Genomic DNA, 144,179 nt, shown 5'->3' on the forward strand with positions numbered 1-144,179 from the left:
ATGATTTATGAATCAGGCAACATCCAAACTGCATTTGGAAAGGAGCTTCACCAGTGGAGTGGAAAGGGTAAACAAATATAGGGTAAATGTGGAAACAAATGAGGAAATGTACTAATTGGCTGACACTTAAGTTTCCACTTTACATAGCAGTTCTTTCAAATGGGGAACGATATACACTGATCAGTATGGGCTGCTTGTCCATTCTGTTGTCTCTACTAGATCAAAACTGGTTTATTACCAGCTGTTGTCTATCTGCAGTTATGTAGGGTGCATTCCATTGTTTCATTTTCTTGGAAAACTCCTGCAGATCAACTGTTGTGCCTTTTGGAAAATCTTTTCTCAGAAAGAGGTCCTTCCTAGCAATGCTCAGTATAGGCAGTCATTTTATTTTATTTAGCAGTTCCTCCTTCTGGTCAGTTTTTCATTGGAAACTTGACCAAAACACTCCAGTCACCACCATTGATTGCTTTTCCTGTCAAGCAATAGAGTAAGCTCAGCCATTCTTCTTCTTCTTTGTTTTCTTTTTTTTTGCACGAGCAGGCATCAGGAATCGAACCCACATCTCTGGCATGGCAGGCAAGAATTCTGCTAATGAGCCACCATCACACTGCCCTCTACCATTTGTTTTTTTCCCCTTTTTTTCCCCCTTTTATTTTTTTCATTTGTTTCTTTTCTTGGTTGCAGTGAGGTTCTTTCGGTGACCCTTCAATTACATTTAAGACCTTGGAGTAGGGTCACTTAGCAGCATGGAATATTGGTAGAGCCCTCTCTCTGAGTTAGGGTGTCTATTATTTTTACCTTTATTTTTAGTAGTCTTAGTCCATTAGAAACAGTCCCCTTTCAGCCTCAGCATTCTTTTGGTTAGCTATCTTAATAATAGCATCCATCTTAAAGTTGACAAGGACTTTGAACAGAATCTTGAAACATTGTTTAAATAGCAAGAAATAAAAGCATATAGACTCATAACCACCATTAAAATAAAAATTCAAAGCCTCTTACGTGTTCTCATATTCCATTAAACCAAGAACCTAAATCAGGAAATAGATATAAACTGTTTGAACCTGACTGATATCATGAAGCATCTTAACTTGCTTGCTCCAGGTCATCCATTCCTAGGGAATCTACGATGTTGGGCATGAAAGAGTAGAAGCCTCAATTACAGTAGGTCGAGAGAATGAGAGTATTAGCTTTCTTGTGTTGGTTTGAGGACTGTTGTTCACAAGACTCTAAGTTAGCTTGCTGGCTGGCTTTTAGGTAATTAATATGTATAGGACCATGGATCCAGCCCAATTTGCAGGTAACTAAAAAACCCATGCAGCTATCTGCAGTTTACAAAGAGGATGCAAAATAGTACCAGACAAGGGACGGGAGCAGAATTTGATAACCCATAGGAGTGTGCTATAGTTGTCCACTGAAAGATAAAACTTCTCTCTACAGTCTCTCCATTTCATTAAAGATAGCCTCAAATAAATATTATTGTTAATCATAAAAAGGCTCCTTTTTAGATTTGACCTGATTAGTTATGGAGATACAGCAAAAATGGTGATTTACCATAGAAATTTTTGTTTGCTTTACTAGAAGATTCCATAACAAACCATAGATTGGACTTTTCAAAGCCTCGTGAGGCTAGGAAGCCAAGTCAAGAAACTCAAAACCAAACTCAAGTGAAGTATTTTACATATTTGTGTGAATTCCTCTTTCTCCAGGTCCCCAAAATATCACATGGTTATTATGCCTGATTAGTTTACTAGTTACTCCTCTTTCTCGAAATTCCCAAAGTATTGTAGGTTACTAGTGACCTTCCTTACTAACCTGTACTGCTGGAACCCCAGAACTAGACTTTTCTTCCAAGAGGGTTTTTAAGCATTGCTTCCATGAATCAACTTAGTTCTTTCAAACACTCTAGTCACGTCTGATTAAATGAACATCATTCTCAAACATGACATTCCAGTCAAAGCCATGGTCATATGACTGATACATCCAATTATTATTATTATTATATTAACAAGAACAGATTTGTATTGACTTATGCAAATGATTATGTTGCCATAAAAGTAAGAGTATTCAATAAGAGTTTCTCAATTCTGAAGGGAACAGGAAGAGAGAAAAAGACGAATGTTTTATGAACTATAAATAGTTTAAGGGAAAGGGATGAGGGATTCTTTGTATCTAGAAAATAGAACATTAGAAAATCAGCAATAATCCAAATGTAACCTATAATCATTCCTTATCAGTTCGTTTGGCCCTAGGTAATTAATCCTTGTTCTGTCTGATCTTTTGTTAGAATTCATTAGAATTCTGGAGATCTTGACTCAATCTAGAAGTATGGTCTCAAAATTATTTAATTAATGTCATTAAGGCCTAAGCCCCAAAGTATCAGGCATAGTCCTTTCTGTGGGGCTCTGAGACAGTGTCTTTTGTTGAAGACCAGCATTCTGGCCTATAGCTGATTGTAAGGGTTGTCAGGGAAGTAGCAGAATAATTACCTGTTGATGACAAAGGATTTTAAATGACTGTGGTTAATTTATCACTGTTTTACAATAGTGAGCATTCTGATGAAAGTTCATGACAAAAATAATGCAGTTAAAGGTATTTTTGTTGCTTCTGTGTTATGTACAGTTTTTTGTTTTTTTTACAAATAACTGAAATGATGACCAATGACAATATGCTGTTGTGTAATATCAGACAGATCAGTACTAGGACATATGATGGACAACGAGGATATAGGTAACCCCCAGGAACTTTATGTAATTTCTGAAATATTTATATTAATGACATTTCACTCAAACAAATTTAACCAGCAGAAAGTTATAAAATCCTCTTTAATTTGACAATTCTCATGTAGTCCATAACATGTCAAATAAACCTAACTATTTTTAGCACCTTCTTTTTTTTTACCAGGTGAAAGAATAGATCCATTTTGATTTTCCAGGGGCCCTCAGGAAAATCTCAAAGACAGTTTGAGATAAAGAGGACATCATATTTAAGGTTTGGTTTTGGAAAGACAAAATGTCAAAAGTTGTCAAGTTTGAACATTCGGTTCCTTATTTAAACAAAGTGACAATAAAAGAAGAGTTAAAACGATTGTAAAAAGAAAGACAGACCTTTAAAAAGTGAGAAGACTTGTTTTCCAAAGCAATAAAAGATGATAAGTTTACAATAAAGCACAGGATATAATTCTGATAAGATACAGAATCTTGGCCTTTGGGGCAGATTACTCAGATGGTTAAAAAAAACAAAACAAAGCGTTTACAGCCTTTTACTTGCAGCAGACCAATAATCCAAGAAAATTTTGTCATTTTAACTGAAAGAAAACCAATTTCTAATTCTTCATGAACATACCATTTGACACAAAAGCTCTTTAGAAAACGTAATAAATAATCTATCATATCTTGGCCAGCTTTGACTTTATGCCGAGCAAAATTTATTTCTGCGAACTCTCTATGTCCATTTAGGTCTTGTCCTACCTGTCCCTGTTTTTCATTTTGCAACACTGTCAATTTCCTCTCAGACAATACTAATCTTTTTTTTTTTTTGCTTAACATAAACACACTTTACATACTTTATATATTTAAATTAGCAAAAATATCTCGGAAACTGTCTTCAGGCTGATATCCTACAAAAGCAATTATTCTTGAAACAAAGTTTGCCTGTATAATAACTCAAATACACATTCACATTTTCATCATCTTAAACATCTAGTTGATAATAATGCTAGTGTTAGGTTGTAAATAGGTAGGAAGGGGTGGAGAAGTATTCTGAGGTGGGGGCTGTGAGGTTCGGGCTGAAAGTGGAGATAGAACATACTGAGCCAAACCACTGAGCCGCAAAGTTAGGTCAAGGGACAAGACAACTACGTCAATTATTGCAAAGGGGAGTGAAGGGGAGCATGCGCGGTATGGAGACATACGCCCAACTCAGTATAAGCATGCGCACTATAAAGACATAAGGCCACCTCAGCATAAGCATGCACGCTGTGCCCAACCGTGGCTGTAGAAAAGGGTTTAACTCTGAGAGGAAGGAGCCAGCCTCTCCGACTGAGCCCACCTGAAGGGATGCTGTGCCTGCTGATGTCTGTCCTTGCTTAATAAAGCTGGTTTCTGAAAGCCACCAGCAAGAACGACGAAATTCTTTTTGCCACCGCTTCACCAAGGTATTCCTCCCAGGTAACGATATGACGGCTAAAGCTTTCCCCTTGATATTTGTGGATGAGACTTTTAAGATTTCTCAGACCCATTTAACTGTCAGATTTATTGTGGAAAGAGGTATTTTGTAGTCCCTTTCAGGGTCAGCCCGTTCAGCTTTTGCCTTCCAGTATTTAGCATCTGAAGTTCAGGCCAACATGTGTGCAAGCTGATAGGGCCAAGTAACCTTGGATCATCTACACCCCTAACAATTCTAAGTTCTTCTGTGAATATGTGCTGAGCTTATTTGGGGAAAATTTTAATTGATAAGTTAGGATTTAGAGGTTGATTATGATTACTGAATCACTATATAGATACTTCTTTTTACTTTCTAGTATATTAAACAGAGGAAAATACCTGATATCTCTGAACTCTAATCCAGCTGCCTTGATCTCTGATAATGATTGTATAGCTCTCATCTGGTGACCCTGTGATTGTAAAACCCTGGTGACTGACCCTCATTTGTACTCCCTTTATCATTTTTTTTTTTTTACTTTACAAACTTGTAATCACCAGGGCACCTCCTTAATGCTAAAGGAGGAACTTGAATCAGCTCAGAACTAACCATTAATTTGGTTCTAGCATAGTTCCACTCCTTTACCTTTGTATATTGTTTCTGCTTATACTTTATATAGAGATAATAAGAACCCAACTCCCCTCCTTTCTGCGTAAACTTGCTACTGAAATGATAATGACTCCATCCTCCCTTGTTTGAATCCATAAAAAAACCTGAACTCCTTAGACTCCAGGAGACAAATTTTTAAGCTAATAGGCCATTTTATCTCCTGCTTCACGCCTAGCAGTAAACTCTTTCTTTCCTTGAAACCCCGGTGTCTCAGGAATTGGTCATTTGAGGGCATTAGGCAGAGAAACCACTATTTTTGTTCAGTATCAGCTATTAATCTAAGGTTTAAATTCTGTGCTAGTGAGCAGAGGAGGCTTAATCTTTAAAGGACCCTGGTCTAGATAATTTTCCTTCAGGGTTCAGAAGGAACCAGTCAGGACACCTATGGGGGATGGCTAGGTAAGGGGAAGCTAGGGGAGCAATAGAATTCAGTTGGAATTCCTTCACCTCATATATGTTTTTGGCCTTTTCTTTTTCCAGTGAAACTAAGTGATGCTGTTGTGAAAGCAGATTGTTGTCTAGCAGCCTTCAAATAATAATTTTAGATTCTTTTTTTATTTTATTATGTTTTTAAAGGTACCTCTCAAGTAAATAACCTTGTCTAAACTAAAACTTCCCCTTAGAGGCCACTGTAGCTCTAACCTATTTTTTTAGCATAGAAAGACCATTTTTGTAAAAATACACAAGTTTTGGGTCCTTAGTTTTAAACATGTACCCAGTCAACATCCCAGCAGAGGGAGCCCCAGGTTCCGAATTTTTTGACAGAGAACCCACGTTACTTAAAATCTCAAGTTATATGGTCTGATCCCCAGACCTGTTTCACCCAGAACACTAATCAGACCAATCCTTAGTTTGAATTGAAGAATTGCTTGTGGAAATATTTGCAGTTTACTTTTCCCTTTATGCTACCACTCCTCTCCCTAACACCCTCCTCCTTCCCTAAGAAATGGTATTAGCCCTCAAGTAAAGCTTGAGAAATTCTCTCCAAGGACATTATTCAGTCACTTTGGCGGGGGCTGGGCTTCCACTGGGGAGTTGGTGAAAGTGGAGCAAACCTGCCTTTCTAATCTACTCTGCCTGCCAGAGAACTAATCAATCCATGTACACAGAGTTGTACAATAGTTCTTTCGTTACTGCTAGCAGAAGGAATTGTTAACATCTATTTGAAATAATCAAATTTTTTTGAATAATATATTGGCGTTCATTGAATGCTAAGAGTCATCAAGAACTTGAGGAAACCTGTTAAAAAATAAAAAAAGAGAAGAACCAAGGTAAATAAACAGTTGATTCCAGAAGAAGCAGTTCTTCAGGGGAGAAAAGACAACCTATAAACAATCTAGTTTGTCTCTTTTGAGAGATTTGATAACACACTACATCTATAAAATAAGAACAGCCTTCTTATTAAAGAATGATCAGCATAAAAGAAGAGTTCAGGAAATTAAAAATAAGTTTTCCAAAATAAGAAATTCAATATAAGCATTGGAGAACAGATTTGATCATTTTTTTTTTTAGAATTTAGGAAAGAAAAGATGAAGTAGAATGTATGATGGGAAAGTTATAAGACATTAAAGACCTATTTATGAGGTCCAACAGCCATTTAATTAGGAGTTATAGAAGCAACAAAAAGGTAGGTAATAGTGGAAAATAGCAAAGAAACAGAAGAGAAGTTCTCAAAGTTGAAGAAAGAAAAAAACTACAAAATAAAAAGGCCCATTGAATGCTGAGAATGGTGGATGAAAATAAATACACAGCAAGACAAATCTTCACAAGATGTCATTATACCATGGATAAGGAGAAGAACTACATATTTCTGGAAAAAGAGACAAACCAGCACTGTAGATAATTTATAAAGGGATGATAAAAATATTGGCATAAGACTTTTCAGTAGTAGTTACATTGGATTCTAGAAGGCAATGGGACAATATCTCAAAGTTCTGAGAGAAGCTAATTTTGTATTTACAGGAAAATATTCAGCTAACTTTAAAAGTGAGAGCAAAATTTGAAAAGGAAAAATCAAAAAGAGAGTCATGAATCATTTCCTTAAAAAAAAAAGATTAAAAAGAACTTGTATTCCTGGACTATGCACCCAGAAAAAAGTACTTGCAATGGAGAGTCAACTTCCTGGGAATATGGCAGAGTAGGGAGCTCCAGGATTCAATCCATTCACCAAAACAAGTATTAAACAGGCAGGAACAGTCTAAAACTACTATTTTGAAACTCCAGACACCAGAAGAACACTGTGCAGCCTCCATGGAAGAGCAAAGAACTATAAATTACTCTATCCGCGTGGTCCATCCTGGCACCATCCCCCACTTTTGTGACAGGCCACTGTGGGGTCCAGTCCCTACTAGCTGCTGTTGACAGAAAAGGATATAAAATTCCTCTTCCCTAAGAACAAGGGTGGGTATAGCTGATCGCTAATTATGGTTTTCAATGAGCAAATTCAGAACCCTGGGTCCAGGGTGTGAAGGCAGTTATCGTTTAAACCCACCTTGGACAGTAGCAGCAGCAGCCTTTGTTTCAACCCTCTCTAGACAGGGGCAGAAGCTGTAGAAATTTAAAGATGCAGGGCTTCCTCTGGACTGTAGGAGGAAAGCTGCAAGGCTGCATTTGCTGGCCAGGCCAAAAGACCTCTGCTTTGGGAGGCCACCAGAAAAGTTTTTGGTCCCATTCCTGACCCCTCCACAGAGCACTTTGGGTTCCTCCCTGTTTTTGTTGGGAAAGACCAAATTGGGAATGTCTTCCCCAGGGTGACCCTTCTGCCAGAATTTACCCTCCAAGCAAAAACAACATGAGACGATGAAGGTAATATAAAAAATTATAGAGGAGGACAGTCAGGGACAAAGGCCTGTGGGCTTGGGTCATCCCCGAGAGGGAAATTTGTCCTCTGGGAAACAGTGGGGACAACTAAACTCCTATAAACAGGGGAACTTCAAAACAACTAGAAAGCAAAAGCCTGGGAAAAGACAGAGTTCCAGAAATACAAGGAAAACCCTGCACACTGCATTATCCTTGGACAGACCTTCCTGATAGGAGGGCTGAAGCTCAAGAAAGGCTCTGTCTTATCACGAGCCATTTATAAGACCAGGAAACAGATACCCCAGTAGGTAAATTCCAGAGTTAATGTTTTAAAATACTAAAATGGACAATGAACAACTAGAGTACAAGACAAACCAAGAAACAGGAAATGTTGGCTCATCCAAAGGAAAAGTATAAAAATAAAGAAAACACAAAAGAAAATGAGAATGTAGGCAAACTGAATAAAACCTTTAAAAATTATCTTAACAATGCTTAAGGAGATGAAAGAAAGTACAGAGAAAGAACTACAGGATATCAGGAAAATAATGAATGAACAATAAGAGTCTAAATGAAGACAAAGACATTTTAAAAAGGAACCAAATAGAACTACTGTAATTGAAACTACAATTACTGAAATGATAATGCCCAGGAAGATTTAAGAGCAAAATGGAGCTGTCGGAAAAAATTCACTGAACTTGAAGACAAGACTCTTGAAATGAGTCAGGCTGAAGAGCAGAAAGAAAAAAAGAAATATTAAAAGTGAAAATAGCCTAAGACAGTTATGGGACACAAGTAAGTGCACAAATATATACATTATGGGAGTCCCAGAAAGAAAAGAAGGAGAGAAAGGGGCAGAAAGAATAATCGAAGAAATAATGCCAAAAACTTCCCAAACTTAGCAGAAGATGTGAATACGCACATCCGAAGAGGATAAAGATGAAGAAAAATACACCTAGTCATATATTAATCACACTATCAAATGCAAAGCACAATGAGAGAGTTCTGAAAGCTGCAAGAGAAAAGCAATGAGTATATACCAGGGAGTTCCAAAAAGATTAAGTGATGGCTTCTCACCAGAAACCATGTAGAAAAGAAGGCAGTGGGTTGAAATAGTTCAAGTGTTGAATGAAACAACTACTAGTCAATAATGTATATCTTGTAAGACTGTCTTTCAAAAATGAGGGAGAGATTGAGACATTTTCAAATAAACAAAAGCTGAAGGATTACAACACCACTAGACTTCCTACAAGCAATGCTAAAGGGAGTTCTTTAGACTGGAAGGAAAGGACAATAAACAGTGGTTCAAAGCATCATAAAGAAATAAAGACCTACAGTAAAGATAACTATTTAGGTAATTATAAAAACTAATATTACTGTATTGTATTATTTGGTATGTAACTCCATTTCTTACTTCCCCCAGGTGCTAAGATGCAAATGTATAAAAAATAATGATAAATTAAGCCTCTGAGCATACAATATGCATAGATACAAAGGTGCTGCTGAAGTTACATAGGTAAGTTCAACCAATGTTTTGGTTTGCTAATGCTGCTGGGAGGCAATATACCAGAAATGGAATGTCTTTTATAAAAGGGATTTATTAAGTTACATATTTACAGTTCTAAGGCCAAGAAAAATGTCCAAACTAAGACATCCAGAGAAACATACCTGGTCTCCAAAGAAAGGCCAATGTCTGTTACATGATAAGTCATGTAGCTGAAATCTGCATCCTCTCCTGGCTTCTGGTTTCAAATGGGTCACTCAGCCCCTGTGGATCTTTTTGGCCTCTGGCTCGCTTAGCTCTTCATAGGGAGGCACATGACAATGTCTACTGAGCTCTGCATCTCCAAACATCTGTGTCTAGGTGTCTGCTCTCTCTCTTTTGACATTTCAAGCATCTTCTTCGGCAACCCAAGCATCTCCAAATGTTTGAGTCTATGTCACTTCTGGTTTCTGTCTAGTTTCTGTCATCTCTCTTAGCTCCTAGTGTCTTCTGGGGCTTTTGCATTTCCAAACACCTGGTATATGTGGCTGCATCTGAAGATCCCCTAAAGTGTTTCTCCTTTTAAAGGACTCCAGTAAACTAATTAAAACTCACTTTGAATGGGCGGGTTCACAACTCCATCTAATTAAAGGGTCACATCCATAATTGGGTGTGTCACATATTCATGGAAACAACCAAATCAAGAGGTTCCACCTTACACAATAGGTCTGGCCCCACAAGATTGGATCAGGATTGAAAGCACATGGCTTTTCTGGGGTACATAACAGTTTCAAAACTGTACACAAACCAAATATAATTGTTATATATTTAGGATGTTAAATGTTGACCCTATAGTAACCACAACGAAAATGGGTGAAAAATATGTCTGGATGGAAATGAGAAGGACACCCAATATGGTACAACACAAGAAAGCAGATAAATATAAAAGTAGTCTTTAATGGAAGTGAAGGACAAAAAACAAAGGCTAAATAGCAAAATGGAAGAAGAAAGACATGTATTATCATCAGTGACTTTAAATTTAAATGGATTCAACTCTCCAACCGAAAGGCAGAGAATGGCAGGATGAATTAAAAAGCATAGCACGGGGTGGGCCATGGTGGCTCAGCAGGCAGAATTCTCACCTGCCATGCTGGAGAGCCGGGTTCAATTACAGGTGCCTGCCCATGCAAAAAAAAAAAGCATGACACAACTATATGCTGCATGCAAGAAACTCACCTTAATGTCAAAGATACAAATAGGTTGATGGAAGAATGGAAAAGTATACCAAGCAAGTAGCAATCAAAAGTGAGCTGGGGTGGCTATACTAATATAGGATAAAATAGACCCTAAGTAAAAAACAGTTGCAAGGGATAAAGATGATCATTACATATTTATAAAGAGGAGAATTCAACAGAGAGATGTAATAAATATAAATATATATGCACTTCACAAAAGAGCCACCAACATATATGAAGCAAATTTTGACATACTTGAAGGGAGAAATTGATGGTTCTATATTTATAGTAGGAGGCTTTGATACACTACTCTCAACAATGAATAGAACATTCAGTCAGACTATCACAAAGGAAGAACAGGAGTTGAATGATACACTACAACAAACAGCCCTAACAGGTGTATCAGGTGTGTATATATATATATATATATATATATATATATATACACAGAGAGAGAGAGAGAGAGAGAGAACATTGCACCCAACAAAAACAGAATACACATTCTTCTCAAGTGCACATGGATTATTCTCCAGGAAAGACCATATGCTGGGTCACAAAGCAAGTCTCAATAAATTGAAAAATACTGACATCGTACAATGTATATTCTTCAACCACAAAGGAATAAAGCTAGAAATAAATAGCAGAGGGAAGGGAGGAAAACTCACAGATATGTGGGAATTAAACAAAATACTTTTAACAACCAATTAATTAAAGAGGAAATCTGAAATGAAATTGGTAAATATCTTGTGGCAAATGAAAATGAAAATGCAATATACCAAAACTTAAGGGATGCGGCAAAGTCACTGATGAGAGGGAAATTTATACTTCTAAAGGTTTACATTAAATTAGAAAAACTTCAAGTCAGAGACCTAACTTCCAAACTGAAAGAACTAGAAAAACAAAAGCAAAAACCCACAGCAAGCAGAAGGTAGGAAAACAAAGATTAAAGTCGAAATAAATGAAATAGAAAAAAAAAAAGAGAGAGTATCAATAAAACCAAAAGTAGTTTTTTTTTTGAAAAGGCCAACCAATCAAACACTGTTAGCTAGATAGAAAGAAAAAAGAGAGAGGATACAAATAACAATAATCAAATGAAAAAGACAACATTACTAACAACCTCACTGAAATAAAAAGGTCTAAAAGTGGATACTATGAACAATTGTATACCAATAATTAGACAACCTGGATGAAATGAACAAATTCTTAGAAACAAACAATTACCTACATTGAGTCAAGAAGAAATACAAGATCTCAACAAACAATTACTAGTAAAGAGACTGAATCAGTAATGATAAACCTCTCAACAAAGAAAGCCCAGAATCAGATGGTTTCACAAGGAAATTATACCAAACATTCCAAGAAGACTTCTCCAATTCTGGTCAAACTCTTCCAAAAAATTGAATATGAAGAAACACTACCTAACTCATTCTACGAGGCCTGCATCACCTTCATAGCAAAGCCAGATAAAGATACCACCAGAAAATAAAACTACAGATTAATATCTCTTCAAAATCCTCAGAAAATGCCACAAATTGAATCCAAGAGCATATTAGAAGAATGATACGCCACGATCAAGTGGGATTTATCCCTGGTATACAAGATTGTTTTAGCATAAGGAAATCAATCAATGTAATACACCAAATTAACCCCTTGGATCTAGGCTTCTCTTTCAGGGCTTTGACTTGTATCATGTTGCTGTGTGCTGAGCATTTAAAGATTTTACTGCCTTCCTTAGAAAATTATTTCCAGTCTAGTAGATTTTACCCATTCAAATTTGGGGGCTTATTTTCTATTCAAGGTGCATTTTCCTTTTCTCAATTCAGTCCCATTATTTGTAATTATACCCTTCAAACCACCTCTCTAATTTCCCTCTCTTATTTGAATTTTCAAATACCTGTAGACAGTTTGCATAGCAACTCCTTAGTCATTATTTAGTCAAGTGAACCTATTATCACTTCTTTGAGCTTTTCTCTTAAGTAAATTCCTACAGCCACTCAATACCCATGGTTTCAGGGATTCTTTCTCCTGCATTTCAAATCAAATGGACCCATATCTATTTCTTCCTGGGAACAGCACAGGGGCCTGAATTATTTTTTTTCATATCATGTATGTGTCTCTGTGTTTATGCATAAGTGTCTTCTGTCAAACTTGAAGTATTAAAGCTGATGTGCTATAACTCTGGGGTGGTTCAGGGGTTATGTGACTGGATGGTCTTGAAAGTTCTTTTAAGCCCTGTGATTGTAAAATTTTATACAAACATTTATCCATTATTTTTCATTTCCAGATTGAGCAGCTAAGCAGTTACTTATAAAAAAATTAACGTAGACCAAATGCAAAACTTTTTCTGTGTCATCTTCCAATCTTTATTAATGTGAATATATATATATATATATATATGTATATATTTGAAGTCTTTATATAGTGTGTGGATTATGTTATGGTTTGTTTCCATCACTGGATACTATTTCATATATAAATTGTCCATATAATCTGCTATCCACCTTCTTATCAGTTAAAATACATAGAAGTCATTTCTTGCATTACTATATCATAGCTTGTCTAACCATTCAAATATGCAGATCTTAAAAGCCATTATCTTTGAGTTATAAAATGACATCAATATATAGCAGGTGACTGATTCATTAAATAGAGAAGTAAACTTGATTTTATTACTGAGCTCACGACTAACAATTTAGAGGATGCCTGTAGAATGCAGACATGACATTTTATGGTCTTAAATCCTTTTTCTTACTGTGGAAAAACATATCAGAGTTCCATAGTTGACTATCTTACAATGATACACTTCACTATTTTAACCATTATTGCTTTTTTATTTAACATTTTGACTCTTTTCTGCAAGGCACATTCAATGTCTTTGACTGTAGATCCATTTGTATGAAAACTAAATTCAAGAGGAGTCTTTCTTTCATTCCAGCCTCAAGGGAGCATTTAAAACACACAGAAATTCTCTTCTTGGATACACCCCCTGCAGTTCCCAGTGGCCCATATTTTTGAAGGTGTAAAATGGGCTTCTAGTTCTTACAGTGACAGTTCCGAAATAAAAATATTGCAAACTGGTCTCAAATTAGTGAAATATATTGGTCTTCTTTCCAATACTGAAATTCTCTTTGACATAAGCCATTTGTAAAATTTGCCCTTTCCATTGATGGGAACAAGTACATTGCTGGAAATACAAAGAAGAAACATCGTTTTAACTATGTGTGGGAGAATGAAACCATTGGAAAATTTGTGTACTAAAGTGAATAGATTGATACTCCTTTACCAAAGGAGTAATCATGGTATGAATTTGTTGTAGTTTTCCTATTTTCAACCTATCACATGCAAATACCATATAATAGGTTGGAAAATTTATAAGCTTATGGCTCTGAGGCTAAGATAAAGCCCAAATCAAGGTGTCATCAAGGTGATGCTTTCTTCTCAAAGACTGGTATTCTGGGGCCGGCTGCCAGTCATCCTTGGTCTTGGGCTCCTCCATCAAATGGCAATGCACATGGGAGTTTTTCCTGGCTTCTCCCTTCTCTTTCAGGTTCCACTAATGTTGCACTTTTGGTTGCTCCCTGTGGCTTTCTCTCCCTCTGTGACCTTCCCTGTAAGGCCTTCAATAAAAGGATTAACTTCCATCCTGATTTAGCTGAGCCATACTTTAAAGTAACCTCATCAATAAGTCCTATTTACAAAGGGTTCATGCCCACAGATATAGATTAAGTTTAAAAATATGTTTCTTTAGGGTACATAAATCTCCAAACTACCAAAGAACCTTAGTCTGCTGATGTCATTGTTATTTAACTAAGGGGCAGGAATCTACTCACAGGCTCCTTTGACTCTTATAGCATAGCACACACCCTGGATACATTCCTTTGTTTCTATTTTCTTTGCCTCTTCAATGGCTTTTTAAATTCACCCCTTCACTAAACACTGGTGCCCCTCAGAGTTCTGACTTTCCTTGCCTTGTCTTAACCCTCTACCCATTTACTCTTGAAAATCAAATTTAAACACAGCCTTATGCTATACATGTTTTCTAAGTCTCTAGTCCTAATCTTCAAGCCTATATTTTTTCACTGCCAGTGCATTTTTTATCTCAAAATGTTGAAAGCAGAACTCATCTTCCCGGGCTAAAAGCATTAGAGTCATTTTTTATTCATCCCCATAACTTGCCATGTACTCCACTCAATTCTGTTTCTTCTACCTCGAAAATATCTTTTACATCCATCTTCGCATCTCCATTTCCACCACCAATGATCCATTGCAGGCCATTGCCATTATCTTTTATGCCTACTACAATAATCTAGCTGACGTTTCTGAATCCAGCTATGAAGTTGTCCAATAATCCTGTCCATTGGTATATACTTAACCTGTTTACAGCTCTGTTTCCAAGACTGTGTTCTAAATAATGAATTCTAAGGAATGTTAAATGGGAGTTATGTTTTTTTTTAAAAAGGGGGTTGTTGTCAAATGTGATTAGGAAACAAAATAAAATAGGTTTCTTTATTACAGGGAATTTCAGAGAGTCTGACATATTAATCTACATTGTGAATCTTCAATATAAAAGTCAATCTCATGGAAGCAAGGATTTTCTTTGTCTTCACTGCTGTATTCCTAGAATAGGCATACAATGCTTATCAAATAGTAGATCTTTAATAATTATACTTTAAATGACTAAAAGAATAAAGGACCGTATATAGTAAATAGCATTTTTCCATTTTTACTTAAATATGAACTTCTTTTTATCAAGATACATGTCAGGAGAATAGTGTTTTATGAAATATGTTATGTGCAACGTTCGTCTAAAGCATGATTCCTTAGCTTTAAAACTAATGAGGTTTGGGGCTAGATACTTCTTAATTTTGGAGAGCCTGTTCTGTGCATTACAGCATGTTTAGCAGCACCTAAAACCTGTACCTACTAGTAGCAACAAATCCCCAGTTTTGACAAACAAATATGTTTCCAGACATTACCAATTGTCCCCTTCGGGGCAAAATAATCCTCAGTTGTGAACTACTGGTCTAAGTATAGTATAAGCCTATTACTACAGTACTCATTTTCACAACCTCTTCATGGTCTGTTATATTAAGTCCAAATTCCTTATGCTAATATCCAGGTTCCCTCTTTATCCCAATTTTACAGGTAACTATAGACACATGCACACATACACACATACACACACTCAGTCTACTGTACAAACTAGGCAATCAAAGACCTCATGGTGGAAAAGGAGGTAGCTACCTTGATGTAATTCAGGCGTGGTATCAGCCCGTCACATGTTCCATCACCCTCCCTTCTCTATCCCATGCCTTCAGGTGGCTAAATGTTTATGTGACTGCACCTCCTTCCCTTTCCTTTTTTTTTTTCCAGCTATTAACTATACTCCAGGCTTCCCTTGATATCCCTCCATAGTTATTATTTCACCTGAGTACAGACATTTGGAAGAGCACACTGTGATATACCCTGGGTCCTAAATCTCATTAAGGGAGCACTGCCAACTTTTATTTGTGACACAGAAATTAATCAGTTAATCAACATGGAAAAATGTATTGTTGTTTATGATGTGCTAATCACTTTGCAGTCTGTCCAGGTTTACAGCAGTGACTGTAACCCATTTCTTATCTTCAAGGAATTTACTTACTAGTGATTGATGAAGTGAGCTGAGTGTTGTATGAGAGGCATCTGTCAAGAGCTAGTGAACTCTAAGGGGAAGAACAATTCATTCCCTCTTCAGTGTTCTGTGTGGATTTTATAGACGTGATAGCAAATATGCTGAATCATGAAAGATGAATAGGTGTTGTTCAGTCATCTCAGGCCACTCTTAGGAAGACAGGATTGTGTTTTAGAGAGTTGTTACTGTGTAGAGCTGGCAGTTTTAGTCCCTGAGGTATTTCTCCCTTAAAGTGAAAAAAGTGACTTAATCTTCACTAAGAAGTATCGCCCAGGTTTTTCTTATTCTCAGTCATCTCTATGCAGTCCTTTTCCTGACGCTTGCTAAAGAGAAACACTGGGTGCAGCGGGTTTGTGATGGGAGAGAAGCTGGAAATGTCAAGGGCAGAATCAAGGTACTTAGCACAAACAGTTGTGTCCAAGGAAACATCCCTCTCTTCTCTTCCTAGATGAGGTTCTCAGCTCAGGAATAGCAAATCAACTCCAGAGATTTAAATGACAACAGCAAAAAATAATCAATATACCACAGAGATTTGAAAGGTCAAAACAATAACAAAAGAGAAGTTTTCTCTAACCCAGCATTGAGGGAAAATCCATTAGCAGACGTTTCCACTCTGGAAGCAATTTTCAGATGCTCTTTAAATATCCTGCCAATGGTAGCTGCAAACACATATTTAATCTGAATGAATTGTTCATTAAAATAGTGGAAGCTGTATAGGCAAAGCAAATGAAATATAGAATTTATGAAGCAGCCCTTACTGTGTTTCCTTTATTTAATTTTTTTTCTCTAAAACCCTTAAAATGGGAATAGACTTGTACTTGCCAAAATCTTACTCAGCTTAATTATGCCTGGATAGGAAGTTGACAGACCTATTTGGAAAGTGTCTTGACCTAAAGGAAATGAAACTATGTATCTGGAGAGAAATGATCACAGCTGTTTTTCTTTTATATGGGAGATTTATCCTGTAAATATCTGCTACAGAATGCTGTCTATTGGTTGTGGATGGCACAGAGGTTTCACCTTGTGTGATCATTCTAATTTATTTATGATGTCTCCTGGGAATGCTGCATAGATGAGGAAAGAGGACCAAGCTTGAAGAGTGATGCTTGTCACAGGCAGAGTTTTGGGAGTGGTGACATGCTGGTCAGGTGACTCCCATAGCAGTTATATTTTCCCAATATATGCCAACACCCAGAGCCAGTCTTGCTCCTTTGTTCATTTTCCAACGTGATGTTTGAAATGATCAACCTATTTGCCTTAATTTGTCATTTGAAGTTATAGAAAATATAATGTATTAGTTTGTTAAGCTGCCGGAATGCAATATACCAGGAGTGGAATAGATTTTAAAAAGGGAATTTAATAAGTTGCAAGTTTATAATTCTAAGGCCATGAAAATGTCCAGATTATGGTACCAACAAAAGGTTACCTGAACTCAAGAAAGGCTGACACTGCCTGGAGCACCTCTGTCAGCTGGGAGGGCCATGGTGATGCCCGCTACCTTTCACTTCCTGCTTCTCGTTTCATAAGGATTCCTTAGTGGTGTTTTCCCTCTGCATCTCCAAAGGTCTCTGGCTATATGGGCTCCCTCAGCTCCGAAGCAGCTGTTCTTCAAGTATCTGCATTGGCTTTCTGTTTCAACTCTCTCCAAAGTGTTTCCTCTTTTAAAGCACTCCAGTAAATTAATTAAGACACACCTGGAATGAGTGGAGTCATATCTCCATCTAATCAAAAAGCCACACCCACAATTGTGCATGCCACATCTCCACAGAGATAATCTAATCAAAATGTTTCAACCTACAGTGTTGAATCTGGATTAAAAGAAATGGCTGCCCTCAGAAGATTGGATAAGGACTAAAATATGGCTTTTCTTGGGTACATAATATCTTCAAACTGACACAAATAACAAATTAAAATCCACATTTTTAAAACTCTGATATCATCCATAATCCCATAACCCTGTTCTAAATGTATACATCTCCTCTAGTAGTTGTCCATGTGTCAATTTGCATATCATTTTCTATGCTACATTTTAATATAAATTTGTCATAAACATTTCATTTTCCAAATAGTCTTCCAAACCATCATTTTCAAGATTAATTTTCTACTTTCTAATTGGTTGTTTTGTCACCAGATAGATCCTAAAGTTTTAGGATGGCTTTACTGAGAATCATAACCAAAAGCAAATGGCCTTTTCCTTCAGTGTTTACAATTCATTTAGTCTGAAAATCAATGATTTTTAAAAAGTATTTTCCAATTCATATTGGAAAAATTTTACCCAATACGAATTAATATATTTTGAACAAGTGCTTGGATTTTTATATGTTCATATATAAAGGGTTTATAAGCCCATGTACCATCATTTAGGCAAATATCTTATTTTCATTTTCAAAGGTCCTAAGAACTCTGTACAGAGCTATATAATGTCTGCATTTATAGATGCCTGTTTTCTTTAACAGAAAGGATGGATTTCTTTAATCCATCCTTCAGGCAGCTACCAGATTGATCTAAACAAATCCCCATGGAGAATCCTGAGACTTAAAATATCTTGGACAATCCTGATTCCGAACCAAGCCTGGCTGTCATAGCCTTCCACAATCCAGCAAAAACCTCTTGCTCTAACCTGGCTCCCAAGACTTCTTTGTATGAATTATCCACTCTTGATAACAGTCTTATTCACTGTAACCTAAACACACACTGTTCTCCTCACGCTGCCTCTGCTTAAATTGCTTCTCATGCTTTGAAATTGTCCCTGTCTTGCTAGGCTTGTGGAAAGTTTCCCCGACTTTACCTAACCTCTGAAGACTGCTCCTTGACCTTAGCTTTTATTTGCCGCGCTGGGAAACTTCACTTCTGTTGTTTTGCAGCATTTTATTATTTTTTATTAGATCACAATATTTTCAAAGACAAACCATACAATACCTTGGATAGTTACATGCTATTTTAGAGGTCTGCTCCAAACTCCCAAGTAGGATCAAGGAATGTATTTCCTGCCACCAACTGGGAGAACATTTTTCTTCAACCGTTAGGAATGCGTCTTAAGCTTTGTGGCCCATCATTCTCCTACTTCAAATAGACTGTATGAATGGATGTATGTATGTCGGCTGTTCTGTTATTGGCACTCAGGGAGATGTTAATCTTTCACTACCAGAAACTGAACAGAGCAAAATCTATGTTTTCTTTTTTGCTTTGTAATGAGGAATCTACTTCCAATACAATGACACAAGGTGCCACGAGGATGCATGAATTGTTTAGTGGTAGAATGCTTATTGCCATGCAGGAGACTTGGGTTCAATTCTCAGCTCATGCAACCCTAAAAATAAATAAGTAAATACAATTTAAAAATTTAAAAAGTACTGCCAACAAAGCATGGGGCATAACTGCCAGGGATGAGCCTAGCCCCGGCATTGTCGGATTGACAATGTTTTCTTGGCCAAAAAGGGGTGAGAAATAAAACAAAATAATGCTTTGGTGGCTAAGAAATCTCAAATAGAGTCAAAAGGCCATCCTGGTGGCTATTCTTATGCAAGCTTCAGCCAGATATTTCAAACTGCCACAGAATGCCAAGCCCTAACCTATGAAATTCCTGAAAACCCTCAAAATATCCTGGAATCTATCTCACACTCTATAAAATTTACCTATTAAATTTACTTTTCAGAACCTTAAAGCCTCCAGATGGCTCCTATGCTAGATAAGCTGTGAAACCCAGAGGTACCAGTCTCTCCAAGAATATTAACCAGTTACATTCCTCTACCCCATAAGGTCAACACTCCTTTTCAGTACAAAGTAATTAAAATCCGAGATACCCCTGAAAATTGATAGAACGAACAAATGAGTGGGAGGAGTTATAACTGAGAAGATAGGATTTAACAAATGATTATGAACACTAATTCATTATATAGATGTTTCTTTTAGTTACTAATGCATTAGAATAGCCAGAAGGAAATACCTGAAATTGTTGAATTAAAATCCAGTAGCCTTGATCTTTGATAATGATTGTAATAGCCTTCATCTTGTGACCGTGTGACTGTAAATACCTTGTGTTTGCCACCCCCTTTATCCAGTGTATGATAGATGAGTAATAAAATAAAGACATGCATGTAAAAAATTAGAGTGGGAATGTGGGGGGAAATATCCTTATGTAAATTATGTACAATAGTTAATAGCAGTACTTTAATAATGTTTCATTAATTGTAACAAATGTAACTACTATTAAAAAATAGAATTACAATCAAAGTGTTATCATCGGTTGCAATTTCCTCACCAATGCAGGTGTTGTTTGTGTGGAGGTGTATGGGAATCTTGTATTTTGTGCATGATTGTTTGTAAATCCACAACTCCTCTGATAAAAATTTTTTAAAATAAGTACTGCCAACAACTTCTGGCTCAACAATTAGTTATAGACCTGATATTCCTTCTGTTGGGTTTTCCCTTACCTCTACATTTCTTATCTGTAAAATGTATGGAGATTTCCTCTTCTTTTATTTACACTGACTCATATTCGGCTACAACTTTTCTCTCACTGTGGGACTGGCCATCCGATACTAGCATCTGCAGCCGAAGATAATTGACTTGGGTCTGGAGGGTGTAGAGGAGGGTGTGCCTATTTTTTTTCATAAAAGCTTGGATTTGACTGCCGGAAAACACAGCCCCCAAATCACTTTTTGTTGTGTCGCTCTCTCTCACTGTTTTATGAGTTTCGCTTGGAGAACTAATCTGTTAAGTTAGTTCTCCTTGCTTCTCAACCAGCATTCTTGGTGAGACGTGGCAGTACCTGACAAGGAGGGCTTCCAACAATGACTTTTAAAAATGGAGGATAATGTTCCTTTCAGTAAGTGTTCCTTCTTTCTTATATTTGGAAGTTCAACAATGTTTCATTGAAAAACTGTAATTATGCCTATTCCTTGTTGACTATTTCTCTAGAGATCACTGTAGAAAGGCACAAAGTAGGTTGCAGTGGAAAACCAGAGACCACTTATACCTTCAAGCCATAGTTTATTGACCAGTAAAATGAAGGAATTGAATTAGATCTCCAAGAGTCTTTCTTTCTCTATTGTAATTGCATATATTCTAATGGAGGATTTAAGTATGGAAAAGCTTTTGTTGTAAGTCACAGTGGAATCATCACTAAATGAAGGTATCTGGGTATATTCTGTACACTATATCTTTGTAGATATTAAAATACTACATTTGTGTCTTTACTTGAGCAACTTGCCATGTGGTTATCTTTAATAAGTTATCAAAGCTATGATATTTCATTCTTTATGGTTTAATATGTAACGAAAATATTCTTATTTTATTTTATTTTACTTTATTGCATCCTTGGGGAAGAAGTGGAAAAAAGAATAGTCTCCAGATACAGCCAGATGGCCAAGAGATTTACAGCATCTGGTGTCTTTGTTAGAAACCAGAGACCTTAAGTTAAATAAATTCAAATTTGAGGCCCACAACTTATATGCTACCTAATTACCTAATAATTGTATCATTTCATATTATGGTGTTTGATTAATTGGTATATGAACAGAAAAATCATTAAGAATAGCAATATTAATTGTATTTTTGCATAGCAACACCACATTTTTAAGCTGAATGAAGGAAATTAATATGTAAGAAATCTAATTTTCATGCAGTTCCTGGGGCTGATTTATACTTCTTTCCAACTGCATATGTAGACACTAGGTTTGGGTTATTTAATTGGGAAAACAAAGCAGAAAACTTGGAAAGGAGGTATGCAAAGCAGAGTTTGGAAAATTATGTGCTATAAATTATGTTTATAAATAGACCTTTCTGAAGTTTCTTTTATGTCAATAATTTTTGTGCCTCAAATGGTGAAAAATAAGCTGAGAAATATCTACTTTTTATTACGCACTAATAGGATTAATTGATAGCATGTTGGAGGCCTCACATGCAAGGGGTTTAGGTAGAGAATCAAAATAGTTTTACTTCTTCCATGTTGCAGAAGAGAACGGTAATACAGGTTTTTTCAAAGAAATCCACTGACCCCTTTCTCAAGCATATTTTCACATTGCATGCATTTGTTGCAATGATAGAATTGTCAGGCCTTGAGTCTGGAGTACAAACCCATTTCTGAAAGGTTAGAAATTCATTATTCCTTACTGTTTTCGACATGTTGTCAAATGGTAAAGCAGAGCATTATGGAGGCATGACAACCATCCTTGAGATGTATTCATGAAGTAGAGGTATTCATCTGAGTTTTTCAGATTAGAGAAATGAAGGAGAGAGAGGTAAGCAGCTCACTTGAGGTCATGTGCTAGTTGGTAGCAGAACCAGGAATTTACCTTAGGTTTGTCTGACTTCACTTGCAATGCCTTTTCCATTACCATATAAGGCCTGTGTCTCCATGGAATTCGTATTTTAACAGAGTTTAGTTGTTCAATTAAATATTATTTGCCTAACTTATTATTCAATGAACTGACCAGTTTGGAATTTGTATTGGCACAGACTATTTTCAGTAATTTGGGACAAAAGCTATGTCCAGTTCTGGAATGGTCTAATTTGGCTGTCTTTACTAGTCAAATTTACAAACTACCATTTCAACTCTCTGCTGACTCTATGACCTAGTCTACATAATACAACGTTCTTCTTTATCAACTTGAAATGGTACAAGGATATCAACCCTCAAAAGATGATTGGGTAAACTATTTTCCAGCTTCGTTGTCTTATTGTGTATCAGTTTTTAAGAGACCATTGGACTTGATAAAATACTTTAAAGCATTTTTAATTCTTGAAAGACAAAATGAAGATAAGATGTTCTTGTGATGGAGAATTGCCAGATGTTTCCTGAAGCTATGTAAGAGTTCACTTTCACGTTAGTTCTTCTGGTATATTTCTGAATCAGGGCTTCTAAATGCTTTGATTAAGTATCTAAAATAATGAATAATACTTCCTTCAGCATTCAGCATGCTGAATGTATCAATTCATGCACTCACTCATTCAGTCAAGTAATAGAAATCTACTCAGGGCCAGCTATGTGTGGTAAAGGAACTCATCAACCTTCTGACGTAAAATCTGTATTAAGGATTGTGGTGGAGCAGAAATTTGACTGGTGCACACTGAATAATTCATCTGCAAGTGATGGCTTTATTGCTTTAATACTGCAGAAATTTGTCCCCATAATTCATTAAAAAAATCTCTGAAGCCAGCTAATGAGGCTCAGTTTTTTCATATACTAAGCAGATAGGCAATTTTGGTGCTCTTACATCCAACAACATATACCTTGCTTGAGTTTTAGCAAACAACTGTGTGTCTGTGTGTGTGTGTGTCTGACCAAAATAAGTAAATAAATAAAAATAAATAATGAAAGTGGGCTCTTTTTTATCTAACTGATTATGTTGGATACTTCTGGTTAGATGGATTTCTGTTATTTACTAGCAAAGTGAAGAAATAAGTATGTATTTTAAATATTTTTGGACTTCTCCATAGTTCAGACATGTTTTTGCAAAAGTTCTCTGGGCTAGAAATGAAGGTTTTAGTGTTTTGTTTGTTTGTTTTTTTTCTCTCTTGTCTGTAGGAAGCAGACTATAACAGCTTCATGAATTCCTTAATGTTCAGTAGTAATCCTTAAATATTTTATTTTGGAGAGATCAGTAATAATTGCAAGTCTTTTATTGAAGATGTTTATGCAATATGGTATGGTGACAAGTGTCAGGGATTTGTGTCAGACTAACCTTCCTTTAATTAACTACCCATGTGAATCTTAATGTCTCTGGCTCTCATTTTGCTCAAGTATAAAATGAGGACATTGAAAGATTAACTTGATAACCTTGGGCAAGTTACTTAACCTTTCTTTGCATTGGTGTCCTCATCTGTAATATGGAAATAAGAATACGACCGACTCCAAGGATTGGTGTTGCAGTTTCTTAATGATGCCAAAATACAATATATCAGAAACGGGTTGGCTTTTATAAAGGAAATTTATTAAGTAGCATGTTTACAGTTCTAAGGCCATAAAAATGTCCAAACTCAGGCACCCAGAATAAGGTACCTTGCCTCAGCAATGGCTGATCTGGGAAGATGCATGGCTGGCATTTGCTGGTTCTTTGGTTTCTGGTCTGAAACAGCTTCCCCGAGGCCATTTTGTTTCAACACCTTCAAACTTCTCTGTCTGTGTCAGCTCTGAAGCTTTTTCCAAAATGATGCCACCTTAAATGAGTTCAGTAAACAGATTAAGACCCATCTTTAATAGGTGGAGATACAGCTTCATGAAAACAACTTAATCAAAAATATCCCACCCAACAATATTGAATCAGGATCAAAGAACATGACTTTTCTGGGATATTCAACAGTTTCAAATGGGCACAATTGGTGAGAAGAGCAAATGGAATACGTCAACCGATATGGAAAGTCCAAAATACCTTCCCCAATATTTCTGTACACTCATGTAACCTTTCCTGGTCCACCCCAGCTTCGATATCTTTTCACTGAATTAGTTTAAGTTAGAGAAAGTGTGCTGTCCATATTCCATGACATATCCTGGATGTGGAATTTAGTCATCTCCATGATTTCTTCAAAATGACAAAGAACACACACACACACACATCTTTTTTCTTTTCTTTTTTTTTTTTTTTTGCATGGACAGACACTAGGAACAGGACATGGGTTTTCAGCACGACAGGCATGAAATCTCCCTGCTGAGCCACTGTGGCCTGCCCATAACTTTTTTTACCGAAAGCTGTAGAAAGTGCAGGGATTTATTTCTCAGGTATAGAAATAGCTAAGAATATTAGCTTTCCATGTTTCAAGAAAAATCCAACCACCATTTCTACAATTTGGACTGTGTTTTCTCCATTTTCTTTCCCTCTTATATTACTTCTCATTCTGAAATGATGCTTTTACAGTCTTAGGTACAATCTGCTCCCAGTTCTCCATGGCATATCTTTTTAAGAACCTTTTGAGGAAGTTCAGCCTCTTTAAAAGTAATTAATTGTAGCTTCAATCCATATGTGCATGCTTGCTATGGGTCCTAGAGAACAGAGATTTTATTTCATTTTAAAGTATCAGTACTTAGCACTATGCCTTTTATATACCAGCACCTAACACATTTTTTCTTTACTGAATAGACTATATATAACTATAGATGGGCTACCAATACATTACTTTTGCATGTATTGAGAGTATTAGAAAACACATATATAATAGTATAAGCTGGACACTGTTCTAAGCGTCCCACATGAATTGGCCCATTTAATCCTTATGGTCAACTAGTGAGGTCGGCACTGTTAGCCCCATTTTACAGACAAGATAACTGAGGCACAGAAAGGTTGGTAACTTGTGCCAGATCATGCAATTAATATACACAGCTTGGATTTTAACCCAGACCACTGGGTTGTGGAGTCCATACTGTCAAGTATTAGGTTACACCACCTCTCTATGCCATAGTCATAAAAAATCTCACTGATCAGCAAAATGCAATATGCTTACAATTTTGTGACTTTGATATACCCAGGATCTACCATTCTGACTAAAACAACCCTTCAATGCGTTGCATCCAAGTACAAATGTTTGTGTAAATGTAGGCTTCATTTGGGCAACCAAGGAATCACTTAGCTGGAAGAGGCCATGAAATCATGTTCCACAATCCCTTTAGATTCGGCTCACATGAACGAATTGCCTTTTGTATGGCAACGACTATCTCGTTGAATCTACAACAATCCCATGCCATGACTACAGTACCAGTGTCAGTTTGGGGATGATGTTACCCTAGAGTGTGGTAAGAACATTTCATATCTCTCCTCTGAAGCATGATATTAATATGAAGCAGAGAGGCCAGCGGATTTTGTCATGAATTGCTACAGCAGAAAGAAAAGAGAAAACCTGAGATTGTGGCTCCATTTGGAATTGTATACTTCTTTTCTCAAATCTGAAAATATGTCCATTCTTAAAACCACTATTTAATACTGAGAAGCAGTGTCCTATGGTGGTTGAGAGTATGGCCCCTGGTTTGGTTCAGACTGCTTGAGTGTGAATCCTGACTCTGCTGTTTACAGGCCGTGTGACCTTGGGCCATTTGTCTAACTTCTTTGTTCCTCAGGTTTCTCAGCTGCAAAATGAGGATAATAATAGGACCAATCTCATAGTGCTGTTTTGCGTATTAAGGAATTTAATACATGAGTAGTACTAGAACAGGGATTGAAATGAGGAAGTACTTAAGAAGTCTTTGTTGAGCGTATAAAGTATTGTACCTGCACTGCAAAATCTCCCCAGAGGTTGCTAAATCATCAGTGGTTCCCAAATGCACTTGTTAAGTAATGAAGTCATGGGCTTGGATTCTCTTTCTTTCATAAAAAAATTATCATATTAGATGTGCATATTCAAAGACATGGAGGCCTTATTTTATCTCAGAAAGTAAAGCAGTTATTTTAAGATTAACAGTTAAGAACAGTTGGAACAAATATAGAATTTTTCTTATATAAATATGAAGGTATTTTTAAAATACCACTTTCAAAGAAGTTCCTTCTCTTTTGCACAGAGGAGGAGGGGGCTAATTTAAAATAAACATTCAAAAGGAGGAAAATTAAGGGGAAAGTGTCTTTTTGCTCAGCTGGGAAAGGTCTGCAGACAGAATGAATTCTTAGTCAGCAGATCTCTATTTTTATTCGAGCAGCTTGCCAAGAAATACAGTAGCTGCAGTTTTCTCTCTCTTCTCTAATGCAAACTGTAGCTTAGCTAGGGATACTTAGAATGGATACCATCCTTTAATGTGCCTGAGTGGGCGATGGGTAGCACACAGGTCAGCAGATTCTCCTCTGCTCTCTACTGTGGGAATTGACTGAGTTAACAATGGCAAACTGGGTTAGGTCTGGGTTGACAACATACTGTTACTGTTAGAATATGCTTCAGGTTACACAAGCCTAAGCTCTCTGACAATGATGAGTGTGCAAGACCCTGGTTTCCTAGCTGTCATAGAAAGTGATTATGTACGTGAATCATGTTTGTCTGTGCAAACCAAGAGGTTCAAGCTTTAAAATGTGGTGATGAGTACTTTCTGGTTTCTATGATGGCTTTATATACACACCCTGTCATAACTACATTCCTGCTTTTCCTCACACTGCCTGGCCACCAGGAATGGCCTTGGCCTTCCCTCCAGGTTTTCCATCACTAAATCCTAGCTATCCTTAGGCCCTGAAGCAAATGTAAGTGCTACCATTGATGAACTCTTGAAGTATTTCATTTATAATTGTTTTATGACATGGTCATTTTCTATCAGACGTTCTAACAGTTTATTTTATGTACTTATTTTATCTCCTCTAATAGACGATGAGATGCTTGAAGGCATTTCTCCTCTCCTTGATATTCTGCACTGTCATCTAGAATGATGTAGTAGGTGCATAATGGATATTGACAATTGAATGTATAAACATCAGATCATTTAATCCTGATAACAATCTGGCAATAAGGTAGATCTTATTCCAGTTTTAAACATAAGGCAGTAAGATGATAACTTAGCTAATATTAATTATTTTGCATGTGCTAAGCGCTCATATGTATGTTTTATGCAAATCATTTCCCATCATCCTCACAAAAATTGTGTAAAATAGGTACATAGCATAGTAACATGCCAAAGTTGCAACTTACAAAGTCAAGCAGTCTGTTCCAGAGCCTGCTCCCTTAATCATTAGACTGTTATATCCATAGTTTCATAGTAAATCGTTATTATAAGAATTTAGATTTAAACCTTGGACTTCTAATGGCAAGTTCAGTGCATTATCTACTTAAAAGACCTAGTGCCCTGCAGGTGATAGATGTTCTAACTATCTGACCCTACCAAGGCATCCTCCTCAGTTCCTACCACCTGCAGCTGAATCCCTTGACTTCCCTGGGAGCTTCTCCTAGTCTTCCCTGGTCCACTGTTGACCCTTCTAAACCTAGCCATGCCATGATCTAGAACCTAAATGTACACAGTCCCTCTAAAATGTAAAGGTAATGTTTGGGGCTAAAAGAAAATGTCCAGTGTGCATGCTCTTAAAACTGAGAGCTTCCCAGGCTACCCTAAATTCTAATTCTCATTTGAAAATATCCAGAGACCAAGATAAGACATGACAGGCTATCATCACCAACTCATTTGAATGGTTCTCAACCCTTGCTACTTATCAAAATAGCCTGCAAGGTGTGTTGTATACAGATTCCTCGACCTCACTCCTATTTAATTATCCTAATCCATGTCATCTGCCAATTGTTGATTATGTGAAGTGATTTTGCTGTGCCCCCAGCTTAAGTAAAAAAAGACCTTTATTACAAGACAAATTATCCTGTGATAAATAACTTGCATTACTATTAATAACTGCACTACATAGACCTAAATTAATTACTTTTAATGATCCAATAATTATATTATGGGTATTTTATTTGTTGTTATGGAAGCTAATTAGTAAAAACCTTAAATATTGTTAACATTTAATGTCTGGGTCCATATATATTATTTTTAACTATTAAGAATTTTAAGAATTTTTCACTTTCTTCCCAGAAGTGAAAAAGAAAATTTAGAAACCTGCATATCAGAATCAGAAAACAGAAACCAAAAAGCCATTGAGAAGGATATAAAGAAAGTTATTTGGATTATTTAATAAAATGATGGAGAAAATAAATGAGATGCCAGGAAAATAAATAGGAAACTACTTCAGAACTGTAATTTCCTACAAAATATGGGACTGGTGATGCAGGGTATAAAGATAACTTTCACACCCCAAAACAGGAAAATCTGATAAATTTCAAGAAAATTGGAAAAATAATTCATTAGCAAAATGTACTTTCTACCAATTCAGGAGCATGACTAAGTGACTTAGTTATTAAATTAAATGAAGAGAGGGAGCAACAGTGGCTCAGTGGCAGAGTTCTCGCTTGCCATGCTGGAGACCTGGGTTCGATTCCTGGTGCCTGTCCACCCATGCAGAAAAAAAAAAAACAAAAGAAAAATAATTAAATGAGGAGCACTCTTATGGAAAATTATCCCCTTCAAGTAGAAATTTTTAACTTTCAAATGGAAAGAAGTTTTCAAAAATATATTTATACAAATTCTTCCAAATGGTGGAGGAAAAATGTCATTAGATCATGGCTAATTTATTCTACCTTTAAGTATTTAATATTTTGTCTATATTTCAAACTCTTTCTGGATTGAAAAAACAAATTGAAGACGATTGGGTGCATATTTTTTTAAAATATGAAGAAAATTAAATTCCCATCAAAAATGAGAAAATTAAATGCACATCAAAAATAGCTTTAAGTATTCAAAATTGAAGTCTGCTGCAGAATAGATGCTATCTGAAAGTGAGGAAAATAGTGTACTTTGTCAAGCATATACTATATTTGATTTAACTTATTAAATAACAGTTTTATTGAACTATAATTTATGTACCACACAATCATCCATTTAAAGCATACAATTGAATGTGATTTTTATTATGTTCAGAGTTGTGCACTCTTACTGTTCATCATAACAATCAATTTTAAAGTGTTTTTATCACCGCCCAAAGAAATTGCATACCCATTGACAGTCACTCCCCATATTTCCCCATGTGCCCTGTCATCCCCCTACCCCCAGACTTAGGCAACCATTAATCTACCTTCTGCGTATATGGGTTTCCCTATTCTGGAAATTTCATATAAGTGGAATCATGGTCCTTTGTGATGGACTTCTATCGTTTAGCATATATTTTTCAACGTTCTTTAAGGTTTATATCACCATTTTTCTTATCACCAAATAGCATTCCATTGTACGGATATACCACATTTTATTTATCTGTTCTTTTGTTGATGGACATCTGGGTTGTTTCAGTTTTTTTGCTGTTACAAATTAAGTTGCTAAAAGCAATCATGTAAAAGCTTTTTGTGTAGACATTGATTTTCATTTTTCTCGGAGATGTACCTACGAGTGGGATTGCCTAGTGTTATGGTCACCTGCAGAGGTAGATGGACTCCTACTGAAAATTTGGTTTAGATGTCAAGACTGATGATCCCACACATGCACCACAAGGGTATGAATGGTTTATTCCATACATAGTAGAGGTATTTCAGGAGAGCAAGACAGACCCAAAATGTTTGCAGTGTGTTGAGAGAGTCAAGAAAGGAGAATGGCCTGGTTCATCATTGTGATTGAGGGTTGGTGCAGGGGTGACAGTTCCTGCAGTCAGGGAGGGGCTTGCATTGCTAGAATCTCCTGACAGAATCAAAGGAGGGAGCACTCAGAGTTTATCAGCTTGCTCAGATGTGGGGCCTAATGGGATGAAGGAGAGGTGAAGCTGAAAAGCTGTTAGCAGTCAGACATCAAAAAATACAATCAGTCTCCTTATTAGAGAGGGCCATATGGCAACTCTGTTTAACTTTCTGAGGAACTGCCAGACTTTTCTATAGTAGTTGCACCATTTTACATTCCAACCAGCAGTGTAGAGGAGCTCCAGTTTCTCAACATCCTTGCCAATAGTTGTTAATGTCTGATTTTTAAAAAAAATTATAGCCATCCTAGTGGGGTGTGAAAGTGGTATCGCATGGTGATTTGGATTTGCATTTCCCTAATGGCTGTCTTAGTTTTTCCAGAGCTGTTATGACATAACATGGATGGAGCTGGCTTAAACAACAGGAATTTAATGACTCACAGGCTTGGAGGGAGGTAGTCCAAACAAGGTATTAGCAGACTATGTCATTTCCAAAGTCTAGAGCATTCTGGTGTCGGTGGCTTGCTAGTAATCTATGCCGGCATCATACGGTGATCTTTTTTTCACTGTCTCTTCCTTTGGCTACTAATGTCCTGTACAAATTTCCTCTGCTTATAAAGCCTCCATTCACAGAGTATCAAGGCCCACTCTTATTCAGTTTGGCCTTATTTTAATAATTTCTTTGATGATCCTATTTACAGATGAGTTCACAATCACAGGACCAAGGGATAAGAATTGGACATGTCATATGGGGGACATGATTATACATGATTTAATCTCTAACATGGCTAATGATGTTGCACATCTTTTCATGAGCTTGTTGGCCATTTGTGTATGTTCTTTAGAGATATGTCAATTCATATCCTTTGCTCATTTTTAATTGTTTTTTATTATTGATTTTTAAGACTTTACCTGTTTTTAGATACAAGTCCATTATCAGATATATGTTTTGCAAAAATTTTCTCCAATTTTGTTGTTGTCTTTTCACTTTCTGAATGGTGTCCTTGGAAACACAAGCATTTTTAAATTTGAAGTTCAATTTATTTATTTAATTTTCTTTTGTTGATTTTGATATATGCTATAGCTAAGAAACTATTGTATAATGCAAACTCACAAAGATTTATTCCTGAGATTTATTTTAGAAGCTTTTTTAGTTTTAACTTGTACATTTAGGACCTTGATCCATTTTGAGTTATGTGATATGAGTTGTATATGGTGTGAGGGAAGGGTCCAACTTGTTTATTTTGCATGTGGATGTCCTGTTGACCCAGCACCACTTTTGAAAAAAAAAACTGTTTTCCCCCATTGAATTATCTTGACATTATTCTTGAAATCAATTGACTGTAAATGTGACAGTTTATTCTTTGACTCCAATTCTGTCCCATTGAGCTATATGTCTAACTTATGCCAGTACCACACTATTTTTGAATACTGTAGCTTTATTGTAAGTTTTGAAAGTAGGAAATGTCTTCCAACTTTGTTTTTTTTCAAGGATTGTTTTGATAATTTTGGTTCCATTGTATGAATTTAAAAATCAGTTTGACAATTTCTGCAAAAAAGGCAGTTCAAATTTTTATAAGTATTATACCAAACTATAGGTCAGAATTTCAAGGACTTGTTCCTCTCCTGGGCTACATGTTTAGTTTGTTTAAATGAGCTACCTAGACAGGTTGATTTAGATTGTGTGTTACAGAAAATTCAGATTCTAGACAAAATAAACCTCTCTGCCTTTGTTCTCATACAGTAAGTGACAGTCTAGAGTACCTACCTTATCATCTTTTGCTCCTTTTCCTGATTTATCTTAGTCCCAAACAGATTGACTTCATTTTTATCTATAATTGAAGCCTGATCTCTTTTTTTTTGGTTACTTTTACTGTTATTGTATGTAGCAATGCTATCATTCAGAGCTGCAGAACTCCAGCTCTGAATCTTAGTGGAGGAAAAAAAGAACATTAGTAGGGGCCCTTGAATGACAAGATAAAAAATGTGGAACTATTAAACTTTCCTATCTGGGAAAAACATGGTGCTCTTTCAAGCGTTAAAGACTCCCAAGAAAATAGGCCAAGCCCTTGCTTTTGAGACTTGCTCTTACGAAACTTATTCTGCAGTTGAGAAGCTAAGCCTACTTATAACCAGTCCTAAGAATTGCTTCTAGGAAACCTCTTTTGCTGCTTATATGTGGCCTCTCTCTCTCTTGCAGTGACCAACTCTGCAAGTAATATCAATACCCTCACTCCTACATGGGACATTACATCCAGGGGTGAAAGTCTCTCTGGCAATGTAGGACATGACTCCCAGGGATGAGCTTGGCCCTAGCAACATGGGATTCACAATGCTTTGTTGCAGAAAATGGGGAAAATAAATGTAACACAATAAGGTATCAGTGCTTAAGAGGGTTCAAATAGAATTGAGAGGCTATTCTGGAGGCTGCTGCTATGCAAGCTTCAGCTAAATATTGCTAATTACCATGGTTTGCCAAACTTTAACTAAAACCATTTCTGCTAACCCTAAAGAAAACCTAGAGCTCTATCTGAGATGCTCCAAAAGTTTCATGCATTAAGTTTACTTTCCTGAAACCCATTACCTCCAGAGAGTTCCTAGGCTAGATAAGCCCTGAAACCCAGAAGGGTCAGCCTCTCCAAGAACATCAATTCATTCCATCCCCTTATCCTATACTATTGACAATCCTTTCCAACATGAAAAAGTTAGAGAGGGCATGGCCCAAAGACCCTTACAGAGTTGGAGAAGGATCAAGGAAGAAGAAGTTATAACAGAGAAGACAGGTTTTAACAAATGAGTATGACTCTGAAACAGTATATTGATATTTCTTTTAGCCTCCAGTGTTTTGAAGCACCTAGAAAAAAAAATGGTAACACTTACCAAACTATGAAATCTGTTCTTTAGCTGCTTGTTGGCGTCTACTTAGAAAATTATTGCTTTTCCTTTTATTTATATATGTTATAGTTCATAATAAAAATGTTTAAAAAAACCTGTAGATCAACTTGAGGAGTTTTGACATATTAATAATGGTCAGTCTTTCAGTTAATGAAGATGGGATGTCTTTCTACTTATTTAGGTTTTTAATTTCCTTCATGGATGCTTTGGAGTTTTCAGTGAAAAAGTTTTATGCCTCTTTTGTTAAATTTATTCTTAACTATTTTTTATTTTATGTGGACTTTTTCTTATATTTATTTTGGAGTGCTTACTGCTAGTATAAAAATACATTTTATTTTTGCATATTGATCCTGTATCCTGCAATCTTGCTGAACTTATTAGCCCTAATAGTTATTTTTTTGCTGATTCCTTAAGGTTTTCTATATACAAGATTATGTCGTCTGCATATAAAGGAAGTTCTAATTCTTCCTTTCTATTTCCATTCTGAATGCCTTTTATTTCTATTTTCTTGCCTAATTGCTCTTGCTAGACTTTCAGTAAAATATTGAATAGAAACAGTGCAATTGGGCATCCTGGTCTTGTTCCTGATCTTAGGTGAAAGCATTTAATTTTATCCATTATGTACGATGTTAGATGTAGGTTATTTTTAGATGCCCTTTATCAGGTAGAGGAAGTTCTCTTTTATTCCCAGTCTCATTGTGTTTTTATTATGAATCAGTGTTGAATTCTGTCCAATGTTTTGGGTTTTTCTGGATATATTAAGGTAATCAACGGATTTTTTTCTCTATTTATCATTGTGGTGTATTGAATTGATTGTAAAATGTCAAGTCAACTTTGCATTACTGGGGTAAATCCAACTTCATTATAGTGTAAAAGCCTTCATATATGTTGCTGGAATTTCAGTTTGCTAGTATGTGAAGACATTTTGATCTCTATTTACAGGAAATACTAGTCTATAGTTTTCTTTTTCGTGGTGAGTTTATATGAATTTGATATTAGTGTCATACTGGGTTCAGAGAATGAATTGGGAAGCATACCATCCTTTTCTATTTATTGGAATAGTTTGTGAAGAATTTGGTTTAATTACCCTTTAAACATTTTGTAAAATTCGCCAGGGAAGCCATCTGCACCTGAGATTTTATTTTTTCTTATTTCTGATTGATGAAACAGATAAAAGGTTTTTCAAATTAACAATAGCAATAACGCATTCAGAAATTATAGCTAATGGTCAAGTGATATGCATTACAACAGCATTATGAGGGATGGGAGGGAGGAATTGGAAATACTCTTATTTACTTGCTCTTCCTTTGAAGCAGTGTAGTATTATTTGAAGGTGAACTTACATTAGTTGTAAATATATACTGCAACTTTAAAAATTGTTAAAAAATAAAGAAGAATAAATATATGCTAGAAGAGGAAAGAAAATTGAATCATATAAGATATTTAATTCAAACCAAAGAAGGCAAAAATATGAACAAAAGAGAGAGAGAAGGAGAGAGAGAGAGAGAGAGAGAGAGAAGTCAATGAATAGAAAACAGTTACAAACATGGCAGATATTAAAATAAATGTATCAGTAATCATTTTGCATGTGTAAGGGCTAAATACATTGAAAGATAGAAACTGTTAGAGTAAATAGAAAAAGAAAAAACTAAACAAGCCATATAATACCAATTAAGAGAAAGCTAGATTAGCTGTGTTAATTTCAGACAGATGAGACTCCGATGCAGGAAAAATTGTCAGGGTTGAAGAGAGGAATTACATGATGATAAAGGGGTCAATTCTCCGACAAGAATACCCAATTCTTAATATGTATGCACCTAACAAAAGAGGATTCAAACACGTGAGGTAAAACTGACAGAACTGCAGGAAGAAATAGACAAATTTAGTTGGAGATTTAACACTCCTCTGTCACTTTTAAGAATATTTGATCCAACAACAACAGAATATGCATTGTTCTCAGGCACACACGAAACATTCACCAAGAAAGACCACATTCTGAACCATAAAGCATGCCTTAACAAATTCAAAAGAATAGGATTTGTATAAAGTATACTCTCAGACAATATTGGAATTAGACTAGAAATCAATAAGTGAAAGCTAGCTAGAAAATCACAAAATATGTTGTGATTGAGAAACGCCATTCTAAATAACACATTGGTCAAAGGAAAAGTCTCAAGAACAATAAAAAATATTTTGAAGAAAATGAAAAGACAATTTATGAAAATTTGTGGGATGCAGTGAAAGAAGTGCTTAGAGGGAAAGTTATAGCGTTGAATGTGCATATTGGAAAGAAGAAAGATCTAAAGTCAATCATCCAAAATTTCACTTTAAAAAACTAGAAAAAGAAGAGCAAATTAAATACAAAATAAGCAGAAATCAATGAAGCAGAAAACAAGAAATTAATAGAGAGAATCAGTGAAACCAAAGCTTGCTTTTTGAAAAAAATCAATAAATTGATCAACCTCTAGCCAGGCTAATTAAAAAAAAAGAAAGAGAAAGGTTGCAAATGACCAATATAGAAATGAAACAAGTCCCATCACTACTGGATCAGATGAGCTTTAGAAGGATAATAAAGAAATATTAGGAACATTTCTATGCCCCCAAATTTGATAACGTAGAAGAAATGGAGCAAATCCTTCAAGGCACACTCTATGAAAAATCACACAAAGAGAAATAGATAACCTGAATAGCACAAATATATTAAAGCAATTGGATCAATAATAAATAATTTTGAAAACATGGAGCACTAGGCCCAAATGGTTTCCCGGGTGAATGCCACTGAACATTTAAGATAAAAGTGATTCTGATTCTCTATAATCTCTTCCACAGAAACACAGAGATTATGTCATTGCTCATTCTGCATTAATATTTTAAAATTACTAATTTAATCCCTTTACTTGTTGTAGGTCAATTCAGATGATCTGTTTCTTCTTGGGTTAGTTTTGGTAGTCTGTATATTTCAAAAAATTTTTACAGTTCATCTAAATTTTCTGCCTTGTTTGTTAACAATTGCTCATCATATTTTCTTGATCTTTTTGTCTCTTCAAGGTTTGAAGTGATGTCCCCTCTTCTACTTATGATTTTTGGGTTTTGTGTCTTTGCGTTTTTTGGTTATTCTAGCTAAAGTTTTGTCAATTTATTGTTCTTTCAAAAATTCATTTTTGTTCTTTGTAATTTTCTCTTTTTTTCTATTTCATTTATTTCTGATCCAGGTCTACTGACTTCCTTGTGCTTGCTTTGGATGGAGTATGCTCTTCTTTTTCCAGTTTCATAAAGTAAACCGTTAGGTGCTCGATTTGAGATCTTTATTCTTTTACAGTGTATACATTTAGAGATAAAAATTTCCTTCAAAGAACTGCTTTAGCTGCTCCCTAAAAGTTTTGTTATGTTTGTCTCCATTTTCCTTTATCCCAATATATTTGCTAGTTTCCTTTTTTGATTTATTCTTTGACTCACTGATTACTTAGGGCTGTGTTGTTTAATTTTCACGTACTTGTGAATTTCCCTTTTTTCATTACTAATTTCTAATTTTGATACGTGAATTAGTTTGTTAGTGTTGCTGGAAATTTAATATACATGAAATGGGTTGGCTTTTATAAAGGAAATTTATTAAGTTACAAGTTTTCAATTCTAAGGCCATAAAATTGTCCAAACTAAGGTATCCAGAGAAAGATACCTTGACTCAAGAAAGTCCGATATCATTCAGACCCACCTCTGTCAGCTGGAAAGGCATGTGGTTAGCATCTGCTGGTCCTTTGGCTTCTGGTTCAAACAGCTTCCCCAGGGGCATTTACCTTCTGCATCTCCAAGAATCTTTGCCTGTGTCAGCTCTGAAGATTTTTCCAAAATGGTTCCCTGTTAAAAGACTCTAGTAAACAACCTACTTTGAATGGACAGAGCTACATCTCAATGGAAACCACCTAATCAAAAGTTCTCACCCTCACTTGAGTGGGTCACATCTCCATGGTAACAACTTAATAAAAAAGATCACACCCTACAATATTAAATTAGAATTAAAGAACAGAACTTTTTCTGTGGTACACAATAGTTTCAAACTGGCACAATACATTATAATCAGGGGACATATGTGGTACAATTTGAACCCTTTTAAATTTATTGAGGCTTGTTTTATGGCTCAACGTATGGTCTAACTTGGAGGATATTCCATGTGCATTTGAGAAGAATGTGTATTCTGTTGTTTGGGGTGAAGTGTTCTCTACATCTCTGATAGATCTAGTTTGTTTATGATGTTATTCAGATCTTCTATGTCCTTGTTGTTCTTATTCCTAATTATTCTATTTATTATTTATGCTGGGTATTGAAGTAATCAATTATTACTGTTGGTTTGTCTACTTCCTTTAACGCTGTTAGTTTTTACTTGATGTATTTGGGGCTCTGTTGTTAGGAGAATGTATGTTTATAATTGTTGTATCTTCTTGATGGATTTATGGTTTTATCATTATAAAAAATCCCTCTTATCTGAATTAATATTTTTGTTTTAAGTGTATTTGATATTAATACAGCCACTCATATTTCTTATTATTGCTATTTCCCTGATATAAGATTTTTTATCCAATTACTTTCAACCTATTTGTAACTTTGAAATCAAAATGTGTCTTCTGTAAACAGTGTATCTTGGATCTCTTTAAAAAATACATTGTCTGGAAGTCTCTGTCTTTTGAATGGATTGTTTATTCAACTTATATTTAATGATAGTATTGATAGAGCTGGATATATGTCAGCTTTTTGTTTTCTATGTGTCTCAAGTATTTTTTTCCTGAATTTCTCCTTTACTGCTTTCTTTGGTATGAAGTGAATAATGCTCTGGTTTAACATTTTAATTCCTTTAATATTTTTTCACTATATTTTTTATTTATTTTCTTAGTGGTTGCTCTAGATCTTACTATATAAACCTTAAGTTATTGGACTATATTTTAGATTTATACTAATTTAGTTTTAGTGAGATATAGAAACTTACTTCTCTATAGCTCTATTCAATCTTGTGCTTTTTTGCACTAGTATTTTTATATATTTTATACTATTTTTATAATATGTTATAAACCCAATGCATAGTTATAATTTTACTTTGTATAGTTTTATGTCTATTGAAAAGCTAATAAAAAGGAGAACAAATGTATATTTATAGAGTTGATTATATTAACCTTCATATTTATAATTTCTCGTTCTCTTCATTTGTTCCTCTGGATTCAAGTTACCATTTGGTGTTAATCCTTACTCTGATAAAACTACATTCCCACTCACATCCTTTTTTGCTGTTATTGTCAAATATATTACATGCCTATATATAGCTACAGCTATATCTATAGATAAATCTAATTTTTATAAAGTTGCATTTGAAATCAGTAGAGAGTAGAAAGGAGCAGAAATATGTATTTAAACTATCATTTGCATTTGAATAATTACATTTAATGGATTTTTTTGTTTTCTGTATATGCTTGGATTTTAATTACCATGTAAAGTAACTTGCATTTAGCGTGAATAACTTCTTTTAGTATTTCTTGGAAGGAAGGTCTGCTTGAAATACATTCAGTTTGTGTACGTATATAGATATATATTTCAGGGGAGGGAGCTAATGTCTTTATTTCACCTTCATTTTTGAAAGAAAATTAAGTTGGATATAAGAGTCCTGGTTGACAGGTTTCTTTTTTCTTTTCACTTTGTATATGTCATTCCACTATCTTCTGGCGTACATTGTTTTTTTTTTTTGTTGTTGTTGTTTGGCTTTTTTTTTTTTTTTTTTTTGGCATGGACAAGTTCTAGGAATCTAAACCTGGTCTCCAGCATGGTGGGCAAGAATTCCGCCACTGAGCCACCGTTGCACCACCATGGCCCCCATTGTTTTTGAAATTAAATCTGATGTTATTATTATTATTGGAGTTTCCTTGTTCATGGAGGTTCAATTTTCTTTTGCTACTTTCAAAATTTTCTGTCTTTTCCTTTCAGAATTTTTATTGTTATGCATGAGTGTACATCTCTTTTTTTTCTATCCTATTTGGATTTTGTCAAGCATATTTTTGTGAAGATTGTTGCTATTCGTCAAATTTGCATGCAGCCATTATATCTTTCAATATTTTTCCTCTCTACTCCTCATTGAACTACCATTCATTGTATGTTGATGTGCTTAATGATGTCCCACATTTATTTTGAGGTTCTACTATACTTTATTCATTTTTTCCTCTTTTCTGTGGTTTGCATATTCTGTATTGATCAATTTTCAAGTCTGCTAATTTTTCTCTCCCAGTTTACATCTACTGTTGAGCCCTATATTGAGTATATCATTTTGTTATTATATTCATCTCTTTTAAAAACTATTTCTATCCTTTTATTGATATTTTCTATCTAATATGATGATGACTATCATTATATCATAGCTTCCTTTACTTCTTTATGCATTTCTATTTCTTTAAACATAAATGCAATGGCTGCTTTAAAGAGTTTTTCTGTTAAATCATGTATCTGGAGTGGCACACAAACATTTTCTAGTGCCTGTTTTATTTTTTGCCTGGGTATGGATCACACTTTTCTGTTTCTATATATATGCCTTGTATTATATGTTTTGAAACCTTGATCTTTCAGGTAATATATTGTACCTTCTTTAGATATTGTTTCCACTTCCCCTTTGTGGGGATTTGTTTTCCTTATTGTTTGCTGATTCAAATTTTAAGACAAAAATCTATCATTCAAAGTATAATAGAAGAAAAGTTAGAATAATATAGTGATGATTTTTCATTTGGCAAGGCCCCATAGTCAAATTGTAAAAATGGAAAAATTCCTAGAAAAACCTGAACAACTTATGTTGACTCAAGAAAAAATTGAAAACCTCAACAGAACAATTACAAGTAAAGAGATTAAATTAGTCATCAAAAACCTCCTTATGAATAAGAGCCCAGGACCAGATGGCATCACGGGTGAATTCTACCAACCACTATAAGAAGAATTAATACCAATCTTGCTCAAATCTTCCAAAAACTCATTCTATGAAGCCAACATCACCCCAATATCAAATCCAGATAAAGCTACCACAAAAAAACAAAATTTCAGACCAATTTTTTGTATGAATATAGATGCAAAATCTTTCTTGGTAAAAATAGAAATAAATAGCAATAGAAGGAAACTTCATCAACACAATGGAGGGCATATATGAAAAACCAACAAATAAAATCATACTCAATGGTGAAAAACTGAAAACTTGCCTTCTAAAATCTGGAAAAAGACACAGAAGCCCACTGACTACCATTATTCAACATTTTGCTGGAAGTTCTGGCCAAAGCAGTTAGGCAAGAAAAAGAAATAAAAGGCACCCCAATTGGAAAGGAAGAAGTAAAACTTTCTTTATTTGCAAATAAAATGATCCTATTTATAGAAATTCCCAAAAATCTACAACAAAGATACTAGAGCTAAGAAACAAATTCAGCAAATTGGTGGAATACAAGATTAACACCCCAAAAATCAGTAGTGTTTTTCTACTTTAATAAAGAAAACTCTGAAGAAGGGATCAAGAAAAAAATTCCATTTACAGTAGAATTATGGTCAATTGATATTTGACAGTGCTGCTGTTTTGGTTTGTTAATGCTGCTGGAGTGCAGTATATCAGAAATGGATTGGCTTTCACACAGGGGATCTATTAGGTTAAAAATATGCAGTTCTAAGGCCATGAGAATGTCCAAATTAAGGCATCCACAAAAGGATACCTTCATTCAAGAAAATCTGATAGTGTCCAGGGTTTCTGTGTCACATGAAAAGGCATGTGGCTATTTCTGCTTGTTCTTCTCTCCTGGGTTGGTTTCAGATGGCTCTCTCAGCTCCTGTGGGTGGGTCCTTTTGACTTCTGCTGGGGTGTTTTCTTTCTCCAAGCATCTTTCACTTGGTATCATCTCTCTTCTCTCTGTGTCATCTCTGAGCTCTATCTATGTTTTCTGCCTTTTATTATCTTCATAGAGGACCCCAGTAAAAGGATTGAAACCTAACCTGAATTAGTTGGATCACATCTCAATGGAAAAAAGAAGTCAAAAGGTCCCATAGGTCTGCACCCAAAAGATTGGATTAAGACAACATGGCTTCTCTGGGTACATAATAGATTCAAACCAGCATAACTGCCAAGTCCAATCAACTGGGATAGAACACTCTCTTCAAAAAAATTGATAAATGGGACTTCCTCAAAATAAAAGAAAAATTGTGCCTCAAGTACTTTGTAATGAACATGAAAAGACAACATACTCAATGGGAGAAAATATTTGGAAGCGACATATACAGTAAGACTTAAATATTCAGACTATATAAAGAAATCCTGCAACTCAACAATAAAAAGACAAACAACCCAATTAAAAAATGGGTAAAAGACTTGAATAGAAATTTCTCCATAGAGGATATACAAATGGTTAAAAAAGGACATGAAGCAATGCTCAATATCAGTAGCTATTAGGGAAATGCAAATAAAAACCATAACAAAGTATCATTTCACATCCACAAGAATGGTTACTATTTAAAAAATGGAAATAACAAGTGTTGGAGAGGATGTGAAGAAATAGGTACACTCATTCACTGCTGGTGGGAATGTAAATTCATGCAGTCATGTGGAAGGCAGTTTGGCAGTTCCTCAGGAATCAAAGCATAGAATTACCATATTACCCACCAATCTTCTCCTGGGTATATACCCAGAAGAAATGAAAGCAGGGATTCAGACATATATTTGCATACAAATGTTCATAGTGACATTATTCACATTTGCCATAAGATGGAAGCAACCCAAAGGTCCATCAATCAATGAATGGATAAATAAAGTGGTGTATACATACAATGGAATATTATTCTGCTGTAGAAATGAATGAAGCCTTGATGCATGTAACAGCATGAATGAACCTTGAGGATACAATACTGAATTAAATAATCCAGAAACAAAAGGACAAATGTTGTAAGATCTCACTGATATTAAATAATTAGAGGAGGCAAACTCATAGAGCTAGAATCTAGAAGATAGGCAACCAAAAGATAAATTGGGGTTAGAGAAGGGGGAGTTGATGCTTAATTTACACAGAATATCTATTTAGGTTGATTGTAAAGGTTTGAAAAAGAATGGGGTGATGGTAGCACATTATTATGAGTGTAATTAATAGCATAGATTATATAAGTGAATATGGTTAAAAGGGGCAAACTTTAGGTTGTATATGTTATCAAAATTAAAATAAAAAGATAAAACATAGGATTGTATAGCATAGTGAACCCTATTTTAGATGATGGCTCATAGTTAATACAAGTATAAGAATTGACTTCCGTGAATTATAACAATTGTATGACACTAATAGAAGGTATTAATAATAGAATTATATATAGGAAATACACTTAATGTAAACTATGGATGATAGCTAATAGTACTATTTTTAATGTAGTTTTATTGAGATATATCCATATGCCATATAATCCACCCAAACTATACACTTAATGGCTCAGAATATCATCACATAGTTGTACATTCATCACCACAATAAAATTTAGAACATTTTCATTTCTGAAAAGAAAAAAAAAGAAAACCTCAAACATCCCATATCCCTTATTCTCCCTATAATTGATTCCTGACATTTGTGGGGTACACTTGTTATCATTGATGAAAGAATATTAAGATATCACTTGTTAACTGTACTCCATAGTTTGCCATAGGCACATTTTTCTCATATACCTCTCTATTAATGATTCATTATAATAATTCCTTATATTTGTTCTAGTTCATGAAAGAAATTTCTTTATATTTTTACTATTAAACACAATCATCATCCACCACAAATTATACAGCTCCATGTTTAACTTCTGGCCTTCTGCTTGGTGACATATATGACTCTAAACTTCCCCTATCAACCACATTCGTACACAATTCAGCACTGTTATATACTCACAATAAAGTGCTGTCATCACCTCTATTTGTTTTCACTTATTTAAATTCAACCTTGTTAAAAATTCTATGCATGTTAAACAATTGATCCCCATTCTCTAAACTCGTTTTGTCTCCTGGTAGCATATATTTTTGATTCTATGTCTGTGAATTTACATGTCGTAATTGTTTAAGTTTATTCTTAGATATTTTATTATTTTAGTTGCTATTGCGAATGGAAATTTTTTCTTCTTTATTCCCCCAGAGAGCCCATTACTAGTGCACAGAAACCTTATTGATTTTTGCGTGTTGATCTTGTATCCTGACACTTTTGCTCAATTCATTCATTAGCTTTAGGAGCTTTGTGGTAGATTTTTCGGGGCTTTCTAAATATAAGATCACGTCATCTGCAGTTAGTGAAAATTTACTTCTTTTCTGATTTGGATGACTTTCATTTCTTTTTCTTGCCTGAATGCTCTAGCTAGAACTTCTAGCACAATGTTCAGTAATGGTGGTGACAGTGGGCATCCTTGTCTTGTTCCCGATCTTAGAGGGAAAGCTTTCAATCTCTCACCATTGAGTACGATTATAGCAGTCGGTATATGCCCTTTATCATATTCCCTGATTCTTGCCTTTTGAAGTATTTTTTAAATCAAGAATGGATGCTGGATTTTGTCAAAATGCCTATTCTGCATCAATCAAGATGATTATGGGTTTTACCCTTTCAATTGGTTAATATGATGTATTTCATAATTGATTTTCTTGTGTCTAACTACACTTGTATACCTGAAATAAAATCCACTTAATTATGGTATGTAATTCTTTTGATGTTCTGTTGGATAACAGTATTATTTTAATAATTTTTTATCAATTATAACAAAGGTAACTACTGCTAAAAAAATGGTACAATTATAAAAAGTGCTATCACCAATTGTAACAAATTTTCCATACCAGGGCAAGATGTTGGTGGTGGAGTGATATATGGGCATACTGTATTTTATGCATGATTTGTCTTTTAACCCACAACTACAATAAAAAATGTAAACATTGTGGAAGAATTTTTATACAGAATAGAAGCATCAATATCATATGATATTATGTATTGTTTGGGGGTTAAAAACAAAACTACGTAGTAATATGTAATGAGATGAGAGGACTGAAATAATTTTGAATAATGTAATAACTGGTAAAGATTATTCAACTATTTTTATATAATCCTTTGTAATTCATATTGAGTAGACAATAATTTTTATATTTGTTGATTTTCAAATAGCAAATATTTCTCTATGTGATAATTTTTGTATGCTTTTTTTCTGGAAATGATACAGCTGAAGAAGGATTATACACAGGTCTCATGACTACTTCCAAAGACTTAATCTAGATAAATTCTTTTTGTGAGGTTAGAGGTTTGATACCTTTTCAAATATGTACAGAAATTAATGGGTCACAACAGATTATACTTGGGAAAAAAATCTAGATTCTAAAGCACTCTGTATTCCCTATTCTGTAACTTCTTTCTACTCAGAGTGGATAATGCAGGAACTATCCCTTGGCACCACTGATACTTCTTCTATAATGCAGAAACTGAACAAAAATTTCAGTTTTAATGAAAGGTGGGAAGGTATTGGAATAACTTTTGCCCCATATAAATATGAAGACATTGTCAAATATTTCCTGGGAAAATGAAGTTGATTTTATCATGCCACTAAACATTCAATTAGAAGCTGTACACAATACATTTTTTAGACACTGTTGATGCTATTAATAGAGATATCAATTCTAGATTATAAGCCAAAAGTATACTTCTGATAATATCTGCTTTTAATTAGTTTATTTAGCACTAATATGATATGGTATTTTAAATAAAATTAATATTATAAAGTAAAACTATACAGGAACCCAAGTCTATGTACATAATGTACATAATTCTCTAAGAGGAATCAAAGGAATTTAAAAATTGTTCGAAAAATTATACCTTATGATGCTTATGAAAATACATTATTGATGTTAAAATAATTGCAGAATCTTCTGACATCAATCCTGACTTCTCTATTGTAGAAAATTATAGAACATGAAGGAAGAAAGATAATTGGGTTTAAATCTCATTCCAAAACTAAATATCAAAGTCAATTTCTTATTTCTATATTGGATACCACAGTATCAACTTTACATAGAAGTTTAAGGACCCTGCGAGGATAACATGACTTTTCCAGTGCTCTAGGTGACATATACTATTCAACGAATTTTAATGACCTTGAACCTCTGCAACCATTTAAACTTTACAATTAAAAACAACTGATCCCAGAGGTACCAATCTCTCTGAGAACATCAACCAGTTTCACTTCTGTACCCCATAAGGCCAACACCCCTTTCCAGCACGAAGAAGTTAAAATGGTCATTGCTCAGATACCCCTGAAGACTGTGAGAATGATCATATGAGAGGAGGAGGTGTAACAGAGAAATTAGCATTTAACAAATGATTATGACTACTGACTCATTATATAGATATTTCTTTTTGGTTTCTAGTGTAGTAGAATAGTCAGAAAGAAATACCTGAAGTTGTTGAACTGTAATCCAGTAGGATTGATCTTGGAAAATGATTGCATAAGCATACAACTTTTATTGTGTGACCATATGATTGTAAAAACCTTGTGACTAATACTTCTTTATCCTGTGTATAGGTAGATGAGTAATAAAATAAAGACATGCATGAAAATAATAATAATAATAATGTCAGGAATATGGAGGAAAAGCACCCCTATGTAAACTATGGACAATGGATATAATATTACTTAACAATATTTCATCAATTTTAAGTACTGTTAAAAGATAGTAGAATTACGCAAAAATGTGCTATCATCAATTATAACAAATTTTCCACACCAATACAAGTGTTGCTGGTGAGGTTGTTACAGGAATACTGTATTTTATACATTATTGTTCTGTAAACCTGCAACTTCTTCAGTAAATTTTTTGATAAAAAAATAAAAAAAACCTTATCGGGTAGGTTGTTCCTTGGAATGCCCACATACATCTCTTCTGGTTAATTTGTCTAATTTCCCAGAAATAATTACCTATTCCCAAACCTGTTCATGCCAGTTCTACTTGCTTTTGTCATTATATGATTCAATTGAATATTAATAAACCAATAAAATATGAAAACAACTGATAAACACATTAAGACTAGGATATTGATTGGACATTGATACACAAGTAAAATGAAAACCTTAAGCTGAGTCCCATGAAGTATCACACCATATTTAGAGCAATAATTAACCAGGTACATTTCTAAACACTTATGAATCTCTGGATATTTTTAACTTCACTAATATTAGCAGAAGAAGAAAAGTTACTTTTTTAATATTTAAATTTCTAAAAATGACTTAAGGTCTAAAAGATCATAAAAAAGGCAATCAACCCCAGTGACCGTTTCTATTAATAGAAATAGAAATATTTCTCAAATACTTCACTTGAGGAAGGAGTACCTTTCTCTAATGTGCTAGTGGCCGCCTTGCTATCCCTCTTCAGCGACTTTGCAGTCTTGGAAAAGAGGATTTGTGAGGGGAACACAGGCAAAGGTTGACCGCTCTGTTTGGCTTCTGCAGAGAGGAACATAAAATTCCCATCTGGAGACAGCATCATACACGGGAAAGACCCTAGCCTCTTAGGTCATGCAGGGCATGGTTTTATGACTAATTGGTTTTATGACCAATGCAGTAGCTAATAATTGGAACCAAGCAAGTTATTCCACTTCAATGGAACATACTCTCTTTATATGTATAATGTAGAAAATAAGATTATCCATAGCACAGACTAGAATTTACTGGGGGATTAGATGAGAAAGTGTGTACAAAACACTGATGACATTTTCTACCACAAAGTATAAGTACAAAATAAACGTGACTACTGTGATTTAAACAGCCATTTATGAGAAATTCATATGCATATTAAGGTTTGAGAGGCAATTTAATACAGTAATTAAACTGTTTTGACACTGGGTAGGCATCAGACTTGGAGAAAGTCTACTTTGAGTTTACATATTGGAGGCTAACTTCTACATCCCACTGCTGTGGAAGTGCAGCAGGTAACCCCGTTACCCTGCACTGCTTTTCAATGGTTAGAGAGAGCATCGGTGTAATACAAACTATTAGCACAACAATCCAGTCTAAAGTCATTGGCAGTCTCATCTCAGGGCACAGAGCCAAATAATAACTTAGACAGATAGACATTCTCTGGTAATCGTGGTTAAACAGTTTTACAAACTGAAGAAATGAATAATTCTGGAAACTTCAATACCTAAGATCGCTATGGCTAATTTTATTTCATCTTCAGAAATCAACACCCAATTGCACGGTCTCTACATCAACTCTGTTAAAAATTAGAGTACAGTTAATCTGGTACCTAAAACTATAAAAAACTTTGTTTTAAAGGTCGTGGTTATGGGATTTGAAAAAAAATAAACAAAACAATGATACAAATGGACAAAAAATCAAACTAATACCAGGAATGCAATTCCAGAAACATAGGCAATGAGCTGTTCATAATGTGGGTAAACCCTTTCAAATCAAAAACACTTAGAATTCTGTGTGGTGGAATGTTGTGCATCCTTTATTGCAGATTGTATGCAAGAGTCGAAAGAAGAGCCCCGATCAGACCACTTCTTAATTTCTCACCTACACCTAGCCACCCATCAGAGATACACAACCACCACTCTGCCCTTCCTTCAGGTTCCCTAAATCGCTCTGCTCCCTGGATGAAGTGATTGGGATGAGGGAGAGGGAGTGTTTTACAAGGAGTGATTGCCATTACTATTGTGTCAAATCTCCATCTTCTGGGTGCATGCTAAGATTCTACTTTTTGGTCCTCATATGGTTGGGTAAGGACATGTAACTATTGCTGGATAATTTCATTGCTGCAGCCAGACCCTGTAGATCTCTTTTCTTTTTGTTAAGGTGTCTGGTAACTTCTGTGGTGATGTCTGTTTCACCAGCCTGTGTCACTGAATGACCACAATGAGGAGAAATCCCTGCCAACATTCAAGATAGCAAGAGCAATAATTTTCTTAAAAATTTCATATTAGGTCATTGAGATTTTGGATTTTGTTTGTTGCTACATCATACCATAGGTATGCTGACTGATAAGTCAGGTAAGACAGTAATTAGAAGACTTTCTCAATAATGGGTGAATAATGAATAGTTTGAAGATTAACTTCAAGTGCTAATTTGGTTAGGTTATGGTGTCCAGTGGTTTGGTGAAGGAAGCATTGGCCTGATTGTAACTTTGAGGTTTCTTCATGGATTTCAATCATTAGTCAGTTGATGGCATCTATGACTAATTACATCTACAATCAACTGAGGACATTACCGTCAGCAGTGAGAGAAGTCTCATCCAATCACCCGAAGGCCTTAAAGGGAGAAGTGATGATTTCAGAAATCAAAAGGAAGACGTTCTATCTTTACTTAAGCCAGCCAGCTTCTCTTGGGGAATTCATTAGAACCTTCATCAGGGTTCACAACTTGGATCTTTCCTTTCAAAATTCAGACTTGTCCATCCTCACAGTCACGGAGCTGATTCCTGGAGAATGCTGGCTAATACAGATGACTTTTATTCCAGTAAGTTGATCCATGTTGATCAGTCTTTCTAATAAGATAAAAGGGTCCCCTGCAAACATCCAGGTTAGGAAGTTCCTGAAATTGCCTTCCCCCAGATGGAGGACAATTCCAGTTCCAATAGGACTATAGAAAAAAAATGTTCCATGTGAAAGTGTCAATTTTGCTTTTCATTTCACTGTAACTAAAAAGATTAGGTAAATTGCAAAAATGTATGATTAGAAGAAAAACAGCGAAATGAGAACATGTCAATTTTATACCATACTTATGTTCATTTGGAATAATTAGGAAATAATGAAACTTCAACTTTAGGAAACGCATGAGGGTGGTTTTTCTATGGTAACGTGATGAGTAAAAATTGTTGCTGACAGAGGGAAATTTTCAGTGAATACATCTGATCATGGTATTTTCCTGCTTATTGATCTTCCATGATCTGCCATTGCCTAGAAAATGGAGTTGAAATTCTGTAGCCTCATATGTTCAAAACCTGTTGCCAACCTTCATTTGAGTCACTGGTTCTGCCCCTCCCATAACCATGTACACTGTTCCTGTTAAAGAAAACTTATTTCCTTTTCATGCCACGATCATTTGGGATTCCAGAGTTTTAAGCTTGCTCTTCACTTCCCTCTAATGCCTGCTTCCTTCTCACCTGGAAATACCTCCTGCACTTCAAAATTCATTTTCTCAGAGCACCATTTCCCATTCCCGAGGCAGTCAGCCACTGCGACCTCTATTTTCCGCAAACACATTGTAGGTACTTTTTATCGAGTATAGTCAATTTATAGGCTTCCTTCTTTTTCCCATTATTTCTTTTTGTCTAAAAGAAAAACTTGAGGTCAAGGTCTATAACATACCCAGCCCTCGGGAAGTGGCAGATATACAGCAGTTGCTCTAATAAATATTTGTAGAATAAACATCTGTTCTCAGGGGGAACAAAAGATAAAATCAGATATATAGCTTCCTGCGATATCATCTCTTCTATTGTGACAAGACTTTTAATCTCCCTTCTAAATTTGTTATTCTGTGATTATTAGATTATTTCCTTAAATTTCTCCATTTGTTTCATGACACTTCAGATTTTTAGTTATTGTAATATTAGTAGCTCCTTGCATTTGCATTCTTGGCATTTTTAGTTAGAATAGCTCATGAATGAATACCACACATCTATGGAGCATGCGGAGAAATTGCTATCGTTTAAAAAGGATTCATTTATTTTCCAAGCTTGAGTTTTCAATCTCAAAGAATCTAAATTCAACTCAAAATTCTGATTGTGAAATATAGGAAGACATTATTATACTTATTTTTGCAAAATTTTTATGGATATGTTACTGTATAACATTGACTAAGATTATTAGAGTACACCAGTCAGAAATGTTGGTTATTTTATTGCCAGGATAATTTTTGGCACACGGTAAGAATTCAGTAAATATTTGATGAAGAGTTTAGTTAGACATTGCTTTATATATATACAAATATATATATGTATGTGTGTGTGTGTATATATATATATGAAAGAGAGAGAGATGAAATCCAAAATTTACCACTGGTTCAGCTGTATATAGTATATTTCAATGCATGGCTCGCCAGATCTGGTAGTATTGGTATCACAGAGAGGAAGACTGTATCAAACCAAAAGAAAGAAAGATTGAGTTCTTAACCTGTAGATCAAAGGAGAACACTATGGAAGTTATAGCAATATATATGCCAGGTCTTAAGAAATCATGGTGGTTGGAAACCAGTAAACATATTGGTCATGTAGAACAGAGATTTTCTCCATGATAGTCAATAGGTGAATGTAACAGTCCATCGTTAAATAAAATGACAGTCAAATGACTCACAAAGATTTTGTTTATCCTCCATCTAAGCCCACAGTCAGTTTTTACTTCTCTACCCCTTTTGAAGACAGTCATGGTTAAGTGACCTTCTTTGGTAAGTGAATTATGAGCATTCATGCAGAATCCTTATGAGGCAGTTCATGATATACTATACTTCCTTTTCTTCTTGTGGAAGCAAAATGATAAGCCCTTCTTATCTTGTGTTGTATGTGAGGATAATGTAGAGCAGATTCCCCCAGGCCAACCCAAGTTGGGCAAGGAGTGTAAGCCAGAAATAAACCTTTGTCTTTTAGACGCTGAGGTTTTCAGTCTCTTTGCTTTTGCTGCATAACCTAGCCTATTCTGACTGATATATGCTGTAAGTAATATAGTAACATATCTTCTGACTGGCTTTCCACCTCTTGAGAGTGGAGAACAGAACAAAAAAAAATCAGAGAATAATTATCAAATAAGGAGAACTATAGGTGCAATTCACTGAAACATGTCATAATAAAAGAATTTTACGTTAGTTTGAAATAAGCTTTCAGTAGATGTGTCTCTATAATGAAGCGTATATAAAAAAATCTTAAGACCACCTTAGGAAAGCTAAAGAAGGTAAATGTTATTGGGAATCAGGCTTTGATAGCTTATTTTTCCAGAGACCAATCCTGAGCAAATTGTAGATCATTGATGAATCTTTGTTTCTAATCAAAGGAAATAATTTGTGACCTATTCACCCCTCAATGTTCCTAGGCCATCTGAGAGCTTTTGAGAGCTGTCAAATGCTTGAAGAAGAAAGCAAACATTGAAACTAGGACTGCAAGGAATTCTGCTTTACATACAATTATGTCATATAACTGCCACAATAAAAAGGGAGGTAAATTTTGTAACCTTCATTTTTCAGGTAAGGAGAATAAGACCTTCTCAAATAAAAGTCAGTGAGGCAAATGACACTTGTCTATCTCCATGAAGCTGATATGAAATCAAAATTGTAATTCAGACTTCATATCCACATATGTGTTGAAAAATGAATCTAGCTATAGCCAATTCCTAATCAACAAAATCAAAGCTATGCATTTATTGAACACATACCGTATCAAGGGCACTGTAAATACCAAGGAATATTACTTGTCCCTAAGAAGCTCACCAAATAGTTGATGTAACAAGTCATAGATATAAATATAAGTGTAATAGTATGAACTGGTATAGTTTAAGGTTTCTATGAGTTTTATAGGTATTGAGGATCACAAATATCCCTTGACAGAAGTCAAGTGAGAACTTGAGTGGCTGGAAGGCAAGGTGGATCTTGACCTTAGTCTTCATTGAGGATGAAAAGAAAAAGACATGGGGTGGGAATTTGAAGGTGAAGAATGACAGATGAATAGCACAGAGGTGGAAATGTGCATGCCACATTAGGGTATTAGTGAACACCAATCTTCCTGGGACACAAATTTCCTTTTGATGAATTCATAATGCATTAATGAAATCAATGAAACCATTTTGAAACCCCTCTGTTCCAATTCCCTACCAAGTGAGAATCGTTCTACCAAGTCCAGAGAAGTACTTTCCAGTGTCTCCATGCATATCTTCAACAGTGATTTCTGACATGTGCTGTGCATCATAAACCCTTGGGGAACTTGTTAAAATTACATGTTTCTATGAACTATATCAGACCTACTCAATCAATCTTTTAAGAGAAAAACAGGGCTTTTGTATGTTAATGTTTTTAACCTCTTAAAATTTATTTTTAAATGTGTTCTACATTTATTTAATGGAGGGACAAGAGTGCATAAGGGAGGGCAAAGGAGGAGGATGTCTGATGACTGACTCTCCACTCTCCCAAGAAAGTCTTCCTTAATCTCCAAATTGCACATATCACTCACGTAAACAAAAGTTCTGCTGCTAATTTTATGCATCTTCAATAGAATGCAGGTGTGACTATATATTGATACTTGAAGATGACTGATGGGTTCCTCACTCCCCTACTTCAAGAGGCAAATTAAAGTATTCTTTTCAAGCACACGAAATAGTCTGTCTCAGGAGAGTTCTAGTGAATGCAGCTTTCTCCATCTACTTATATTTTCTGTGATGTTATAATGTCCAAATGTGTCCCTTAATTATTGAGACCTCTGACAGCTGCCTGGTAGGCTTGCTCTTTTTAGTGTGTTTCTGGACTGAGACTGTTTTCTTTTCAACAGACCACCCCCACAACATTACTTATGCAAAGGTGGGACAAAGAATAAGTGATAGAGCACTCACTTTTCTCCGGGGAAGTCCATTTTTGACTGGCTTTAATTTGAAGAATGCTCTTCTATATTTAGCTTGAGATCTGCTTCTCTATAACTTCAGCTCACTGAATTAATTCTGTCCTATATTATATGGCAGTCTTAAAAACAGCTGAAGGGTGGTGCAATGGTGTCTCAGTGGCAGATTTCTTGCCTGCATGCCGGAGACCTGGGTTCAATTCCAGGTGCCTTCCCTTGCAAAAAAAAAAAAAAAAAAAAGAAGCTAAAGATCAGTGCAATGCCTCTTTCACCAAAACCTTGCAAACTCACTTCTCCAAAATAAACAGCTTGTTCCTCATACAACCAAGGATGGATTCATGGATGTGCAACTTGTGCAGTTCTGTAGGGCCCCATGCTCAGAAGGCCCCTACACTTGGTTTTATATTTTACTGTCACCAACTTGAAGTTCTCAATAATTTTCAAACAAAGTGCACAACATTTTCATTCTGCACAGGCCCCACAAATTATGTGTTGTGACCATGCAAATAGCAGGATTTCAAATACTCTCCACAGTCTGGACATTATTTTCTTGGTAAACACTGGTTTTACTCTGTTCCTTTTAGACCATAATAACACCTAGAACTGAGATCTATATGCCCAAAGTAACCTCAACAGGACATGATAGAAGGTGAATACTCTCTCCCTTGTTCTGGAGAAACTTTCCTATTTGTCTTGTGGTAGCTATACCATGCTGTGGACTTAGATTGAGTTTGCAAATATAGTAGTTCCCTATCCAAATCATTACACACACCACAGCTGAGGTCATTTGTTCCCATCCTCTGGCTCATTCTCATCCCAGGCTCTGTACCCAATCAGAGAAAATACAAAGAGCCCTAAGTCAGTGCTTTGTTCTATTGTCACTGCATGATTGCTTTGATATGCTGCTTTTTTTCAAACCAACTCAAGTCAATTTGTTCATGCACAACCCTTAGGTATTTTTGTGGTGGATAATAATAGCCAACCATATTTCAAAGTAAGTGAGGTGTTTTAATTTCTCAGGCTGCTCAAAGGAAATACCATAAAATGGGTCAGGTTAAACAATGGGAATTTATTCCCTCATGGTTTGGAGGCCTGGAAAATGTCCAAATCATCAAGGCAATGCTTTCTTCCTAAAGACTGGCTCCTGGTGATCCTTGACTCCTCTGTCACATTGCGAAGCACATGGCAACATCTCCTGGTCTCTTCTGGGTTTTGTTGATTTCAGATTATTGCTTCTGTAGTTTTCTCACTCTCTCTGTCTGAATTTCATTCTTCTACAAAGGTCTCTAGTAATAGAATTGAGACCCATCCTGATTTATGTGGGACACACTTTAACTGAAGTAGCCTCATCAAAAGGTGCTACTTATAATGGGTTCACACTCACAGGAATGAATTATATTTAAGGTGTTTTTCTGGAATATATACAGCTTCAATCCACTACATAAGTGGTTAACTACCACCCGAAAAAACACATTTAGAGATTATAATGGAAGTTTGCCTTTGACCAAATTCTGGCAACATACCAATATTTATTAAACAAGCATTTATTATCAAGCAGATAAAAATCCATTCATACAGCCTGTTTGCAAGCTCAGTGAAGTCTCAGGCCTCTGTGTTTGTTTGTTTGTTTTCTTTTTTTGCATGGGCAGGCACGGGGAATCAAACCTAGGTCTCTGGCATGGCAGGCGAGAACTCTGCCTGTTGAGCCACTGTGGCCCACCCAGACTTCTGTGTTTTTATATGCTCTGACCACCCTTGTCTTAAAGGATCACTGGAAGCCAATACAATTTGATCTAGAAGCAGGGCCCAATCAGACAAACAGAAACTGTCCTGAGTTTTCTTTTTAAATGGAGGCATTTGGATCCATGGATTTGGTTATGGTAGTAGAATAGCAGTAATCCCAAATGGGACTGTGAGACAACCCAGTGATTAGTGAGAAGAACCCTTAGCAAGACCCCTTGGGTTAAAGGGATGAAGGAGAGATTTTGCGTTAATGGAGCCCAGGAGGTGGAATCACCTGGTGGTTGCAAGAACTCCAGCAGGAGCTGGAGACAGAATGAAGAAAAACCACCTCTAAAGAAAACACAAACCTTGGGTAATTCTTAAACTTTGTTCCGGTATGCAGGCACATTGTCAGTAAACTATTTAATCCAATCTACATATCTAGAATGCAACTGATTTCAACAGTGAGAGCCCGTTTCTAATCTCTATTATGCTAATTAGTCAAGGCTCTGGTTCTGATCAAAGATTTCATCTTTGATACCTGTTTTTTTTCATTAGAATGCTGGCTGGCCAATACCTCTGGGGTTTGAATGTTTAATTAGGGTTGCTGACTGCACCTAAACCATAATTTAAATTAACAAATACATGATATCTCAATACTTACGTTGAAGTATTTTAACATAGGTTAAAGATATTATGATGAATGCCCAGCCGATACTATGTTTCCTCTTGATTGGGGTCCTTAATTTTTTCAACAATCCTTCAGGAAACTGCAGGAAATTGAGTCTTGCCTTTATTTTTACCTCATCCTTTTACACCCTGTAGCCAGAATTCATTGAAGTCCACTCATTTCCATATATCCAGTTTTCCATGCAATGTTGGCTGACAGGTGCCTTTAAGATATTTTTCTGGAAGGCTGTAACATGGCTATTCCCTCATTTAGGCCTTCCTGATATTCTATGTCTGTATGGATCATAGCCTATCACCTCCCAACATCTTTCCTGACCTCATCTTACTTCTGCCTGGAGTACTTTATCATGAAGAAATAACATGGATAAATTTGTATTTATCAAAAAAAAATGCACCATAACTAGACAAAAAACAAAATAGAAATTCTTAGAAAAAAAAGGAAAATCAGACAGAAATGTAGTTGTTTTGGTGCAATCTTAATATGCCTCTCAGTTTCTGATAGATCAAATAGCCAAGAATAGACATAGAGAGTCTGAAATACGTAACTACTAAGGTTGAAGGGAATGGATATGTGTCAAACTATGTGCTGAATACAGATAATACAAGTAACCAAATAAGATTGTACTTGATTGGCAACTTCCAAACCACAAAAAGTGAACAAGGATATTTTCTGGTTATAGTACACTCAAGCAAACAACAAAAAAACAAACCACAAGTTTAAACAAATACAAAAAAAAATACTTGGAAATGTAAAGGGAAACTCACCTAAATAATTCTTATGTCAAGAGGACAATCATGGGCAACTGTGGTTCTGTGGCAGAGTTCTTGCCTGCCATCCCGGAGACCCAGGTTTGATTCCTGGAGCCTGCCCATGTTAAAAAAAAAAGAGGGCAACCACACATCCAGGCAGGAGAGCTTTACTTAAAGGCAAGTTCCTATCTTTTATCAGTAAAAATCACATTCTTTATCACACTTAGTTCTTTTTTTGCCTTGAAATTTACTCAGCTTTAAATTAACATTGGTATATCTGCTCTCGCTACCTTTGCATGGCTTGATGAATTTTACCTATTCTTTGAAAGATTTCTTCTTTTGGAATTAGATCCATGTTTTCATAAAGATGTACTGAATTTCATTTTTAACCTAAATATGAGAGAGTCTTTGAATTTTAATAGTATAATTTAACAACCCAAATAATACTTTCACTGCTCTAGAATTTCAGAATAGATAGACACTTACCCCCCCCCCAAAAAAGCTGCATCCAGTTGTTAAAAAATGTTGGAAGACTTGTTTTGAAGTGATAGTCATGTACTAAGCCTATTTTTTAAATTTAATGAATTTGCAGATAAGTAAAAGTAAAAGTTTTCTAAAGATATCTATTTTGACACCTTATTGAGATTGAAATAAATTCAAACATCCAAATGAATACCATGTTTGTTGCTGTTATTATGGATTTTGGGTGGTTTGGGAAATAGAGAGTTTAAAGTTGAAATGCAAAAGCTACCCAACCCAAACAACCCCACTTATCCATTATTGATTACTGTCACTTAAGTTATAAGGTTTTAGACATTCTATTTGTAAACATCTCTTAATTTTGTTCCCTGGTTATTCTTGCTTGAATTAAGTTTCTTTGAAACATTTTTCTCTCCTGAAAGAGATTTGGATAGTATCTCGGTTTGCTAAAGCTGCCAGAATGCAATATACCAGAAATGGGCTGGTTTTTACAGAGGGGATTTATTAAATTACAAGTTCTAAGTCTAATGCCATGGAAATGTACAATTTAAGGCACCAACAAGAGGAAAGGCAGCTGGTATCCAGGGTTCCTCTGTCACATGGGAAAGCACATGACGACATCTGCTGTCCTTCTTTCCTGGCTTTTGGTTTCAAATGTCTCTCTCAGCCCCTGTGGGTTCTTCTTGCTTCTCCCTGAGGCATTTTCTTTTTCTAAGCATCTGTAGATCCTCTCTTAGCTTTCCTGGGGCAAATTCTGCATTTTATTACTTAACTTAGCATCTCTCAGAGCATTTTCTGTCACCAAGGGTCTGTGCTTTTTCTAAAATGTCTTCCTCTTAAAGGACTCCAGTAGGTGGACTAAGACCCACCTTGAAAGGGCAGGTCATATTACATGGAAATAATCTAATCAAGAATTTCCATCCAACAATAAGTCGGCCTCTTCAAGATTGGATTAAAAGACCATGGCTCTTCTGGGTACATAACAGTTTCAAACCAGCACAGATGGTATACTTATTTCTCTCTCTATTACTGTACTTTAAAATATATTTTAATCTATATTCCCCAGGTCTCATATTAGAAACAAAACAATAACTTTTTCCACACACACACATGATGTTACTAGTCTAACTTTTACTGACAATTGATCTGTGTTAGGTATTGTACGTCTTAACACTACTTCCATTTATCCATTTTTATTATTTTAAAAAATTATATAGATGATCATTTGAGAATAAGTTTCCCTTACTAGTAAGTACCTTAAACTGTACTTCCACTGTCATGCTTTTTGCATGAAACTCAGGCAGAGTGCCAAGTTAGTCACAATTCTCAGCATATATTGGCTATTGCTCTGGCAAAGTCCCTTGGCTATTCCATTATTTTTCTTTATGATCCTCATTCCACCTCACTGGAAGATGTTTAATATCTGAAGATAAATAATGGTTCTGGCTACAGTTCCCTTACTTTTTCACAGATCTTGAGTTCCTTGGCCATTTGTTACTACAAATGGTGAAACAGGGTTGAGGCTTGGAGATTTACTGTCTTTCAACCAGCCAAGGTGAGTGTTTTGCAACCCACTTTGGTAGATGATAACATGGCTTTAACCTCTAGGTGATGTGGATTGAGTCCTATGTGGGGATCTGTTGTAGCAGAAGGAATACCACAGCCAAGTCAATAAGTGTGGACAGATGCATGTCAGTATAGCATGGCACCTCCTGAAAGACAGGGGAAGAGAATCCAAAGAACTCTCAGGTTACAGAAAGTTGCAAGACACTGTTTAAGGGACTATAAACCAGAAATCCATTTTTAAGATGGAGAAATCTTTCTTACCCTACCTAAATATTCTCTTAGAACCTGTTTCCTTGATTTAGCCTTCAATTCTCTCTTAAGTAAAGATTTTCATTTTGTTTCATTTTTGTTGAAATGATAGAAAACAGGATAGAATTTGAGAAAGTTCTTAGTAGAGATCTAGTACATTCTTTGTATTTTCCTGAATATAATTTTAAAGGCGATTTGACAGTCTCTTGACTCTTTTGAAAGTATCAGGGCTATTCTTTGGGTATGAGCTACTCCTCTGGGTTTCCCTTTTCTTATGCACCACTCATTTCACCTTTTATTTTCTTACAATTTGAACTAATGAAAAAGCAATCTTCAGGGGGCTCCCTGTGCAGCTCTGGGTTTCTCTTTCTTTACTGCCCCCATTTTCACTCTCATGGGAATTATTTACTATTTCAATGTCATAATTTTGTTTCCAACAGTTTCACATCTTTGCGTTCAACAACTTAGTACCAGCAACACTAACAATTCTCTGAATACTTCAGAACCTGTTTTCCCAAATTTTAAGGTTTGTCTTGATCTGGGAGGAGTAGGCAAGGCAGTCATGAATAAAGACTACTGGTTGTCTTTCAGAATCAATATGTAACTTAGCACAATTATAAGAGTTTTGCCTTCTGTCCAGGTACATGACCCCTCAGCTAAAAGACTATATATTCAAGTCAATCTTTCAACTTGGTGTTACCATATGGTTAAGTTTTGGTCAATGAGACAGAAGTATAAGTGCTGCGTGGTATTTTTTTAAGACCTCTTCAAAAGGAAGAGGATCTTTTTCTTCTCCTATCTTCCATTTGGAAGATGGACGCGGACATGATGGCTCATGAAAACCCAGACCATAGCCCAACAATGGCAGAATGCTGAGTTTGAAAGAGCCCGGGTCTTCCATGGACTGCTTACCCCAGACTTATTTCATGTGAAGTAAAAATATGTCTTTTTCTTTGTAAACCAGTATCATTTTTAACTTTTCTGTTACTGATTGCTGAAACCAGTCCTAGGTATTACTCTATGCTAAAGAGCTTGGACTGCAATTTTATCTGATTAAGCCAAGTGTTATTTAGGAAGGCTAATTTGGAAAAAATGAATTTGGTGAGAACTAGAGGGGAAATGAGGTTAATGAAACCAATTATGAGATTAACACAATAATCCAGGCATGAAGTTATGATGGCAGAGGTTATGGTGTGGCATTATGGTACTGACTGAGGTGATGAGGGGTTCTCGGTTTCTTAGGCATGGAGTGGGTGGGTGGTCTGCAGATAAGAGGGACTTAGCCAGTACAAGTGCAAATCTACTGCTTAGTACCCCTGAAACTTAAAATGCACTCCAACATGTACATGAGAGAATATCCCAGAAATTTGTAGGTAGGTAGAGCAGTACATTGAAGAGAATCAAAACCCTTATGCTGGGTGATGTTGGATTGAATGTGGGTCTACCAAGACTAATCATCTAAGAAGCAGTTACCATTTATGACCTCCATTTGTTGAAAAAAAAATAGGGATAATAATAGTACATATCTTATTGGCCTTATTGAGAATTAAATGAAACAGTTTCTGTAAGACATTACTTAAACACAAAGGTGCGTGGTAAATACTAAATGAATATTAGTTGCTATGATTATAAAAGCACTTAGTGTTTATCACTTGGCATACAAGCACTTTTTGTTAAGTCCTAAAGAGAATGATGAAAACATGTAGCTTATACCTTCTTCAAGCCAAAGGGCAATGCTGAAGATATTTTCCAGAGCCATTAACTGGTTTTGGTTTTACTAAGAAAAGTGTTTTCAGAATAAGGACTGCAGTTTCCCATCTAGGAACTGGGCAGAAGCGAGTAGCATCACAGAGGGAAGGCTGAGGTAGAGAGATTCAGGTTGGTCCAACAGTGCTTTTATAGTATTGTCACACTTAAGAGCCCTATATTCCCAAGGAGATAGAGGAAAATGACTCTTCAGGATTTAGTTTCTAGTTTTCTGTCCTGAAATGGAACATGCAAACAATTGTTATTATGTATCCTTAGAATTTATTTAGTTCAACATCTATTTATTCTAGTTCAAAACAGGGACCTAGAGCAATATAACACATCACTGAACAAAGCCAATATAAGTTTTTAGAGGATTACTCTCTGCAGAAACTGAACCAAGAAAGAGTTAAAAATTCAAAGAAAGAAAAACTTGATAGGGGAAAAAAAAGGTAGTGGATGTATAGAAATACCAGTATCCCACTAACCAGCAATCATTTTGACTGAATTTAATTGCTTTGGAGAATGATTCAATGTTCTAGATCTTTATGGGCTCTTTAGATAAATTGAGACTGAACAAAATATGTAGCAATCATTTCAATGGCAATACCCAGTGGAAGGGAGCTAACAGTGTGATCTCTGTAAGTACTGCTTTCAGAGAGCTGCAGAGAACTATTAGGCTTTTATTATCTGACTCACCTTATACTGGAATCCCACCTAGACCAATGTTGACAGAGACCGCACTCAGACCCGCTGCTCCATCAGTCAATTCTCTTTGATATTATCTTTCAGATGTATCTGTTTCTTTTCCATTCAGAGCTCTCAGCACTCCTGCTGCTCCATTTTATTACTGTATTTAATCTCTCTCTGAATAATTTGTATTGTTCCAATAAACCCTTACCGATATTTTTTGCTGTTTTTTTCTACTTTATATATGCTTCAGTTTTATATTTACTCGTATGACATTGTTTTAGTACCCTTTTTAACCTTGACATTTGTCTGACCATATCAAACTTTAATTTCTTAGTGTGTCTGTTACATTGGTTCTTTTAAGGTTCACTTAGACTGAAAAACGTTTCATACCTTTATGCCTTTCCTACCAGCTAGTCAACTCACATCTGCCAGCTCATGATATCTGGTCAGAACAGCCATGAGATATCTCCAACCCTACCTTTGTGCCCCTTTTGCGTTGTCTCTATATCCAAAGGAGGTTTCTAGGAGCTTTGCCTGCCTCTCTACATATTATAGCAATATGAAAAAAGGCAAAATCATTTTGTGATTTTTATACTATTACTACCTTTACTACTACTACTAATAATAATTCTAATTCACACAGCCTTTATGCCAGACACAAGTTCTAAGCATTTGTATATTTGGAGTTCTTTAGTTTGTAAGTGACAGAAAAACAACTTTAATTAGAGTATTATTATTATTTACTGACTCCTGGAGTTGAAAAGTCCAGAAGTTGAGCTTGCTTTAGGAATGGCTTAATCTTCATGCTCAGATGCAAGAATCAGCTCTGTGCCCTTCTCCATTTCACAGGTAGGTTTCCTACTCCATTTATTTCAATCTTAGGGAAGGTAGACACTTTTAATGTCAAAAATGCCTATCAGTAACTTTACATTCATATCATCTTGTGATTCCCTATAAATAGGAATCTCAAAGAAAAACAATTTTTCCCCAAGAGCTGAGAGAGAAAAGTCTAGGATGGACTCTGGCACTGTTTGTATTATATATATGCAATTATGTGTATATATATATATAATCTGAACCAATCACTGAGGTCAGGGAAATTGGTATTCCAATTAGGCAGACGTGGATCACATACCCAGGTGGACATGGTAAGTCCCATCCAAATTTCAAAATTTCATGAGATGTATTCCTAATAGGAAAGAGGGAGTTCTATTATGGTTATCATAAGACGAGGAAGAGGATGTACAAATAACATCATATTATAATCTAATTAAATCTTTGTGACAGCCCTGTGAGAACTAAATATTATTATTAATTTTAGAGAAAAGGAGAAAAACGGAGTCTCAGAAGTCCACTAACATGCCAGCAGTCACATAGCTAGTGGAGTTATTTCTGTGATTTGGCTTCTCATCTGTCTGGTGCGCTAGACGCAGGGCCTTTAATGTGTTCTCACATCCTTCTGTTTCTCTAATTAGTTAATTGTCCCTTTCTACACGTACAAAAGCCTGGCTCATTCAAACCGCCTCTACTATCCTTATAACTCTCACTCTGCCACCCCTCTCTTACTTTACACATATTCAGTGGCTGTTACTTCTCAGAAGAAAACAGAAGTCATTCAGTGGTAACTCCCCAATACTCTTTCACACTGCCTCGAAATACTGTAGATATCTGCTCTTGCACACATTCTTTCCTCCTTGTAGTTCTATTTAAACTGAAGAGAGGCCTTTTCTCTGGGCTGTGCTAATCTTATACTTAGGTACTAAATTCCATCCTCTCCATATTAATTTGTGTGTCTTCTTCCACCTCTAGCACTCTACCAAGAAAAGTTCCCGTTTATCAATCTCATGTTGCTAAATACAGTGGATCCTTTCTTGGCCTTATCATGCTTAATATTTGTATAAGTTTTGATGCAGTTGACCATACCCAGTTTTTAAATCTCTAAATTTGAAGTTCCTCAATTTGTCTCACTTTACACGTCTTCTCAAGGTTATCTGATATATTCCAGTATATTTCAGTTACCATATAGATGCTGTTAACTCCTGAATTTAGGTGCCCATCCTCAAGCCTCTCTTAGGAGTTCTGGACCTCTCTATCCAACTGTTAGTTGTCCATCCCCATTTGGATGCTTCAAAAGCACTTCTACTTTATCACATCCAATATTCAAGTCTGGACTTTTCCCCTTAACTGAGCCCTTCTCTAGACTTGCCTATTTCAGTAATTGACATTTCTGTCTATCTGGTTCCTAAAGCCAGAAATACAGGTGTTCACTTAGACTCCTTTTCACCCTTCACTGACCTCATTTAATATGTTGGCAAGTCTTGCCAGTTCTAAATAAAAGTACATCTTGATTTTGTCCATTTCCAATATCTTTATTTGTACTCCTACACTCCCAACCACTCTCTTTTCTCATCTGGGTTGCCATGATACTTTCCCAACTGGTCCCTTGCCTCTATTCTTGGACCATACATCTCATTCGTCATACAGAAGCCAAAGTGATTTTTCTCAACTCTGATTCCTTTGCATAAACTCTTTCAATCCTATTTGCTGGAGCATCATCCAGAGGCCCACAGTTTTACAAGGCCTTTTTACAATCTCATCACTGCCTATCTCCACCACCTCTTTAGCTTCATCTTTCACCACTTTTTCCCCTTTGTCTCCAGAATCTCCCATGTTGAACTACCTAATGTTCATTTTGTGGGTTATGTTTTACCTTCAAAAAAACTTCCCTCTGCCTTAAAGATTCTATTAGGTGCCCCTATTATGTGTTTCCAGACCACCATGGGCTTATGATATGGTATTCCAATTCCCTGCTCTATCAGTCAAGATTGGTCAGGAGAATAGATAGCATTGCAAATATTCCAAGAAGAAAATGATTTAATATAGAAAATTAGGTGTTTACAAAACAATTGGAAGAGCAGGAGGAGAAAAAGTTAAGAAGGCACCTACTAAATTCCAGGTTCACTTTTAGCTTTCAGAGATCAGGAAATTGCTGCTTCCTTTCCCCATTTCCATCCGTCCTTCCCTCTAGATGAGGAAACTGAAAGAAACTGGTCAATATGGCCACAAGAACCCTTCGGCATCCAGGCAGGTCACTCCTGATGAAATGCCTAGAGGCTGCTCCAAAATGTCAAGGCTGTCAAGACTGAAGGATCTGCCTATTGTTCCCCTAGAAAGGGTAATATGGCTTCTGATTCTCTTCTGCTTTAAAAATGCCAAGTTATGGCTTTCATGGCAGAACATAATGTGTATCTTGAACATTTCTGGCAAGGGTGACTGGGCAATATAATTCCAAGGCTTCTAGCCCTTGCAATTTAAGGGAGAGTAAAGAAGGGGGTAAAATGATACCAAGTTCCAATATTCAGTACAACGGTTCCTTTGTCTAATTTTCCACTGAAACTGTGAGCTTATGATGGAGAGAACTGTGTGTTTTCCACTATTATATTTATTCCTTTGGAGTTATCTAAATGCTTGGCCTAATGGGTATTCATGCAATGGAAAAATAATGAGGTCTTTACATTTCATGGATATGTTAGGGACATTATTGTTTACAAAATGAAAGCTAATTACGGTCCAAACCCTGTCTTAAGGATATAAAGTTTGCCAATATTTTTCAGTATATTGATATTTTAATGTTCTATGATTCACAGACACTGTGCTAAGGCTCTTTAACTGCATGACTTCATTTAATACTTAAATAGCCATATGAGGTATAGTCTGTTCTCATCTAAATTTTATATATGGGGAATTTAAGGCTCAGAGATTAAGTAGTTTATCCAATATCACATGGCTTGAAACTCATCCAGCGTTATCTGACTTAAAGTCCAAATTCCAACCCTTCTCTATTACTCTAACTCCAGGTCAGAGAAGTGGAAGAACTTTCTCTACTGGCATTTCATGTGGCTATGGGATACATTCATGATCTTCTGAATCTAAAGCTAACAAGGACAGGATATTACTTTAAATAGTTTCTTTCTTGCATAACAAAGAGCCTCCTAGACTTCTTCAAAAAGATCCAATCATACATGGCAGCATTCTTTTCAACAGCCTTAAATGATTATAAGCCCATTTATAGGATCGCTAGATAAGATACAGCGTGCCCAGTTACATTTGAATTTTATATAAGTAATGAATGATTTTTTTCATGTAAGCATGCCTCATATATTTGAAAGACTGAATGTACAAATGGATAATGGCCAGGCCATAGATAAAAGTAGAACTCTGGCCCATAATCTGCACCAACCAGTCCAGGAAGCCAAATCACAACCTCTTTAGCGATTGGCTTAAGATGGTCGGGTCTTAATCAATAACTGCTTCCTTAATTGATTTTTAGGGAGGTGTATGGTCTTGGAATCGAACCTGGGTCTCCCACATGGAAAGTGAGCATTCTACCACTGAACTACCCGTGCACCCCATGCTTCCCTAATTTTTGTCCATGCTTCCAACAAATCAGAGCAAGCCAAATATGCTTCCCTAACCAATCACATAGGATGCCTCATTTCTAGTTATCTTGCCACCAGCTTCCCCATGCACACAATCTCCAATTTGGACATACCAGAAGCCTTACTTTTTTTTCACTATAAAGCCTTTGTATTTCCCTGCCTGCTTTTTGAATCTCTGCCAATCACCAATGGTAGCGGCTGACTTTCTTACTGTAGGATGTTTTGAATGAATAGCCCTTGTTTGTTCTCATTTGGTTGGTCTTTGGTTTATTTCCCCCACATATTGCGTGGAGTATACTTATACCAAAAATAATTCATTGTTTATCTGAAGTTCAATTTTAACTGTATGCTCTGTATTTTTATTTAAAATATCTGGAAATCTTAACCTCATTGGAAGCCACATTGATGAAAGTGACTCTTTCAATTTACTGGAATTGACAGCTTTCAAAACACTTTCACCAGCTTTAATTCATTTAAACAACAATTTAATTCATTCATAACAATCTTGTGAAAAATGAATCATTCACTCTATCAATGTAACTGAGGACACTGAGGTTCAGAATAAGTTAAGAAATGTGCCCATGATCATAGATCACATAAGCAATGGTTTAAATGGTTTAAGTCTAGATGTGTCTCACTCCTTGTCTTGTTCTGTTCTCGCTCCTATCTAAGCCTTCATAAGTCAGCTCAGGCACCAGTTTCCTGTGAAGCTTACACTGACTACCCTTTACCTAAAGCTGAAGTAGTTGCTTCCTCTTTTATGTGCTTATGGACATCTGCATGTGTCACTATCATGAGCCACAGCACATTTGTGATTGTTCATATGTTTTTTTTTTTTTCTGCCAGAAAACTTTGGTGTGCGTTAAAATGACCTGAGGGCCTTGTTTACAATTGCACATTCCTGGGTCTAACCTCCCAAGATTCTGTTTCTGCAGATCAGGGGTAGAGCCCAGGTGATTTTGTGGCCCATATTGCACAGACCTTCCTCCCTTATATTTAGAGGAAATGGGTCAGGGTGACCAGTGACCTTTTCTCAATATCACCTCTTCATTCCTGGGAACTTGTCTGGGAAATACTTCCTGCTCTTGTCCTTGATCCTGAAATCAACCCCAACAACAAATTTCATTCTTAAATCAGTGAAAGAGCAAAGGTAGGGGAAATTGCTCCTGAGTAAGTGTTTTTTTAAATGCATTTCTCATCATGGAAATATCTGAAGTTCAAGGTAACCTAGGAGAAAATATGTAACTACATTTCAGAAATCACCTATTAAGTGAGCTAGCATGAGAATCATCAAATGCAAGAAGAATTTCTCTGAGGAGTTCTTTGTGGCATCTTCAACTCTGGAAAAAATAAAGAAGGAAATTTCTCCTTTCTGTAGTTAGGCTAAAGAAAGGAGAAGTTCAACCTTCAACCACTGAAAATAAAAGGTTACAGTTGTGGAGAAATGTTTCAAATTGACTAATTTTAAATGGTGGTAATTTTTTTTTTCTGACTATAAATGTAGTGCATGCTAAAAAGAAAATTTAAAAAACTAGAAAGATACAAAAAAAATGACAATTTTCCATAATTTCAATGCCTAAAGATTAGCCATGTCTAACATTTTGGTTTGTTTCCTAGTGTTTTTTGCACATGTGTGTCTTAGCTGTTTGAGATCATTCTATATTTACAATTTAATGCTATGTTTTTTTTTCAGTTAACATTGTAGGGTACACCTGCTTCTATATAGCCAATTTATTGTAGTAGGATTGTGATTTCACTCTTTTCCTTTAAGAAAATTGAGTGATTCTGAAATTCAAAGAACAGTCCAAAAAATAACTTCATGCTCAGAGTCTCTACATATTATTCTGGAAGAAAAGCAATTAGATCTTCCTAGAGTGTCACAGGCGCTGAGTCACCTGCAGCTGCCAACTGCTGATCATATTAGACAGAAGTTAATTTCGAGGTAACTTGCCCTCTGGCACCCTACATATCAGGCAATGTGGTAGCTCCCTTATTTACAGTGGCACGCAAGTAGGCAATGCCATTTTTAGAGAATAATGTTCATTCCAGGTCTTCCATCGCCAAATAATTGCAAAGTTTTGCTGGAAAAGACAGAATTCCATAATGTTATGACCATAAATCACACTATAGGAAATTGTCTTTCTATTTAAAGTTTATGGTTGTGGTGGAGTGCTATTTTTCTTGTGGACTTGAATTTGACAGAATTCATCTTTTCATCACAAAAAAAATTATTTTCATTTTCAAATCAATTGTAAATTGCTGAAAATATTCTTTCAAGAGGTAAACTGTGGTAATAGCCCAACTGAGCCTTAGCACTGAAAAAAATCATTATATATTAAATATACATGGGGATACTTTAAAGAAATATGATTGCATTATTGTCAGCATTGTGCACATCTTGATGCCGAATTGAAATCCCATGTGACTCAGCTAGACTTCTCTTTGGCCTAGTACCAAAGAGAAAACTATATCCTCTTGTGCTAATGAAAACATTTCACCAAGTTAAATATTTGAAGCTACAACAAGAAGGCTGAGTTCTCCAGTCTTTCAGTGTCCTCTTCTCTAAAGACACTGCAAGTGGTCATTTCGTCTGGTCTGATCCATTTTGATGGGTCCTTGCAGACGGCTTAGTGTGGTGTACTTCTTTCAGTTCTTCAGTCTGATAACTCGTTTTCAGTGGTGAAATCAAAGAATATATTTTCCCCTGGTCAAACGATGCAAGAAATTATGTGGTTCATATAAGAGTTCCATCAAAAGAAAGTTATGTTAATGTAAATATATTTGGGGGTTCTCATTAAAGTTTTAGTATGGTGGCATTAAAATACAGTGGGCAAAAAAATACAGCGAACACTGCAGAATTCTTAAGGGGAAGGTATGTGATACATTAAGGTATCTTTAAATGATCAATAAAACTGACTGACAGAGTTGATTTGATTTGTAGAAATTTACTTTGCATTACAATGTAAAACAGTGCAAAGAGCACTAGGGATGTGAGGAGGGTTATGGTTCTCACTCGGCCAATAATAACCTGTGAGAGCTTGGGTAAGTCACTTTACCTATCTGTGTGGAAATAAAAATGATTGATAATAAAATATGTTACCATGTAGAAGATCAAATACTGCTCTTAAAATAAGTAAGGTCAACGTTCTGGGCAAACACAGGCTTGTGCCAAAAGTCAGAACCAAAAATACAAGGGCAACAAAATATGGATGACCCACACTTGAAAGAAAACCAACTAATATGAGGATTGTCACTCAGGAGGAACTGCAGCATACTCCTAAAAAGGTAGTTTTAGGATACAAAACCATAATTCATAGTGTTATGGCATGATGGTAAAAGCAAGAGTAGGTACAAGCCTAATTTGATTAAGAAAGCAGCGTTATGCAACTGTCCTAAGAGAAGAACTGCCTGGGAACCTCGGTGAATACAAAAGAAAGTACCGCAGGAGTTTCGGGTGTGACCTGAATATGTTGGAGAATTTTTGCAATACTTCAGATCTGTGTTTCTCCCATTGACTCTTGTCATTGGTTTGATTGACAAATGAAAGGATACAGAGAGCTGAGGAAAAGTGGCAACACATCTCTTGATATCGTTCCTGAGTGAGTTGGCCTTATTTGGTGCAATATAGGCAATGCTTTTGAGCAAACGCTTTGAAGTAAGGCAGACCTTGGTTTGGTACTGGCTCTGTTACTGATGAGTTTTGTGACTCCAAACAAATGTTCTTATCTTTCTAAGATTCAATTTCCTCAAGCAATCATACATTCTACATCTTATAATTGTTATACTTGAGAAGATTAGCAACCTGTCTAGATTCCCAAAGCTGGTCCACGGTTGAACCAGTGCTGGATGATTTCAAGTCTTATGCTCATAGAAGTGACCTAAACTGCCCAAGACCACAGAGCCAGTTGATGGTGGAATTGGGTTTGGTAGGCACTATGCTTGCCTACCCAGTATATGGTCTCAGTTTTACTTACCAAGGAATAATTTATCCTCCAGGTAGAAATACGGTCAGCTAAACATTCAACTTCCTAACCTTCCTTGAATCTTTAGTGGCACAGTTCTGTCCAATCAGATGTAATTAGAAACATACTGGGTAGGACTGCCAATAAAGTTAGAGTCATTCTGGCAAAAAGGGCCAAATTTTAGCTGATGTGCCCCTTTCTTCATGCTTAGACATGAGCGTAATGTTGAGAGATGGAGCAGCCATTTTTACAACCACCACAAGACCAGAAAGACAAATGGTACATGCTAAAGACGTCAGAAGACAGAGCTGAAAGCTGGAAAGAGCTTTTGTGGAGAAGCTGTAGAAGCCCTAGACTGTATTTCCAGACTCGTTGTTATGTAAGAATTATCACTATTTGCTTAAGTCACTATAGTCAGGTTTCTGCTACACGGGGCTAAACACAATCCCAAGTGATATGAAAGGATTCAAAGCTCCAGGAACTAGGCCAGCAAATATTTTCTGTTAAGGTGTCTAGAGATAAAACTCTGGTCATAGTGTTTTTCATGTTGTTTGTCTGTAATAGTTACTATTCTATACTTGGTCTTGACCGTCAACTCATCAGGGACAAAGTATTTGAAACCCATGATAACATGCAGTCAATATCCATGATTTAAGGAAAGGGTATTGGGGGCCTGGAGAGGTTATTTTGTGGTGAAGCAGAGGCTAATGCTAAAGACTTTTGATGTTAAGTTTTGGACTTTTGCCATTAGGACTACAGAGGACAGACAAAGGTAGGATTTTTTACTGCACTAATGCTCACCATAAAAGCACTGGGCAACAAAAGAAGGCATAAGAACTTGGGCAATGAGGAAAAGTATTTCCTATTTTATTATTTTTCTCTGAACATTCTTGTTACTATGTTAGCAAGGCATGAGCCTCGGTTGCCTGAACCAAAAAATGGGGATATTAACAGTGTCTACATCATAGGGCTATTAATGGGATCTAATAAGTTAATGTATGTAAAGCTTTTAGAACAGAGTTTGGAATATGGTAAGTGCAAATGGATAGCCCTTACATCTATTATTATTATTATTATCACATCTATCATTATTTTCAATAATTCTGAAATGTGAATCTTTTCAATGTGTTGCTCTGATATCTTCACAATGACTGCACCAAAGGTTCTGGTGTCAGAGAGATGCAGGATTCAGACACAGGTTTGTTACCTATGAATTGTGTGGCATTGGGTAAAGCACTTGAACTTCCCAAGTCTTTATGTCTTTATTTGTAAAATATGATACTTTTCGTAGTTACCTCACTGAGTTATGAGGAATAACTGGGAGAAATTATGTAAGCTCTCAACATAGCGTAAACATTCACTAAAGTATAGCTTTTCTGATCTTTAATGATTGCTTCTTTGTAGATAATTTCTGCAATGGTTTAGGGTTTTTTTTCCTTCATCACTCTTTCTGAGCTTACATTACATGTCCATCTCCAGCATTAACCTGGTACAGTCCATTCTTCTCCTTCAGCCGCTTTTTTGAATCTTTGGATAATTTTTTCTTTGGCTCTTAACTTGTACAAAATGAGGTCTAAGGAAAATCACGCTTCTTTGGTTATTTTGGAAATTCTTCTTTCAAAAGCCCCATCTTAATTTCTGACATTTCTTCTGATTAATTGGGACCAGCCACTCCATAGGGCAACTGGCTGATGCACTTGCATTTCTGTTTCTGTTTTCTTTTCTGAAAACTAGCCCTTCTTTTCCTTTTCACGTTCAATTTACTCTGCCCTAAAGCCTTTCACTTCAAATTTACCACTCATCCTGGATATTTCCACTCAAGTTGCTCTCTTTTTTTCATTTCTCCTTGTGGTTATCTTGTCATACCCATTCCTTAATCATGGACATCATTTTATGAATCAGGCTGGGAGGAAACCCATGACCATTGGCTATAGCACAGTGAAAGCCCAATGTGAGATGTTTGCAGCAAGCCCTTGGAATATTGCACCATAGATATTCTATCCCCTGGACAATCCTGATGAAAATAAAGACTTGTTAACAACCTGAAGGCATGTGGGGAGGTTCAAAAGCTTACATGGAGGGCTCCTTGAAGTCCCTTGTGTCTGAATAAACATGTAGGGCCACTCATTAGAGCAGGAGTGATCTACTTTATCCCTGGGAAAAATATTTGATTGTTTACCCATGAATATTGGTGTCCTAAGACATTCTCATCCTCTCCAGCAGGCACAGCTCAGAGAGGCTAATTAATTAAACTAGTTTTCCAGCTGACAGGTTGATTCATTACCACTATTTCAACAAAGCACAAATTAGAAGCATATTGTAGCTGATGGCCTGGTTATGTCTCACTGTTGATTCTAATTTACCAGAGAGGTTGAGTGAGAAGAAGAAACAAAACAGGAAGTAAACCTGGAAAGAGTTGTGGCAAGGGATTTGGGGATGTTGAGGAAGCATTTATTGAACACTGACTATGTGCCAAGCTAGTGCATGATTCAGGTTATCTCATTTAAAGCTTATAGAAATTTTGTGGGTTAGATATTAGCATTATCCCAATTTTATGAGTAAGGTGAAAGGTTTAGAGAGCTTGGATCACTTTCCCAAGGACATACAGTTGAGTTACTTAGTGGCAGAGCTGGGTTCAAATACAAGAAAATAATAACTGATAGTAATAATTCTGTTCTGATCCTCTATATATTTAGAAGATGGAATCTGTAGGATGGCCAAGTGATTTTTTCCCATATCCTCGTATCATCCACTTCCCTCTTCTCTAGTCTGCTAGACATTAAGCTGCCTTTTCTGTGGTAGTGATAATCAATTATACTCTTTTGATCTCACATCATTTTTTGTCCATCCCAATGGCTAAAGAGTGTAATCAATCACAGTGATAGCAAGATGTGTGCCTTTGCAACCTACCTGTAGTGGGCATCAGAAAGGCATCAGAAAGTTTTCTCTCTGGTTCCTCAGTTGCAATTGCAGCTGATGTAGCGTAAGACCGTGGAAGTACAGCTGCTTGGATCTCAAGTGCCCTGTAGCTGATCCTGCCAGGCTGCTTTGAAGTGTAAACACCTACTGTTCCATGTTTGTAAGATACAGAGTATGAGAAGTGAGTGGGGATGTCAGGAAATTAGTTAGGTGGTTTTTGCTAAAATCCAGGTATGAAATTTGATGAGGGTTTGAACTAGGGGAAAGAACTGGAGGTGAAAAGGGGTCAGCTATGGTAAATTTTAAAGGGTTGGAATCTACAGGATATGGAGACCTACTGAAAATGGGAGGTGAGGAAGAGGAATGAGTTTTAAGGTGGATCACTAATGTGTGTATTTGGAGACTGGTAGCTAGTGATGTCATTCACAGACAGAGCAAGAGCAGAGGCAACGATTCCAACTCAAAGATTTTTCCTGACTGTCCAATGGCAATCCAAACAGAGGGAAAAGCAAATTTTGCTGGAAAAAATGAACAAAGCCTTCCATGAAACAGCAAATGGATTGGTGTGACTAAGATTAAGAATGCATATTTCTGGGAAAGTAGGAGATGAGGTTGGAAAGATAGTCAGGAACCAGATCAAGAAGGGTTTTTAACGCCATATTAAAGAGTTTTGACTTCATCGTTAGGGAAAATGGAGAATAATTAATAAGTTTTCAGCAAAGAAGTGAGCTTATTACATGGATTTTCATTTTAGAAAAATTTCTCTAAGGTGCAGAGGATGACACAGGAATGGGGGAATGATGTAAGGAGAAGATCTCTTGAAGTAGTTCAGATGGTAGTTGGGACTAGAATAGTGGCAAATGGGCCTTGAGAAAAATGGGTGAAAAAGAGAGATATTTGAAAGGTAGAATGGACAAGACTTGCCGATGTCAGAGATGTGGAGGAAAGGAAAAGTGGGGAATCAAGGATAACTTCTGGGTTCTGGCTTGGGCAACTAGGTTGATGTTGGTGTCATTTAATCAGATGGGGACAACAGTAGTAAGAAGTTTACTATAAGTTTATGGCATCACTCTCTTCTCGTTCCCTTTATTAGGAGTGTCCTTTGATCCTTAACTTTTCCTCACTGCCCACAATCAATCACTGATCCCTCTTTTTGCTCTAAATACTTAGAGAATTATCATCTGTAAACAGTGTACCAAATTTGAGTGAACTCCCAACCACTTGGGTCAGTGGAAGGGTAAGTATGTTGGGGAGTATGGGCATTGGGTTCCTTCCTATTTTTCCATCCAGTAATGACTATAGAAGGGAAAGAAAGTACTTGGGGTAAGAGCATCTAGTGATAGGATGACCTGACTCATGTGGAGATGATTCTTGTTTTGCTCTGACAAATCCCTTCTTCCTTTCAAAACCCTAACCAATCTTTATATTCTTCTTTCCTGTCTTTGTGCATCACACCTCCCAACAACACACACACACACAAACACATACACACCCTTCTTGCTCCACCCCCTATATTTTTCTCCTCATTCCTTCATTCTTAGAATATGTCCTTCGTTTCCAACCTCCAGGCCTTTGCTAAAGCTCTTCTCCTGTCTGATATACTGCCCCCTTCATTTCTACTTATCAAATTCTATCCATCCATTCAACACTAATCACACATCTTACTTGCTCTAAGAATCCTTACAGGTATCCCATTAAAATCAATCTTTATCCTATAGCAATTTGTTTAAGTGTCTTTTATAGCACTTCTCACAATGTTCCCAGTCATTTGTGTGTAGGTTTATCTACCTTAATAGTTAGGGAGCTAACAAAGGACAACGGCCATGCTGAGTACATCTGTGTACTTCAGAGCTAATCCTGTGATAAAGCTGTGACTGAAATCAATCAAGTGTTGTGAAATTTCAGTGAACATCTCTCAAATGACCTGGCACAGTGGAAGACACATGTTAAATGTTGAGTATATTTTTGATTATGTGAAATTTCACATTTAATCTTATTACCTTGGAAAATTGCTTATTTTATTTCCTCACTCTTATTAGTATTAATATCTTTATTCTTTTCCCCAGAAAATGATAGATGCATTGAACTATTTCCCTTAGAAGCCACTCTGCTACAGTAAATACTGATTGGTTTAAAAAACTGAGAAACAGGAAGAAAATGAATTGGTACCACTTGGAATCAAGCCCAAACATAATTTTGTTGTCTTATGACAGCAAAGGAAAGAGTGCTTTAACTAGGAATAACAATATATGTACTCTTGAACTAACGCTTTTAACCCCTCTGAGCCTCATTTTTTATCTCAACCTTAACAGAAACCAGGCAGCAACATAAAAGGTGTGTGTGTGTGTTGTATGTGCACACACACGAGTGGTGTTGCCCAATGATTAGAGGAGAAGTCTAAGTCTCCCTTGTCATTAACATGCTTTTTAAATCTTATTCATGAAAAGTAGGGTTCTATCTCTTCTTTCATTCCAGTATTTGCTTTGTGACATTAATAATTCCAAGAACATTTGATCTCTGAGGCAAAATTATTTATTTAACATTTTGTAATCATCTCTTGCAGTTTGTCTCTTCTGCTCATTTTCATTCATTTCCAAGTTTCTAATAAATGATAAATGCCTAGAAGTGAGGCTTAGCACTCCTGGCAAAGCCTGTCTGAAATGTAAACAGTATGAACATAGTGATGTCGACTTATAATGCATCACTATGACTGTCCCTCATTTGCCTCCAATTCAAATATTTGGTTCTACTCACATGGTTCGACTTGTAGCATCCCATAGCAAAAGGTTTAAAAGTCCTACAAGAAAAATATGATACAAGAATAAAAACAAAACAAGGAAAAGTCCTACAAGTGCTGGGTATGAGGATTGGATTATTTTGAGACGCTCATAAAAATAGCAAACAACTTTCTTTACCCATTATTCTTGAGCTGGTGAATATAGGTAATTCACACATTGCTGAAGGAAAAGGCTATTTGAACTTTATTTCGCATGATCTCCCTGCTCCATGTGTGAGATGATTTACTACCACAGCAGTAGGCAAGCAAAGACATCTATCTAGTTGTTAAAAATTGATCATTCAACAGACTTTGATAAATCACCACCACCTATGTGTCATGGAAATACTGATTGCTGGACATGTTTAAGCTACTAAATAATTCACAGAGATATATCTTATATGCTAATGCTAATGTGTATTTTGAACTAGCTCTAACCAAAGAACAAGTATTTGTTCTTTTCTATCTTTTACAAGTTGTGTCCATGTGATGCTTTACTGTCAATGTGTACCATGTAAGAATAAGGCATATGGAAGACTGCTTAGTCTCCTTCATTTTAAAAGAAATGGAGGAGAAAATATTTTTTAAGCCTATGCTTCTTGGCTAATCAAATTTATATAAAAAATCATGTACTATTTAGAATTTAGACCAACAGCAAATATATTCAACCTCACAGTAATGATACTCATATCCTAGGTGCTATGATAGTGGTGGCAATTTAAGAAGGTAACAGCTTGCAAAAGCCCTGCATTTCAAATATTTGAGTGAGTATATTTAATGGGAAATGTTAATGTAACCTGAAAATGCTGCATAAGAAGGTAGGCCACTATTCTTCTGAAAACCATTAAGATAGTAGTGATTGGAACCTTTAAATATTTTTTTTTAAAAAATCTACTCTGGCATTTTGAATGTCATACAAGTACCTTCATGGAGACCAAGCTGATGGAGAACCTGGTGGGAAATGGCAGATGCGTGATTAGTCTTGATATTGTTCAAAATGGTTGTACAATATTTAAAAGTGATAAGCCACATGGGACAGAGTGAAAATGTTTATTCTCACTTTTAATTCAATGAGGCTTTTGGTTCAAGTTTGAATACATAGAGGAGAACAATTCCAGGCACCCCTGACTTAATTTATTCAAGACTTAAAGAATTCTTTCCAATACAGATGACCGGTATATTGTCTATGGAATATAAGTTTGGTGAGTAAGTACAACGCTATGAAGATCAATCTCCCTGAAGCACTTTAAGTATTCATCAGTGATAGTTGAGAGAGAGAGAGAGGTGACATCCAGATAGATAAATAGATAGATAGATAGATAGATAGATAGATAGATAGATAGATAGATAGATAGATAGACAGATAAATAGATAGAAGATGGATGAATGGATGGATGGGTGGATGGTTAGATAGATATATAAGCAGGTAGGTAGATAGATAATCCAAGGATTAGTTCAGAAAACCCCACGCTTTATGATCATCTCAAGATGGTCTTGAACCATATTCCATTACCTTGTGAAAAGACTGGTTGTTTCTTCAAGATTTCTGTGACTTACTTTCATATGGTTACTTTTGGCTTTGTATCCTTCTTTGCTGAGTTTGTTCTGCCTTTCGATCATCTCACTACATCCCTTGCACTGTCTTTGATCAGCATTGGGATGTCCCAGAAGTAGAATTTAGCCCTGTAATTCCACTTAAGGCATTTGTTTGGGTGGCAGATTCTCCTGGATGTCTGCGGGAAGTCATCAGGTATTTACATTGCAACAAAGCAGAATGTAATTTTCAAACATCTCTGCTCTTAAAATTCCTTTGACCACTCTGTTTTGGGTAGGATGTAAGTGATTTTTTACTGAATTTTTTTCAAGTCAGTGAAAGATGACAAGCAGAGGTATTTGATTTCTTCTCCACCAGATGATAAGACTTATTCCTCCAGCAGTGTGGCAGAACACATCTGGCCTCAGCAGCTACCTGTGTGAACACAAGAATAAGCAATTACAACAGTCTGCAGAAGCTAGCTTTCTGGAAAGGATGTGATGGCATCCTCTACAGTTATATCATAAGGGAAAATGGCTTTGACATATATTGGATTTGTTTGCATGTGCTTTTTCAAGAATGCAACCTTTTCAGAAGTCACAGCATATATGCTTGCATATGTGTGCTTACTTACAAAACACAACTCATTAAAACCAATGCAAAGTAACATAAATAATACATACAAATAAGATTAAAGAGCAAGGATCTTCGGCTTGTGTTTTTTTTTCCCTTTCCTTTTAAGATTGGATTAGCTAGAAATTATTCATTTGTATTGCTTTTTCAAATATATAGCTTTTTCATTTATTTATTAATTCTTCAATTTTCTATTTACCTATCCACTAACTTTGGCTTTTTGTCCTATTAATTACTTTCCCATTCTTGTCTTAGATATATTTTCAGTTTTTATGACCTCAGTTAAATGGTTACTTATTTTCATTCACATTTATTTTATAAGAAAATCATTAAATCCCATCAATTTTAATATGAAGTATTTTCAGATGTTATTTATATATCTATTCCATAATTATCATTTTCATTAACTCTTTGACATAATACATTTTCAGAAAAATTATTTTTTAATCCAAGTGACTTTGTTATTGTTCATTTACTCGTGCCTTTATTACTTTCTACTTTTATTTCATTGTGGTCAGATAGTACAGTCTATGCAATTTCTGAATTTAGGAATTTATTGAGGTGAGGGATTTTTCTATCTTCATATTGATCAAGTGATCTATAGGGCTTGGAAAAGAAGCTATACTTTCTATGTTCGGTGCATAGTAGGCTATACAGCTATTAAATTAACCTTATTAACTTCATTAGTTCTGACTCCTAATTTTATTTTTTGCATACTTGGTCAGAAAATGACTAAGGTAGATGTGTTAAGGTCTTACACCACCATTAGATTTTTGTCAATTTCTCCTTATATTTTTAAACTGGTTTGTTCCATTTATTTCAGCATAATCATATTCAACTACATAAAGATTCATGATATTTATCTGTTCATTAGCATCTCTGTACATTTGATGTCCTTGGCCTTGAATTGTAATTGTTCTTGTCATAATAATGCGACTCCTGCCATTTCAGGGGTCTCTGCAGAAAGGGGTAATGACAAAGAAACAAACCCACTTTGGTGGAAATACATAAGGGAAGGCTCTATTTACATTGAAATTTTATTGTTTACACTCAGGCAGTGTAAAGAGAAATAAGGAATTCTCAAATTCACAGTCAAAGAAAAAGGGCAGTGACATTGAAGGCCTGTTGGGTGAATATACAGAATTGTGAAGCTGGCATCCAAAATCTCAATGTTAGGCTTTACAAATTGTTGTGACAACAAATTTCAGTCAGGTCCCTGGCATTGAAGTTTTCCCAAGGTGGAGGGAAGAGCAGAGGCCTTCACAATAGTCTAAGGGACTCTGAGGAAAATGTCTGGGTGTTTGCAGACCAACATATAAACTTTTCTGTCTAAAGAGAGGTCTGAGCAGAATAGTGGTAACATATAAGAGAACACTTTCTGGTTCTCAGGGAATGGAAGTATATGTAAGGTGAGATAGAAAAAGGGCACAGAACTGTAGCTGTTACTTTAACCAGGAATTCATCAGTTTAAGCAGAATCCAAGTGCTTAAGCTTGAGCCACAATATTAACCCAATAAAATGACAGAGGTTACTGCTCTTAAAGGAGTGTGTTTTTCACAGCAATGCCTCGCGTCTCCATGAAACAGTCTGAGTCATCATTTTGACATTGTTGCAGTAATATATCAAGAAAGAGAATCTCTCCTTGGTGATCCAGAAACTAAAAATTGCACATGTGGGTCTAGAAAATGCCAGAAGAGACCCTAGCCACTTTACTAAGGGGAAGTGATGAAAAAGTCATACATGGTCATCAAAATTGACCAGCTTTGCTGAGGGAAATGCTCACCTTGTTACCTAAGGGGAAATTGGTGGAGAATGCCATTGTCCAATTGTAGGTCCTACTGGAGTTATTTGGAGAGGGGCAAGAGGGAGGTGTTTCAAAGAAGGCAGGGGCTATCCTTCCAATTATGTGAAAGATGAGAAGTCCGCTGGAGAATTCTGGGTAAGGGAATGAAAATAATTTATCAGTTTATCTGTAGGGGTCAAAGTACAGGGGCTGTGCTGGGTGAAGCAAAAAAGAATTCAGATTAGTCTGAGTGTTGAAATAGTGGTGGTGGCAGACTGGAAGGTAAATATTTGCGTCAGTTAATTAAGGTGGGGACTTTCACTTTTTGGCTAAAGGACAGGTAAGAGAGTCAAATACTTAAGCACTCTCTCATTTTGACAATTCGAGGTTTATTTCTTCCAGCCTTATTTTTTATTTTGTTTGTTTTTGTCTGACAGCTCAGGGAAGGGAATTTGTTAGAAGTCCACAAGATAGCACCCAAAGTGTAGTGCTTCTTGCAAAGAAGCAGCTCAAAATTGTTAGTTTTCTTTCCCTTCACTTTTCATCTAGCTGTGCCTCCTCTTCCGTTTCTTACCTCTTCATTTCCAGGTTGATGTGGAGATATATTACAACAAGGTATGATATGTATGAACTGAAATATAATTTCCTGTGGCTTGCTCTCTGCATGTCTAGAGTTTTCTCCAATTACCCATCTTCCTGTATTCGAGTGTTTTGAAGAGTATTTCATAAGGAATATTCACTATAATCTTTCCTTTGTTTCTAGCAAGCAAAGTTCATTTGTACCTACTCTATGCCATACATCGTTCTAGATGCTCAGAATATAAAGATGAATAAATTGGATCCATAACCATAGGGGGCTGGGTCTTGTGAAAGTTTGAACAAGTTATCTTCCAATATTGCCCTTGGAAAACAAATTTATTTTTCAGAATTGGCATCACCAAATCTTCAGTTTTCAAGTCTAACTTAAAAGTTACTAGCCTAACAAAACAATATATAATGATGGGAATCCTAGAAAATGTACTGGAAAATTTCATAATAAATGTTCTTTTCTCAAAGAAAATCATGGGCATTTCTTCAAATGAAAGAGAATAATTCAAAATATGATATATGATTTTTAGAAGCCTAGAGCTTTAATTTCTTACAAATCAAAGTGACTCTCTCCTCATATTGTCCTTATAAAGCCTTCTGGTACTTTTGCTTCCAAAATATTGGCATAGTTTGAGTTTCACCTCAGTTGACACTTTAAGAACTTGGTCTTTCATGTGTTAGAATTATTTCATTTTGGATTGTTGAATTTAAAGAAGTACGGTTAAGTAAATCCAAGGAGAAGACATTTGAAACACATGCATAATATACAAATACTTTAATAATAATTACCATAGATGGCGTATATGCCAGATGCCATTTTAGGTGTACATTATTCTACTTACCCATCACAGCAAGCCACAAGTCATCCTAGTTTTACAGAATTGAAGTAGCTGTGAAGGAAATTTGTTCAAATGTTATTTTTCATCGAAAAAGTCATCTTCTTCTGTACTTCCCCTGTATTATGATGACTTTATTATTGATACCGAATTATGATATTCAAGAGTAAAAGGAAATTTTATGAAACAATGTAGAAATTCCATTTGGACATAAAATAATATTTTTTTTACCTCCACGGTCAGTATAGTAGCTACTGAGACATGCAAAGGTCACCAGCCCTGACAATATCCAAGCAGAGAAAACAGACAACCCCTGCTTTAGAACACTTGATATACCAATGTCAGAGAAGAATAAATCATTGTCTCAGTTCCCACTCAACTTCCCACTCTAACTTAGCCATGGCACTAGTATAAAATGTTTGCATCATAGCTTAGGAAATATAGGGAGAGAAGAAGTTGTAAAAGACTGACATGGTTGCAGGAACTTGATTATGAGCCTCCTCGTCGATCACAATTTGACCTCATTTTTTACTGTCTAAAATTCTATTGGTTGGAAACTAATTTGGGTTAGTCAGCTTCTCGTTATAAATTCTAACAACTCTGGAGGGATAAGTTGAATATGATTAAATCAGACATTTATAACTTAAGGCGATGCTGGGCCTTTTTTTAACAGTATTCCTTAGAGCACCAGGATTCTGCTAAGGAGAGGTTGAACCCCCACCCATGCATTCAAGGTTTTATTTAAAAAAAGATTATGCAGCTGAAGAAAAGTTTGAAAACCTTGTGGTCTCCATTCATAATAGAAGGAGAGGTTGAATTTCAATTACAGGTTAGTGAAAAGAAAGATGTAATTGTTCTCATCTGAGTTCATAGCCACCAGGTAAAATATCCCTTTTCTAGCAGAAGCCATTTAGGGGGGCACTGTGGGAAATGGCAGCTTAGGAGCCCAGGGAGGGGCTAGCAGTCTGAGAGAAATGCCTCAGAGGAAAACACAGATGCCTGACATCTTGAGGATATTGAGCTCATTTATTTACAAATATAAATTCTTTCAAACGGGGCTAAAAACTTCGCATAATGTTTTCCATATTCAGGATCGCCATTCCTGAGATAGCTGCAGAATTCTCATACTCTGGCATTGTCTTTTTGTTTCTAAGAATGGTATTATAATGCAGTTCAACAAGTTTAATACGTAGCCCTTAATTCATCATATCAATATGGATTTTAAAATGTGCAATATAGATTCATTGTCATAATATTTGAAAGTAGATAATTTCATTTTAAATTGAGCTTTCAACTCCACTTTTATTTCTCAGAATTGAAGACACCGCAAATAATTTGGCATTGCACATACCATGGCCTGTTAATTTCTTAGTCATGAATTTAACCTGTTGAGCAACAGTATTTCTGGTGAGACTTAATATTTGCATTTGCTTATTTTTTTTTATGACATGTAATTTTCACTATGCTCAATAGGCACTGTTTTGTAAAAGTGCCGTCTGTGTAATATTTTGATGTCTGTAATCTTTGTTTCCCTTCACAGCATTTCACAGTGGCATTACTTATTTTAGTTACATTAAAAACTATACACACACACAAACCGGTTGGAATTTCAGTACTTTTTTCAACTCATTAAGTTTTCTATCATACATCATCTCTGTACATCAATCATATTCTTACAATGGTTGTTTTCCACTGATGTCTTGAGCTATATTCTTTCAACACAGACATGTCCTATTTGCATTTTAAATGCTTCCACAAGCAATTGTGCTCAGTCCCCTTCTAGTTCCTCAATGTGAAGCTTCCATCTTGTGCTCTGTGATGGCTACTTAAGGATCCAATATCATATTGTATTTAAGCCAGTAGGAAGGGGAAAAAGTAAAATTAGGGGACACTTTCCATGACTTGAAGTGTATAATCTCAAATGAACCCAATAATTTCTGCTCACATGTCATTGGATAATACTTAATCTTAGTCTCATAGTCATACCCAGCTGCAACGAAATGTGGCAAATGTCTAGTTTAATTTTATGCCAATGGGCCCAACTAAAATTCTATTAGTATGTAAGTGGGGGACTGTAAGTATTCATGGAAAATTAGCAATACTTGCCACTGCTTTGTAAATATTTTTGAGTTGCACTTTATTTTTAACATTGTGTAGACTTTGGTCTTTTTTCAGATGAATCTTGCTTTGGAGATCTTTTAGGCCACTCTTGATTTCCTTTTACTTTCCCTACTTGAATGCTTAAAGAATTCTCTTTTCGTCCTTGAAATTAAATAACACCACCAGAATATGTCTCACTATGGGGCATTTTGTATCAGTTTTTTTTATGTGCAGTCTGAGATTCTGATCTGTTGACACTTTGAGACTTTTCCTCAATCTAAGAAGTTTTTATTTTTTTTTAATAATCCCTTTAAATATAGTTCCAATTGTTGGAATAACAGTTATATTTATTTTTTATTTGTGACTTCTTGGGTATTTGATATTTCTAAAGAGTGTAGTAGGTCGGTGATGATGTTGTTTTCTTCCTCAATTTTTTTCCTTGGTTTGCACTCTTCCTTTTTATTTCAACTTTCATTTTTATCACCTCTGTTGAGCTCTTATTGTAGTAAGTTACATTCTATTTAAGCAATAAAGTATTAAACTTTCTGGATAGCTTCGTTTATTTCCTTTATAATAAAATCTTTATCTGTTTTGCTTGTTATTTTTTCCCATTCCTCTTCTACACGCAGGTTTACTGATTCTTTGCATTGGTGCCTTAACATTTTTTCTGTTTTATCCTGGTCATGGTTAAATTGGACGGCTGTGACCAGTCCATCTATTTTTGTAAATGTATTTCAGATGAATTCTCCTTGACTTCCATCTCCCCTTCTTGGGGATTTGTTTTCCTTTCTAGGGAGCTGCGATTTGAAAACTGTCTTTTCTCTAGGGTACAGGAGAGAATGTGGGAGAAGGTCTCAACTGGATCTGTGTGCAGAATTGGTCACCAGACTTGGGTTTTGCTTGTCTTCTAAGGTTTTGTTAAATGTTTTGTACCTTTTCCTCTATCTTTCCAGTGAGAGTTTCCTTAGCACTTCAGATCACTTACTCTAATCATTGTCGAACATTGAGCCTTAACCTGTGTCACAATAGGAAGGAAGGTCAGATTCATTTTTCTCATTGTGCATATTTTTCTTCAGGAACCTTTTCCACCACTCTAAGCAGAAAAGGAAGGGGAGAGCATTCATCTATTTTTCTTTATTTACACAAATAACATACTGTCTTGATGACTGTACTTTTATAATAATGTCTCAAATCTAAGAAATGATAGTCATCCTATTTTCAAGGTTGTTTTGACTCTTATATACCTTTCAGATTTCCATTTGAATTATAGAATCAGCTTGTTAACTTCTACAATAAAGTCTGTTAGGATTTGGAATGGGATTGTGGGATTATGCTCCCATGTGTAATGCGATCAATAGATTGATTTGGAGAGAATTGACATGTTAATAATACTTAATGTTCCTACCTGTTTCAGATTGCTAAATCTGCCAGATGCAGTACACCAGAAATAGATTGGTTTTTACAAAGGGGGTTTATTCAATTATAAGTTACAATTCTAAGGCCATGAAAATGTCTAAACTAAGGCATCACGAAGAAAATACTTTTACTGATGAAAGGCCTGTTGTGTCCAGGGATTCTCTGTCACATGTGAAGGCACATGGTGGCGTCTGCTGGCCCTTCTCTCCTCTGTTGGTTTCAAAATGGTTCTCTCAGCAAATGTGGGCCCTTCTGGCTTTTGCTGAGGCATTTTCTTTCTTCAAACATTTGGGCTTTTCTCCAAAATGTCTCTTTATTAAAGGATTCCGGCATTACTTTGATGAGATGTTCTTGGTTCTGGTGGGTTACCCACTATCTTTTTCATTATCGATGGCTTCAAGTGTTATGTTTTCATGCACACAAACCTTTTTTCTGCTATGTTAACTCTGTTGTTACTCTCATCCAATGTATTTGTCATCCCGGACAATACAGTTTTCATCTTTATAAATTCTACATGACCCTTTTAAATCTTCCATGTATCTGTCTAACTTTTTCAACATATAGAATACAGATATACTAATTGTTTTATTATCCTTAATTATTCTAAAATTTGTGTTAATTTTGAGTTAGTTTTCATTTCTCAGAGTAGAATTAATTTACATTCTTCTTACTTTAACAGAGGTTAATTTTTTTTCAAATGATTAAGGTCTGGTTTTATGCCATTTTTGTGAATTTTTTGTCCGTGCTTTTTTCCCATTTTGCTATCACACTTTTGATCCTTTGTCCAACCATTTTTAAAGAGATTTTGCCTACTAGTGATATTGGTTTTGTAATCTGTGATTGCAAACATACTGTCTTGATGACTGTACATATGATGCAAATATGTTAACAGTTTTCTTTTAGTTTGTTTATAGTACGTTTTGTTATGCCTATTAATATGAAGTAATACAATGTATCAATGCTTCATAGGTGTGATACAACCAGTGGCCATCAGGAAGTGAGTGAGTCATAAGAAACCCAGGGAAGACATGTTAAGCTGAAAGGTTTTGCATTCAGGTGAGAACCACAAGCAGGCTGAACCTCTTATTAGATAAGGAAAATAAGGTCTGTGGCTAACACCACCAACCCTTCCCTACAACACCAAAAACCTGAGAGAAACTTTATGTAGTTAGATAAATGGCAAGGACAGGATTGGATCACAAAGTGTCTCCTCCAAGAAGTTGTAAGCTTGCTATAGCAATTCATAAGAAAATAAATGAATTTCACGTGTATCCTTCCATAAGGTAAGCACCATTGTTCCAGGATGGCACAGGAGATGGATGGATATAGGATGCTAACATGGCCAATAGTAAAATAATGTGAGAAAAGTACCTGATGGCTGAAGACTCTTGTTGAGAAGTGCTTTTCACATAAGGCACTCATACTTTTGGTTAAGCTTATCACTTCCCTGGTTGCAATCCTGTCTTGGTTTGTAGTTCTCTGTACACAAAACACACAGCACAACTTCCAGCATATGAATATCTGCCTCTCCCCACATTTACTGGTAAAATCCAAGTTTGAGTATCACATCCACTGAGAAGAACGTGACCAACAGATTTGAAACAGGACTAGGATATCCAGGAGAACAAGTTTGTTCACTGAAATCTTGGCAGTTTAAAGGCAAAGATTTCAGACTAGAGGACAGAAAATGAAGGGAAACCATATGGACATTGGTAAAGGGGATGGTTCAGGAGAGTTGCCTGGTAGTCACCTAGAAATGATGGTCTACAGTTTACGTAAGTGAAATGTGTATGAGGGATGTAGGATGATTCACATCTCCACGGAGGCTTAAATATGGGTCTATTATCTTGGAGTGATTTTAGGTAAGACATATAAAATGCTAGATGAATTTTACTAAATGTATTTACTAAATGCTAAGATGCTGAAGGTATGAGACAACAGAAGGAACCACTGAATGGTGGTAGCCCTGGCAAATGGCTTGGAAGAGATACCCTTTCTCTGACATGTGAGCCTCCTGAATTAAACTTGGAAAGATAAGGAAGGGGTTCAGGTTAGTTTGGGATACATTTTTGTGGCATATCGAAGAAACACCTCTTTTGTCCATGCAGAGCATCTTGGCCTCCCCCTCATCATTGCCCCCCCACCCCCCAGAAGTGACAGGAGTGGTGCTTTGTGATGTCTGAGCCACCCCAGGGCTACCATTGGCTAGAGGAGCACCTTGATGACCAATAAAGCCAAAGGGTGTGGCTCCCCATTGTCCAGGGGAGGGGTATATATAGGGAGGTCAGGCGCTGGGGTATACCATCGCTTGGCTTAACACAGATGAGGTGCCCGGGAAAACAGAAGATCCTAAAATAGATGCAGAACATCCAATGCCAAGCACAGAACAACTGGCTTCAAGTACATAACCAAGCTCAGAACAACTAACTCTAAGCTTGACACAAGTACCCCCAGGTGCAGAACAACTATCCCTACATACAGAACACTTATCCCCAAGCATCCAAGAAAGGAAGAAGAGGAAGATCCCTTGTTTATCCAAGTCCAGAGACAGAAGCAAGGTCATTCTCCTCCTTTTCTTCTCCTTCTACTCCTCCTTCCCCAAAGCTACCCTACCTCTGCCTGACCCAAACACCCTCCCCAGCCTGCTACTCTTCTCTTGAAGCCCTGTTCTCATCCAGTCTCCATTCTTTACCTCAAAATTAATGCCCTCTGTGCTACTGCATTTCCTCTCCAGATGCAGAGGAAGCCAAGATGGGTAAAGCCACGCCTTCAGGCCAGTTCACACCAAGAATCCCGGAAGACATCTACTGATCATTCAAGAAGGTGTAAGAGACCATTCAGACCAACCATATTTGTCTGTTACCACGAGCTGATGGAGAGAGTGCAGAAAAATAAGAGCCAGAAGCGGCTAGAGCAGAAATAAGAGACTGTGGAGAGTTCCACCACTTTACAGAGGAGACTCCAGGGAAATAATCAACCAAACCAAGACCAAGTCTTACACTCTCAGGCTATGTGCATGGTGATGTAACAAATAAAGCCAAGTTGTGAAAAGTCCCTCCTTTCAGATGTGTGTGTCTCTGTGATTTCTCTGATGGTGAGGAGGGAGGAAGGAAGGAAAAAGGCAGGTGTGTGAGGGAGGGAGGTAGGGGAGTCTTGCAGGGGGTAGGACCACCTGGTCCACAGTTAGCCTGACATTGGGGATAAAGACTGGATCAGGACTGGGCACTGAGGACAAATTTCATGCTTAATACTCAGCCCACAGACAAGGAGGGAAAGAGTGTGGGGTTTCTGCAGGTGTGTGCGTGTTCGTGCATGGGGGGGGCACAAATGGGGAGAGGTAAGTGTGTGAGGGGAGAGTCATGCAAACAATCGCCTGTTGGCCACCCATATCATGGTGGTGTTTGTTGCACCCCACCCTCTTCTGTAATGATGTTTAGTTGACCCTCAGAAGACAAAAAACCTCACTCTACCAAAAGCCACTGACAGCACAACCAAGGAATAAAATTTGCAGGCTCCAAACTCAACACTAATTAGACCACTTTATTCCTAAGAAATTTGGGGTAGAACAGTACCCTTCTGCCACCTCCATGCACTATTCAGGCAATAATGGTGAGCATTGTTATTTTAAAAAAATAACAAAACAATAAAATCCAGTCCTGTTTTTGTTATTACTTCTATAATCCAACATTTCTAAGTAATGTTCATGATTATTCTCCCTCTGAAGAAAAAATGTTCTTTTTTGGGGGATGAATGTTAGAGTAGTTTTTACATCAAGTATAGAGTCTGGTTGAGTTAATCAGAGTCTTGAGTTACTTTTTCAAGACCCTCTCCTGTTAATTCATTTACTCATTTATTACTCTTTGTAACCACTACTCAGTCCCAGTCCCCTTCTCCTCACAGCCAGCCATTCTAAAATATTTGATGGTGTTTTAGTTAGTTAAAGCTGCTGAAATGCAATATACCAGAAATGGAACAGCTTTTAAAAAGGGAATTTGTTAAGATGTGAGTTTACAGTTCTAAGGCCACAAAAATGTCCAAATCAAGGCATCCACAAGAGATTACCTTAATTCAAGAAAGACCAATGGGTCTGGAATACTTCTGTCAGCTGGGAAGGCACACGGCTGGTGTCTGCTGGGGTCTCTGGTTTCTGGATGCTTCTCTCAGCTGAAAAGGCACATGGTGATGAGGTCTGCTAGCTTTCTCCACTCATTTCTGAAGGATTCGCCGGGGGCGTTTTCCTTCTGCATCTCCAAAGATCTCTGGTTGTGTGGGCTCTGTTGGCACTTTCCAAAATGGTTCCCTTTTGAAGGGCTCCAATAAGCAACCCTACCTTGAATAGGTAGAGGCACACTTCCATGGAAACAATCTAATAAAAAAGTTACCATCCACAATTGGGTGGGTCACATCTCCATGGAAACAATAAAAAAGATCCCACCCAGCAATACTGAATGAGGATTAAGGAAAATGGCTTTTCTGTGGTACATGATAGTTTTAAACCAGCACAGATGAATATCCTTTCTTTTGCTTAGGTGTTACTAAAATGTATATTGTTTGTGTGCATTTGTTTTTCATTCTTGTATATGCCGTTAAATTACAAATTGTTGTGTCTTACTGTTTCACTCAGCCCTGTTGTTGTTTTAATATACAACAGCTTCCCTTTATTCTTATTTTAAAGCAGTTTTAGTCACACACCATACAATCCTTCCAATGTTGTACACCAGTGGCTTTCAGTATAACAATCAATTTTAGAACATTTTCATTTCTACAAAAAAAAAAAAAAACATACCACTAATACCCCCCAATTATTGACACTTAGCGTTGGTCTTGAACCTTTGCTACAAATGATGAAAGAATATTATATTATCTATAGTCTACAGTTTGTTTTAGGTGTATTTTCCCCATATAACACCTTATTAATACCTTGTGGTAGTGACTCCATTTGTTCTAGTTCCTGGAAGACCCTTTTTATATTTGTACTATTAGCCATTTCATTATCTCCAACAGGGTTACTTTGTTATATAGTCCCATGTTTCATGAGCTTTCTTTCCTTCTAGTGACATACATGACACTCAACTTCCCCTTTCAATCACGATTACACACTAGATACAGCTCTGTCAATCACATTCACAGTAATATGCTATCACCTCTATACATTTCCAAAGATTTACAACCAACCTTATTAAAAATTCTATACAAATTAAACATCAGCTCCCCATTCTCTACCCTCATTCTATCTTCTGATTTTTTTTTCATCATATATGTTTTTTTCATCAGTTGATGGACCCTTGGGTTGTGCCCATCTTTTGACAATTGTGAATAATGCCACTATGAATATCAGTGTGCCAATTTCTGTTCAAGTCCTTGCTTTCAGTTCTTCTGAGTATATATCTAGCACTGGGATTGCTGGATCATATGGCAGTTCTATACTTAGCTTGCTGAGGAACTGCCAAACTGTTTTACACAATGGCTATACCATTTTACATTTCCATCAGCAATTAATAAGGGTTCTTATTCTCCCAGTTCTATCCAACTTTTGTAGTTATCCGATTAATAGTGATCTTTGGGTGTGAAATGTCTCATTGTGGTTTTGATTTGCATTTCCCTAATAGGTAGTAATGCTGAGCATGTTTTCATGTGCTTTTTAGAGATTTATAATTCTTCTTTGGAAAAATGTCTATTTAATATTTTGCCTATTTTCTAATTGGTTTGTCTGTTTTTTTATTGTTGAGATGCAAGATTACTTTATATATTCTGGATATTAAGCACTTAATGGATATGTGGTTTCTAAATATTTTATCCCATTGAAGTAGTCTCCCTTTTCACCTTTTTTGATAAAGTCCTTTGAAGCACAAAAGTCTTCAATTTTGAGGTTCCACTTACCTTTTTCTTTTTTTATTGTTTGTGCTTTGGGTGTTAGGTCTAAGAAACCATTGCCTATCACAAGATCTTGAAGATGCTTCCATACGTTTTCTTCTAGGAGTTTTATGGTCCTGGCTCTTATATTTAGGTCTTTAACCCATCTTGAGTTGATTTTTGTACGTATTGTGAGATAGGGGTCCTCTTTTACTCTTTTGAATATATATATTCAGTTCTCCCATCACCATTTGTTAGAGGCTGTTCTGTCCCAGTTGAGAGCACATGGCCAATACATCAAAAATGAATTGACCATAAATATGTGGGTTTATTTCTGACCTCTTAATTTCAGTTCCATTAATCAATGTGTCTATCTTTATGCCAGTACCATACTGTTTTGACCACTGCAGCTTAGTAATATGCTTTAAAGTCAGGAAGTGTGAATCCTCCAACTTTGTTTTTCTTTTTCAGGATGTTACTGGGTATTCAGGACCTCTTACCCTCCCCCCAAATGATAATTGGCTTTTCCATTTCTTCAAAATAGTCCATTGGAAATTTGACTAACATTGTATTGACTCTATAAATAAATTTACATAGAATTGACATCTTAACAATATTTAGTCTCCAATCCATGAACATGGACGGTCTTTCTAGTTACTAAGGAATTCTTTGATTTTTTTTAGCAATGTTCTGGGGTTTTCTGGACAAAAGTCCTTGTTTAAATTTATTCCTAATATTTGATTCTGTTAGATGCTGTTGCAAATGATTTTCTTTTGCTTCTATCCTCAGATTGCTCATTAGTAGTATATAGAGCCACTACTGATGTTAGTGTGTTGATATTGTATCTTGACGAACTAATTTATTAGCTCTAGTTGCTTTCTTCTAGGTTTTATTTGACTTTCTAAATAAAGGATCATGTCATTTTCAAATAGTGAAAGTTTTACTTCTTCCTTTCCAATTTGAGTGCCTCTTATTTATTTTTTTCTTGCCTAATTCCTCTGGCTAGAATTTCCAGTACAATAGTAAATAACATTTATTAGCTCTAGTTGTGTTGTTCTAGGTTTTTCGTGATTTTCTAAATATAGGATCATGTGATTTGTAAAAAGTAAAAGTTTTACTCTTTCTTTTCTAATTTGAATGTCTTTTGTTTCTTGCCTAATTCCACTGGCTAGAGTTTCCAGTGCATGGGTGAATAACACTGGTGACAGTGCACATCCTTGTCTTGTTCTAGCTATTAATGGAAAAGTTCAGTCTTTTTCAATATACCCTTTGCCATGTTGAGGAACTTTCCTTCTATTCTTTATTTTTTGAAGGGTTTTTATCAAGAAATTATTCTGGATTTTGTCATAACTTCTTTGCAACAATCGAGATGATCATGTGCTTTTTTCCCCTTTGTTTTGTTGATGAGATGTATTACGCTAATTGATGTTCTTGTTTTGAACCACTCTAGCATACCTGGGATAAAACTCACTTAGACATGGTGTGCTGGTTTGAATCTTTTATGTACCCCAGAAAAGCCTATATCCTTTTAATCCATCCCTGTGGGTGCAGACCTATTGTGGGAGAGACCTTTGGCTTAGATTGTTTCCATGGAGATGTGGCCAAATCCATTCAAGGTGTGTCTTAATTCCCTTGCTGTAGTCCTTTATGAGAGTATAAAAAGCAGAGACAATTTGGAGAAAGATTAGAGAAGCTAAGAGAAAGAAAACACCCCAGGAAAGTAAGAAAGACTCACAAAAATGAAGAGAACCATTTTAAAACCAGAGCCCAGGAGAGAAGGACATGTCTCCATGTGCCGTCTCACGTGACAGTGGAACCCTGGATGCAAGCAGCCTTTCCTCAAAGAAGGTATCTCCCTCTTGATGCCTTGTTTCAGACATTTTCATGGCCTTAGAGCTTTAAACTTGTAAACTAATAACTCCCCATTGAAAAAGCCAAACCTTTTCTGATATATTGTACTCTGGCATCTTTAGTAAACTGAAACACATGGTGTATAATTCTTTTACTGTGCCATTGGATTTTATTTGCAAGTAAATTGTGGAGGATGTTTGCATCTATATTCATTTGAGTGATTGGGCTGTAATTTTCTTTTCTTGTACTATCTTTATCTGTCTTTGTTATTAAGATTATGTTAGCTTCATAGAATAAGTTATGCTGTGTCCACTCCTCTTTAATTTTGGGGGACTTTTGAGGAGGATTGGTATTAATTCTGCTTGGAATGATTGGTAGAATTCCCCTACAAAGGCATCTTGTCCTGGACTTTTCTGTTTTGGGGAGTCTTTGATGACTGATTCAATCTTTTTATTTGTAATTGGTTTGTTGAAGTCTTGTTTTTCTTCTAGAGTCAGTGTAGGTTGTCCACATGTTTCTAAGAAATTGTCTATTTTATCTAAGTTGTTTAGTTTGTTGTCATACAATTGTTCATAGTATCATCTCATAAACTTTTTTTTTTTGGTGGGGTCAGTAGTAATGTCCCCCCTCTTTTTTAAATTTTTTTTTGTCTCCTCTTTTCTTGTCTTTGCCAGTCTAGCTAAAGGTTTATCAATCTTATTGATCTTCTCAAAGAACTAACTTTTGGATTTGTTGATTCTCTCGATTGTGTTTTTTCATTCTCAATTTCATTTATTTCTGCTCTAACCTTTATTATTTCTTTATTTCTACTTGCTTTGGGATTAGTTTGCTGTTTTTTTTTTAGTTCCTCCAGGTATACATATAGGCCTTTGATTTTTGCTCTTTCTTCTTATGTAGGAATTTAGGATTACGAATTTCCCTCAGCACTGCCTTTCCTGCATTCCATATATTTTGATATGTTGTGTTCAATTCTTATTCATCTTGAGATATTTTAAATTTCTCTTGCAATTTATCCCTTGACCCACTGATTGTTTAAGAGTGTGTTGTTTAGTCACCAGATATTTGTGAATTTTCCAGTGTTCAGCCTGTGTTTAATTTCCAGTTTCATGAATTATGATCAGAGAAAGTACTGTGCATATTTTCAATCTTTTCAATTTAGTGAGACCTGTTTTGTGACCCAACATGTAGTCTATTCTTGAGAAAGATCCATGAGCATTTGAGAATAATGTGTAATCTTTTCAGATATCCATTCAGATATATATCCAGAAGAATGCATAGCCTGTTCAGAACAAAGGCAATGTTTAGTTTATGTCTATTGGGTCTAGTTCATTTATCATATTATCCAAATTTTCTGTTTCCTTATTTATCCTCTGTCTAGATGTTTCATCTATTGATGAATGTGGTATGTTGAAGTCTCCAATTATTATTGTAGAGACGTCTATTACTCTAACTATTATTGCAGAGAAAAATATTATTGTGCAGTCATCTATCATTCCATTCAGTTTTGTATTTTGGGGCACTCTTATTAGGTGCATAAATATTTATGATAGTTCTTCTTGGTAGATTGCCTCTTTTATTAATTTATAGGTCCTTCTTTGTCTCTTATAATAATTTTGCATTTAAAGTCTGTTTTGTCTGTTATTAATATAGCTTCCCCAGCTTTTTTCTGGTTAATGTTTGTGTGGAATATATTTTTGCATCTTTTCACTTTCAACCTATTTATGCCCTTGGGTCTAAGGTGAATATTTTGTAGATTTCATATAGATGGATCATATTTTTTATCCATTCTGTAAATTTGCATCTGTTGATCGGGTAGTATAACCCATTAACATTCAATGTCATTTCTGTAAAGGCAGCACTTAAACCATTTTATCCTTTGGATTTCATATGTCAGATTTTTTTTTTAAATTTTTTGCATGGGCAGGCTCCAGAAATCAAACCCAGGACTCTGGCATGGCAGGCAAGTATTCTGCCTGCTGAGCCACCATTGCACCAACCCAGATCTTATCTTTGTCTCTATTTTTACACGTTTCGTTACATTTACTGATAATCTTCATTTCTACAGTCTCCTCCAAGCCTCTCTCTCCTGTCTTTTCCTCTCAGATTGCAGAACTCTCTTTATTAATTCTTGTAGGGAAGGTCTTTTGTTGACAAACCCTCTTTTTTTCAGTGGATATTTTAAATTCTCCCTCATTTTTTGAAGGACAATTTTGCCAAATAAACAATTCTTGGCTGACTGTTTTTCTTTTTCAGTACATTAAATGCACCGTACCACTGCCTTCTCACCTCCATGGTTTCTGATGAGAAATCAAACCTTAATCTTATTGCAGTTACCCTATATATGGCAAATTGCTTTTCTCTTGCTGCTCTCAGGATTCTCTCTTTATCTTTGGCATTTGACATTCTGTTTGTATGTTTCTCAGATTATGTCTATTATAATTTATTCTGATTGTGCTTCTTGGACATGTATATTTATATATTTTATAAAAATTGGGAAATTATTAGCCATTATTTCCTCAAGTACTCTTTCTGCCCATTTTTCTTTCCCTTCTTCTTCTGGTAGACCCATGAAATGTATGTTTGTGCACTTAATGTTGTCATTCATTCCCTGAGAACTTGCTCATTTTTTCCCATTCTTTTCTTTGTTCTTTAGTCAGTTCAATTTTGGATCTTCTCTCCTGACCCCAACTCTTAATACTATGGAGTCCTGCTCATATGGAGCCATGAAGTATTTAGCTTAGGGTACATATTAAAAACCATTCACTCATTTTATTAGCCAGCTACAGTGGCCAAATAGCTAGCATTCTCCTTTTCCCAGCTGCTAGAAGACTGACAATTAAGAATTAAATTTTAAGCTGCTAATGATTTGTGTATAAACCCACAACTTCTCTAAAAAAATTTTTTTTTAAAAAAATTAAGCTGCTAATTGTGTTTTCTAGGTCACTAATTTTTTCTTCTGTCTATTCATGTCAGCTGTCTATCATTTCAGTTGTAACTGAAATGTAAGTTTCAGTAACTGTAGTGTATTTTTAATCTCATTTATTGTATCTTTCATGCCCATAAGTTCTGTTATTTTTCTTTGCATGTTTTCAAATCTTTGTTATGCTCATCCAGTGTCTTATTAATATATTATCTCTTTAGCTTGTTTTCTTTCTTCTCCATGAATTTGTGTAGGAGATTTCTTTGTATATTTTTGAAGAGCTTTTCCAAGTTCTGTGTTTCCTCCAACTCCTTTTGTGTTTCTTTGGGCCATGTTTTCTTATTTCTTAGTATGGCTTAAAAATTTTTGCTGATACATGAGCATATGGTTATCTTTGTTTTCTTTTTTTAAATTTTTAAATTTTTTTAAACATGACTTACAAACATGAACATTTTTACCATGTGATCATTCCATTCTTAGTATATAATCAATAACTCACAACATCATCACATAGTTGTATATTCATCACCACGATCATTTCTTATAACATTTGCATCAATTCAGAAAAAGAAATAAGAAAAAAGAAAAAAAACTCCTACATACCATATTCCTTACCCCTCCCTCTCATTGATTGCTAGTATTTCCGTCTACCCAATATATTTTAGCCTTTGTTCTCCTATTTTTTTCTAAATGCCTGATCACTCCCTTTCATTGATCACTAGCATTTCAATCTACTAAATTTATTTTAGCATTGTTCCCTTATTATTTATTTATTTTTAATCCCTATGTTTCACTCATCTGCCCATACCATAGACAAAAGGAGCATCAGACACATGGTTTTCACAATCACACGGTCACACTGTGAAAGCTATATCATTGTTCAGTCATCATCAGGAAACATGGCTACTGGAACACAGCTCTACATTTTCAGGCACTTCCCTCTAGCCTCCCCAATGTGCCTTAACTAAAAAAGTGATATCTATAGAATGCCTAAGAATAACCTCCAGGATAACCCCTTGACTCTGTTTGAAATCTCTCAGCCAATGACACTTTATTTTGCCTCATTTTTCTTTTCCCCTTTTTGGTCTAGAAGATTTTCTCAATCACTTGATGTTGAGTCCAGTTCATTCTAGAATTTCTGTCCCACATTGCCAGGAAGGTTTACACTTTTGGGAGTCATGTCCCACATACAGAGGGGGAAGGCAGTGAATTTGCTTGTCACATCTTAGCAACAAAAGAGGTTCTCTGGGGGTGACTCTTAGGCCTTGTTTTAAGTAAGCTTAGCCTATCCTTTGTAGGTATATGGTTATCTTTAGGAACTTATTCTGAAGGTCAGTTTCTCCTTATTGTCTAGGATTTTGTTTTTGATTGGGTTTGTGTTAAGACTTTTCTTTGCCCTTTGGATCATCAGAATCCCTACCCTCCTCCAAACAGGACCAGGGACCCATGCTGGCTGTGCATACCAATTCTTAAGGGCCCTGGGGAGAGGATCAGGAAAGATGCCAAAAAGCCATTATTTGAGCTCCCCAAGGGTGCAATATTCTGGCTTGCTAGTAAGTGGCACTCTTCATCAACCAATACCTCTCTGTCTTAAGAAGTCAGGCACTTTTAGCCTTCTACTGTCTCTGCATCTGACATGAGTTAAAACAGTAGCAGAGCATGGGCCTGTCCAGGACAGGATTGAGCATCTGGACCCAGTGGTGTAAGTTTTCTGGCCAACAGCTGGATCAGTACTGTGCTTTCTTCCCACTATTTTCTTCGGGAGAAGGACTTATACAGCCATACCAGTCCACTGATGCCTGCCAAGTAGGGACCCTGATGACCCAAAACTGTTTGCTTTAAGTGTGTGGTTGGGCACCAGGAGTCTTAGCCATGGAAGTTACAATTTTACACCTCAGTTTCTCAGTCTCTTACTCCCACTTTTCCCTGGATGCGGTATAATATTCCTCTGGTCTCCAGAGATCCAGAAAAATTGTTTTGAATCCTTTCCGCCTGTCCAATTAGCTGTTTTTGGAAGAGGAGTGAGCACTCCAACTCCATGTTCCACCATCTTCCCAAAAGCCTCAGCTGTGCTTTTAAGAATCATGTTGCTAGAAGCTTATCTAGTTTGTAGTTTAGTTTCCTTATAAATGAATATTTCAGGAACACTCATTTTGCTATGTAAACTTTAGAAAGTTATTTGGATTATTAATATTATAAAAATATTTCAAATAGGTTAGCTAAATTTATCTTTATTACCTACCAAGGGATAGTTAAGTTTTTAAATTGAAATTCAACTTCTTTTGATAAACCAGTGAAATAATTCAACATGTTTTATAATGATCATGAGTTAAAGTAGTATAATTATTCATATATGGCATTTTCATGTTTGACTTAATTAGATTGGAATGAGATTTATCTTTTGAATAATTATTATGCTTCAACTAACACTTTATGAAAAAATATTAATAACAATTGAGCTTGAGGCAGTTATTGAACCTGATTAATCAGAAAGGATATCTGGTGATTCTTCCAGGTTTTGTAATGGGATAATAGCTGAGTTGATTAATTTCTGTCCATTTCTTTGGTACATCAGATGAATTCTAGTTGCTACCTGAAGAACAATGCTAACATAGCTACTTTTCTGGATTTGAACTAGAATTATTGTAGCTTTCCTGGATTGACCCTCGGTCCCTCCATAAATGACTCGAATGCAGAGGCAGCCATAGAGCTCAGTGACTTACTTGTAAGAAGTTGTCTTTCCAAATAAGCAGGGGCAATGATGTGCAGCCAATCTCAATCATATTGTTCATTTTGCTTCTCTACTACAAGTGGATATTCTGAATAGGGAGAGTCTCTAAGCATTCTATGTGAGTAGGAAAACAGGGAGATGGGCTTTTCTTGGGAACAACTAATTTAAGGGTGGTAAAGAGTTCTAAAGTTTCCTCTGGTTTCTGGGCTGGGAGAAGTCACCCAGAAAACAAAACAACAGCAAAGACACCGCACATTCACACCCGCACGCACACACACTTGCATGCATGATTCTCTACATATGTGGAGGGAAAGGAAGGCAGGGATTTATCAGTGATGTGAGAAGACATCCTTATCTCTGAGTGTTTGAAGTGTTTTGAAGATGAAGAAGTTTTGATGAGACCAAGCAGCTTGAATATATGCTTATATACCTTTTGATCACAGATAAAATCACCTGCTAATTTGCATGATCCGTATGTTTAGATTCTCATATCACAGGTTTTTATAAAACAAAGCACTTTAGTAGTACTTCATCAAAGGAAGAAAAGACTGAAAGAGACATATTACAGATCCAAAACCATTTGAATCTGAATCCCAAAGCACATGCTTTAGGCAATATATGCTACATTTACAATACACGCATACATACATGAACATGTCAACACAAGGAGGTGGATTTAACTATTGACAGCTACTGCAACATATATAAATATCTAGTTCAAAAGCTTTGACGTTTGTCCTTTGAGAAACAATGACTTAGCATTGATTTTGAAAATAAGACGACAGAAATCAAACTGTCTAAAATATAACAAAGCCACTGGCACACCAGGGATCCTTGATTCCTCTTAGATCTAAAGATGGTACTGACTTCACCAAGCGCTTCACCTAAGATTGCTGGAGAGATTCTAGCTATTGGGAAAATTTTCAAATCCCTGCTTCCCCAAGATTGACATGGTAGACTATCACACATTTGTGTCTTGGTGCAAGTTAGTTTATCAAAGATCTGAATGTGTTAGGGATGGAAGAAACCTCAGAAATACAATTTACGAGCCTCATTTAAACAAATAAGGAAGCTGAAGCTCCAGGAAAGGAATGACCCAGGGTCACATAGTGAATCAGAGAAAGAATCAAGTCTTTAGACCAAATAAGTGCCCATAGAATAGGTCTCCGAATTAATCTGGGGGAGTCCTGCCCAAGCAGACAATGCCTGCATCTGTCCACAAGATATATTTAAGCTGTCCTGCTCACTTCCTAAAATTGCAGATGAACTATTTGGTTAAAGGCAAATAACAAAGTTTCTTGACTGCGTGTATCTATTTGAAAAGAATATTTGTCAACTCAGTGTATGTAGTAGACTCATTCTCAAATTCAACAAAGGCTCTTTAGGAAGAGACTGCAAAGTTTAAGGAGCATCTTAAACACCATCTATTTTGGTAAGCTGCTGAAATGCAATATACCAGAGATGGGTTGACATTTACAATGAGGATTTATTAATTTACAATTTACAGTTCTAAGGCTATAAAGATGTCCAACAAAACACATCAACAAGATAACACCTGGACTCTGAAGACAAACTGCCTGCATCTGGGGCTCCTTTCTTTCATGGGAAGGCGCATGGCAATGGCTGATCTTCCTTCTTTTCTGGTTTCATTGCTTTCGGCTTCTGGTTGAAGTTGTTTCCTCTCTCACTTTCTCACTTTGTCCTTGTCTTTCAGCTTCTCTGGGGCTTCTCTGAGCTCTCCTGGATATTTCGGTATTTTCTTTTGTCCTCTTATAAAGGACTTCAGAAAGGGGATTAAGACCCACCTAGAATGAGGTGGATCACATTTCAATTGAAATAGCCTAAATAAAAAGTTCCACCCAAAATAGGTCTGCACACACAGGAATGCAATAAAAGAACATGTCCTTTACTGGGGTACATAATAGCTTCAAACCACCACACCATCCTTCAAAACTAATTATTTACACATAAATAGGTCCCAGATCTCTATAAAATAGCATACTGCATATACATAGGTGTTTTTTATATGTGTGTGTGCGTGAAAGAGAGAAGAAATTGGGACAAAATTAGTACTGTGAGACTATTTTAAGATCATTTTTAGTGGGTATTAAATTCTAGAGAAAAGTAAATTTTAAACTGGTGTGATCTGAAATTGGTATGGTCCTGGAGTTTTAAATTACTCTAGTCAATTTAGCCCATGAATAGAACCAAAAAAAGCGTTATCACATCCATGTAAAACAAAGTCAATCTATTTTTTAACAACATGTAGATGAAATAACCAGCTAAATTATCAATATAACTCACTTTTATTCAAATATCTCATTTTCTAATTATAAAACTAATATATATTCACTGAACAAAATTCAGAAAAGTAGTAGAAGAAAATAATATAACAAAGGTAACTTGAAATTTCATCACCTAGTGTAAGCTTCTATTAATGTTTACTTTTATGGAGAATGGGGCTCTGTGATACACACATATACTTTGGTAACCTGCTTTTTACACATTTCGATATATCATAACCACATTTCTATCTATGTATGTATTATATAATCGTTTATAATGTCCATGTAGTATTCCATGGTAGGAATGTGCTGTGGTTTATTTTAAACAATCTCCAACTGAAGGATATTAGGTTGGTTGCATTTTTCCTCTATCATTTACATGACTTTGATGATCAGTGTTTTGAATACACATCTGTGGATAATTGTCTGATTGACTTTTTTGTGTTTTTTTGCATGGGTAGGCAATGGAAATCAAACCCAGGTCTCCATGACAGGCAAGAACTCTGCCTGATGAGCCACTGTGGCTCTGCAGGGGTCAAAATTTTACCTATAGATAAATTCCTTGAAGAGGAATGTGTAGGTTAAAGCACCTGAATTATAGGTTTTTGGAATCATTACCTAATTGCTTTGAAGATATATCAATGTATGCTCCAATGAATAGTAAATGCATGAATGTGCTGATTTCCCCAAACCTTTGCCAATTCTAAGCATTATTATTTTTTGAAATATTTATCTCATAGGAAAAAAAATCCCATGGATATTTTCATAAATATTTCTTTGATTGCCAGTTAGGTGGAACAATTTTTCCCAAATACATTGACTATCATAGCTCTTTTTGCCTTTGCCCATTTACCTACATTACATTTTTCTTTCTCATATCTAATATTCATTGTTTGCTTACTATGCACCAGACATAGTGAAAAAAGCCTTTATTATCTAATTTATAATTCATTAAACACCAGAGTTAGGCACTGCTACTATGCACATCATGCTAAACTAGATATATTTATCTTTAAGGCACTGCTCGTACCTACTACACCAACCCCCACCATATATTTGGAATTGTTTTGTAGCCAAATTTTTTCCTCTATTGTTTTTGACTACGTGTTGTGCTTCAAAAACCTTTCTATCCTGTGAAGAAGAAAGAGCACTATCAGTTTGGATTGAAAGGACAGATAATAGAAGGAGAGATTGAAGGAAAGTGGAGACTATTCAAAATGTCTGCTGTGGATACCCTCTTATTTAGACAGAGCCTCACAGCTACTAGTCCCTGCCATTCCTGATCTGGAGTGTCCCACTTACATCTGCTGCAGATGATTGTTTCTGTTTCTATTGACTGTATCCTGGTTTCTTCTATTAGCATTTTAATATACTCAAGTACCTCTCATCCTCAAAAAAAAGATCTCCTTTCCAACATTGGTTTCTCCTACAAACATAGTCCTGTCTTTCATCTCACCTTCTCAGTTATACTTCTTGAATTTTAAGCAACTGTTGGAATTCTTTATCTTTGTACTCTTACCTCAACCAACTTCTATCTGGCTCATTATTTGTCTGGAAAAGATCTTGGCAATTTCTCAAAGACGACCAAATTCAAAACCCATTTCTCAGTCCTTACTTTACATATACAACCACTGCCTCATTTTTGAAAACCTCTCTTTCCTTGGGTTCTGTGAGTACACGTTCTCCTGGTTTTCCTCTTGCATTGCAGACTGGGTCCTACACTCTTCTTTGATGTCCTCTGCCTTTGCCTAATATGGTCATATTAATGTGTCTCACGATTCTGTCTTATGCTCTCTTCTTTTCCCTGTACACATCCTGCCCTCTAGATAATCTTAGCCACTTCCAATGCTCAAATTAGCTATGTTCTTGACTTACAAAACTGTACTTCAAGTCCATATCAGTCTCAGAGCCTCAGAGTAAGATATTCAAGAGGAGTATCTAACATTTAAAATACAAATAATTTTCTCCTCCAAACTTGATGATCTTCTATTTTTTCTCTTGTCACATTTGCCTAATTGCCCAGGACAGAAATCTGGAATCATTGTTCACTCCTTCTCTCTCCTCCTAACTTTTAATTGATCTAAAATTAGATCCACTTCTTTTCATTACTATTGCCTCTACCCTAATCCAGGCCTCCACAATCTATTATTGGATTCAGACAGTCTGATAACTGTTCTCCTTGCATTCCGTTTTGCCTCCATCAAACCATTTTTCATGCTACAGCAAGATGTAATGCTTTAAGATGAAAGTCTGACCGCGACAAACCTCACTGTTCCTAGGAAAATGTGGAGGAAGGGAGTGTGCTGTGTATTACAGGATGTTTGGCAGCATCCCTAGCTTCTACTCACTAGATCCAGGTGGTAACTCTGTAATTGTAACAAACAAAAATGTCTCCAGACTTACAAAATATCCCCTGGGGGGCAAAATAGTTCCCAGTTGACAATCACCAATCTAGACCAAGGATACCATTAATTGATTGATTGATTGATCAAGCAGTCAAATATCTTTAAATTCTTCAATCATGTCATGTTTTTTCTGTGAACTCAAAATCCATACATACATTTACTATTCTGTCTACCTAAAACACTCTACTCCCTCCTTGATTGACGATCCTCAACATCTCCTGTCCCAAAAATCTCACGCTGTGGTAGATGTCCCTCTGTGTCCTCATGGCACCAAGTCCATTTTCCCTCTGATATACTAATTACACTTTATGATAATTTCCTGTTTACCTGTCTGTATCCCCAACTAGTGAGTAAGCTCCATAAAGACAGTGCCTGTGTTGTTCATCACTGCATCCAAAAAGTTCAGAATGTTATTTGGCATGTAGAAGTTCATCAAAATGTATTTGTCAAATTGGTGATTGAATAAATGCATTATCTAAGCAAAGAGGGTAACATGGTCAGCCAGGATTGAGTCACAGTATTTAAGTAGGCTGATTCATCACAGCCATTTTGATAAGACATCAAATGTCACAATGCAAGGTTGCCTTTGAATTATTAGGCATACTGATCAAAAGACATCCCTGACTCTCCCTTCTTCCTACTTGATCCTTGTTCCATCTATTTTCTTTTCTCTATTTCTGAATTTGATACATCTCTATCTGTCACCTCAGTGTGGAAATAGAAAATAGGGTAAGAATTAGAAATGGGCCAACAGTGTCCATTTTATATATTATTTGGTAACTTAGAAAGTTAATTTCTGCAACTATGCCAAAATACTCTCACATAAAAGAGCTGAATCAAAATGGTGATGTGAAAATGGCCTGTTGATATATCAGTACACACAAGAGACACTGTCATTTTCTTAGGAGCATGTAAATCTGTGGTGATGCCCTCTAATCTAAGCCATAATGCTTTAGCTCCAAGTACTCAATGGTCATTTGAAAACTCAATATCACCTTCTATGCAAACCCGTTACTTTTGCCCAGAGCCCTAATTCTGTCAGTGCCTCTGCTGTTCTCACAGGTTCCAGGGCTTGAATTCATGGTCACATTTACTTCATCTCTCAGAAGTTCCCACAACTAATTTTTCCCTCAAAATGTCCTAGATTCTATCTTTTCATAATGATATGTGCAGAGGACCGTATACCATTGCATTTCATCTACTTTTAGAGGAATCACTATTTTTATGTACCCCAAAGGAAGTAAAAATCCTGAGAATTAAATGACAAGGCAACATTAAATGTTAAATTCATTCAATTAGAGAGAGATTCAATATGCAAAAAATGCATCACAGAATCAGTAAGCTGCTATAAGTGGAAAAATCAAGGACACTGCCCTATATAGAGCATGATACCTCTATCAATCAGATCCCAGCAGGAAATTGATGGCCCACTGAAATGAGGATAATTTGAAGAGGGCTTATTTATAAAGCAGTTAATTATAAAGTTGTGGGTGGGTCATAGGATAACCCCAAGGAATTGTGCGGAAACTGGCCTCTAGTAGCTGCAGAGTTGTCACCACTCCTAATACCAACATAACAAGAAAAGTGAGAGTTTTTTAGCAAGATCTGGAAGGAGAGCAAAACATATACGGAACAGATTGCCTTGAGAAGAGCAGTGATCTTGAGTGGAGAGACACAGCAAGTACAAAGCCACCTTGCTGGAAGGTAGCAGGGGAATAATTGTCTTCCCTCAATCTCTTGCAAGGTTCCCCCATTGACCAAATCCAACTGGAGGTCAGAGGGAGGAGGAGCTTGGGTGATACAATCCATACAGTTCAGTATCCCAAGGAAACAAACAGAGTGGAGAATGTGGACAGTGGGAACCAAAGAAGTCATTGTACAGTATCCTTTCCTCTTTCTGTATAAAGGAAAGAAAATGTCCGTGTGTATACATCCGTATTTACATTTTTGTCCTGAAGGAAAATACAAGAAACCACTAAAAGGGGGGAGTGGAATTCTGGGCACTAGATTTGCGAAGTTTTAGTTTTGCATCATACCCTTCTGGGCTGTTTGAGGCTTTTATTGCGAGCATCTATTACTTTCATAGTTTAAAAAAATAACTACTGAAAAGCCTCCCCCTACTCATTCTTTTCTCTTCATTTCCACTGCCCTGACGCTAGTCTAAAAGTTAATGGCCTCATACCACAGTTAACTCAATCCCCTATCTGGCAGCCCCATAGTTCAGTTTTCTTTCCATAATTAATCTTGGAAAAAACTACCAGAACTGTGTTTACTTTTTCATTAATTCATCCAAAAGTTATTATTGAGCCACTGCTAGGTGCTGGGTATTATTCCAGAACCAGAGGATACTTTGCTGAGTAAAATCAGATTCAATCCCTGCCTTATACAATCCATTTAAAAAGATGGATGATCATTTCCAAACAAAAAGTCATGTGAACAAATACTCAGTTTGAACCCTGATATTGTGAATGGAAACATTCCAGAGGGAGTCATAATAGAGCTAAAACCAGAAGGATGAGTAGGGGTTAATTGTGTAAGGAGGGACGTGAATATTGTTCCAGGAAGAAGGAACAAAATATGCAGAATTCTCCATCATATGAGGGCACCTGGTATATTTAAAGTACCCAAACAAATCTGGCGTAGCTTAAGCATTGACTTGACAGGTAACTTGCTTAAGGATTTGTTAAAGTGGTGGTAAGGGACAATTCATGAAGGCTTTTGTAGTCAATGCCAAGGATTCACCTAAGTATGTCCAAATCAATGGAAACCTTTGAAGTATTTTTCTTAAACCTGGTTTGCATTATACTGATGATACAGCATAGTTCCCCTATTTCTTTCTAGATAACATTTATACTCAAGGATCTGTTTCCAGTTATCTATAAGCTAACTCCACTGACATATGAAAGGAGATGGCTCACTGTTTCATTGTGTTCTAGTTTGCTAGCTGCTGGAATGCAATATGCCAGAATCAGAATGGCTTTTAAAAAGGGGAATTCAATAAGTTGCTCGTTTACAGTTCTAAGGCTGAGAAAATGTCCCAATTAAAACAAGTGTATAGAAATGTCCAATCAAAGGCATCTAGGGAAAGAATCTTTGGTTCAAGAAGGCCAATGAAGTTCAGGGTTTCTCTCTCAAGTGGAAGGGCACATGGCGAACACAGTCAGAGTTTCTCTCTCATCTGGAAAGGCACATGGTGAACATGGTCAGGGTTCCTCTCTTGTCTGGAAGGGCACATGGTGAACACGGTGTCATCTGCTAGCTTCTTCTCCTGGCTTCCTGTTTCATGGAGCTCTCCGGGAGGCATTTTCCTTCTTCATCTCCAAAGGTCGCTGGCTTGTGGATTCTGCTTCGTGGGCTGCAGCATTCTCTGCTCTCTGAATCTCCTCCATTCTTCAAAATGTTTCCTCTTTTGTAGGACTCCAGAAACTTATCAAGACCCACCCAAATGGGTGGAGACATGTCATCACCTAATCCAGCATAACAACCACTCTTGATTAAATCACATCTCCAGTGAGATGATCTGATAACAGTTTCAAACATACAGCATTGAATAGAATAGAGATTATTCTACCTTTACAAAATGGGGTTTTGATTAAAACATGGCTTTTCTAGGGGACATACATCCTTTCAAACCAGCACACACTGTATGCCAGGCACTGTTCTAGGCACTAAGTGCCTAGAAAATTCCTGCTCTTGTGGGACTTATATTCTAATTGTACTGAAGTCAGTTTTCTCTGCATACTGCCCCATAGATATATCATAATAACTTGTGGAATCTGAGAATATGAAAGCCAAAAGTGACTTTAAAGTGTTTTTTATTTCAAAGTTTTTTTTGTGAACAACTGAGTTTTGATCTACCTGGCTTAAGAAAAGTGGGAAGGATTTATTGTGAGAATACTGACTCACCCTGTAGAAGCAGAGAGGGTCTTTATCCGTCTTGTCTTCGCTACTTCAATGCCGGTTTGATTCTCCTCTCTAGATGCAGACTAGCTCTCTCTTTTTTGCATAGGCTAACTCTCTCTTCTTTGTAACATGGGTTTGACATTTCCTTTCTTCCAGAGTTCAACCTTACTGAGCCTGGAATTTCATATTTCTGATTCAAACTCATGGGAAAATGGTTCTAAATATTACTCACGTGCCCAAATCCAGGCTAAAATATCTGGCAATGGAAGACAGTAGTATATTGTATGCTCGAGAGAAGGGGCACAAAGTACACTATTTATAAAACATGAAGTCTGGAGTAGGGATGAACAGATCAAGTAACATGCGACTACAACATTAATACAGCTTCATTTATATGTGAGGAAATTTGGGGCCTAAAAAAGTGCAAAGGTTCTTCGAGGTCACAGAGTGAAGACTGGAGTCTCTTCTCAGCCTCCTTCCATTTTGTACCCATCACCTGGCATTTCTGTTCTATTTTTCACTATGACATTAAAGGTTAGTCACTTCAGCACCCAGGAGTCTTACTCACCCTCTCCAAGGTTTTACAAGACTTGACATTTGTATCACACAATTTAGTCCACCTATAGAATTTTATCACATAGATTTTATTTAATTTTATTTTTTTGTCGACTGTGATAATAAGTGGTTACACTTATTATCACAATCTGAACCTTGTCCATCCCTATGTATTCTTACAACAGACTACATTCTGCAAGGGTAAGGCTGACTTTTACAGTGTTTATTGCTTGTATTGTAGTTTGACTGCTTCCCAATTATACCTGCTGATGTACCTTAATTTCATGAGCAACATGGCTGCAAATATATTACAAGACAAGTAGTTCAGGTGCAGTTGGGTGGACAACACACATATTTTTAGTCAGATACTTCTGGCTTGAGTCTGTATTGGTTGTGTGATCTTGTGTAAACTACTTAATCTTTCTATCATCCTTCTATTATCGCCTATTTCAAGGATTATTTTGAGAGATTAAGAAAATACATTCATTTATCTTTTTTTCAACAAATGTGAATAAAACAGGGAGAAACCCCTGCATTCAGGTTCCATGTACAAAGCCTGGCCCATAACACAATCTGAATAAATAAAGTGTTCTTCTTCCTTCCTAGAAAAAACTTCTGTGGCTATGTAATCTTATTCCTTAACAATCCTTTAGATTAGAGCCTGTTCAAACCTGGATGTTTTGTCCTTTTCCTGATCTTGATTATCTTTTCTTTGTATTTCATGTATATGGAAAATGGAATAATGGCATAATTGAATGTAAACAAGGTGTCATAGATCTTCATATTATGTTACTCTATTTATTGTGTTATGATTAGTCTTGATTTACAAATGATGTATCTTTGTTGAAGGAAATTTAGAAAATACAAAGGAAACCTAAGAAAAAAATAAGATGCACTTATTATTCCACTACAAAGAAATGGAAACACAGCATTTGGTATTTTCTCATTATCTTTTGAACTGCATTCTCTTGGGCTCCATACTACTGAAGCGATGTCTGCACAAACACACTATTTCATTGTATTGACTTATCAGTGACTTCTTAATAATCGAAGGCTCTTTGTCTTTATATGATATCTAGCATTTGGTATTTGAACAGATATCGATAATTTGATTTGTATGAATATTCACAACACAAAATGAAACACAGATCCTTTTCTTTATGATGGGGAAGCAGGAAATGACTTTTATGGAATGTAAACCTTACTTATAGACTACTTAGTAATTAAGTCAATTCGGCCGAAGTACTTGCCAAAACAAATAGCTTGTTTGGTTGTATGTGTATGTAGTATATAGTTCAGGCAGACCAAAATTCATTCTCATTATGTTGGTTTTCTGTTTAGCAAGTAGCTTACTTTCTTTTGTCTACTGTGGGTAACAGCTTCTTTGTTTATTATTATGAAGATTTAAAAATATGCACAAAAATAGAGCAAATAATAATAGCATAAGGTACATCCAAGTACCCGTTACCCAGCATCAGCAAATATCAACATTTCCCCTGTTGATGTCCTCTTGTCATTCACTTTTTTGTGGGGGCCTTTAAAATCAAATCTCAGGGTACACAGATGGTTCAGCGGTAGAATGCTTGCCTTTCATGTGGGAGACCCAGATTTGATTCCTGGACCATGCACCCCCGCCCCTCCAAAAAAAATCAAACCTCATACATCAAGTCGCTTAACTTGTAAATACTTCTGCATGCATCGCTAACTTTTAATGATATTTTTGGTGTAGCTATTATGTCATAATCACAAATAATGATGCTATTAATAATTATTTAATATCGTTATATTATCTCTATATGTAGATTGCTGTGGTTGTCTGAAAATATCTCTTTGCAGTTGGTTTGCATTTTAATGATTTGTCCCTTTAAGTCTCTTTTATTCTGAAATGGTCTCCAACACCTCCCCCCTTATCATACAATTTATTTATAAAGAAGCTCAGTCCTTTGTCCTGCAGAATGACTCACATTATAGATTTGGCTGATAGTTTCTTGTTATGTGCTGAACTTGTATCCCCTTCAAAATGTGAATTAGATCTGTAAGGGTGATTAAATTCAGGTTAAATTATATTTTGTAAAAGAATACTTCATATACTGTTCTGTGTAACATTAATCATGAGGCATATAATATTTGGTTGTCCAATTTTTTTTTTTTTTGTCAATGGTTTCAGATTTATCAGCATGGCCTCTTCCTCATGAAGTTCCCAACAATATTTAACCCAATGGCTTTACATTCATGATGACCATTGCTTTGCTCCATTATGATAACTGGGGTTGCAAAAAGTGTGTTTCTATCAAAATACTTTTTCTACCATTCAGAATTAATTTTCTGCCTTTATTAGTTGTAACTCTTTCATAAAAATAAATTACCCCCTTCAATCATTTGGAAACACTGAAGTATAGTTTGTATAAGATAGGCAATGTAAATATTTACTTCTTTCCTTTTATTTATCAATTTTCATAGTAATGAGCTGGTGTCTAGAAGCCTTTAATGGAGTCCATTGATTTTCTTTTTTTTAGTATTACTATGAACTCAAACATATTTGTATATTTGATGTGCATCAATCCAATGCAGTTATTATCCTTTTTGATGATCAAATTGTCCCACTCAGAATCAATAGAAACCCATCAGAGTTGACTTCTGTGGGCATGAAAATCATGATCTTAGTAATCAGAAAGGGTCTTAAAAGTTTAGTTATCAATATTTAATTGCATCCGAAGGTGTTTTTTTTGGGGGGGGATGCATGGTCTGGGAATCGAACCCGGGTCTCCTGCATGGAAGGCAAGCCTTCTATCACTGAGCCACCTGTGCAACACCCAAAGTGTTTTTAACTCAAGACTTTATGAACATTACAAAAGATCATTTAAGAATAGCCAATACTATATTGTAATGAGAATCCTATAGAGATTACTGTACATAGGAGGTAGAGGAGACTTTGATTTAATTCTGTTTCCTCCTCAGTAAAGAATTGCTGCTAGTGCTTAGTAAACACAGCCGAGGGAACAGTTATAGTCCCATTCGTATCCCAATCTGTTTGGCCCATTGCTCACACCCCGCTCATACTTAGCAATAAAGGCTTCATGTACCTTATTGCTAAGTCTGAGTGCTTGCTTATGTGCTGGGTCAGTGCACAGATCTTTTATTTTGAGTTGTTTTTGTGATCAACTGTGCAGAAGGCTTTACTCTATCTATGGAACTACGGTGCTACAGTGCCGAATTTCAAATCTAAATGTTATGTAAATGTATTGGGACTTTTTGGTGACTCTCTGTTATCAGACATCTTTGGGGTCTGGCAATCAGAGGCAAATTTTATACTCCTTTGATGAGAAAAGGCACTTCCAATATGAGCTTGATCTGAAGCTATATCTTCTGTTGTTTTTTGCAGCAACCCTACTCAACAGCTTTCTGTTATCATTTACTTGGCATTGTATTAATCCATTCACAATCCAAAAATGTGTAGATAACAACTACACACAATCACGTATTTAATTTTTTAATGTGTATATATAATTATACATATATATTATATGTAAGCATACATACATATAATTTAACTGTAAAATTAACTCACTTTATCTGGAAATCTATTTTTAATAAAGTTAATATTGTTTCTTTTTCTTTTATTAAGAAAATGGTCAAGACCAAGAATCAGTAAACTAAGGCCCATGAGCCAGTTCTGGCCTACTACCTGGTTTGTAAATACAGTTGTATTGGAACACAGTCATGCTCATATTATCTATGACCATTTTCACGCTACAAGTGCAAATTTGAGTACTTGGGACATAGGATATATGTTCTGCAAAGATGAAAATGATTAATATATGACCCTTTGCAGAAAAATTTTCTAACCCCTTGTCAATTCCGATAAAAATTTGTGTTGTGTGTATTCATAAACACACTTTTCTCAGGAAGCCTCTAAGGAAATATCACTCACTAGTATTTAAAAGAGAAAACGTTTTCTTCAAAGATAATTCCTGCAGTGTTGTCTAAGAAGGAAAGAAATTTTGTCTGTTTTGTTTACTGCTGTATCCCTAATTCATATTAGGAAATCAATAAATATTTGGTTAATGAATGAATGCATTGGTGGATGATAGCTGAATTTCTTTAGTGATTAAACAAACAGAAGAAACATACATTAGATGCTCATTTCTGTAGTTATGGGGATTCCATGATTATCAGGGGAAGACAACACAAGTTCTTACAAACTAGGCAACCAAGCACATAATAATATTTCTTACACAATTCTTTGAAATGTCACTTATTAAATATTACCTTGCCTATGAAGAAGAGCATTTGAATTTATGTATCCATCTTCCTTGTCTGTGTTTCTGGAGAAATCTGACATTTCAGAAACATATTACCTGCATCGCCAGTCATTAAGAAAAGTATCTGGGTTGCCCTTCTCCAACCCATCCTGAATATGATCCCTAAAATAGACAGTTTATTAACTTTAATGAGGTTGGTGGTTGTTTTGAGATACCTGAGATTTAATTTTTTAAATACAGAACCTCACATCAGCACAAAGAAGTTGTTCATCTCTGACAGTTCAGAGGATTCAGACTAATTTTAGTATCTGAATCCTGAAACATTGATAGATTAACTCATTCAAGTTAGCATTTCTGAATTTTCTTTAAGAAATTTTATATAAACGTAGTTAGAAAGGGAACAAATTTATTTCCTATAAAATTGTCCTTGTATCCCCATAATGACTGCTTTTTGAAAGCTTATATGCTTTTGGCCAAGCTACTTCTATTTCAACCCAGTCATTCTTCAATCCCTGTGTGAATATATCAGTTTATTTTCAATGAAATATGGAGACACATATTAAGGGCTTGATTGATAAAACTTGGGTTTAAGTTGTGAGTGAGTACACAATCTTGAACCAAAATAACTTTTGATAAATTCCCACATGGGTGTATCTTCAAGAATGTTTCTAGTGATATATAACTTATGTCACTCAAATTTGCTCCTGTAGGTGGTCTGTGGTTTGCTTCTGGTATAGGCAGCATTTGATCTCCTTGTTGACAATGTGCTCCTATTTAACTGGCCCATCTCTTTTTAAGACACATTTTTAAGTCTTGCAAACTCTTTCCTGGTGCATTTTGGGTGAGGAGATTTACAATCAGATATTGTTATTGGGTGTATAATAGTTACCCAGTGCAAAATGCTCAGTTCTAATGCATACAATATAGGACACAGTGATTAAGAGCTCACCGGCTCTGGAGATTTGTGGTATTAGACTAGTCCTTTAGTTTCATCAGGCCTCAGTTTATTCACCTGTAAAATGGGTATAATAATAATAATAATATCATGAGGCAAGGAGAGAAGTGAGAATTTTAAATAAGATAATACAGGTAAAATAACATTTGATACATTTGCTGGAACATAGAAATCATTTGGTAAGTGTTGGTTATTATCACTTCCATGCTATCCAAATAGTCACCACATGTCAATAATGATCTTATTCTCCTTACCCCAAATGCACTTTGTTGATGCCAGTACCTTCCATGGGTATGCCAGTGTCCATATCAGTGGTTGTCATCTGAGAGAACTTCAGAAGAATGAAATCCACAAAATATTCAAGTATTTCTGGGTTCTGTGCTGGGTTCTCTATTGAGAGAGATCAACTCAATGATATACTTTACAACCTGGTCCTTGTAGGAGTTCTTCTTGTAGTCAGATTTTAGCAGGTTACTTTCTACATTATAGTTGACCACCATCCATAAAGCATAGACCAAGAATCTCCCCTTCCATTAAAGCAGCTCAGTAAAGTGTGATCTACTTGCTGAGTTTCTTGTTCTTTGGAGATTATGCAGATATTTTCCTTTGGGAGATGTTTTGATTTGCTAAAGCTTGGAATGCAATATACCAGAAATGGGTTGGCTTTTTCAATGGTGAAAAAAGACAGCTGGCATCTAGAGTTCCACTGTCACATGGGAAAGCACATAGTAATATCTGCTGGTCTTTCTCTCTAAAATATCTCCATAAGTGTTTTCTTTCCCTCTTAGCTTCTTTCAGTTGGCTCTGAACTTTCTCTAAAATATTTCTCTCCTAAAGGGATTCCTGTAAGGGGATTAAGATCCACCTTGAATGGGTCCACCCTCTGCACCTCAAAAAGATATGTTCTTTCTATATGCAAAATACATTTATCCCATCGCAATATCACAAAAGCTTAAATCATTTCAGTAATAATAAATAAGTACAAAATCTTATCATGATCAGTTAGGCATGGTTTGTCCTAAGGCAAAACTCTCAGAAGGCTGTGTACCTGTTAACCTTAGAACAAGTTATCTGCTTCCAATATACAAAGGAGAGGTAGTCAAAGGATAAATATTCCTATTTCCATAAGGAGAAATTAGAAGGAAACAAGAGGTCAAAGGTCCCAAACAGTTCTGAAAACCCAGAGGGCAAACTCCACTAGATTTCAAAATCTGAGAGTCATATGCAGAAAAACGTTTTATTCTTGGGGCTTGAGAGAGTGGCAGTCCCATCCTCTCCAAGTGCTTCTGAAGCAGCTCTGCTCTCTTCAAGCTTTCGGGAGAACACCATATTCTCAGCTCCACCTTCTTCAAGCAAGGGGGCAGCACCCAGACTCTGCTATCTCTACTCAACCCCTTTAGGACACTTGGATGGTGGCCAGGTTCTCCCAATTCCCAGGGAATGTGGTCTACCTTCTCTGAGGCCAGCACTGTCAGCATTCTTACTGAACAACTGAAAAGCCAAACTCCCCTCAATTCCCCAGACATCTGAGTGCCCTGGGGAGGAAACACTCTTCCTGAACAATGGGGCAGAGGTTCTACCCTCTGCAAATCTAAGGCAAACTATCCTTCTCACATGCATGGGTGGGTCCACTCTCCTGGACCCAAGACCCAAAGTCTTAGCCCCAGACCTTGGCTTCCATGGTTCAGCCTTTGAAGTAATTTTTCTTCCAATCTGTCCCTTTTCTGTCCCTTTTTGTCCAAACTGGCAGTGGTTCTTTTCATTCAGATCTCACAAACTCTGTGTTGGTTTAGCATGCAGCATAAAGGGATCCCAACCATCAGACAACAGGATTTTCCATAAATCCTGTCTGGTTAACTCCGTATCCAATCGAGGCTTGTCCTGAAGTGGCTTACTGATTCTTCCATATTCATTTAAATACTAATATGTGGCACTAACCTATGGAGCTCACTTTCTGGAAGCTGAGAATTTTCCAGACCATCAATTTCTGGTTTCTTTGTACCCAAGAATTGAGTTATCAACTTTTCCTTTTTTCTCCCATTTTCCTATAAGTTAAAAGGAGAATACAGACTACATTTTCCACATTTAGTTTGGAAATCTCCTCAGTTAAGTATCTCAGCTTGTCACTCTCAAATACTCCCTTCCATCCAACACCAGTACTCAATTTTGCAAAATTCTCTGCCACTTTGAAACAAGGTTACCTTTCCTTCCAGTTTGCAATGACATACTCATCTTTTCTGTTGAAGTTTTCACAAGAAGTATCTTTAGTGTCCACATTTCTACGAATAGGATCTTTAAAGCAACCTAGGCCTTTTTTAGGTTCTTCCAGAATTTTATCCATTTATAACACTGCTCCAACATTTCTGGTATTTGCAAATTGCAACACCTCACTTTTCTAGTACAAAAATCTGTTTTGGTTTTCTAAGGCTGCTGGAATGTAATATACCAGAAATGGGTTCGCTTTTAGCAATGGCAATTTATGAAATTACAAGTTACAAATTCTAACGCTATAAAAATGTCTAACTTAAGGCATGAAGACAAAGACATCTTCTTGGAGGAAAGGCTGCTGGCATCCAAGATTCCTTTGTCACATGGGAAGGCACATGGTGACATCTGCTGGTCCCTCTCCAAAATGTCTCTGTGGGGATTTTTTCTCTCTTAGCCTCTCTCATTTCTTTAGTCTCTCCAAAATAGCTCTCTCTTAAAGGACTCCAGCAAGGGGATTAAGACTCATCTTAAATGGGCTGGGTCACCATCTCCATGGGTACAACCTAATCAAAATGTCCCACCCACAAAAAGTGTGCACACACAAGAATGGATTAAAAGAATGTAGGCTTTTCCTGGGTAAATAACAAATTCAAAACAGCACAGAGGATGTCTTCTACTTCACTATTTATGATGGTGGAGGGGTGAAACAAGAATAATGGATATGTTGCTTGGTAGGAAGCCTACCTCTCTGGAAGAATCTGAAGAATCATGAAGCTACTAGGTTGGGTTCAACATATGGCCAGATGTATCTTGTCATTCTGCAAAGATGTTGGGTGAGAATTTCCTGTGGCCACTTTCTTCATCCAGTCCTGAAAGAAGCCCTGCAACTTACAGACAGGAACTGGCCTTAGGGAGGCCTACAAGCTGAGTTGAATTAGTCCACTATATTACAACTGGGGGAGGACTTTCCCTCTTATTTGCAGTGTGCCAGTAGCTGCTAACCCAATCACAGGCCATAATACTCCACAGCATGACATGCAGAGATGCTGAAAGAACTCATCCCAATGGACTGAAAAATAGGCAGGACGGTATTTTTCCCCTAATAAACAGTCAATAAAATTTATTTTAACTTGTGTGGTGGTTTGAAGTTGTTATGAGCACCAGGAAAGGCCATGTTCTTTTAATCCTTCCTGTGGGTGCAGGTGTATCATAGGTGGGATCTTTTGATTAGGTTATTTCAATTGAGGAGTTGCCCCAATGTGGATCTTAACCCTTTAACTAGAGTCCTTTAAGATTTAAGAAACCAAGAGAAGTTCCCAGATAAAAGCCCTGGAGAAGCCAAGACAGGACCCACAGAAACTCAGAGAGGCAGCCACTGGAACTTAGGAGCAAAAAACCAGCAAAAGGGGGCCAAGATGGTGGCTTAGCAAGGTGTGGGATTTAGTTCATCCTCCAGAGCAGCTAATAAATAGCCAGGAACAGTACAGAACAACTTCTGGGGCCATGTCAGTGATCAGACAGACAGCGTACACCAGTCTGGACCAGCTGAACCAGCTTGAGCCCACCCAGAACCACGGGTTTCCCAAGCCATGGTAGCCAGTACCCCACCCCCACAGGCTGCTTCCCAGAGGGGAGAGGAAAGAGACATTACCAGCAGCAGAGGCTGAGCACAACCAAACACCAATTGTGAAATTAACAAATTCTGACTACTAAAAATAGGCCCCCAGCTCAGCTGAACCTAGAGTAAAAGTGAAGGTTGCTGGTTTTTGCCCTGGTGCAGAGGGGGCAGGGCTTATGGAAAAAGAAAAAAACAAAACAAAACCAAAAAAAACAGTACTTTTTTTTTATTTGAAAGGTCAGGGTCCTGAAGGAAAGGAGGGGGCACATAGGACCTGGAGATACACAGAGCAACATACCAATTTAAGCTCTTGATTGGCAAACTCGAGGAACAGGGGTCCTGCTCTGAAAAGAATTTTTCTCTTTTATTTTTGTGGCTGTGTTTCTATGGCTTGACTACTCTTTGGATACAGCTGCAAGGCTTCGTGGGCTCCACTGCCCCAGGCATAGGTAGAATTAAGCTTGTTTGAGTATTTGTCTGGAGCCTGTGCCTTCCCCAGGAGAGAGGTGGGGCCCAGTTCATGTGGAATCCTCCCTCCAGGAGTTCAGACCGCAGGGTCTGGAAAAGCAAAGTGATTAAAACCAGACTACAACCTCTCCTCTGTCTCCACCACGCTTCCAGCAGGGAGAGTCTGCTGAAGTTAAAGATACCGCATCACCTTATGCTGGTGGGACCTGTAGGTAGACAAGCACCACATACTGGGCAGGGTAGGAAAAACAGAGAGCCCAGCAGCTTCATAGGAAAGCTTTTCAATCTGCTGGATCTCACCATCAGGGAAAACTGATGCAGGTGACTCTTTTCTCCTGACAGGAGGCCAGTTTGGTCTGGGAAATTCTGGCTGGGATCTATAATACCTAAATAGACCCTCTTAAGAGGGGGAAAGAAGGTATGATACAGGCAGGGCAAGAAACAAGAACTGAAAAATTCTGATCTGTTAAACAAAACCTAAGCTAGAGGTCCAGAATAAGCTGAACTCTGATGTCAAAGAACAGATATATAACAAATTCATCCAGAAAGAAAATCCTAGGTAAAAAAGTGAAAACAATCTCCAGAATAAACTAATTAAGGTAATTAAATGCCTAGGTGCCAGCAAAAAATAATGAATCATACTAGGAAAATTGAAAGTATGGCCCATTGAAAGGAGCAAATCAACAATTCAAATGAGATACAGGAGTTGAAACAATTAATTCAGAATGTTGAAACAGACATGGAAATCCTCATCAAAAATCAAATCAGTGAATTGAGGGAGGATATAAAGAAGGCAAGGAATGAACAAAAAGAAGAAATCTAAAGTCTGAAAAAAACAAATCACAGAACTTCTGGGAATGAAAGGCACAGTAGAGGAGATGAAAAAAAAAAACAATGGAAGCCTAAAATGTCAGATTTCAAGAGGCAGAAGATAGGAGTAGTGAACTGTAGGATGGGACATCTGAAATGTCCCAAGCAAAAGAAAATATAGAGAAAAGAATGGAAAAATATGAGCAGGGACTCAGGGAATCGAATGACAACATGAAGTGCATGAATATACGTATTGTGAGTGTCCCAGAAGGAGAAGAGAAGGGAAGAGGAGAAAAAGTAATGGATGAAATTATCACTGAAACTTTCCCAACTCTTATGAAAAACTTAAAATTACACATCCAAGAAGTGCAGCATACCCCAAGCAGTATTGAGCCAAATAGATGCACTCCAAGACACTTATTATTCAGAATGTCAGAGGTCAAAGAGAGAGAGAGAATCTTGAAAGCAGCAAGAGAAAAACAATCCATCACATACCAGGGAAGCCCAATAAGACTATGTGTAGATTTCTCAGCAGAAACCATGGAGGCAAGAAGACAGTGGGATGGTATATTTAAATTACTAAAAGAGAAAAACTGCTAACCAAGAATTCTATATCTAGCAAAAATGTCCTTCAAAAAATGAGGAAGAAATTAAAATATTTTTAGAGAAAAAATCACTGAGAGAATTTGTGACCAAGAGATTGGCTCTGCAAGAAATAATAAAGGGAGCACTAGAGACTTATATGAAAAGACAGGAGAGAAAGCTGTGGAGAAGAGTGTAGAAATGAAGACTATCAGTAAAGGTAAAAAGAAGGAAAATTAGATATGACATATAAAATCCAAAAGGCAAAATGGTAGAAGAAAGTACAGTAATAACACTAAATATTAATGGATTAAACTCACTAATCAAAAGACATAGGCTGGCAGAATGGATTAAAAAACAGGACCCATCTATGTGCTGTCATCTTAGACCCAAGGATAAATATAGGTTAAAAGTGAAAGGTTGGAAAAAGATATTTCATGCAAATAACAATCAGCAAAGAGCAGGAGTAGCTATACTAATATCCAACAAATTAGACTTCAAATGTAAAATAGTTAAAGGAGACAAAGAAGGACACTATGTATTAATAAAGGAAAATTCAACAAGAAGACATAGCAATCATAAATACTTATGCACTGAGCCAGAACACTCCAAAATACATGAGGCAAACACTGAAAGGAGAAATAGACACATCTACCATAATTGTTGGAGACATCAATTCTCCACTCTCATCAATGGATATCAGTAAAGAAACAGAGAATTTGAATAATACACTAAATGAGCTAGACTTAGCAGATATTTATAGAACATTACAGCGCACAACAGCAGTATATACCTTTTTCTCAAGTGCTCATGGATCATTCTGAAGGATAGACCATATGCTGGGTCACAAAACAAGTCTCAATAAATTTGAAAAGATTGAAACCATACAAAACACTTTCTCAGATCATAAAGGAGTGCAGTTGAAAATAAATAATAGGCAGAGGGCCAGAAAATTTACAAATATATGGAGGCACAACAACACACTCATAAACAACCAGTGGGGCAAGGAAGAAATTACAAGAGAAATCAGTAAATATCTCAAGGCAAATGAAAATGAAAACATGACATACCAAAATTTATGGGGTGCAGCAAAGGCAGTGCTAGGAGGGAAATGTATTGCCCTAAATGCCTATATCAAAAAAGAAGAAAGAGCAAGAATCGACAAATTAATTGTCCACTTGGAAAAACTAGAGAAAGAACAGCAAACTAATCCCAAAGTAAGCAAAAAGAAAGTAATAATGAAGATTAGAGCAGAAGTAAATGGAATTGAGAACATGAAAACATTCAAGAAAGTCAACAAAACTGGAAGTTGGTTCTATGAGAAAATCAATAAAATTGATGGACCATTAGGGAGGTTGACAAAAAGAAGAAGGGAGAGGATGCAAATAAATAAAATCAGAAATGGAAGAGGAGACATAACCACTGACCCCACAGAAATAAAGGAAATAATGAGAGGATACTATGAACAACTTTATGCTAATAAATCAACAATGTAGATGAAATGAACAACTTCCTAGAAAGGCATGAACAACCAACATTGAATCGAGAAGAAATAGATGACCTTGACAGCCAATCACAAGAAAAGAAATTGAATCAATCATTCAGAAACTCCCAAAAAGAAAATTCCAGGATCAGATGGTTTCACATGTGAATTCTACCAAACATTCCAGAAAGAATTAGTACCAATCCTGCCCCAACTCTTCAAAAAATTGAAGAGGGAAAGCTACCTAACTCATTCTATGAAGCCAACATCACCCTCATACCAAAGCCAGACAAAGATATTACAAAAACAGAAAACTATAGATCAATCTCTCTTATGAGTATATATACAAAAATCCTCAACAAAATACTTGCAAATAGAATCCAGCAGCATATTAAAAGAATATACACCATGACCAAGTAGGATGCACCCCAGGAATGCAACAATGGTTCAACATAAGATATTTAATTAATGCAATACACCATATCAACAAATCAAAGCAGAAAAACCACATGATCATCTTGATTGATGCAGAAAAGGCATTTGACAAAATTCAGTGCTTCAAAGGATTGGAATAGAACGGAACTTCCTCAACATGATAAAGGGAATATGTGAAAAACTCACAGCTAACATCATCCTCAATGGAGAAAAACGGAAAACTTTCCCCCTAAGATCAGGAACAAGACAAGAATGTCCACTACCACCATTGTTATTCAAGATTGTGTTGGAAGTTCTAGCCAGAGCAATTAGACAAGAAAAAGAAATACAAGGCATCAAAATTGGGAAGTAAGAAGTAAAACTCTCACTGTTTGCAGATGATATGATACTATATTTTGAAAACACCCCAAAATCCACAGCAAAATTACTAGAGCTAATAAATGAGTACAGCAAAGTGGCAGGTTACAAGATCAACACACAAAAATCTGTAGTGTTTCTATACACTAGTACTGAACAATATGAGGGGAAAATCATGAAAAAAATTCCATTTATAATTGCAACCAAAAGAATAAAATATTTAGGAATAAATTTAAATAAAGACACAAAAGACCTATATAGAGAAAGCTATAAGAAATTGTTAAAAGAAATCACAGAAGACCTAAATAAATGGAAGTGCGTACCGTGTTCATGGATTGGAAGGCTAAATATAGTTAAGATATCAATTCTACCTAAACTGATTTACAGATGCAATGCAATCGCAATTAAAAATCCCAAATACTTACCTTTCAGAAATAGAAAAACCAATAATCAAATTTATCTGGAAGGGCAGGGTGCCCCGAATAGCTAAAAGTATCCTGAGAAAGAAAAATGAAGTTGAAGGTCTCACGTTACCTGACTTTAAGGCGTATTATGAAGCTACAGTGGTCAAAACAGCATGGTACTTGCATAAAGATAGATATACTGACTGATGGAATTGAGTATAGTGGTTAGATATAGACCCTCTTTTCCTTGTACACTTGATCTTTGATAAAGCAGTCAAGCCAACTCACCTGAGACAGAACAGTCTCTTCAATAAATGGTGCCTAGAGAATTGGATATCCATGTGGGTATCCACATGCAATAGAATGATAGAGGATCCATATCTCACACCCTATACAAAAATTAACTCAAAATGGATCAAAGACCTAAACATTAGATCTAAGACCATAAAGCTGTTACAAGAAAATGTAAGGAAATATCTTATAAATCTTCTAATAGGAGGTGGCTTCCTAGACCTTACACCCACAGCACGAGCATTGAAGAAAGAAAAAAATAAATAGGAACTCCTCAAAATTAAACACTTCTGTGCATCAAGGATCTTCATCAAGAAATTAAAAAGACAGCCTACACGATGGGAGACAATATTTGCAAACGATATATCAGATAAAGGTCTAGCATCCAGAAGACATAAAGAGATTGTTCAACTCAACAACAAAAAGACAATCCAATTACAAAAGAACAGACACTTCTCAGAAGAGAAAATACAAATGGCCAAAAGGCACATGAAAAGATGCTCAACTTCCCTGACTATTAGGGAAATGCAAATCAAAACCACAATGAGATATGATCTCACATTCACCAGAATGGCAATTATCAATAAAAAAGAAAATGACAAGTGCTGGATAGGATGTGGAGAAAGAGACACACTTATCCACTGTTGGTGGGAATGTCGAATGGTGCAACCACTGTGGAAGGCAGTTTGGTGGTTCCTCAGGAAACTAAGTATAGAATTGCCATATCATCCAGCAATACCATTGCTAGGTATCCACTCAGAGGACATGAGGGCAAAGACACAAACGGACATTTGCACACCAATGAATATAGCAGCATTATTTACAATTGCCAAGAGATGGAAACAGCCAAAATATCCATCCACAAAGGAGTGCTTAAGCAAGCTGTGGTATATACAAATGATGGGATATTATGCAGCTGTAAGACAGAATAAAGTTGTGAAGTATGTAACAACATGGATGGACATTAAGGACATTATACTCAGTGAGATTAGCCAGAAACAAAAGGACAAATACTGTGTGGTCTCACTGATATGAGCTAACATTAGTGAATGAATTTGGATAATTTTAGTTAAGAACAGAGGTCATCAGGAGATAGAAATAGGGTAGATATTGGGTAATTGGAACTGAAAGGATACAGATTGTGCAATGGGACTGATTGTAAAAATTCAGAAATGGATAGCACAATACTGCCTAACTGTAATACAATAATGTTAGAACACTGAATAAAGCTGAATGTGAGAATAATAAAGGGAGGAGGGCTGCGGGCACAAATGAAATCAGAAGGAAAAATATACCATAAAGACTGAGATGGTATAATCTAGGAATGCCTAGAGTGCATAATGATAGTGACTAAATGTACAAATTTTAAAATGTTTTGCATGAGAAAAAACAAAGGAGTATCAACAATGCAGGGCATTGAAAACAGATGGTAATTAATATTTTAAAACTTCAACTTATGCATGAGATTAAAGCAAAAAATATTTATTTAGTACAAAATTCATATTTTGACTAGTGCATTTCCTAATATAACTTAGGTGGACCACGTAATTGAACACCATAAGTACATGGAACCTTGAGTAGGGCATGAGATTTTGTAGGTTTGTCCAGAGTGATGCCTCGATAAATCCCAGAATCATTTGAACAGTGAATAAAAAAGTATTTGCAAAATCTCCTTGGGGGAAAATTCAACTTCCCCAAGTGGAGAATTCTTGATAGTCTCACAAGCAGTGGAGACAACCAAAGCAATAGGCTGATTCCTCAATGTTGGGGTTTATTCATATGAAACTTAACCCAACAAAGAATAGGCTAAGCCTACTTAAAATTAAGCCTAAGAGTCACCCATAAGAGATGTGGCCTTTCTCTCTAAGCCAACATGACAAGCAAACTCACTGCCCTCCTCCTGTCTATGTAGGACATGACTCCCACGGGTGTGGATCTTCCTGGCAACGTGGGACAGAAATCTTAGAATGAGCTGAGACTCAACATCAAGGGATTGAGAAAAACATCTCAACCGAAAGGGGGAAGAAAGAAATGAGACAAAATAAAGTGTCAATGGCTGAGAGATTCCAAACAGAGTTAAGAGGTTATCCTGGAGGTTATTCTTACACATTAAACAGATATCACTTTTTAATTAAGGCATAACAGAGAGGCTGGAGGGAACTGCCTGAGAATGTAGAGCTGTGTTCCAGTAACCATGTTTCTTGAAGATGATTGTATAATGATATAGCTTTCGCAATGTGACTGTGTGATTGTGAAAACCTTGTGTCTGATGCTTCTTTTATCTACCTTATGGACAGATGAGTAAAACATATGGATTAAAAATAAATAATATGGGGAGCAAGTGTTAAATTTAGTAGATTGAAATGCTAGTGATCAATGAAAGGGGAGGTTAAGGGGCATGGTATGTCTGAATTTTTTTCTATTTTCTTTTTATTTCTTTTTCTGAATTGATACAAATATTCTAAAAAATGATCATGATGATGAATATACAGCTATGTGATGAAAAAAATAATGTTCATATTGTACGTTGTTTTATTAATAAAACTAAAGAAAAAAAGAACAGCAAAAGCCAACCATACACCTTTCCAATATGACAGGGATGTTCTGAATGCCAGCAACCTGTTTTCAGAGTCCAGGTATTGTCCTGTTGATGCCTTGAGTTGGACATTTTCATAGCCTAAAACAGTAAAATTTAAGTTAAAAAAATCCCCAATTTGAAAAGCCAACCCATTTCTGGTGTATTGTGCTTCATCAGCTTTAGCAAATAACCTTGAAAGGGAATTAGCAGCTTGGAGAAGGGGAAATCACACTGAACATTTAGAACAGAATTAAAGCAGATTTAATGGAGAAAAGAGGAGAGAACCAAAAGATGAAACACACTGAGGCAAATTCCAGATGAGAATTGAAAGATATGATGAAGGTAGAAATATAAAGATTTCATGGATATGTGGTTCCCAAAATACAACATTCAGTGAGAATCAGAGAAAAGGAATAAATGCCACTGAAAGCCAAATCAATCTAGATGATCAATTGGAAGAGAGATTTTTGAAACAGAGCAAAAGTATAAAAATATGTTTAAAATGGGAATAATGAATAAAAAGATAAGATGAATAGAGGAGAGCCTGGAGGTTTTAATACTTAGTTATAGAAGTGATTTCAGAAAGAGAGGAAAGAACTGATAGAGGAGAATCCATAGACAAACAAATTCTCCCCAATGTGAAGAAAAGCTTGAGTTTTCAGATCAAAACAGCACACCAAGAGTCAGGCATCGTGAATGAAAGCCAGCAAACATTTAGCTGTACACTAGTGAGATTTTTTGAACTCCAAAAATAAAGGCAAATCATTTAAAAGTGATGTGTAAATTATGAGGTCTTTCAAGGTCAAAGAAAAAAAGAAGAAAATAATGTAATGATATCTGTGTAGGGACCATTAATATTGACCAAATGTTAACAATTTTCCACTTTTTCAAATCTTTCTTTAAAAACCAAAATATAAATTTAATATAACTAAAGCCCCTCTCTAACTCCCTACATTCTTTTCTCCCTCCACAGAGGCAACCCCATTCCAAAGTTGTTTGTCATTCTTTCACATTTATCTTTCAAAAATACTTTTGATATATATGAGGGTGTGTATAAATAATACATAGCATTATTTCATATTTTTAAAATTGACATAAATAATACTTTATCTATCACTTTACACCTTACTTCTTTTTAACAAAACATCTGATATATCACGTGTGTGTGTGTATGTGTGTGTGTGTATGCATCCAACCACTTCATTCTTTTCAATTGTAAACAACTCTGGATACCTTTTATCACAGTTTCCCTGTGGAAGAGTTAAAACCATTAAACGCCATTTTGAGTAATAAATACTTAAATTTAATGCAATTACAATTAAGATCCACGAAAATTTATATGCAGAAAACTTATAAATTGGCTTTAAATTTATGTGGATTAATATATGCCTTAGAATAGCCAAGAAAAAATGAAAATATAATGAAAGAAATTGTTTTAACATATACAAAAGCATAATATAAGGCCTCCATAATGAAATCAATATGATTGTGGTAGATAAGTAGAGCAAGAGATGAGTGGAACATACTAGGAATACAGAGATGCATATTATTATATTTGAAATTTTAATATGCGACAGTGATAGCTAGTTCAGTTCTGTCACAGAATAATTAATTGCTTAATGAATGCTTCTGGCACAATTGCCATTCCATCTGGAAGATGTCAGAAATGGATCTTTATTTTATGCTATGCACAAAAATATATTCTAATGTATTAAATAACTAAGTAATTAATCTCATAGACTCTTGCAAGAAAATAAAGGAGGCTAAACATATAATTTAGGATTCATGTAGACCTTCCTAACCAAGGATGGAAACCCAGATGTTATAAAACAAAAGACAGACATATTTGACTATAAATTTAAAATGTTTGATTACAAAAACACCAAAAAAATTCATAGACTGAAATAAAAACAAGTATTTCTTAACACCAGTATCTAAAGGAGATATCTATTATACAAGGGAGCTCTTAGAAATTGGTAAGAATTTTGTATGATTATGTGGCATGTTAATATATATGTCAAGAAAATTGCATTAAAAATAATGTATCACCCCCCAAAATTGCAAAAGAATAGACAAATAGTCCAAAAGGAAAATGGGAAAATTATTAATATTGTTAGTAGTCACTTAGCAAAAAAGCCAATCCAAATGGCTAACAAGTATATGAAGAGATGATCAAATTTTACTCGTGGTTATGAAATGTAAATTCAAATAACAATGGCGTATCATTTTACAACCATTAAACTGATAAAATTAAAATGAAAGAGTGCATGGGTGGTTCAGTGGTAGAATGCTCACCTTCCATGTGGGAGACTTGTGTTCAATTCCTGGACCATGCACCCCAAAAAATAAATAAATAAATGAAAGCCACCTATTGATGGTGGAGCTGTAAAGTAATACAAATGTTTTAGACATGTCTAGAAAAAATCTGAAGAATATTTATAATTTTATCTATGTGTACATTTATATTTATATATATCTCTTTGACACAGCAATTCCACTACTGCATAAGGATATAAATAATAAGATAAACATTTTAGCATTGTTCATAAAAAACTGTAAGCAAAAATGTGTGTCTTTCAACAAAAGAATGACCAAAGAAATTAAGAGATGCATCCACATCATGGAATTGTATAGACCTAATAAAAAGAATGAATTAAAGCTACATTGGTTGTTTGAAGTAGTTTCCAGGAGCTATACATGAAGTTCGTGATGGTTAGGTTTTGGTGTCAGCTTGGCCAGGTGATGTGCCCAGTTCTCTGGTCAGGTAAGCACTGGCCTAATCATCGCTGCAAGTATATTTTGTGACTGGTTGATAAACTGGAAAGCTGCTGTATTAAATCATCAGCCAGTTGATTACATCTGCAATCAAGTAAGGATGCATTTCCCTCAGTGAGATCATCCAATCAATTGAGGACTATTAAGGAAGAAGACTTTTTCCCTGTTTTTCTTCAGCTAGTGAGTCGCTCCTGTGGAGTTCGTCAACAACCTTCATTGGAGCTACCAGCTTCAAAGCCTGTGCTATCGATTTTTTTTTTTTAATTTTTATTATACATGGACAGGCACCGGGAATTGAACCTGGGTCTCCAGCATGGCAGTAGGGAACTCTGCCACTAAGCCACCATGGCCTGCCCTGCCCTATGTGTTTTGGACTCTTCCTTCTCCACCTTTATGAGCCTCATATTTACAGATATCTCCTGGTGGTGCTGTTTCTCTAGAGAACCCTGACTAATATAGCTAGATACTGGGAGTGGTTCTTGAGAAAAAAGAATCTTCAAAATGGGTTTCTACAGTTGGTTCTCTACCCTGAGTAGACTCAGAGGCACTAATGACTCTGTTTCCAATAATCAAGATGACACTGATGGTCTATGTGGTGAGTTGGCAAGACAGATATGCAAAATATCACCATTTGATTCAGCTAATTATGTGCTTATATGAGGCAAAGCTCTGGGTGAGAGTATTTTTTACATCTTTATGGAATTAATTTGTGGAATTAAGATGTATAATGATGTTGGCTGGTTGTTCTTAGATATGCTGGATACAGTGATGAGTGAAATGGATGAGCTGAAGGCTTCAATTTTGCAACTTAAGCATTGTATGAAAGATGTAACAGTTTCTATGTGTGCTGTAAATGAAAATATTATTTCCTGTTGTCACAGACTTGATATCTCTGAATACCAGACACAGGGCCTTATTGTGTGAGTTGCAGATTTACAATGTAAAATAAAGTCTCAACTTGCAGGGCATCTGCTGTTTAAAATAAGACTTTTATTGGGAAAGAAAGTGTATTAGTTAGGGTTCTCTAGAGAAACAGAATCAACAGGGAACACTTGCAAATATAAAATTTATGAACGTGTCTCACGTGACCGCAGGAATGCACAGTCCAAATCCACAGGACAGGCTGTGAAGCCAACGACTCCAATGGAGGGTCTAGATGAACTCCACAGGAGAGGCTCACCAGCCAAAGCAGGAATGGAACCTGTCTCCTCTGAGTCCTCCTTAAAAGGCTTCCCATGATTGGATTTAGCATCACTAATTGCAACAGACAGGCCAGCGCTTGCCCAATCAGATGAACGGGTACCACAACTTGGCCAAGTTGACACCTGTCCCTAACCATGACAGAAAGGGATCTTGAAACTTGGGATGGAGAAATATGGCTTGGTAATGATGGTGATGGAGAGATGGGATCCCTGGAATCTGCTGAGCCTTTGCTAGATATAAGTGTGATGGACTGCCCTAAAGAAAGAGATTCCAGGCCTTCAACTTGCCTTGAGGAAACAGATTCCCATCCTCCAGTTTCCTCAGAGGAGTCTGACATCCAACCTCCACCTAATGAGTTTAACCCTTCAGTACCTTCAAACCCTGTGACTGCCTCACCTGGAGAAGCAGCCCAATCAGTGGGAGACTATTAAGGAAGAAGAGAGACTTTTTCAGCTAGTGAGCCTCTCCTGTGGAGTTCCTCGAGACCCTTCATCAGAGCTGCCAGCTTCAAAGCCTTCCCTATGTATTTTGGACACTATCATTCCCATGGTTATGTGAGACACCTTTATAAATCTCATATTTACAGATATGTCCTGCTGATTCTGTTTCTCTAGAGAACCCTTACTAATAGAGAGTTACATAACCTGATCTTATTTTTATAAACCAAACAATGACTTCCAAACCCTGCATATACATTTGTATATACGTGTGAGTACACACAAGCACACACACGTATGCATATACAAATCCTTGTGGGTGTGTCTGATGGGATTATATGGACATGGAGAAGAATAATGATACATTCAAGGTTGTTAGAATGGAGACCCTTGTCATTTTCTAAGAGTGAGGAAGGGCTGTCAATTTGGATGTGAGCAGAGAAGAAATGGCAGAAGAGAATGCCAAACCAATCAGGAAAAGGGGAACTTAAAGAAAGCATATATATTATCATCATATGTATGCAATTATGTAGAAATATCTATTTTTGGGTCCATATCAAATATATACATATATATTTAAATATCCTTTCATTTTTAGTTTGTTAAAGTTTCAAAAATCGTTATGCTCATGTGTTCAACATTATAGCATAGCATATTTTTGTACTTATTAAAATAGTTTTAGAGTTCCCATTTAATGTATTTGTTGCGCGAAACAGGGACAAGGCTTCAAGCCTCCTGGAACATTATGCAGAAACATAACAAACTGGGGGTAAGTCTCTGAAGTTTCAGGAAGTAGGTTTTATTGTCTGTGGCCATGGGGCTCAGCCCAGTAGCCTCTGAAAGTCTGAGTTCAGAACAAAAGATTAACATCAATTTTTATAGGCAGGATGACACATTAAAGACAAGATAACGATTGGCTGGGTTAAATCGGGAAGAGCACAAAGCTGAGTTTACAGTAGTGGATGAGCAGTTGTGGGGAGGGGGCTTCATAGGGACTTCTCTTATCTTGCCTACTGACCATCCTCTTGACCTGGGAGATTTTTCAACAGGGAATGGTCTGAATAAACAGGGGCCTGCCTGGTGCAACAGGAAGTGGCTTTAAAAAACAGGGGCTGCCTGTAACATATTAATATAGGGAATTTCACATGTAAATTTTCTAATGATGTTAACAGCCTTGTATTTCTATGATTAGTGAAGAAACATTGTGCAATTCTATCCAGAAAGAAAAGGTTACCCAGAAGGAAAATAAAATTATTTTGGCATCAATCTTCTCATTTTGCAGCCCAGGTCCTTAGCAGATATGGTAGCTGTCTAAGTTCCTTGTGAGTATCTCATTTATGTGTGAGATCAAAAAGAGAAATTTTCAGACATAAAGTGTTTAAAAAAATACATCTACCAGGAAGTGTGATGGTGGCTCAGTGGCAGAATTCTCTCCTGCTATGTTGGAGACCTGGGTACTATTCCTGGTGCCTGCCCATGAGAAGAAAAAAAAAATCTACCATTAATCTTTTCTTAAAAACATACTCACTCTCCCCCTCCCCACCAACATTCACCTAATGTGGCATTTCAAAGCTGTGGGAAAATGAAAAATTACTCAATATACTATCTGAGAAAAATAGGCAACCCTTTTGGAAGAAACTAAAGATAGACCCCCATGCCACATCAACCCCCAAATGTTTAAAGTGCTAAATGTAAAGCATAAAGCTTTATAAAAGGGCATAAGTAAAGTTTAGGAGGGTGTCATCATAATCCCAGGTTGAGGAAGACCTTTCTAAACCTGACAATCCCAGGTTCCGTAAAAGAAATCCAGGTTGGACTATATGGAAATTATAATCTTCTCTGTGGATAACTGTGAATCAATTAACAATTATAGGAAACCCTACCACAGTGTTGAACAGGTTCTACAAAACTCTAGGTACTCTGAGTGCTTTACACATGAGATTGTCAGATAAATATAATATACCCAGTTAAATTTGACTATCAGATAAACAACAATAATTTTTAGCATACTTATGTAACATATATAAATGAGACATACTTACACTAAATTTTTTGTTTTATATCTGCAATTCAAATTTTACTGGATGTGCTGTATTTTCATTTGCTAAACATGCCAACCATTTATATATGTGAGCTAACTTAATCCCCACGAACCTATACAGTAAGTATTATTAGCATCACTATTTTTTTTTTTTATTTTTTTTTTTTTTAGAGAGAGGGAGGAAGGGAAGGAAAGACAGAGAAGGAAGGAAGGATGGAAGGAAGGAAGGGAGGAAGAAAGGGAAACATCTTTAAACATTTTCTTGTTTTATTATATTTTGTTTGTTTGTTTGTTTTTTACATGGGCTGGGGCCGGGAATCGAACCGAGGTCCTCCGGCATAGCAGGCAAGCACTCTTGCCCGCTGAGCCACCGCGGCCCCCCCCTAGCATCACTATTTTATGGATAAGGAAACTAAGGCAAAGAGAGGCTAAAAAATCTTATCCAACATTAGGCATATTGCTGCTATGATTTGAACTTGGGCAGACTGATTGCGAAGTCCATGCTTTTAACCCACATCTCTACAAACAACTAACAGCCAATGGGTTAATTGCTATAATATGTAAATAGCTCATGCAAATCAATTAGAATAGAAGCATACTACTAATCTCCCAATGGAAAGATTATATGAACACGTATTTTACAAAAGAAGAAATGTAAATCATCAATAAACATGCAAAACAATGATAAGTCTCTCTAACAAAGAGACCAAGTGAAAAGAACATTACAAGTAAATGTTTCTATCATTTGGACTAAACACAAAATTGAGACTAACCAATTCATGTCAAGACATGCGCTGGAGAAAATCTATCATCTCCATCCATTAGGCTCATCACCTTACATAACTCTCCCATCAAAACTCACTCTTTTTTCTACCATTTACAAGGAAAAAGTATTACTGCACATTAATGGAAATAAAGAAACGTGTGTGTCTGCATGCGTGTTTGTATATGTGTGTGTGCAGATGTGTGCCTGTGTGTGTGCAGGTAGGCATACACATTCTGTAGTGGTAGCAACCTAAATCTGGACTGGACTGTGGAAATTCACCTGTTGGGCTGAACAAAATAGACATTGTCTATTTGAGTATGGTTCCTTGGTCATATGCAAGGAGTTTCAAGTCTTTAGGAAAGGCAGTTATGGGAATTGTATCAGATATTGTTAGCAGCTATTATACAGTGATCAAGAATCTGGTCCTCAAGGAAGAAGGCAAACAAGGGCTGAGGGTTTCTGTAACTCATAGGTAATTGGACCAATTGTCAGCAAATAGGGTAGGAAATGGAGACCAGATTAGCTTGGTGAAGACTAGGATAAATTACTTCTCAATGTAGCCAAAATTGTCTATTAGTTCCTCAGGTTATATTAGATGATTGGCCTATGACTGTGAAACCAATTTCAAATGCTGCCTGATAGTTGGGTGTAGGAATCTAATGTTTTCCATTTGGGAAGATTATTTTGGAAGAACCTTTACATAGAAGATTTGGGAAAGGAACCCAAAACAACCAGATTAAATTAATAAAACATCAGGGTGGCCTTCAGCAAAAGAGAGGAGAGAAGCACCCAGATACAAAGAAGCAGAATGAATTGATGGCTATCTCTCTGATCAGCTTCTTTAGTACTGGTGAGTAGCTCCTCAAAGTAGGCCTTGGCTGTTAGCATTTAATAGAGTGTTCAAATCTTTATGGAAATTTTGTACATTTTCATTTTAACATGTTTTGTATTCAACCTCCTACGGTTAACAAGGCTCCTGGGCTAGTCAGTACCACCATACTGTGTTTTAGGCAGAAAATTATTGGAAAAAACTATTTCATATTGAAAACTACCATTTTCTAGAAGTGACCACCAACTATTTTTCATGATTATGTTTCTTTTCATTGTCCTAGATTTATAAGGAACCTTGTATACTCTAGGCATAAATTATGTACTTCAAATCTTGGACAGATAGTCACATAGTAAGTACTACAGATGATTAATATGCAAGAAAATATCCAATCTGACCAGTAATCAAGGAAAATAAACAAAAATTGAAATGATAATAATTGCATTGCATTTTTAATCTCTTATGGCTTTTTTCCTTCTCTTCTCCACCAATTTTGTCTGCTATTGTCTGGCTGCTAACAATAGTGAGCCCTTGGAATATACCGATTACCAGTTTCTTGAAATATAATATTACTCAGTAAACTTCTCTGTGGTTTGGTTTATATTCCTGATTCCTACGTTTTATGAATGTGGGGCTGGTGCTGTGATGCTTTGGGAAAGGGAGACGCATGAGAAGCATGAAGTTGGATTATTGCCACATTTGAGCTGGTGCTGAATGACCTAGCTTTTACAGGAAAAATAAGCTAGAGATGTTGAAGAAAAAAACCCAGCTTGAGAAAAACAGTCCTTTGCCCTAGACTCTTCTGACTGAGACCTAGAAGCATAAGAAATTTGGGAGGACAAGCATTTTTAACTTTAAATTCTTTGGACTTCAATTCGGGAAGGTTTCATTTTTGTTCTTTAACTCCTCTCTGGGAAAGTAATAATTGAAGTGGGTTCAGAGTATTAAAATTTGGGACATCTTTCATGTTACAATTATTTGGGCTAATTGCATAATGTCTGGCAAGCTATATTAAACAATGCAGATGGGCATAATTTGAGATGGAAAATAGAATAAAGATAAAATATACTGCCTAGAGTACAGTACAGCCTGGAAGTTAATTTTATTAATATCTTCTTCTGACCTAGTTTATAGTCTTGTGAGGACAAAAATGTGAACCATCTTCTCAGCTGATCCCACAAAGAGATAAACAATAGCAGGGACTGATATTGGGGATGCAGACGTGAACTATTCTAGGGTGTAGGTAGGGCCCTGCTTTGATACATTACTAATTTACACTCCTAAAGGGAATGACCACTCCATATGCTTCATTATTAAACTCAATGGGTTTGGACTGTGGTTTTCATCCCTAGCTGCACATTAGAATCATCTGGGGAGTGTTTAAAATGCTTAGGCCTCACACTAGACCAATTAAATCACAATAGCTGGGGTTGAGGCCTAGTGTTATTAAAAAGCTCCTGGGTATTTGAAGTGTGCATCTGTCGTAGGTTGAGTTCCCAAGGAAACGGACTGTTAGCATGGGACAGAGATTTGCATGCAGGTTTGTTGGGGACAGAGATTTGCCTGCAGGAGGTTTGTCATGTTATATTCAATATAGTACATCTCCATACATTGCAAGGAAATATACAGTTCCTACAGATAAAAATTCAAATACCCAGTTGGCATATTTCTTCCTCATTCCTGCCAGTTCCCCTCGACACACTGTATTTTTTCCAGGTGCCTCATCACACCTGCTTCTCTTCTCCAGGGTCTCTAAAATAATATTTTCTATCATCAGGAACAGAGCAGATGCTGTCTATAGCCTGCCAAATATGACCATTGTGGGGCCTAACCATTAATTCTAGTGCATTTTGAAGAAATCGTTCTGGTGATATGGAGGATTGACTGGAGACATGTAAGGCTGAAGCTAGGGAGACAATTTAGTCAGTTATTGCCATGGTGCAAGTTCATAGATTTGAAACTAAGGCAGTAGCCATGAAATTCATATATAGAAGGTGGAATTGATTGGATGGCTAATTGTCTGAGAGGCAAGGAAGGCAATGGTAGTTTGTCCAAATTTAGTTTTGGACATATTCTATGCAATCACACTTATATTCTATGCAAGAGCAGTGTTTCCAAACTTGACTGAACATCAGAATCAATGGAAGAGCTTTGCAAAAGTACACATTCTGATTCATTACTTCTGCAGCATGACCCAGGAATCATATTTTCGATAAGGTCCAATGGTGATCAGAATGCACAACCTATTTGGAAATTTTTATTTTAAATATTGCTCAATACAGAGTTAGTGAAGTAGTACCTAGTGCATAAATTAATACAGAAAAAGATATTTTGGTTATAGTCCCATGGCTCCTGTTCTTGCAAATGTATTTAGTAGAGATCTGGATATTCTTTTCAATTGCTATTCTGAGCAGATGTTCATTCCTCAATCATGAGAAATTAGGGCTTGAATGTCCTGTACCTGTTGCCAAATGTTACCAATAGCATATTCTAAACCTTTTTCTCTCTACATCTATTAATCTAGCTCATAATGATTCCTTTTCTGTTTAGCATGTGTTCTTTCTGGCACAGAGAGTTTTCCTCTATGCAGCACAAGTTTCCATGTACACAGATGATTATATGACTTACTTAGCAGATGTCTAAGACAATGATGCACCCCAGGAGGACTATGTCCTGAAGATTAAACCTTTTTGTCTTGAAAAGTGGCCAGAATTTTATTCTAACTTACTAAAAACCCTGTGAGGAATCTGAATGCATATTGAATATCGAGAATACTGTGTAAAAAGCCATACATTGATAAATTGAAACCATTCTTCAAAGTGGTGCTTCACTATAGAAGAAATACTTTCACTGTAGATAAGTTGACTTGGCAAGTCCACTCTTCCCCAGCTCTCTTGTTAGATCTCTACTTGCCTTTGTCTACTGATTATTGGCTTTGCCACTAGATGTTTTCTTACTTGGCGTCAATTCTAAGAATTGAATAACCTCAGTCCAGATGCTAATTAATGATAGATATGGAAATAATTATTATACATCCAGTTTTGTTTTTTAAAAAATAAACTCAGTGTTAAAACATCTTACAAAAAAAAAAAAAACTCACATTAAAACACCACCACGAACAGTTGTCCCATGTCTTCTGAAGTCTTCCCTTCTGATATTTCTGTTACTAAGTTGTGACATGACTGTAGAGCTGTCATGTCTCCATGGCTTGGAGCTGAATGTACCCCAGAAAAACATATTCTTAAAGCTAATACATTCCTATGGATGTACATCATTGTAAGTAGAATATTTTGGTGAGGTTGTTTCAGTTAAGGTGTGTCCTACCCCAAACAGAATGCGTCTTAATCCTCTTACTGGAGTCCTTTGTAGGAGAATAAAATTCAGACAAAAGGGAAAAAATGCCACAGAAGCAAGAAAATGAAATCAATGGAACCCAGAAGAGAAGGGAGAGACCAGCAGATACAGCCATGTGACTTGCCAAGTGGCAGAGGAGCCAAAAATCACCAGCAGCAAGTTTTCAGGAAGTAAACATTGCCCTTGATGATGCCTTGATTTTGACATTTCCCAGACTCTAACCATAAGTGAATGAATTCCCATTGTTTAAGCCATACCATTTCATTGTGTTTGCTTAAGCAGTCTAGGAAACTAAACAGTGACTGGAAACACTTACTCTTCAGAGTCAGAAACCAAAGGGCAGTGTGCTCATCTGGAGACCTTCAGGTTTCTAATGTTATTGTTGACAAGTTTGAAGGGGATTGCTCCCAGAATAAGTTAATAACTCCTTGCCAGGAACTATAGAGTTGAAAAATAGATTTGGGGTTGCTTGGGTTCGAGGTTTGGGAGGATGGAGGGAGTGGGTGTGATTGTATAAAGAAGTAGTAAAAGGAAGATGTTTGTGGTGATGGAATAGTGCTGTATCTTCATTGATGTGGTGGTTACACCCATCTACACATGTGATAAAAAGACAAAGAATTGTATTCATTCGTTACATCCATGTCAGTTTTCTGGTTTGCATATTGTACCGTTACTATGCAGGGTGCAACCCTTAGGGAAAAGCACGTTAAGTGTACATGGTATCTCTCTGTAGTATCTTTGTTCCTTCCTGAACATCTACAATTATTTTGAAAATAAAAAGCTTTTTTAAAAAATCTTCTTGTCATTGTCACTGTTTATTAAAGAGCAATAACCCCAAGCATCATGGGACCTGTTTTTACTTCTAGAACTGACACTGTCTGATTTGCATGTATCTTGGCTAACATACTGATGAATCTCTCAGTTCATTTAGCTTTTTTCCTGGCATTGTGTCAATACATATCCTTCCCAACTCAGGCCAGATTTCTGCATTTCATATTTTCTCTTGTTCAAACCAAAGTACTTAGCAGTGACTGGCACATAGCAGGCATATTGACTGCAAGATAAAAGGAAGGAAAGATGGGATTATCTATCCTACTAGAACTCTGAGTTCCTTGAGGGCTGGAACAACATATTCATCTGTATCTGCACAAATGCCTAGCACAGTAGGCATTCAGAGAATGTTTTAAGAAGTAATAAATGAAATGTTATAAAATCAGCAAGGATTATTTTTATTAACATTTTTAAGTTTCTTGCATCCTTCTGCTAAAAGGAACTGTTCATCATTTCCATCAACCTCACCTTTCTTTTAAGACTTTTTATGTATAAGTTTTAACATAACTGAGGGTAATCCATTTTTAGCAAGGTAGTATACTTCTGTATGTATGCCTATAAAATGTTACAGTTCTCTAAGAGAAAATTATATTCAAAGCTGTTCTTGCAAATCATATCCTGCAGAGATTCTGGATGGTATGACACTAGCTCTGCTATATCTATAAATGAATTAGTGAGGCTTTGGCATCCAGGAGAATGATTACTGTTACTGGGTTGCCACAAAGATGGGGAGAATGAAGAGCCCAATCTGAAAGCCAATAAGATATTGAGGCCCTGTGTCCTCAAATTTTTCAATCCTTAGTTATTTGCCCACGTGGAACGTGTGAATTTTATAGAAAGCTGCTTGTGTGTGTGTGTGTATATGCATTTGTGTGTGTAGCAGGGATAGAAAATAGCACATAATTGGTATCTGATGCAAGTTCCAACTTCATTTTTTAGACTTATCTTCTCTCATGCATCTTGTTCTGTGAATATTAGTCAGGACCTCTTGGATGCAAGGGAAAGAAAACGTAACACAAATAGATTTTTTAAAAGAAGAATTTGTTCGTTTATATATTTTAAAAAGTCTCTGAGTCACACTTGAACTAGGAGCTCAAACAATATCATCTTGGCTTGATTTCTCTCTATCTCTTAGCTCAGCCCTGCATTGACTTCATTCTTAAGCTCCCCATGGTGACCTGTAGATTTTCCAGGCTTACGACTTCTCAGATTCATGTATATTGGAAAAGAGAGTGTATACCTTTCCAGTAAATCCTGTACAAGTTTAAGGTTTGATTCTAATTAGACTAGCTGGAGTCACATGCCCACTTCTGAGTCAACAACTGTGACGAAGAGATTCAGCAAATCCATTGGGCAGACCTTGTGCTGCACCATTAACTACATGGAGTGAAAGTAGAGTATCAAGTCCAAAAAATATAGGGGATGCCATCGCCAGACGAAAGGGGAAAGGGATGCTGGCAAATAAAAACCTTAAGCATGACACTGTAGCTTCAACTCCATTTGAGTCAATGGCTTGCAGTTATCCAAACTGCTTCTTCCCACTTCTGAGCCATTGCTCCTACCATATTCCTACTCAAGTCTTCTTGTCAAAATACTACCTGTCCTTCAAGAGAATGTCCAGTTGAAATGACCATTTCTTTGCCAATCATTTCCTAATTTCTTCGTCAAAATAGATCTTTCCCCCTTCCTGTGTTCCTTTAGTACATCGATCCTCTGCTCTGGCACCCATTATAGTCTGTTTTTGTTGTAATCACCTGAATTCATGCATTTATCTCCCTAGGTAACAAGCTTTGCTAATACTGGTTCTGACAGAGCTTTGTATCACCCACACATGACTCTGCCATACCCACAATATATTCTTGATGAATTACTGATTTAAATTTAATTTGAATAATTGATTTTCTTTCTCCCCACTTACCTTGCTACATCAATGGTCTGTTTCTGTTCTTACAGAACTGCTCTAAGGCATGTACTTATTTTTGAATATTTTCTACTTTCTTTTGACCTGAGGAAATACATTTGTACTTATTTGTATATATAATCATCCTTCAGTCACTAACTCATCTACCCTAAGATTGGGTTTGAGTGAGTTTCTGATTGTCTTGAAGCTGAATGGCTTAAACCCTCCATTCAAATCACCTATGTCTTTCATGGTTTTTGTATCAGAAACCAAATTCATTGTGCAAGGTATGGTTTTGTCTATACAACCATCCAGAAAGAATCACAAGTATAATAGGTTCTTAATGTTGTAAATTAAATTCCGCATCTTATAATTCAACAAAAATGTGCTGACTGGCTTGAGAACTCTTCTGATCATTTAGAGCTGTGACTGTTTAACTTGGAGACATAAAGGTAGATCATTTTACAGGTGAAGTTATAAAGACCAATGGTTAATCCTTCTTAATGTCAAGTATTGAGATGGAAAAAGGAAAGTATTCAGTTCAGTGTCATAAAGCTTTACTGAGCACTTAGTATGCCTCCAAGTCCTCTGCTAACCATGAATGATGAAGGGATGAAAACAACCTGGTAAAGAACTCATGGTTCAGGCTTATTCACAGAACATTTCCAAATAGTATAGTAAACGCAGTGATAGAGACCCACAGACTGCTTTGGGAGGATGAACAGGAGGATCTTAACCCAGTCTAGAGACAAAAATTTAAGAGTCTCTGCATGTAATTAGTTGTCTGAATGTTTTCAAATAATCTGAAGTTTCCATTGTACAGAGCCAACTTGTGGCTCAGAGACATTTGAAAGCTTGGTCAAAGTCACACCTGGAGACTTACAGTTCCAAGTCATGATCTAGCCTATTAAATGTTACTGTCTTTATCATACACTATAAATTATTGCCTGGATTTAATGCACTAAAACTGCAACAGAATCTTTCTAGAACATAATATATTTAAGAACAAATATCTTTAGAGAAAAATAATTAAGAAACATCACTGGAATAAAAGTATATGTATTCAACTTTGGGTTAGCTATCAAAATTTGGAAGAATGCAAATGAAAAACGATTTCTAACTCATGGGTCCCTTGACTTCGGAAGTGGCAATGCCAATTGAATGCATATACAGACTTATATGTTCTTCTGATTCAATAAACAAATGTGATACAATATTTTCCCAAAATTTCATTTAAAATGTGAACAAGTTCCCATTCCAAATATGAAGGTCTGAAATGGATTTGAAAGACTTGTACATTTCACTGTTCTATAAAGGCAATCAACCCCAACCCATCAAATAAACACAGGGTACTGCATATTCAAGATGATTATAGATCTTGGTGGGTAATTTTCCAGCATATATGAGAGGCATCATATTAATAATAAACCAAGGCAATGAGTTGTTTATTTTTCAGTGAAAGCAAAAATACATCATTTAGAGTTGTCAGCCCAAATGTGTTGATCTCTTTCGTAGTTTTTTTCCCCCAGAAGTAAACTCTGCAAATTTATTGGCTTATACAACTATTTTGTAGAATTCCTGGTACACAGTTTCTTGGAAATGGAAACATTTAGAACTAATGAAACTGTACATTTGATGATTATATGTATTCAATATGAAAAAATGAAAACATAAATACAGCTTCAAACCAAATATTTTCCTTTATTTGAAATTGAGAGTTTACACTGGGTTTCTCTGCAATGAAAAACTTTAAATGCAGTTATTCTACTCCACCTAGGGCTCTTTCCCCATCTCCCATACATCTACTGCATCTACTATTGTCACAAAGACAATACAGGCAAATGCAGCCAACAACAAATCTACAACTCACTTTTCCTGTATTCCTCAGTTCCCTAAGGTACACCACCACCCATCCATTCACTCAGAATTAATACTTATGAGTTATCATTAGTATTTTTCTCATCTTTACCCCTATGTTTGTTAATTACATCTCATTAATATTTCTAAATCCACTCTTACTGCCTTATTTTAGACCTTTATGGTCTCACAGCTGGACTATTAAGATAATCACCTAGTTGTTCTCTTTTTGTCAATCTTACTATCAGAAATCCTCTTACTCTCACTAAAAAATTTAGATTTGTTCATATAACTCCCAATGACCTTACATTGCTCACATGAAAAACAAATCTCAAACTTCTTAAGATGGTGTTCAAGATGCTTCATGATCACACAGCAGCAATAAAAAAATGTATTAAAAATAAATATTTGGGTGGGCCAAGGTGGCTCAGTGGCAGAGTTCCCACCTGCCATGCCGGAGACCCAGGTTTGATTCCCAGTGCCTGTCCATGCAAAAGAAAAAATAGTAATAAAATAAATAAATATTTTCTTTCACAATTGCCCATAAAGTGTGCTTTTTCAATTAACTGTTTATGTTTTCCTCCCTTTCAGAGGCAAACTTCTTAAATGAGTTGCCTGTATTTTCTATCTTCATTATCCCATCACTTATATACATTTTAAATCAGTCTAGTCTCCCCCTACTGTTTAACCATTAATATTTCTACAAAATGGCTTAATCTGTGGCCATCAATAACCTCCATATGGTTCCAATTAATAGTGTCTGTCTTCATTTTACTAAACAGCTAACATAGCATTTGATGGAATTGAGCACTCTCTCATGAATACTCCTTTGGCTTCTGAGAAGCCACATAGCCCTGGTTCTCCTTTTACTTCGCTATCTGCTTTATCTTATTTTCTATTGAACATTCATTTTCTTCCACCTGATCCTTAGATGCTGGAGTTCCCTAAGGATCTTTCCTTAACCCTCTTCACTTCTCATTTTTTTCCCTAGGTGATCTCAAATACTTCCTTGAGTTCAATTATGAGTAGATGACTCACAATATTGTATCTCTAACAAAGACCTTTTTTCTGAAATGCTTAAACTGTATGTTCAAATGTCTACTTGAGGGTGGGCCATGTTGGCTCAGCAGGCAAGAATGCTTGCCTGCGATGCCAGAGGACCCTGGTTCAATTCCCGCTGCCTGCCCATGTTAAAAAAAAAAAAAGTCTACTTGACATATAAACTTGAATTTCTAGTAGGCCTTTAAATATCAACGTATCTGTACTGGTTTGAATGTATTAAGTATCCCAGAAAATCCATATTTTAATCCTGACCCAATCTTGGGGGAGCAGGCATTTCTTTTAATCCCTATTCAACACTGTAGGCTGGAACTTGATTAGATGATCTCCACAGAGATGTGACACACCCAATTGTGGGTGTGACCTTCGATTAGATGGAGATGTGACTCTACCCAATTCCAGGTGGGTCTTGATTAGCTTATTGGAATCCTTTAAAATAGAAAACATTTTGGAGAAACAACAGAGCCTATAGAAATGACAGAAGCTCAGAACTAATAGAAACTTCACAGCAGAGCTAACACAGATGTGGACATGTGGAGAACAGAGACACAGATATCTGGAGATGCTTGGAGTGCAGCAGATATTGTCATGAGAAGTTAAGCAAGCCAGAACCTGGAGAAAACCCAGGAAATCCAAGAGACGAAAGCCAGCCCTGGAGAAGGAAAGTGAGGAACCTCCATAGAAGCAGAGGCTGAAAGCAATGGGGCCCAGGAGCAAAGGGACCAGCAGATGCAGCCACGTGACTACCCAGCTGACAGAGGTGTTCCTGATCCACTGACCTTTCTTGTGTGAAGGTAACCTCATGTTGGTACCTTAATTTGGATACTTTCACTTCCTTAAAACTGTAAACTTCTAACTTATTAAATTTCTACTTTTAAAAGATATTCCAGTCCTGGTATATCACATTCCGGGAGCTTGCAAACTAATGCAATATCCAAAACAGAATTCATCATTGTCTCCACCAAACATTTCCTCCACCTGTATTTCTTGGCTCAGTGAATGGCACTAATTATGTACCCAACAGTCTGATCCAGAAATCTGGACAACACCCATGTCTTCCTTTTTCTGACCTTCTTCTATATACAATTAATTATTTAGACCTAACAATATTATCCACTAAATATATATCTAATATTCCTGTCCAGTACATACATACAACTACATATTTGTTATCTCTTACCTGGACCAGCACAATAGCCACTTAACATTTATCTCCCTGCCTCCATATTTTACCTCTTAAATTCATTCTTTTTGCTATAGAAGACGATGCATTTTTCTCCTTTGGCTCCTGAGATGCTTTTCTCTTCTGGTTCTTCTTCTGTTTCTTTCTTTTTTTTCTTCTCAGGTCCTTTCAATCTCTTCATCTATTAATGTGGGGCTCCTCAGTGTTCTCTCTTTCTCATATTTTACCCTCTCTCTGGGTGATCTATTCTCTCCCATGGCTTCAAATAACAACTACATGTTTTAACTCTAATTTATAACTGCAGGCTAGTTTTATCCCTGTGATATAGCTGAATTTTATGCCGGACATCTCTGTCTGTAGGTCCTCCAAGAAATCTGTTTCTTCTCCCATCTGTCCTGGCTACTGATTATTCTGATAGCAACTTCCTTTTCCTTTCTTCCATGTCAGGAGGTGTTTTACTTATCCTTCAAAGTCCAGATAAAATATCTATTTTCTCAACTCTTCTTTGCCTAATGTTCTCCACGGCCTTGCTCTCTGTCAGTTTGGCCATAGTTTAATTTTTTTTTTCATATTAGCCAAGTCTCATTTGGTCATAAGTGACAGAAATTTTATTCTAACCAGCTGATGCAAGCAGAGGAATTTACTTAGGGCTCATGTAACCATGGAAATAGTAATAGTGTAAATGACTTCAAAGACAACTGGAGCAATTGAATCCATTACTACTGGATTATCTGTCTGCCTCTCACCTGCTTCTCTCTCTGAGTTAGTTTTATTCACTCAACCTCATTTTCTTCACACAGTAAGGAATATGACCACCAGCAATTTTCATGATTCACAGTTCTGTGCCATCTTGGGAATGGAACTGAATCACTTTCTACTGCTACATTTTGAAAAATTCAAGTTAAGATTCTGATTGTTTTGGCTTTAATCATATGCCTGCCTTTGGATCAATTACACATGCAGTTGTGAAGTCAGGGTAACGTGATTTTTCCCACTTTCAAGCTGGTCAGAACCAATTAACCATGAATGAGGAAAAAGGGATATGGATATAAAGAAGGTTTTGTTAGAATCTCTTGGGTGAAATGGGTGTGCACAGGTTTCCTTAAGTAAGGGTAAGGATGCTGCCACACGAAACAGCTTCCTACTAAACATTCCAGAAGAAGAAGTTGAAATTTTCAAGTAGTGAGCAGTTTAAATGATATTGCAAGATCTGTAGCAAGAAATGTAATATAAAATATTTATATGTTTTATTGTTGACAGTCACAATTTCCACTTACAATATCACTGTGGTTTGCTCCTATATTCAAAATGGGAAGAAATACTAAATATCAGTTAAGGAATATTAAATATAAAAATGTAACTTTTTTCCCTATCCAAATTCTGACACAACCAGGTGTTACAAAATAGCAACACCATCAGACTCAAGACTACTGATAAAGTCAAACCAATGCTCCTTTGTTTTACTTTTTTCCCCCTCTGGTTTCTTTCAAGATTTTCTCTTTGTTTTTTGTTTGAGTTTTTGTTTTGCAGTTTGATTGTGCCTAGGTATACTATTTTTGGTATTTATCCTCCTTGTTGTTCTTTGAGCTTTCTGGATCTGTGCTCACACTAAATAAAATTTTAAAATATTTGTTCCTCAGACATTTGCACACCAATGTTCATAGTGGCATTATTCATAATTGCCAAAAACTGGAAAAAACCTAAGTGTCCATCAACGTATGAGTGGACAAACAAAATTCATTATAAATATATGATGGAATATTATGCAACAATAAGAAGAAATGAGTTACAGAAGCATGTGACAACATGGATGAACCTTGAGGACATAATGCTGAGTGAAATAAGTCAGACACAGAAGGACAGATATTGTTTGATTTCACTAATATGAACTAACTAGATCATGTAAACTCAAGGTCTAAAAATATAGAATATAAGAAACCTAGAGATAGACAGAAGCTAGAGAAAGGAAAGCAGTTCTCTAATATGTACAGAATTTCTAATGAGGTTGAACTTAAATGTTTGGGAATGGATACAAGTGATTATAGTTTATTATTGGGATTATAAGTAATAGTGCCATATTGAAGGTGAATTAGATTGAAAGTGTTTAAAGTCATGTATATAAATAAGTTCTTGCATGAACTACTACAAATGTAAAAAAATAATAATAAAAGGATACATGGAAAACACAAAGTTGTTTCAAACTATGGACTTTAGTTAACAGTAATATTTTAATATTTTTTTATCAGTAGTAACGAATTTACTACACCAATACTATGGACACAATGGAGTGGACTATGAGTTAGGGAAGATTTGGGTTTTATTTTTGATTCCTGTTTCTTTTCTGCAGCAATGAAAATATTCTAAAATTAATCATGGAGATATATGTACACTATGTGATGATACCGTGAGCCAGTGATTCTATACTTTGGATGGTTTGTGTGGTGTGTGAATATATCTCTATAAAATATATTTTCCTTGCTGAAGGAATAGATACCAGATGATAGGTCTGAAGTGAAAGAAGACAAAAGGAGCCAAGAACATGGTAAGTAGTTAAGTATAAACAAACTTTATTATATATAATGATAAATAACTTCTGACTCAGTATGTCCATTGCTAAGTATATACCCTGCAGAAATGTGTACCAAAGTTCACCAGAAGTATGTATGAGAATGTTCACAGCAGTGTTCTTTTTAATATAAACTGAAAACAACCTAAATATCCCTCATATTTGAATGAATAAATCAATTAAATATTCACATAATCTCATATTTTACAGCAATGAGAGTAAAGTCACTTCAATTACACTCAGCATAGATTCATCTCATAAACATAATGTTAAGGAACAAATTAATTCATACTGTGTGATTACAATTATAACTTAAAATATAGGCAAAAATTATCAATGGTGATAGAAACAGTGTAATGGATAATTTGGAGAGTTATAGAAGGAGTAATGATTGAGAGAATGCACAAGGGAGACTTCTGGGGATGTTGAGAACATTCTATTTCTTTGTTTTGGAGATAGATCATATAGATGGTTTCATTGTGTGATAATGCAAGTGGTTCACTTAGGATTCATACATCTTTATGTGTGCTATACTCCTACTAACACTAGGAATGAGAAAATTATGTTTGTTTCTCAACTCTGTAATGTTCTCACATTCTTCTTACCGTTTTATGCATCATAAACACTGACTTGAATGACCCATCCAAATAGGGCTTGGATGCAGGTACCAGTTAAATTTGAATTTATGATAAATAGCAACAGATATTTATCTTATCTGTCAGATAAGATGCAGGTACTAGTTAATTTTGAATTTATGATAAATAACAACAGTTTTATAAGAATGCCCCAAATATTTAATGGGAAATTATGTGTTGTCTATCTGAAGTCCAAAGTTAGCTTCATGAATTTCTTGTCTAAACCTGACAGTCTTATACCCAAAGATTCTTTTCTTTTATAACTCTTAATCATCCTTCA

At 36.2% G+C, this 144,179-nt stretch overlaps 1 long non-coding RNA gene across 1 annotated transcript; it reads left to right on the forward strand.

Annotated features, from left to right (window-relative positions):
* Positions 1–85,756: 85,756 nt before the first annotated feature.
* On the forward strand, positions 85,757–86,563 carry LOC143670557 (uncharacterized). Its single transcript, XR_013169400.1, has 2 exons — positions 85,757–86,067; positions 86,244–86,563. It is a non-coding gene; the product is annotated as an uncharacterized LOC143670557 (long non-coding RNA).
* The last annotated feature ends 57,616 nt before the right edge of the window (positions 86,564–144,179 follow it).

Source organism: Tamandua tetradactyla, chromosome X (genome assembly GCF_023851605.1).
Source record: "Tamandua tetradactyla isolate mTamTet1 chromosome X, mTamTet1.pri, whole genome shotgun sequence".
In the NCBI taxonomy this organism is placed as follows: Eukaryota; Metazoa; Chordata; class Mammalia; order Pilosa; family Myrmecophagidae; genus Tamandua; species Tamandua tetradactyla.